Source organism: Schistocerca piceifrons, chromosome 5 (assembly GCF_021461385.2).
Source record: "Schistocerca piceifrons isolate TAMUIC-IGC-003096 chromosome 5, iqSchPice1.1, whole genome shotgun sequence".
Classification (NCBI taxonomy): Eukaryota; Metazoa; Arthropoda; class Insecta; order Orthoptera; family Acrididae; genus Schistocerca; species Schistocerca piceifrons.
The window spans coordinates 672,173,042-672,317,220 of NC_060142.1; the positions used below are offsets into that span (position 1 = coordinate 672,173,042).

The window sequence follows — 144,179 nt, forward strand, 5'->3', positions numbered from 1 at the left end:
GAAAACATTTAAAGTGTTGTTGCCCGAGGCACAAGGATCCGAGGAAAAAAAAAAAATTCTAGCAAACCAGGGTGCGATGCTGACACCATGGGGCTACACAAAAAACCGTCCAGTAACAGTTTTGTTTCAAGTATATCGCTCCTATACGTTGCCAGGCGCACTTTCACTGGTTTTTCGTCAGAGATGCAGAACTTCGCATTTGCAAAGTGTAGTTAGAGTCGGTCCAAACAGATACTGCTCGTCACGTCTTTCACGTGACGCCCAGTGTTCAACGGAAAGTGTCGGTTTGTTTCCAGTTTAAAAAAAAAAATTTTTAAGCGGGATTTTACGTGTATATTATATTGGGCGGTCCCAAATTGGTCTAGTGCGATCGTGCTGTGAGTTAAAAGGGGCAATAAAACACGAAGAACGAGTCGTCCTCCAGCGACAGCGCCGCCCAGGCCTGCGCTGACTGCTACAGCCGTGCAGCAGTGCTTCTCTGCAGCAAGAACAACTGTTATTCTTAGTAATTTTCTGTACCTGTTAACACACATCAGTAAAATAAATATCGCACTAAACTAACTGGGACCGCTTTGTTTAATAGAGACGTAAAATCCCACTTTAGAAATCATTTCGTTTGTAACGGGAAACAAACCGACGACCATCATTTATTTGGACAGAAACCAGCTACAAACTGCGAAAAGGAAATTGCAAATACGTGCCGAAACACGAGAAAATGCGCCCGACGATCTTAGGAGGGGGCCGGCCGGAGTGGCCGTGCGGTTCTAGGCGCTACAGTCTGGAACCGCGAGACTGCTACGGTCGCAGGTTCGAATCCTGTCTCGGGCGTGGATGTGTGTGATGTCCTTAGGTTAATTAGGTCTAAGTTCTAGGGGACTGATGACCACAGATCTTGAGTCCCATAGTGCTCAGAGCCATTTGAACAATTTTCTTCGGAGGGGCATCGCTGAATAGAGGTTGGTGTTCTTATCTTAAGGCATTGAAATCTCAAACTAGACCGGAACATAAGTTGTAATTCCAATTTGCTTGTCTCTCAGAGGGGACATCCACTGGAAGATACTACACTCGACCCCCACCCCACGCCGTGAGTGGGTGGCGGGGCGAACTTTGGAGTCCTCAATGAGAACGCCTTTTTTTATTGCAGATTACGATTCTACGGTAAAATCCATATACATTTTGTTTGAAGCATTTTCTCCGTTTCGCCCCACATAGCGCTGTAATCGAAGGAATAGAAGTGTACACTATCATAATTTACGACATGTTACTCAATGGACTTTCAGTGACACGTCGGTGTGTTTTGTGTGTAGTTTTCGATATATTTCAATGTCTTCAGTTAAAATGAACGCCCTGCATATCGTTTACTTCAGATAGTTCGTTACTCATGTCGTCTCACTTTACGATCATTGTCCAATACGTGTGGTGCACTGTCGGGAGGCAATGCATGTTCCGCTGCGATACTGATAAGAAGTGCATTACGGCTTGGGAGTGAAATGTCGAGGCAACTAACAACACTCCAAAGGTAACATACGCTGATAAGTATGGCAGTTTGGATCTTATGGGCAAAACCTCTAAATTGCGTAACGGATTTGCCGTGAAATTGTACATGACGTAATCGACGGAGTACTAGACACTGCCCGTCACATCTTTGCAAAGTTTCATCGGATTTCCACAGTGGTTTCCATTTCGCGACCTATCTTAACTTACTTTCCGAATAGCCCTCGTACAATATCGCATCTAGCCGCAGTGAAATGGTGTTAATAATCGGACCAAGGCCACACAACATGGGTGGTGCTGACCGGGAAGTCCAGATTTTGCGCCGTGCTATTTCCATCTTTTAGACAAGCTGAAAGAACAAATTTGGTAGTTCTGTATTATTTTCAGTTGCTCAACACTTTTCATACTGTAAATAACTTAGAATTCCTGGAAACTGTAGTAATAACGTATAGAACAAATTTGTCCAGTCTACAATGGCATTAGATGATTTTACACCTTTCCCTTTGAAGAGTGTGAGTTGACGAGCAGATAGTTCCATACAAAGATCAGTTTTCAATTAAGTCTGGTGGAAGCGGTGTTACGATTTGTACATTTACTATGGTAGTACAACTAAGCTCTACGAACATCAGAAAATATATGGGTTAGTTGCTTGTGTAGTCTTCCCTACAGGCTAGGAAGATCGAGGAAACAAGCTACATTATTACTTTTCTTAAAACCTTCAAGCACTGAAACATTTTTCACATTGCTTTTTCACTTCAACGCTTTCACTTAGACTAGAATATCTGTATTCACTGCACCCTAAATCTTTTGGGAACGGTACTCTTTTGGATTGCACGGTTGTGACTGATTCCACAGATGTTTGCCGTGTTCAAATGCCTGAGCACTATGGGACTTAACATCCGAGGTCATCAGTCCCCTAGGACTAGGGCTACTTAAACCTAACTAACCTAAGGACATCACACACATCCACGCCCGAGGCAGGATTCGAACCTGCGACCGTAGCGGTCGCACGATTCCAGACTGTAGCGCCTAGAACCGCTCGGCCACTCAGGCCGGCTACCGACCGTGTGCCGAATATATTGTGACATTACCACTATTTAGAGTCACATCATTCAGTTTGTTTACAATGTTACAGAAGATCAAATGGAAGCTGGTATTATGCTTCTGCATTCCAATTTTTAGTAGTGCAGGTGCCCATCAGATGCAGCCCCCCATATGGCTGTAGAACAGCCAATCGAAGGTGCAGTCCTATGGTGCACCAAGGAGCTAATAAGACGACATTCAGTTGAGATTTATTTCGGAGAGTTTTACAGTCCCCCTGTCTGCTTGCCAGTGCGCCACAGCGGCAGCGGTGCTGTGTCCTCATTGCACGAGACGCAGGGTAGTGGCGAGGAATCTGCTGGCGCAGCCCCTCGCGTTGTCTCAGGTCAGTGCCGCGGCCGGCGCGTCTGTGCGTGGCTGGACGACGGTTCAAACCCACGACCGGCCACCCTGATTTAAGTTTCCCCCAATATCCCTACAGCGCTTGAGACAAGTGGTTTCTTCGAAAGGACACGGCCGCTTTCCTTCTCCATCCTTACCTAATCCGAGCTCGTGCTCCGTCTCTAAGGACCTCGTTGTCGACGGTGCGTTAAACACTGATCTCCTGCTCCCTCCTGCCGTGGCTGTGGACTTCTGTCGGAGGCTCAGCGGTCTCGCTGACTTTAGCTGCACTGACAAGGGGAGGCCGCCAATTGTGAGATTCAGATTCGATTCATACTGCGCATAATAAAAGCTCATGGCCAGAGGTGTAATGTGGCAAAGCAGCAAGATGCACTTCTCAGCCGTCGTCGAGAAAATCGAGTTAAAAGAAACCGTTGCGGTGAAATACTCTCTACGATTAACAATTTTCTACAGTGTCGTGGCGCAGCGGTAAGCGCTCGGGTTCGTAATCCAAGGTCGCCGGATCGAATCCCGAACCGTTGCGGTGAAATACTCTCAACGATTAATAATTTTCTACAGCGTCGTGGCGCAGCGGTAAGCGCTCGGGTTCGTAATCCGAAGGTCGCCGGATCGAATCTCGCGCCATGCAATTTTTTTTATTATTAGTTTTTTGTAATTCAAATTATATATATATATATATATATATATATATATATATATATATATATATATACTATTAATGAATTGCTTATGCATGTTGGTGAAGGCGGATCGCTCTCCAATTGTACCGCCTCCATTTTTCCGTTTGTTTAACAGGGTGTACCAAAGCTCTCCCGTCCGCACTGATTTTCGACGATGTTATAAGTTGCGCTAGGGACCGCATCTACCTTCTTTCGAAGTTAGCAGGCAACTACGCTGTTATGCGGCGGCTCGTTTCGGCCCATTCAACATCTGTCATTCAAGTGTAACGAGCGAGTAACGGAGTTTATATTTCATACCTGCCACAGCAAATTTGTGTTCGTGGGGTCCCTATTCTAATTCGAACGTTTGACTTACGCTATACGTATTCGTTTCGGAATATCGTTTCTACGTCTTCCGTTAACTATACGTGGTTAACATTATGAAGACAATTAATAACATTTGTGAAATACAACTTTGTTTGCGGAAAACATAATGATGTTCAAAGTCGCCAGTGTTTCCACGACAAAAGACTTTCAACAACTTATTATATGCATAATTGTTGCAACTGATTGCCGGGAATTATATATATATATATATATATATTATTTGAATTATAAAAAACAAATACTAAAAAAAAAAGGTTGCATAGCGCGAGATTCGATCCGGCGACCTTCGGATTACGAACCCGACCGCTTACCGCTGTGCCACGACGCTGTAGAAAATTATTGGTCGTAGAGAGTATTTCACCACAACGGTTTCTTTTAACTGTCGATTTTCTCGACAACGACTGAGAAGTGCATCTTGGTGCTTTGCCACATTACACCCCTGCCCATGAGCTTTTATTATGCGCAGTATGAATCGAATCTGAATTTCACAATTGGCGGCCTCCCCTCGTGAGAGGCGGTCCCTGCACACAGCCGTTAAGGAAGCACTTGTATTGTCCAGCAGTGGCGGCAGAAGTCCCCTGAAGTTCCCTCCACAGCCGGACGGCTGCAGGCCCTCAGCAGTAGACTACAAGCTGGCGGTGGGTGGAAACACTTCACCGTATTCACCAGATCATCCTGCAACAAGCAGAGCTACCCTTGCGTCAGTATCAGTAACATAGGTGGAGTGGCCTGACTCATAGTGAGTGGAAGCAAGGTGAGCGTTTAATGGCAGTCTATGACTTGATGCTCCGTACTGGTGACCAAATGTCCTCCCGTTTTCCGCGCCTGTCAGCGTTCTTGTCTGGCCTACTGTTCAGTTTCGGAGCTTCAGAGAGTTCTTTTATGCTAAGTCTGCAGCCTCAGAGGAGTTATTGCATCGTCGCTAGTTGTAGTTAACAGCCCCATTGACAGAATAGTGCTGTGTCCGCTCTGAGAATCAGGTGTTCCTGTCGCTCTCTCGTACCTTCTGTGCAAATGAGCTCCCTGCTTGTTACGGCTTCGGCTCTTCCGAGTGTTGACACTGGATACGCCAACCTTGTGCGCTCGACGAATGTGCTCCACTGAGCATCGCCCAACCAGTTTATACAAAATTTTATTGTTCACTTAATTACTGTACTGCTTTGCAACAGTGTCGTTTGCTGCCTACTGCAACAACTTTGCTTTTAAATATAACTTATCTAATGCAAAAATATGCCAGGGATGTATACTGAATGTTACGTACACGTATTCATATGAATCTCGTAAGTATTATTCATATTTTTAACGGCTATATTGTTGTGTGCACGAAGTACTGCCACAGCATGTAATATTGCGGCAGTATTCTTGAAGCCATAGAGCCGCCAGGTAACTGGTTGAAGTACATTACTAAGGATGATTGCTACGCCGTAACAACTCTTCCCGCTGGTCAGTTGAATTTCTAGCATCAGCTGCATCGGCTTGCCGGATCATCATCTGTGATTGATTATACTGATCCACTGATCTGTAAATTCAGTGACAAATTAAAGGCAATACCGTTATTTTGTGATGCCCTTCAGGGAAAGAAGACGACTAAGTATCCGTTCCACTGCTGGAAGCCATACATTGGCGAAGTTGGGCATTGCAAGTCGTCCGGTGGTATGATGCCTCGTACTTTAAGACGGAGATAAGATAAAAGCAGTAATTGAACGGCTCGGAATTTCAGGTGTATTTACCTCTGCCTAGTTAGGCTTTCACACTTCGAGTCTTTTTGGAGCCACATACGACAAACTATCTTCCACTGGCTGACTTAATTGATCACGGAGATTGGACCGGGGGGGGGGGGGGGGGGGGGGCGGGGGTGACATTCGTTCCCCATTAGAGCCACGTCTTTTTCTGAGGTACATCAGAGACCCGCCCTTAACTGTAGCAAGCAGTTTACAGCTGTATTTGTGGATGGCACCGGCGTCAGGAACTCAGTAACATGGTAAATCGTGTTCTGGAAGGAAGTCAGTCGGTCCGCAGATAATACACTGACAGTGTGCAACGAAACTATGTAAAATTTTCCTACTGTCAAGCTGGCTTTCAATTCTCTCACAAATGCGGCTTCATTAGTACATGTTCACGAATTCGTGCAGGAGCTGATTGTGCCCAACCTCACAACGATAGTTTTGTTCAGTCACGGCCAGTGATACAATTAAACTTGTTTACTTCACACACTACGGTCGCGTAGTAGTAGTAGTCTTACACGGAGAGCTGCATCAAACCAGTCTCTGGACTGAAGACGACAAGAACAACAGTACTATACAAGTGAGGTTCAAAAAATGGTTCAAATGGCTCTGAGCACTATGGGACTTCTATGGTCATCAGTCCCCTAGAACTTAGAACTACTGAAACCTAACTAACCTAGGGACATCACACAACACCCAGTCATCACGAGGCAGAGAAAATCCCTGACCCCGCCGGGAATCGAACCCGGGCGCGGGAAGCGAGAACGCTACCGCACGACCACGAGCTGCGGACATACAAGCGAGGTAAAACATGCGCCACTTGCTAGTGTTTAGTTAGCTGAAGAAGCGTACTGACGTCAAAAGGAGAGACTGCGCACGAAACGGATGCAAACATTCCCAAAGAGTTAATGCAAAAATCCACAGCAGCGTAAGAAAGAATTGTGGAGTTGCAGCTACTCATGGCGTCATAGCTAGCCGCCTCCCATCAGCTTGACAAACGGTGCACGCAATAATCATTAACGCGTTAACACAATGTGTATGTGGTCCACGAGTGATATCGAGATGTATTCGGATGGCTCGCCTCACACCGCACGTGTATATACAGCCACAGAAACTGTAGTCTGCTATAACTATTTTTGTATTGTCTTTGAGTTCCTACTGCTTCTCTGGCCGGAAGAATTACAACGGGTATTCTATAGTAGACAGTATCTGCTAATGAAGCGCTATCTTCTTTTACTTCGTTTCTGACTGCATTGGCAACATTCGCATAAAATTCAACATGTGCCCCAGTCTACTCGTTCAGTCATATTGAACATACAAGATACCTGTATGGCTGATTTTATAGTAGACCATCAAACTGATCAAAATCCTGTGCTGCACGGTGGTTGATAGAAAACATCTAGGAGACTGTCCACGTGTTTATTGGCATTCTGAGACGGTGACGTTATGAAGTACAGACGACGTGTAAATCACATTCTCTCAGACGTCCCATGATGTGCAGTAAGTATGGGTGAAACTAGTTACGATGTTGTTACACGGCTGCACAGCCTCGGCGCTGAAGACGGAGGTACTTCCTAATGGGCGCTCGTGGGAAATTCATTTAGCAGACGGTGTTAATCAGTAGCGCGCCCTGCGGGAACAATTACTCGCCGGATCCCGCCCCGCGCCGTCGACAGACGTTCGCGCCCTCCCGCTGATGAAAAGGCTCTCTCGCCAGTCATTTGTTTCCTCACACCTCGCAGGGCGCGCCATAACGCCCGTTAAACAATTCAAGTGAACTACTTAAACAACGCTGCAAATCACTACACTTCGCAAATGTCCGCAGCTATCCAAATATACTAAGCGGAAAGTCCCTCTTCACCGCCGCTGCGTATCTCACGCTGAAAGTAGGGAGTACGTTACCAGAAGTAGAGGTCCATAGCGGTGGGGCCGAATTTTTTAAACCAAATGTACAGTGAGGTGGGTTAGGATCCCATGTATCACACCCTTGTGGGTCCTCGCTTGCGAGTAATTGACAAACATTTGGAATTTTCCGTGATTCTCAACAACGTTAAAAAGACGAATTACATAGTCTCGTTGTGTGGTGTAATAGATAGTTTAATAGCTTCATATGCAACAGGTTGTGGATCCGAATCTCGTCACATGCAGTAATTTTTTATTTTTAAATCTTTATCGAAATGACTGACTAGTTTCATTCATTTAATTAGTTTAAAAGTAATTATTTTATTCGTCTGCCACATTTATATCACGGAATGAACTTTTTTCATTCGGTTCATTTTTCTTCATATAGTCCTTGTCCAATTGGAATTTTTGTCAATATGAATTTAATTATATTTATTTAAGCTTGGAAATTACGATCTATGAGTTAAAAAACGATATACGAAATAATCTATATTAACTGCAGTGGTGTGAAAAATTTATTTTTCGTTACCAGATGTGCAATTTTTTTGCATGGTAATCCTCATACAAACATAACCTAAATACGTATGGCACTATGAACAAAGTAACGCAGGTAAAGATTTAAATGAAATATGGATTTAAAAGTATAACGAGATTCAAATAAAATGAGAAATAGATATAATGAACTCAATATTGTGGAGGAAAAACAGGGCGATGAAACAAAAATTAAATCAAAATACATACACATAATTAAAATCAAATGAACACATTTATGGTGGAAAAAGAGCGACAGGAAGAAAAGTGGGAGAAAATGTGGTTGATATAATTAAAATGTGACAAAGGAATAGAAATAATTTCGTTTAGATCAATTAATTGAATGAAAATGATGGTCTAAGTCATTTCGATAAAGATTTAAAAACAAAAAAAAAAAAAAAAACACTGCACCTGACGAAATGGGACCCCACAACCTCCCACCTATACAAGTACTATCCTATTTATTACACGGCGCAATTTGAGAACTTTTTTAACGCTACTGAGTGACACAGAAAATTTCCAAATTTTTTTTCGCCAATTACTCGCAAATGAGCGCCCACGGGGGTGATACTTGGGATCTTAACCCACATAACCGTACAGGAAAGTCGATCCCACCGCTGGGGTCCTCTCCTTGTCAGCCTAGAACGAAGATGGTGCCAACAGCAACGAAATTTTGTTCGTCATGTAGTTTCACAACAACGTAAGTCAAGAGTCAGATTTATCTGCACAAGTATTTGCATTACTGTTTAGAAACAGTCATGTATCTATTCCTACAAACCAGCTCGGCATTTTAACGATCTAATGCTCCAATCTGACAGAATCCGGCACGATATCCCTCGGGAGGGCATCCAACAACTATACCAATCACTGCCAAGCAGAGTAATTGCTTGTGTAAGGGCCAGAAGTGGACCAACGCGTTACCGAGTTATTCAGTTTCGGACGCTCTTTCAATAGTATAAATCAATTTCTCTGAAATTTGAATCCCTTGTGTGTTTATCTATCGATTTGCGTCCCATTCGGATGATACCTTCGTGGTGCGTCGTCGTCCGCTCCTTCAATGTATTTACTCTAAATAGGTCTCATTTATTGAATACTAGAAAAACAAATGACAATTTCTCGGTTATGGCCAGTGATTTGTGCGCTATAAAGTAATTTTATTGACCGCCTTAGAACGACGATAATATTTATTCACACACTGCGCATTTTTTACAACGATAAAGACAAGTCGCTACAGTAGACAGTATACAGACTGTAATTATGTGGAAACAAATTTGTAGGTCTTAGTTATGTACAAAAAATTGAACACTGCACTCCAATCACAGCTGTGTAACAACAATGTAAGCAGTACTGTGACTGCTGAATACCACACAAGCCTTCTCGGCGAAATGCATGAAAATGTGGGTCAAGATAGCAGTATTAAAAATAGTCTTTCATTCGACAACACGTCTGCCTAGGCAGTTGCTTTGCTTTAACCTTCTCTCACAGATAGCAGCTCTGGTTTACGCCGGAGTGAACACATGCGAATGAGCACTATCCAACGAGAATTCGCCCTGGTGTACGCGGTAGGCGAGAGGGAACTACACTCAGTCGTATTCCGTTCTCCAATTTCCTGGTGTTCACTCGTGTTCCGCTGGTTGTCGGTCTTTCATCGCACCATCAAAGGAAGTTCGTCTCGGCCCCTCTGCTTCAACGCTAGCAGCACAAAGCTTTCGTTTGCTATTTCGTCCCCTTCTGTTGCTGACGAGTTGTGTGATGAATGAAGTTGTCTGAAGAGGATGTAAAATGACGAGTGAAAGATAATAAATACTCGCGTAAGGGGCGTCAAATGAAAAGCAATCACCCGCCACACCGGGACCATGGAACGGGTCCATTCAGAAACAAGAACCACATGCGTTATGACATTTATCCCACCGAGAAGCGAGATGATCAATTCCTCTTTCGTAGAACTCCATCAGCCGCTGGCGGATCCGCAACCGCACCCACGTTTGCACTTCCTCGTCCGTCTCAAACCGACGTCCACGCTTGTCTCTTCAGGTCACCAAAGATGTGAAAATCGCACGGTGAAGATCCGCGCTGTATGGAGGATGTTGCTATGTTTCCCAACAGAATCACCAAAGCTTAGCCTTCGTCCGATTGCGGGCGTTACGTATCAGGATGATTCCAGCCGGTGCGTCGCAATTCCTGCAAAGTGTCTTCTTAGCGCTGTGTACTGATTGTGATTCCACGCTCCACGACCGCGATGAGCACAGAGGTCCCTGCAGTCAAAGAAGTACGTCATCGTGACCTACCGACATTTGAGAGAAATTTGGCGTGAAAGATGTAGGATGTTTCCATTGTTGGTTTTGCCGTCTGCCCTTTGAATGTCTGACGGAATCATACTTTTGCACGAAATGTCAGCCCTCCAAAATGCCGATCCAGACGAATGCTATGCTTCAGCTATTTGGTTGGAAACGCTGCAACATCCTCCGTACAGCTCGGATCTTTCATGGTGTGATTTTCACATCTTTGGCGACCTGACGTCTGTTCCCGTCTGACGAGGAATTGCAAGAGCGGGTGCGGTTGTGGATCCAGCAGCAGCTGTCGGTATACTATGAAACAGGAACTGGATCGTCCTGTCTCCAAATGGAATGAACGTCTTAACGCGTGCGGTGATTGATTTTGAATGGAACCAGCTGTGGTTGGTATTCGTTGTCAATTGACTTCCGTTGTATGGTTGCATCAATGGGAAACAATAAATAAATATAATACTTTATTTTTTATTAAAAACGGAAAGTACAATAAATTATCTTAAACGTAAACAAGTGCGAATGTGTATTGCTAATTAAAATGTGTATTGCTGATTAAAACTGAAAGTGTGAAAAATCCGATCATTCTCGTTGCTCACGCTTATGATAGTTTTAATTTCATGCCTGATGTGTCACTTATGTTAAGATATTTTTGATGCTAAAAATAATGTACCTAGGATCGTGCTGTCTGCGCTCTAAAGCACTGTAGAGCAGATTTTATAATGTGGTCTATATGACAGGTAGCATGTATACATCATTAACCATGTTCTATCGGTATTATCCTTTTTTCTTAGAATCCTTGAACAGAATCGCATATGGCACGGCGGATATCAACAACTATCCGAGATACAGCAACTGCTGAAATTCAAAACGATCACTGCAGCAACATACATGTCTCAGTTGCTATTAACTGGAGTTAACGCTACCCTTTTTTTTTTGGGAAATGTTAATAATCAGTGATTTTGTTTGTAAATTTGTTCCTCAGATGTTATGAGAAGCCAGTCATTATGTGCAAAGTTTTGGATTAATGTTAATGAAAGCTGGTGCAGCAGCTTAGTGTTACGTACTCTACCTCCACGCAGTTCACGCTTATGTACGATTTCAGACACCTTTCGAACACAATATTGCTTACTTGGTCAAAAACGGTGCTCTCACCATAAAAAATAATCCACAGAATATCCCTGCTTTGCATTGAGGATCTAGCTGTATAGTACGGTATCAGTGAACTCCAAGTCTAAAGAAATGAAAACAGAACTCCCGTGTATAAAGTTCAAACGCCTAATTGTTTTACAAATTAATTAATGTGTTACATATTCGATTATGTAAAGACGACATATTGAGTTGCAGGCAGGCACAATCACGGTTCCAATGAGCTTTCAGCCACAGCCCTCTTCAGAAAAGGAAGTGCGCCCCACTCTCTGCAATGTCTGCAGCAGAGCTGGTATACGACACGGCTGCTTTCACAGGTGGCCTGGCCTCTGATGGGGTAAGATACACTTGTGAAAGGATTGGAATAGAAGTGCTTGGTGGGTGTATTGTGCAGGTCTCGCACGTAAGTCCTCCACAGGGACAGAAACCAGTGGCAAGTGGTTCCGACTGGGAGTGGCGTAAGGATGGACTACAATGTTGTGAAGGGTGGTTGGGTGGGTGGGTGACTGAACACCAGTTTAGGTGGGGACAGGAGGATATTTGTTAGTATGTTCCTTATTTCGTGGTATCATGATAGATTAAAGAAAAACAAAGATTGTGGTTCACTTATTCCAGTCTGGTATGGCATTGGGTGATGAAAGGGATGTTCCTTTGTAGCTGGTTCTTGTTGGCAGTGGGAGGGTTGGGGATGTGAAGAGGTATGGTATGGAAAATCTGCTTTTCTGCTAGGTCTGGGAGACAGTACCTGTCTGAAAGGTTTTTGAGAGTCCTTCAGTATACTGGGCACGGGAGTTAATTGTTCTCGCTACAGATATGCTGCCCTGGGTGGCCAGACTGTATAGGATTTTTGGTGTGGAAGGGACAGCAAGTGTCAAAACGTAGATAAGGTTGCTGGTTGAAGGTTTAATGTGGGCAGAGGTGAAGATGGAGTCTTCCGAGGAAGTGGTCAATGGCTAAGAAGTTATGGGAGAGAAGGCTTTGAGGTTGTGATGGACTGGATAGGGTGTCTTGCCTCTGATTGCAGATCATGGAGATATCAATGAACCTGAACCAGAGCTGGGGGTCAGATCCTGTGACTACCAATCAGTTGTCCACAATGATGCTTGGACATTGCCGAACTGTGGCCAAGATCAAAGTGGAACATCGTGTGGCCCAACATGCAGCTAAACCTAACATTCTTGATTTCAATGGCTGCCTGACAACCTGGGCCATTTGGATCCTCCGCTCCACCACCAGCTTTTCTGAACTGCACAGATGGGAGTTATCCTTACAACATATTCCCCACTCCCGAAATTATCGCGGCCTTGCTTGAAGGCAGGTGGTGATGGTACGAGATGCAGCATGGTAGGTATCGTGGACCAATACTGCCCTCCCAACAAATGTACCATCCTTCCTGTATGTTTTTGATCTGAAACACAGGGCAGTCCAAATGTTTGAAATATGTATTGCATGCATACAAAGACTTCTGTTAGATTACTTCTTTCATGTGTTGTTCAATCACTCATATTCCAATGCAGTAAGGAGCCATTAAGGTGAAGGAGTGTTTTGATTCAAAGTTGGACTGCAAGCAGAGAAGCAGTATAATGGGGCACTCTGCGAGCATAAACTTCTAGTTCTATTTAAGAATACTCTGTTTTGATATACTGAACTATCTGATGGTTTTCATACTAAGTTTCATTCTTTTTTTAATATCTTTCCCATCGTTGTTGTGGCGTTGGCTGTTTTGGACGTGCTAAACTATAGTGTGCATCTAACATTGCAAATTTTTCTAGGTCACTAATTCCTTGACTACATATAAATACTATAAATGGGAAAGTACAGGTAAGTCACTCAGACTTTCATGACTAAAGCGATGAACCACTATTGATGAAATTTGGTATGGAGACAGCTTCAAAGCTGGACAAGAACAAAGGCTACTTTAGAGTGTAGTGTAACTTAATTGTTGGTTTGAACAATAGAACGCGAAATAAGGAATTCTCCTTGAAAAGCTATTTTCTCCTTGACTTTCCAACTTTGTATTTGTGAAAAGTGTTTCATTGGTTGGCATTATCTACATATTATGATTAATCGTTATCAATACAAAGCTTACATAATTCTCAGAGTGTTTAATCCATACTTCCATACTAATACAAGTATTATGAAATGAGAAAGTAACGTTTTCACGACTCTATAACGTAACCGATTCCAATCCAATTTGGTATGGAGACAGTTTGAATCCCGAACTAGACCATAGGATATTTTCGGTAGTTACATTTACTTTTTGAGTGTTATAAAGGTTTTTTTAATATGGTATACTTGAGTAGGATGCAGATAACGCTGGTACGGTTGTCGACGACATAGTTTATTCATTATTCTGTGAGAATGCGGACCCAATGTTATTGTGCACGCAGTTTACGGCACTCACTTGCTACACCTCCTGGCATAGCTGGAGAGTTTTGTAGAGATACAACAATAAAATCCAACAGTAAGCCTGAGACTGTGTTTGAAACTATTACAATATGCCTCGAAAACTTAAGTCTGATTTAGTGCGTAGACCACAGAAAGCTCAAGCTGCGATGGTTATTCAAAAGCAATAAATGTTGGAACAATCTCAGATCTACTGGACCAAAGATGCAGAACATCACGCGGCCCCAAGGCTTACACACACACAGTTGAAATGTCACAAAATTGTCGCATTTTTATGCTGACTTTCACACGTCTCTTACAGCTTCAGAGACATTTGAAGACTCACAATGACGGTGTCATTTAAAGGCTGTGTGACAAACAGAAAGACATCTTGTCTTTCCATGTAGAGTGTGGGGAAACTTTTAGTGAAGCTGCAATCCAGTGTGATCCATTAACTGACTATACTGAGCATCAATTAGTCATCTTAGGGAGAATGTACCAAAAATGTAGGCATTTTCATGCATTGAAATGAAAGGCAGAAACGATTGCTAAATGTTGCTCTGGCTGCTAATCTCACTTTCAGTACTAGGGGATCGAAAGAACCCATATAAACTCTGCTGATGGATGAATGTAATGAACTGAACGTTTTTTAATACAATTAAGAAATTTAATGCATGCTTTCAGATGCCTTCAATTGGTGGGGATGCAGAAGTCAAAATATCCGTTTTTCATCCACTTTTACGATACACAGTCAAATTTACCATAGACTTTGCTTCTACCAGATACTTGTCACCAAAGGAAGCAGAATGTATGTGTAATAATAACCAAGGCATGGGAAAAAGAGATGGTTTTGAATATTCAGACAATTCATTCATCATATACCTATGTAACAGTACTACAAACATATATTCATACAGACATACACACGTGTGTGTGTGTGTGTGTGTGTGTGTGTGTGTGTGTGTGTGCGCCACTGTAATTCCAGATATTTATGAATTGCTTGCATACTTCCTTACCAACACTCATCATAACAAAACTACTGATATACAAGTGCAGCTGCAGGTAACAGCTAGTTTTCTTGTATTCTACGAACACCAGGCGATCCCTGCACCAAGCAGAATTATTACCTTAGCAATTTAAAAATATCTCAGGTGTCTTGTGTCTTTCTCACATTTACCCTTACGACGCCCCCAATGAAATTTAAAGGGTCATGTGTTTTACTGAAATGGCATACTGATAAACATTTGAGTGCAGAGTGGTCACTTGACTAGATTTAGCAGTCCCCACAAAAAGTATAGCATTGCAAAGTTTTGTTACAGTAATACTTTCAAAAGATTTGTTGTTGTAGAAGTGTTATACATTCGCTGAAGACTCCTTTCTTCATCAGAATACAGACATTCCGACACTTGCTACCATAATAAAGGTTTGATTTTCCTAATGCAAATTCTAGAGTGACTATTCTGTTGAGCTCTCTTAGACACATGAACGTTTGCGATTGTCAGCAGTCAATCCAACCACAGACATTTATTCTTGCATTTACGAGGATACATATGTTTCCCCAAAAGCTAGGGCTCTACACAGTCCACCTAACCAGTGTCCCACTTACACAGGTGAACCTTATACAACTGAGGTGCAACAGGTTTCCAGGCGGTTGCCTGCTAATGACTGTTTTGGCTGAATAGCTGTTCATACCACTGGGATGCAGCACACCTTGAGATTGACTGTTTGGAAGAGAGTTTGTACCCTCTTTGGGATCTAGGTGTTAAAGCGTAAGACCTCCAGTCTCCAAAGTACACAATTTTCCACTGTCACACCACATGAGATCACAAAATTATGTCCAGCATTTATGGTAATAGTGGAGTGGCAGTACTAATCATCCCACAGCTCAGGCATCCTGGGTCCACCACTTCAGTACCCTGCCATCACTGACTGAAAAAGCTTGATAAGGGAGGGGAAGGTTATGTAGAACAGTCAGAGGTAGATGTCCTGCATGAAAAGGGAAATTTCTGTAAATGCTTGGAGCACTGTTTTTGCCAATCATGTGCTGACACAGTTGTAAGTAACCTGACCATATAATCTGTACCTGCAGAGTCAGTAATATTATTCACTTTAATTCGTACCATATATTTTTTTCCAACTACAATAGCTAACTGCTACAAAAAAGTTTTTGATAATACATCTTACTGAAAGAAAAATTCACTCAAAAAATGTATAGAACTGAGACAGAATTGTCAGCCATGAATTATCTTCTGGTGACGAAATTTTAATACTGTTGACACATACATGAAATTACATATACTACTGTAGCTTTCATAACTAACAGGATGGTCCTTTTCCTCTGACGGTTTGATTGACCTACCATTACTTTTTATCCTTTTCCAATGTAACCTCTCCTATCTTGTGAATGGCTTATTGGTTCCCAAAGCTAGGCTAGCATACATATTTTTATAGCTGCATCAGCAGTACTGAAATTTCACCTCCTGGTAAGTCCTGACCAGCCACTCTCATAATTTTATAGTTTTTATGATAAATTTATAAACAAGTCTAATCGTATTACGAAACCAGTAACTGATACCCTAACAAACAGGACAGCTTGTTAATATTAATCAGGATTTAGTCAATCTAAGACCATGAATGTAATTAATGGCCCAAAAATGGAGTACTTGAGGAAACGACTGAAAGATGAACTGCAGAGATGTATTTCTTATGACAGTCTCACATATAAGATGCAACTCAGGTTAGACGAAAGTCTACTGAAAACTGTGATTTACTCAAGTGATTAAGGTATCTTGGACGACAAGAACGAAACTTACAAATAAAGAGCTAGTGCTTGTAGGAAAGCAAAGCTCCCCTTTCTGGTCCTGATGGGCCAATACGGACTGACCAACCACCACGCCATCCTTTGCTAACAGTGTACTGCATGCGATATCGAGATGCCTGGAGTCAGCACACCACTCTCCCAGTCATTTCCTGGTCGTCGTCAGTTTTGTTGACCTTGGAACAGCTACCTCTCTCTCGAGTAGCTCCAACTGACGTCACAAGGTTGAGTGCAACCATTCTAGTCTTCCCACAGATGAGAAATCACTGATAGTACCAGGAATCAAACCTAGATCCTCTGCACAGGAGCCAGATACACTCACCACTAAGCTACAGAGGTCAACATTGACACAGGAAAGTTATTGATATAGTATACATTCACTTTAGACGCAATCACACTTTTAACATATCATAATCAGTTTTAATAGTAGATTGGCAAACTTTGGATTTTGCAAGAGGAAAAGAAGAATGCACATAAGGAACATCCTACATCCTCGTGTGTAACCTCTCATGCCACAGAATCAAGGAGCTTTTTTCAATATGACAATTCTCATCTATACATGGCACATCTCAATGACCTGTCTGTGATGCTGGGGTACTCCCATGGCCAGCAAAATACCCAGTTCTCTCCCAAGAGTTCATGTGTGGACCATATTTGATGTACACTGGCTCAGTTAAAGTATCCAGGATATTAAGGACTAACTGCAACAGTTGTGGGCTGGATTGCATCAGGAGAAGATGCAATGGCTTCCTCACCGACCCACAACAATACCTCTCCTCCTCGTAGCACTCCGTGAAGAATGGGCTGCTATTCCTCAAGAAACCTCCCAGCTCCTGATTGAACATGTTACTGTGAGAGCTTAGAGCGGCAGCTGGGGCAGCTGTCATCAAGGCTAAGGGTGGGCCAACACCATATAAAATTCCAGCATTACCGACGGAGGGCACCACCAACTTAAGTCATTTTCAGCCAGGTGTCCGGAAACTTTGTCACAAAGTGCATGAGCTCATTTCTGACAATGGAGGCGGATTTCTTGCAATGGTGACAGCAAAACTTCCTCTCAGCACACTACTTTTAGTTCAGCCTCTCACAATCAACTGAAAACCATGCAAGTCATTTCTATATTCAAAGCTTTATCAGTTCTTGAACTATTGACACATAGGAAACAATGCAGTTTTATGATACAAGACAGTTAACACCCCCCTACCTTCATTTATATATACCTTAAACGATCTGTTGATAAACAGCACGGATATGCATATAATCAAAATTCTTTTACTAACTGTCCTTATAACAATGTTTCGTAAACCTTGAGGTAAGCAATGACACGATTGACTACATAAAGAAGTGTGTGTCAACAATCAATACGGACTACTGCATATTACTATTGTATCAAATTTGTAAGATATAGATGCGGGTTTTTGAAAATTAGAGGTAGAGAGAAAACCAGTCAATGCAGGTATTGCTCACAAAAGAGGAGTGCAATTCCTACCTGACAATGAAAGGCCGAGACAGGCACTGTCCACACACTATAGTACCACCATTTCACTTCACGGTACATTGGAAAAAATGGTTCAAATGGCTCTGAGCACTATGGGACTCAACTTCTGAGGTCATTAGTCCCCTAGAACTTAGAACTAGTTAAACCTAACTAACCTAAGGACGTCACACACATCCATGCCCGAGGCAGGATTCGAACCTGCGACCGTAGCGGTCTCGTGGTTCCAGACTGCAGCGCCTAGAACCGCACGGCCACTTCGGCCGGCGGTACATTGGAAATTTAAGACACAGTTTCTGAACTTCAATATCAACAAAAAGGAAGAGACAATATGGTAGCTACTCAATATCCATGTCTTAGTCAAACTGTGTTGCAAAAAACTAGTTGACATTACTCTGAAGAGAACTGTCAGTAGTTTCGGTGTGTTGTATTACATCTCTATACAGGTTTTTATCTCCTTTACTTTATGAACATAACAAAAAATATAGATAAGCTTTTTAAAAACACACATTCTAAATTAGGTAAATATTACAAAATAAATTTAGTTAAATCCTGTTATTCCAAAGCAGCAATGGTGACACTTTCAATTTACTGACTTTGAAAGCAACAGGTTTCTATACAAAAATTAGTGAATGTTGGAAGCACAGGTCCTGATGTCCACAACAGGGTTTAAATCTAATCTTGGGAAGTTCATTCTGGCATCAGTCTGAATTTAGAGTGTGTTAATAAATTTTCAGCACACGCCAGAATCGGTTGATCAAATTAGAGCAAATGTCCTGAAAGGAGTACAAACTGCAAGTAGGTGACTGTTCCAACGTAACCCATTTAACTGAAGTTTTTCACACACACTTAGTAGTCTTCAAAGTAAGATCCTTGAGCACCCAGAAGCTACTCGCTTGTTCAATCTCATCTTCCACTGAAGAAGTATTACAGGATTTATCAAGGTACTGTTCATCTTTAATTGTTCCAAAATTTGCTTCACTGGAAAGTTCCTGATAATCAGTGACACGTGAGAGAGTTCATTATTGTTGTGAGGAGTCCATGTGTTGGCAGTATCTCACTTGGTACGCGCAGTTTTTCTTCAATCTTTCGAAGATTTCCATGCAAACAACAGCCACAACCATCCACATAGTTGGTATGATGTCAATTTATAACATATTTATAATGTACAACAAAAACAATTCACACTGTATTGAATCATTAAATCTCGTCTTATCAAGACACAAGATTTACTTTTTTCAGAACTTTCACTTCACATCTGTATCACACCACAAAATTCCCTAATTTTAGTAAGTATTCTTTAACAGTTACGTTACTGTTCACATATTTTGATCAATTTGACTTTAAACACTTGCATTATTATTCGTCCAAAACACGTCCGGCAAAACAGTTTTCAGAACTAGTTCACTTATGTCACACAGCTTGATGTCACCGTAACACCACCACTTTACCTTCACACTTTCTGATGTTTGAAATACTGATGGCTGTTCTAGGCAATCTTCTTCCTCAATGTAGTCTCTCCTCTCAGTGTTGCCTGACCATTTGTGAATTTTGATAAAGTATTCTTCGCACAGGCTGTAGCATATCGACCATCCAACTACAAATCTGTGTGTTGCTTCCAAGTATGTGAGTGCAATAAGATGTTTGAAATCCTGTTGAAAATAAGACTGAAATAAGAGGCCGCCAAAGAATTTACAACATTTACACATATAGTAAAAAAAATGATCTATAACACTGGAACTGGTAACCACACTTTCAAAATAGAGATTACAATGCAGTTTCAGATTCAAGTGTAAAAGAAGCAATAAAAAAGTGAAGGGAAATTTCTATACAACAGGAGAACATTTACAGTGTGGGCAACTATAATCGACTTACTGGCAGCACAGTACTACTTTTGTAGCTGAAATTAACAAAAGAATTTTATCTGCCTGAAGTCTGAACCTCAAGCAGTAACAACCACAACAACAAAAGTAGATTAGCGAGTTCCCAGACGAAATTTGGAAGACATTAAATCAGCTTAGTGGAAACAAGGAAGAAACATACCTTAAGATTTTGGAGTGATCAGTGCAAAAAGGTGGGTAAGGTGTGTGTGAAATCTACCACTTAGGAAAAATGAACTTTATAGCTGCTGACTATGGATATTGAGGATAATGGACAGGGACAGGAAAATTTGGCATAAACGATATGCGAAAAATAACTAAATTTGTCTTTTACGATATCCTACGAAATTTGGCATTTTTCCCCAATCTCGTGTAAAAATGTGTTAACTGTGGAAGGCAGTTTAATATTAGTAACGAAGTCGCTGAACGTTGAAATTGGCTTCTGAGGTTTCTGAATTCTGAGAATTACATACGATCTTAAACAGCAGCTGATTTCCCCTCTTAAGAACTATAACTTTAGACGTCACGTCTAACTTCGTTCCAGTATCAGTTTTAGCCGCCGACGTAATTCTAACCGACGCCTTCGCAGAATCTTAATGCGATGCATCAACTAGATTTTTTCACAGTGCGCAACGATAAATAATGAAGACGCCAAATATGGTACTTCAGCTTCGCAAACACGTTTAAATGGCTCTGAGCACTATGGGACTTAACATCTATGGTCATCAGTCCCCTAGAACTTAGAACTACTTAGACCTAACTAACCTAAGGACAGCACACAACACCCAGCCATCACGAGGCAGAGAAAATCCCTGACCCCGCCGGGAATCGAACCCGGGCGTGGGAAGCGAGAACGCTACCACACGACCACGAGATGCGGGCTTCGCAAACACGTGAATCACCATTCTGTACAGTACCTTTCACAATAATCGAAGTACCGGCTACTCAACAGACCGTACTGTCATCACAAACTTCATTCACAAAATATTACAAATAATATGTAATAAATATTTAAGTAAGTATTTTCAGTATTCTGTTTTACCTCCAGAAATACATTAGTAAGACGTCACGATTCCTGTGCCGTGACTGACATAGTAGCAAAGCGAGTACGCGGTTGGTTGACATGTTTTTGCAAAGTAAAGTGCCGTATTTAGTTATTTTCGTATTCATAGCTGCGCTTTACAAAAATAAGCAGTTTAACTGAAGCGCGAAATTAAATGTATCTCCAAACCGCGCCATTTATGGTACGATTTGTTGCGCAAAAACATCGGTAAAGCTGACGACGCCGGTTAAAAAAATGACCTGCGGTGCTAGTTAAAAAGGGAAGAATGCTTTATTGGTATGGGAAAATGAATTTTTTGTACTTGAAGTAGTAGGCTTCTGAGAAATACGAAGGCAGGAATACTTCCGAAGGAGGTGCAGTGAGTATTGAAACGCATTGGGTTGAGCATTCAAATTAGGCTAACAATTCTCATTGCTAAACATCCATGAATTTAGTCAGTGTTCAGAGATTTAGGATGTTTCATCTATGGGATGATGAGATGTATCCATGATGACGTGGCAGACTAGTATCATTCGTAGCCAGAATGGCAGGTCTCAGACATGTAAAATATCCTGAAGGGACACGAAATATGTTCGTAATTTAGTGGAGAAGCAACTTCGGATATTCTCAAATACCTGGCGTTGTGCTAAAGGCAGTTCCCCTTCCGTATTATAATTTAGGCTCCCGGAGGCGGTTTTCAATGTACAGTGAAATATCGATGGATCGGTGGCATGCTTTCTCTGAAGAGAATTCTATCTTTGGAAAAACTTTCAATGGTATATGGTTGCAATTTTACTTTCTCTTTAACTGATTACATTTAACAAAATCTAAATGATTGTTTTAAACAATGATGGTTAAAAAATTATCTGCGATGTCAAGTATAACGTAACAGAGGTATATTTTGATTTTCCGTCTATCACTGAAAATCAGTGCAATAAGACAAATATTGGAACATAAGGTACTTGTGCCCTGAAATCGGCAATAAAATGTCAAAAATGGACAGAGAAGACGCGAAAATTCATCCTCGTGCTCACACACCTAGTCCTGGATGATGCGAGCTGTGTGAACAGGCGCCCCATCTTGCACCACCACCTGGGAACAATTCTTGGGAGTAGTAAGATCTTACAGAGTAACCATAGGGCCCATAGAGTGGCACTACATGGCGGCCCAAATCACCGCCTAACTCCCGCCGTGTTTCACTCTTGAGACAAACTCAGCCTGAAATTGTGAACAGAGGGAAACAAGACCCGACCTAATTACTTTTTCCATTGCATCATTGTCCAGGTTTTAGGACTTCGGCACTACGTTTCCCAATTATGAGTGGTTTTGGAACTCCATCTCGCTCTGCAATTTCCTCCTTATGGAACTAAATTCGTGTTTTGGTGCTGACAGGGTTAGCCAGCGTGACATTCAATTCTGCAGTGACTTTTGCAGCTGCCATTCTCGTATTTTTCATCACAATCATCTTCAATGACCGTCACGATCACTCCAACACACTTTCGTACGTAATGTGACTTAGCGGATGATTATTTCCCGCTTTCCTGCTGCGGTATGCATCTTCGATACGACGCCTCTTGAAGCCTCTCAAACATTTCGTGTATCTTATAGAAGCACCCACAATACGAGCACCAACAAGCTGCCCACGATCAATTTCACAGAGCTCCGACAGTGTACTCACAACTACACAGAACACACTATCATCCCGACGATGACGGACACTTGCAAAGTACTGAGGACGGCCTTCGTGGTCAAATGCAATAGCGCAACCAGCAGGCTTGGCTAGCACCCGCAGTTATGTTCGGGCTTTCATTTCTCGCGGCGTTTCTATATTTTTCTCCAGCCCCTGTGCATCAATGTAGTCCCGGACCAACAGTTCTGTAACCTTCAAAAGGAAAAGGTGCTGTCTGCAAATACCTGTTTATAATTAATCTGTGTTTCTTGGATAAAAGATACAGTACATCCAACAGCAAAAATGACAGTGTTGTAGGTGGTCTGTAATTCACAAGTCGCAGAAAACGGCAGCAGATAAAACGACAGCAGATTTCACGAAACCGTTTCAGATACGGTTTACATTCACTAAATTATGAGAGTCTACCTCGTTAACATTGATTTGCACTCCAAACAAGTGCAAAAAATTAGTGAAACCTGAAACAACGTTCTCTAGAGTCTTTTGCATTCCGACCTAAGTGTCACCGGGCCAGTGTATGTGTGTATGCAGTGACGGTGTATGAAATTAATACCCAAGACAACTATTGCCACATGAGTGTCTGATCCGTGGTAAAAATTGCTCTTTTGAAGAGCGCGCCGCAGCGCGTAGTCTGAAGCAGTCGCCCACCGTTTCTGGAGGTGGCGCCGCTGTGGCAATCGCAGCTTTGGTGTCTCCCTCTGGTGGGAAAGGTGAAAGGTTGCCTGTTCACGTGCATTTAAGGAGCGCTATGAGCTCGCCAGGGACAGTCTTGGTCAGTCTCTCGTCCCCAGCTTGCTAGTCTGTCTCTCGTCCGCATTTGTTAGGCAGTTAGTGTGTCTGTCGTTCGGAGTGCTAGTATGTCTGACGTTCGGATCAAACCTTTAAAGCCGGCAAAATGAGTGTCTTTCCACTCCGTCAGTAAGAGAATTCAGCGAGTTGTCGCCCGGTCGGGGATTAGTTCCTGCATCTGAGTCTGCGCGTTAGGCCGCCAGTCCGCTCGAGTTTGCTCAGGCAATGGTCACTAGCGGTTGGATCCACCGGTTGGTCGGTCGCGCACTGCGACACAAGATGACTTGTCCGTCTTGAGCGTCGGCGCATGTGAGGTCACCACGTGAGTCCAGTGGGCCGCGGCGTATAGCGAGGGGTAGTGACTTCACGGTAGACACGAAAGCAACAGGAGTCAACCCACGACATCAGTCTGGCCGGTGCGAGCTGCGACGCCGTGAGACGGGAGATCGGCGCGCCTTCCTGCGTCCGTTGAAGCGGCTGGCAGCGGACGGTTCGGGAGAGCGATTTGGGGGTGCTGCGCCAGGTCTTCTCGAGAAATCGCAGTTTATTGGACGTTAAGTGATTGGTGATCTTTTCTTTCATTTACTCTTGCTAAATTCTACTAGTTTTCTTGTTGAGGTCACCAGCCGCATTCTTCTCCGTTTGCCCACCCGCGGGAAGGTGGTTATTTATAAATTGGGTGGTCCGTTTTTTAACTTGTGGAGTATGGGCGGGTTAGAGCAACCTGCGGTTCGGGTTGTTCGGTAATCTCCCTATCGATCTACCGTACATTAGTAGCTGCCTCTGTCATGTCTGTCGGATTTCGTGTGTTAACGAATTTTTTGCTTAGAGTGTAACGGCCTAATGCCTGACATATGTTTCGATCTTCCCTATCATCTTGAGAGGCGGTATCTGTGTACTGCACAGCATGTAAACTTGTTTGGTGTAGAATTTTATATAAGATTTCATTTCATGGGCTTTTATTTAAATGATCATTTTAGTATATAAAGTTGCCACCCTTTCACCGTAAGACCTTTCTTAGAAGTTAAAATCAAGTTGCACCTTCGGTGGCAAGGTTAATATTTTAATTGTTAGTGCTTTAATTGTTAGTGCTTTAATTGTTAGTGCTTTAATTGTTAGTGCTTTAATTGTTAGTGCTTTAATTGTTAGTGCTTTAATTGTTAGTGCTTTAATTGTTAGTGCTTTAATTGTTAGTGCTTTAATTGTTAGTGCTTTAATTGTTAGTGCTTTAATTGTTAGTGCTTTAATTGTTAGTGCTTTAATTGTTAGTGCTTTAATTGTTAGTGCTTTAATTGTTAGTGCTTTAATTGTTAGTGCTTTAATTGTTAGTGCTTTAATTGTTAGTGCTTTAATTGTTAGTGCTTTAATTGTTAGTGCTTTAATTGTTAGTGCTTTAATTGTTAGTGCTTTAATTGTTAGTGCTTTAATTGTTAGTGCTTTAATTGTTAGTGCTTTAATTGTTAGTGCTTTAATTGTTAGTGCTTTAATTGTTAGTGCTTTAATTGTTAGTGCTTTAATTGTTAGTGCTTTAATTGTTAGTGCTTTAATTGTTAGTGCTTTAATTGTTAGTGCTTTAATTGTTAGTGCTTTAATTGTTAGTGCTTTAATTGTTAGTGCTTTAATTGTTAGTGCTTTAATTGTTAGTGCTTTAATTGTTAGTGTTTTGTACCATTTCCATCCCTCCTACGGGGGTGCATAGTTTGTGTGCTTGTGTAAATTGTTAAAACTTTTAGTTTAAAGTAATCTGGTGTTTTGCAGATTTGCACCAGTGTAGTCTTTCAGAGGCTGTTGTGAGCGGTTGTAACTACGGCCGTGTCAAAAGGGAGCGGGAAGGTTCTCTGCCCGAAAGCTCATACAGTCAAAACTTGTTTCTTTCTGCCTCTGAATTAATTGCAACTTTGATATTTAGAGAGTGCTTTCTGATAATTTAAATCTTTCTTTTAAAAAATCCTTTTAGGCACTATTAAAGTGAATAAAATTCCCATTTGTTAAAAGGAATTTGGTTATGATTTCATCAGTTACTCCCTGGTAACTACTTCCATGCTTACATAGTGTGATTAAATGTGTTAATGTTTTTGATGAATCGCTAGTAAATAAAATAAATTCTGAAGTATATTCTTTGAAAATAAATCACGGTTCAGTGTCTTAAACGACTTCCTACTGATCAGTTTTCCCCTCTGCTGATTATGCAGATTCAAGATTTACAAAACTACTTTCCAGGCACATTGTATCCAAAAACCCATTACCAAAACCTAATATCCATTCTGGGCTTCAAAGTACCCTGTACATGTATCAAGATCACAGATTACGATTTTAAGTAAGCAATATTTGTTGTCTTAATGTGTGTGGTTTTATGCGGAGCACACAGCAGGCACCATTTCACGACATGGCCTCTGCTTTCTAGGTATAAAGTTATGCTCGGTCCCTGGCGTGGAGTGGGGTAACAGGAACTCTCCATCAACTGGTGGCTAACGTTTTCAGCACCTGACTTAGAACCACTACGCACAAGTCTAGCACCACTGTGTGCGTTCGTTTTCTCAGCTATGCTGCCAGGCACAGCCGCAGACTTGTTGACAACTGGAGCGAAACATTATCAAAGCTGAAATTTTAAAGGGAAGAAACTTAGGCCCGAGACAGCTAACTACCATATCGGCATGCAACAGCTCTTCATTTCAAAAGCCTCAATCTATCAATTATTACACGGCTAAAATACTTGCAGAAAGAATTTGTTCTGTCAAGATAAATACACAACAGTAAGGGTACAGTGTTTTCAAAATGGTTAATAACTACTCAGCGCATGACATTCCACAGGCAATTATCTACAGCACAGGCGTCGAGTCGCTTGAGGCTTTGAAACCACAGAAGTGCACCAACAGACCTGCAGAGGGACACACACACACACACACACACACACACACACACACACACACAGAGAGAGAGAGAGAGAGAGAGAGAGAGAGAGAGAGAGAGAGAGAGAGAGAGAGAGAGAGAGGCAGGCGGGCGGGGAGGGGAGGGGAGAGAGAGACCAGCACACGCTTTATTGCCCCCGTATGGCAACGTTCGGTGGATAGCCACACTGGGCTGAGTATGCGAAATTAGCCTCAATAGTTGGTCCGACGAACTCGCACATTATTTCCTGTCAATAGGCAGGGAAATGTGGCCCTCCCCAACCAACAGTATAGCAGTAGAGGAACTCCACTGAAAATGGGATTGAGATGCTCAAGCTGTGATGTTATTCCCTTCTCATAATTTCCAGTAACACGTGTGATCTTTGTCACCAACAGATACCGCTCGACCAGCGCCCCATGCTAGATTATTGATCTTTAACAAACCTGTACAATGTTTTCATAAATATGGGGGGAGGGGGTGTTCGCAACAGTTCCTTGACATTACTGTTTTAGTATCATGTGGCTGATCACGAGCCCCACCACTTTTTTCTCTCCCTCAATATTTCTGTGACACCTAAAGAGGATATATTACACCTTCTTTAATCCTCATCTGATTGACTTTAAATCAGCTTCTGTGTATTATCCTCTGGATTACGCTGTAACAGTACTATGTCAAAAATGAGATTTTGCCACGACTCATCACGAACGAACACGTTGATCCTCGCATGATCATAGCTGTGCTAAGTTCTTTATCAAACTATACGACGGTTTGCAGAGTTGCTAACCATTTGAGCAAGCGATTTTACATCTGTGTAAACTTTTAGTCCAAAAGTCGATCGCATTGAATCAATGATCAATATCACAGCTCTTGAAAGGAACTGCGTTTTGCGAATCAGGGAAAGTTCCACTACTGGAATGCAGATGATGAACGGGTATTCATTGGACAAATATATTATACTAGAACTGACACGTGATTACATTGTCACGCAATTTGGGTGCATAGATCCTGAGAAACCAGTACCCAGAACAACCAACTCTAGCAGTAATAACGGTCTTGATACGCCTGGGCATTAAGTCAAACAGAGCTTGGATGGCGTGTACACGTACAGCTGCCCATGCAGCTTCAACACGATACCACAGTTCATCAAGAGTAGTGACTGGGGTATTGTGACGAGCCAGTTGCTCGGCCACCATTGACCAGGCGTCTTCAGTTGGTGAGAGATCTGGAGAATGTGCTGGCGAGGGCAGCAGTAGTATATTTTCTGCATCCAGAAAGGCCCGTACAGGACCTGCAACATGCGGTCGTGCATTATCCTGCTGAAATGTAGGGTTTCGCAGGGATCGAATGAAGGGTGGAGCCACGGGTCGTAACACATCTGAAATGTAAAGTCCACTGTTCAAAGTGCCGTCAATAAGAACAAGAGATGACCGAGACGTGTAACCAATGGCACCCCATACCATCACGCCGGGTGATACGCCAGTATGGCGATGACGAATCCACGCTTCCAATGTGCGTTCATCGCGATGTCGCCAAACTTGGATGCGACCATCAAGATGCTGTAAACAGAACATGGATTCATCCGAAAAAATGAAGTTTTGCCATTCGTGCACCCACGTTCGTCGTTGAGTACACCATTGCAGGCGCTCCTGTCTGTGATGCAGCGTCAAGGGTAACCGCAGCTATGTTCTCCGAGCAGATAGTTCTTGCTGTTGGTAACGTTGTCGAACAGTTCGTGCAGATGGTTGTTGTCTTGCAAACGTCCCCATCTGTTGACTCAGGGATCGAGACGTAGCTGCACGATCCGTTACATCCATGCGGATAAGATGCCTGTCATCTCGACTGCTAGTGATACGGGGCCGCTGGGATCCAGCGCGGCGTTCCCAATTAAACTCCTGAACCCACCGATTCCATATTGTGCTAACAGTCATTGGATCTCGACCAACGCGAGCAGCAGTGTCGCGATACGATAAACCGCAATCGCGATAGGCTGCAATCCGACCTTTATCAAAGTCGGAAACGTGATGGTACGGATTTCTCCTCCTTGCTTGAGGCATCACAACGTTTCACCAGGCAACGCCGGTCAACTACTGTTTGTGTATGAGAAATCGGTTGGAAACTGTCCTCATATCAGCACGTTGTAGGTGTCGCCACCGGCGCCAACCTTCTGTGAATGCTCTGAAAAGCTAATCATTTGCATATCACAGCATCTCCTTCCTGTCGGTTAAATATCGCGTCTGTAGCACGTCATCTTCGTGGTGTAGCAATTTTAATGTCCAGTAGTGTAATAAATGACAACGACACGGCCAACATTGAGCCCGTTCGCTGCACTTAACGTGCTGCCTTTCATTTTCGGATCTTTTAGTTTATCTCTAGTCCGTACTCTAGTGTGCTCAACATGAACGGAGACACTCTGTGTCCGCCACTCCGGTAACTGACGCTGCTATTAAACACACGAGACAACTGCTATTAAAGATACACGACAAACTGCTGTCACGCTGTTTATCACACATCGCGTCTTTAATTCTATCTTAGACCAACGCAAGCTCTGTGACTGGTCATTGGTCGCACTGCACGTACACCGGGCGTTCAAAGCACTGCAAATAAAGGTCACTTTTGTAAGAGATATTTTGTTATCCAAGAACAAAGGATACACTGGGGAGCGCTAAAACACGAAGTCTTCAGTGATTTTGAAAAACACTGATTAACGCAAACAAAATTAGTTCTTGGTTCAAATCTCACTAAACAGCCGCTTTTTGTGTCCCGTGACTCGTGACTATATCGTCTGGTTAGCAACGCAGTGAAAATGTTTTGAGTCGCCTCGCATTCAGCTGTGAAACATGGACGTGAAATGCGGTTAAAAAGCAACGAACAGAAAATTATGTTTAATATTTTCAAGAAGTTTTTAGAAAAAAGTCCCTCCCTAAGGACACGGTAAATTGTAGAAATAACAAGAATTTAGCGAAATTTCCGAGGAGAGTTAAAAACACGGGTGAACTGCAGAAGATGAGACCTGTAACTCCGCAGCTCCTCGCCTAGTGCGTATCCCAGCGTACGGTGGGAAGGACAACGCAGCAGCAAGTCATTTGCGCCATTAACAGTTGGTACTCGACAGGCTGTGATTTACGTTCAGCGCTAAGAAGAATCCAATTACGTAACATCCATTGCGAAAGATTACGTAGCGCAGTGTTTACTATCGTGAAAAAGTAACCACGGACAGAGCGCAATGTTAGTCTACCACAATATTATTGTATCTGGGAGTGAGTTTCACGAGGACAGGCTGGAACATTTGATACTGTAAGCACAATTGTCTTGAAATCTTTCGCGGGGCGATGAGTTTTTCTTACTCACGATTGTACTTGTTTACTGTAACGCCACCGCATGTTTCCGGTAACGGGCAACGCGAGGTCAAGTGCAATAATATCGTGGTCAGGTAATAGAAGGGTAGGCCACGTGTTTGGTTCACATTTCTTTCAAAATTTATGCACCTTTAGTAGGCCTTAAAACTACATAATCTGTAAGAAATATGGGGCACTATTCTAGCAATTCCGAGAAAATCGCAAGAGAAGTCTCACGCGTCTATTATGTAACTGATGTATGGGTGCGTAGGTGCCGGACGTTAAGAGTTCATGGTGGTCAAGTAGTTAGCGTTCGAGCTTCGTAAAGTGATCGCGTATGGGGGTGATGGTTCGACTTCCGCTCGAACTTTCATTTTTATAGCATAAGTGTAAATTCTGTGATATTCAAAAAATTTGCACCTACTCTATTCGTTCTTGCAACGTCTCACCGCTACGCAGGTTAACTGCCAAATGGAACCTGCCTCTGTGTCTGGAGCTCGAAGCGCCGAGGTGCAAAGTAGTTCCGGGTACCTCACCAGAGTGCGTGTATAAGGGATTTCGCAAATCACGACGGGCATACATTTTCAGGAAAACTCTGTTTCTTCATTTACTTGTCGGTAGTTTTATCCATGTTTGTTCTAATAAATAAATTTTATTAAAATTATTAAGTAGTTAAATAACATGAAATTCACTAAAACTTCATGCAAATACACATGGTTTTTTCGAATCATATCAACTCTCAAATGTCTTAAATAATATGACCAGCGACGAAAAATATAGATCAAAAATTTAGTCCGACCGGGAATCTAACCATTTCTTCCTACATAATTATCTTACATCCGGTAACTACGTAGAGAAACATCAATTACGTAATAGATGTGTTTAAGTTCTCTTGCGATTTTCTCCGAATTGTTACTGAAGTGCACCTTGTTACTTGCACATTGTTGTTTTAATGGCCTACTAAAGGTGTAAAAATTTTGAAGTAAATCTGATCACAATGTGGTGGCATCCCCCACGTTGGACTGGACAGAATACACTGTAACAACAGCCACACTGTCGACTCGTAAACCGTAGTGTTTCCTCCGACTGGCGGATCTCATCGTGGTGTATCCACACAGATGGCTCAATGGGTTAGCGTTATTATACTCTTCTTCCATCTCAGAGGGAGAAGAAATTATAAATCAGGTCTTTGCTCTTTCACTTCATACCAATCTGTTTCCATCTGCTGTTACCAGTAGATTGCAACCGCCATTCAACTCTAAATTGGCCTAGAATGTCTTCTGCAGGGTCCCCTAAATATCTTCTTCAGTTTTCATTCGATGGTGTGACTGCGCTCAAGAGGTAGTAGGCAGTAGGCGATGGCTACTCCTAAGGGAGGCACAATTATCACACACATTCAAAGTGACGAATATCTTTGATTATCCTCTCTTCTAATACCACCTTCTGCTACTGTAAAGGGCAGTTAGCTGTGTAAAGCCCCTCCTTTAGCTACGGTTTTGAGGGCGGCATTTTCTCCTCCGTAAGTTTTACTGCTTAGTTGGTACACTCTTATTCTGGATTGTTACACTTATTCAGTAAGTGCTATAATTTCCTTGAGCCTGTTTCCACTTTCCATTAATAACGCGTAATTTTTTAAGTTGTTCTGTTTTGCTTTCAGCTGTTTGTGTTTTAAATTTATTTTCGCACTATTGCTCAGTATAGGTCCTACATTATTTTCAAGTACCATTCGCTGTTCGTTTAGTCGTAAGTTCTTGAGCGATCTACTTCGAATTTTTATCGAATACTCAAATGACATCCGGACACACACACACACACACACACACACACACACACACACACACACACACACACACACACACACAGAGAGAGAGAAGAATATGGACATAGAAAGGCGGAAGAAAGGAGTTTGACAGAGAGGGGGAAGGGGGGGGGAGGATGAGGAGGTGGTAAATACAATTCCCGCACGTATTACAAACACGTGCTTTCTCTTTTCTTCTCCATTTATGCAGACAGCCACAGCAACGTTTGGAGGGAAGGGCTAGTGACGATAAAAACCATACCACTGGTACGGTGGTCCAAAACAGGAGTAAAATCACATAATACTGAAACACCATCACACTTTGTATGCAGCAATATGTTGTGCAGAACTGTAAAAGTAAACTAGAAATTAACAGTTGCAGGCGACATGGCGTCATTTAGGAAATTCACGACAACTACGGACCTAGTTAATAGAAATGCCATTCATAATAGTATGTAAGCGGAAGTGACTAACGTTTTCACGACCAAGCTGCTGAACCGATTGTGAAGAAATACTACCGTAAAAAGACAAAAAAATAAGGTATCAAACACTAAGCGAGTGAAGTACGGAATCGTCGATTTTTTACATCATTGAACATAAGCCATGTTAAATTATTAAATTTGATGTATATGTATGTTGTATAATGTATAGTTACCTCAACAGCATGATGCACACTCCTGCCCACACCCTTCCACATGCACCGCTTGACAGCGATGGGGAAGGTGGAGGGGGTGGGGGAGGCACACATCACGAGCTATACTTATTAACCGAACATGCAGACACGTGGGAACAGCTAACGTTACAGAATGTATGATAGCTCACTTACAGTCACTCATCGTTAACAGTGCTACTGACATGTGGGTGCAGCTGAGGCTAACAGCTAGGACGTAATACTTTTACAGAATTAAATACTCAAAGTCATCGTTGAGTAAGCTTAACTCTGAGGGGCAGAGGTTTTTTTTTTTCAAGGAAAACATGATTTGTCAATTATAAAACTTCTCAACAAACAAATTTTAAATACAGTTCTACAATATTTTGCTTTTTTTTAATTACAGTCAAATTGTGAGTATTCTGTTCACTACTACCTATAATACTAGTTATTTGTTTGCTGACAAATTGCGAGGTAAAAACGAAAGAATTCTAAAAAATTATTTACACAACCATTTCTCAAGTATACTATCATTGAGAATGAAATGCCTGAAAGTACATTTTGGCTTTTCTTAGACAAATGGGCACATTACATGTTGAACACGACCACAATGTTCTGAGAGGAACACCACGTGCGGTGCATACCACACGTTATCTACATGTAGCCTGTTTTGGATGATGATTACTACCTTCCACTCTGGTTTGTTTTTCCGTATGTGGTTTGGGTTTATTATGAGTTACCCTCTTCCTTTCTCGACTTAACGTCACTACTGTGGACAATCGCTTTGGCAAGCTGTCCTTCGGACACTCTTATGGCACTCCTTATTCGTGACTTGCTCCATCTCAGTTTCTTTGTGTATGCTCAATGCTTTATCACACATGGTGAAAAACGCCTACGACACTATTTTTTTAATTTTGTGATAACCAGTCTCCTGTTAGATGATCAAAATTGACAAAATTCATGATCCTGTTATAGAAACTCAATATATGGGGGCATGTAATTACAATAGTTGATCCATCTTTTTCCTTCCTATTTACACTTGGGGTGTCACCTGGTTCATGCATAGTACAGCTCATGTTCACAGCTCGTTTGTCCATCCACTTGTAAAATTCTACACCACGATTGATGACTGCTGTCCAGGTCCCCTAGTTTCGTCCTTTTGTCTCCATTTTTGGGCGGAATTTACGTGTAGGGTTCACAGTTCCAACTACAAACATTTTCTGAGCTTTTAGTAGGGCTACGAGATAAGATGTGAAGAAACTATCCTTGAAAACGATTTTACCATAAAATTCTTCACAAAAGCTGTCACTATCCGTGCACACAGACTTATTTCAGTCTTCTCTTTAACCAATTTTGTAGTATAAATCTGGAAAGTCAAATTATAAAGAGATTCATCACACAGCGTCCTTATTGTATAGCCTCTTTCACAGACTTGTCTCATGTACTGCTTCATTCAGCTACCGGTGACGATTATCCATCTCATTCACTACTACTTTCTTCTGAATACGATAATAATATATCACGGTCAAGTTCGTATGTAGGGTCACTGTAAGAGTCTTCAAACTAATTTCACTGCGTCTGATGGATGGCCCTCGAAAAGAAGTTTCCAAATTTAATCGTCACTAAGACACCTAGTCATGCTGGATGAAAGTTGTATCCCAGTCGTGCGTTGGTTAGCACCGCTAACCTAGATTGAAATAATATGAAATGAACTTTTTCCACATTACTGCGCTGAAGTTCATTAGCCTGAACTAAATGAATATATAAAAAGACTTACTTGAAAGCGTAAGTGGTATGTATGCGCCAAATTTGATCTTCAAAACGTACACCAACTAAATCACGCGAAACTGCTGCAGTTCAAACAAACAGGAATGTAGCGGCAACAGGAAAGCAAAATGCGTGATATTCATTGCCATGCCATCCAGAGAGAACTCCCTCAACTGTATGACTCGCAACGAGAACTGCTGGTCCATTCGAACATCTGGCATCGTAAAATAGATGGTTAACTTCGATAACCACCGCCTTTGAAAGAGTTAACCAATAAAGACACAGGTACGTTGCTTTGTCCATCCGGTTTTTGGATAGCGTTCTTCCGACACACTGCATCACATTCTCGCCGTCTGTATTTGAATCGTTTAAGACTTCGGAAATATTGCACAGTAGATCGTAATTTAGACACGCATAAATCTGAGTTAAGACCAACCATACACATTACCCATGACTGGTACGTTTTACATTAGTATTTTCAACAAGTGGCGTCCTTGACATTGCTTTTTGTTGTAATTACAACCAATTAAACTATCCATTGGTTAAATGTTTCTCGGTTTACTTATTACGTCAGATTACTACTCCGAAGCTCTAAATGACATCCTCTGTAGTAGTCAGGAATTAATTGTCTTACTAATAGGCCGTGTGTCGTATGTAATTGGCCGCATTATGTCAATGAGACATCAAGAAGAAGAACTTGCATGTGCCACGGGAGTTCATGTCTGTGTCTGGAGGACATATCTCCTTTCAGTATCGAGAGTTAATTTCCGTGCACAATGACAGATATAGCCGCTGCCCCCACTAAATTAGTTGTTGCACGTTGAGATCGTAATAGCTTTTTGATGACAGAATCCCGGTAGGTGGATCAATGAGATAAAATTTTAATTTCAAACATAACCGCATGGAAATGTATAAAGAACTATCCATGAAAGTCGCTGCGAAAAACTTACTCTTATAGAATTGTTGACCATCGAAGTTCAGCTGCGTGGCGTTACCAGTTCTGTTAATGGACGTATTTCAAACTTGTTTGCATTAAACACGTAGCAAAACTACACACTCGTTTTGGGGCCTTCTGCACGCAGAGCGCTTTAAAGGAACGGACCAATTAGGGTCAGTTGCTGATTAACGGTAGAATGACTCTCGCTACTCAACAACACAGAGCATAACATAGCAACACTGAGCGCTGCTTATATTGCCATGTAACTAAAATACATGGCGTCAAGGCGACGAATGTACCATATCTGGCAGTATTTTAAGTTCGTGTCCAATTCAGTCACATTCTGCCCACACGTACCTACCTGGTAAAATCTGACACCGTTCTCTCGCGCCTAATTGTGAAGATGCAACTTTCGTGCCCCCCCCCCCCCCCCCCGAACACACACACACACACACACACACACACACACACACACACACACACACACAGAGAGAGAGAGAGAGAGAGAGAGAGAGAGAGAGAGAGAGAGAGAGAGAGAGAGCGCAACACAAACGCACGCGCATGGCTATAAACTCTGGAGACAATGGCACAGTAGCAATGCTTATTAGACGAGTAGTTGCTGGCGTTGCGAGTGGACAGCAAGTGCGCCTCGGCAGGCAGATAAGAGGCGTGCAGACTGCTGAGCGTGTACCCTCACGGGAGACAACGGCGGAGGCACCAGCAGCAGCAGCAGCACCACAATGGTGGGTGAGGACCGGCAGGACACGCTACAGTGGAGCAGCCCGAACTAGCGGCGCCATCTGACACAAATAACTAGGTCGACAGTGCGCCTCAGTGGAGAACAATTGCCTTCTTCGTTGAGTCCTCTTTTGTGGCTCAAAATGACGAACAGGACTAGCGAATTCTAGGACGTCGCTCTCGACTTCCTCTTTCGTGATGTGTTTCTTGGGCCACCATCAAACCGTCGTATAAGAAAGAAAAACTTGGTACTCAACCTTAATATTGTTAGGCATGGTCCTGTTGGAGGTGATACATCCTTTCCGTCCTCAGATTGTTGATTCCCTGACTCAGCCAATTGTCGCCTGACACTATCTTCGCAACTTGCCCGAAACTTCCCTTACTGCCAGTACCCGAGCTTCGAAACTACCAACAAACTTTATATTTTTCTTGGCGACTCCCTGAAACAGGTCAGCCATATTGTAGGAACGTAGCAATGTTAAGCTAAAGACTACAATTACAAAATTTACATAAAACCAAGTCTAAATACTCTTACAGAAGGATGACGAAAAAGCGTTTACGGGTAAGTAAACAGTAAATAGCTGCAGTTTCTAGCTACTTTTATTAAGACGCTGTCACTAAGTTTTGTACGAAACACACACCAATAAGCTCAGTTCAGGCGTTTTGCCATTGCACAGTGTTGTTCTGGATGAAAACTTGGCTTTCTTCGGTTTTCTTGTCAGTTTTTGGTACGTAAGCAGAGCCGACACTATTTGGCCGATTAAGTAGTGTTCGTACTCTTCTCAAGCAACCGACATAAACGTACATGTTAGTGTTAGCCGATTCAAACAATGAGTTACAAAAAGAATAACTGATTTTTCATTCTACAGAAAGCAGAAAGACTCGTCTACCCAAGTGTGTGTGTGTGTGTGTGTGTGTGTGTGTGTGTGTGTGCGCGCGCTCTTTTATATGAAGGACAAGTTGCAGATTGGAGAGCAAACTGCAGACTTGCGAGTTTTAGTCTAGCACTTGCCCACTGAGTCACAAACTATTACACATACACGTAAAGACAGTGAAAGGGGCACGCTACAAAAGGAGCCTCACCTTTCGCGAGATAAGTGAATACTAAATACTTCCACTGAAATCTGCGCTATCAGTTAGCTGCTAGTTGCTAATTTGTATCTACAACTGTACCTTACAAACCATTATGAAGTGCATGGCAGTGGGTACGTACAATTGTACCAATTATGATTTTCTTCCCGGTCCAGTCACGTACTGAACGCGGAAAAACTGATTTCTTAAATGCCTCTATCCGTGTTATTGGCCCAATTCATCACCTGAAGAAATTGTAGAAATTTTCTAAGCAGGCTCCTTCGGGACAGTTTATAGCTATCTTCCAGAGTACGCCATCAGTATTATCAGCATCTTCGTAACACTCCCAAGAGTAAAACCTGTGAATATTCATTCATATTGTCTTTCATCGTATTCTTTCAACATCCCCGTTAGTCTTATTTGATACACGTCCCAAACACTTCAGCAATATTCTAGAACGTGTCGCACGAGTGTTATGTATGCTATCTCCTGGTTGCATTTACCTTGTATTCTACAATTGCGCCCAAGTCTGCCACCTGCTTACCTGTCCCTAGAAATTGTTAGGCCCAGGTGGTATACGAATTGACCGACTGCTAATATGAGTCGCTGGCGGTCTTTGCAACTGCCTGCAATGTCATTAATATACTACATGAGGAGCAAGGGTTCCCACGTATTTACCTTGGGTACAACTGAAGTGACTTCTACATGTGTCAGTGAGTCTTCATCCAAACAAACATTCTGCGTCCATCCCGCAAGAAAAACTGCATTTATCTACTGCCTCAATCCATGACAAGATGTCATGAGGAAAAAAAAGTTGAGTTTCAAATGACCAATGTTTTCGGAATCCACGCTTGTTCGCATTAAGCATTTCATTCTGTACCAAAATACAACTTTACACTTGTGCTTAGAATATGTTCTAAAACTGTACAAATGGATATCAAAGGCTCTGGACGGTAGTTTTGTGGATTTCTTCTGCTGTCCTCCCCGTAGACGGGTGTGACCTGTCCTCTCTCCCAACCACTGGACAGTTTTTTTTGTTCGATGGATCTCAAGCGTATCATGGTTACAAGACTAACTCAGCTGCAAATTAGGTACTGGATCTAACACTGTTTCCATCAGGCCCTGGAGGTTTGTTCAGTATTAATGCGATTACCCGGGGGCCAATCGATTAACAGGGGTGTGACACACAATAAGTTGTTGGTCAACTTTCGTCTGGAAAAAGAGGCCGATGCTATTGCGACAGGCCACATGTTTGGACAGATGGCGTCCCCCCTCGAATAGCCGATCTATCACGACACCGGAAACACTCGGAAACTCGACTGGCGAGACCATGGAGACAGCAGTAACCACACAGCGGCCATCGATCAGTGGAGCAGAGTGGAGCGGCGTCGGCAAGCAACAAGTGCCCCGCTTCAATCAATAGTCGGACCAACCGACCGGCTGCCCGCCTCACCCAGCGCACCAGGCCACGCCCACATACGCACCTCGCCTCACCTACACACCCACCAACCGACTGACCCACAAACCACGCCCGGGGAGCAGCTCAACGCACTGGACGCTCCGCCCGACCGTACGCCCAGTCAATACAATGGAACTACGGAAACTCCGTGACCTACGGCAGTGTCTCCCGTGACCAAACCAAGAACAGCCAACAGCCAATGCGCAGATCCTCTTCGTGGAACACTCCCAGAAAAGATTAGATTACCTTCTGGATTACGTTTGGCACCCAGAATAGTCGGGGGCATCCATGTACGTAAATAGTAAATCATGATTAACTACACCGCATAGCATTCATCACAAAAAAAACAAAGTAGGAAGAATATTCTGTTTATCGGGAGGTGCTGGGGCGGATCTGCTATCAGCTGTTTCCGATTATGATCGTAAAATTTTTGTAACATGTAAATACAGTCCAAGATTTTTTTTTATATTTCTACACTCTCTTACTCATCACACCGCACAGATTTCTAACCGTTTGAGGGGAAGCATTGTCTCTGAAGAGACAATGTCTTACCGCTAAGACAAAAGTGTTACACATCGCCAGGTAAGTTGCCTCTCACTGAATTATTATTATTCTTTCTATTCTCAGACGTTATATCTGGTCAAAAATGGAAAGTGACGCGGACCTTGATCAAGCGTGACTTCCTTTTAACTGTACGGTAAATGTTACATTGCATTTAGGAACTTTCGGGTAATTGAACATGTATCAATAATTACCTGCACGTACCATTCGGTAGTCACTGTGGCATCAAAGAATATAGCACCGATTATTCCGCGACTGGACATGGCACACTAGTCACCTGTTGAGGGTAAAGAGACTTCTCGATCGGGAAACGCCGATTCTCAGTCCCCTAAAAGCGCCAATTTTGCTTATTGACGAACCCATCCAAGTGAAAGTGGGCTTTTCACTAAACCAAACCATATACATATCAAAGTCCTGTTCGTCAATTCTGTGGACAATAGTGTTGGCGAAACAGAACCGCTGGAGCTTAATGGTTGACGGGTTTGAATTTTGTATGGAAAAAGATGCAGATCTTAACAATTTGTCGCAGTATCTCCCCGTTGATTCCCACCTCCCACCTGTTGTGCAGCTCCTCTGATCGATTACCTGGGCTGGTTTGAAACACAGCGCGTCTTCTCGATGTCTTCAGGCGTTTTCACCCTTCTTGGATGACAGACATTTGCCAACTCTGTCATCACGAACACTACCCGTTCTCTCAAACATGCGAATCAAATTCTTGATTGTTAGCACAGTTAGACTCGGTCGCAAACTTCCTTTGAGGCGCAGTTTGGCCGTTACTGCCCGCGGAATAGGCCATCACAAGCGCTAAATGCTCAGGCACATTGTACCGTGATGTTTTCAAGTGCAAATGGCCGACAAGGCGTGTGCGCTGCGCATTCTAATTCCCATCATGCTCCGCTGCCAACTGTGCGGTTTGATCGTCCTAAAGCAAACCGTTCAGAAGTTAGACTATTTTATTTTGTATAGTTCAATAATTGTCACGCTGTAAATACAGAAGTAAAACAAAATGAGGTATTCATGCTGTATTCATTTATTGTGTGATTGTGGTGGATACAATGTTCTCACAAACATTTGCATAATGAAACGGATATGAAAGACATCGTAAATAAATAAAATATACAGATAGTAGCCAGTGATTATAGTAATGCAACGCTGTCATCTGAGATAACGTTTGTTGAAATCGTATGAAGCGATTAAGTTGTTAATTCAGAGGGTCATGGTGAAAGTGTTTATTCGCTGTGAAATACTAAGTTTTGTAGTTTTAAAGATATTGAAATATTATTGTGCCATTGGATGTGCCTCATTTTTCTGGGATCGCCGATGTATTCAGATTTGCATTAATATTTGAATAATCATAGATGGTTCAAAATGGTTCAGATGGCTCTAAGCACTATGGGACTTGACATCTGAGGTCATCAGCCCCCTAGACTTACAACTAGTTAAACCTAACTAACCTAAGGACATCACACACATCCATGCTCGAGGCAGGATTCGAACCTGCGACCGTAGCAGCAGCGCGGTTCCGGATTGAAGCGCCTAGAACCGCTCGCCCACAGCGGACGGCAATTACAGATTCTCAAAGAGCCGTAAAAAGCTATCTTTCTGCTTGTCTGAGAGTCCGCCATGTTTTCGAACATTGTCTCCGGGATTAACCTATTCCCGACGACGCTTCTCGTCTTTGTGTCTGAACACGTCCTTTCCGGTCGCCTGACACTGGGCCTGCTACCGTTCAGCCGTGCAAGAAGTACATCTTACCTCGTACAAATACTGGGCAGCCGGTTGGTTCGCATAAATACCCGTAACGTTACAGCATGCGTGGGACCAGTTGAAACTTTGAAGTGCGCCGTAGTAGGGGCCCCTTCTCTCACGCTGGACGATGGAGAGTGGGACGGGCCAAAGGGAAACTGTCTCGACCATCGTGTGGAGAGCAACGCCACGGAGGAGCCAAGCATGTTACAATGTATGTACTGGGTGGTACACCACGCTACTGAATGGTAACCAACCGAAGATTAGTACTCAGATGTGCACATTAGAAGATAAGACTTGTTGGCTTTATATAATTTTACTATCTGGTGAGGGCAGCAGTTAATTTCACGAAATAGCCGACCACGGAGAAAGAGTACACGAGACAAGAGTAAACCCAAAATAAACAGGACTCCTGATTTGGATCTCGTGCTCCAGGCTCGTGTTACGAAGCAGCGTAACGGTTCCATTAATTTTTGTTATTCATTTGTGTTAAGGCGCAAAAGCAACTGGGGTCACACGCGCCTATGTTAGGACTGTAGAATACGAAGGCTAAGAGGAGTTAAAAACGACTACACGTTAATCCCAATCGACGTAAGACGGCTAAAACCAGGAACGCGCAGAAATGTCTATAAAATACGCCATATAGAAACGGAGTTCCTGAGCTAAAAATTAATGTCCTTCGCCATACTGCTACAACGAATAAAAAGTAAAAAGCACGTCGTTCGCTAAACGGTCGATAACTCAGATGGCAAACACAAACGAGAACGCAAGTGGTTAAAAAAGGCATTCCGTCTGGAAATGGCAGACTGTCAAAGATTGAGCGCAATGAGCAGGAAGTGGTGGGAGAGCACCACTTAAATGTCAATGGCTAAAGACAGTGGCCGATATGCAACCTATCTAGAATGATCTCACGGCGAGAGGGCCGAGATGAGGTCCTCCAAGCCGCTAGGAGAGGATTAATAACCTGGAGCTTTTTCCCATAATGGGAGGAAAAGTGGTGATGCCAAAGTGACACCGCCTGCCGACAAACGGCAACACGGAGATCATTGGACGGAACCTAAGAACTAGCGGGCTGAGGTACTAGGACTGCAGACTTGGCAGCGGTGTCAGCGGCCTCGTTTCCTGTTAGACCGGCGTGACCAGGAACCCACATAAACATCACTGTGGCTCCATCAAGAGTGAGCCAGTGACAGCTTTCCAGGACCCGTTGTACTAAGGGATGGACGGTGTACAGCACACACAGGCTTTGAAAGGCACAGAGTGTCGGATCAGATGACGCAAATGAAAAGCCTGTGTCGACGAATTTACTGAGTGGCCTGAAACAGGGCAGTGTTCCGGAAGCAGATACCGAAAACGTCGGTGCCAATTACGAAGGCACACCTGACACCACGGTCAGTCAGAGAGCTATCAGTGTACACTAAGGCACTATCGCTAAGTTCCGTGCGAAGGCCGTGAAACTGAAGGCGATAGAGTGAGGTTGCAGTCGTATCCGTAGGAAACGAATGAAAGCAAAGATGAACAAGGGCCACCGCACGAAGGGCTCACACCAGTGGGGGAAGTGGCAGGTAGCGTGAAGTTGCCGGAGCAAGAACTGAAGGTGAACTGCAGGAGGTAACAGAGGGACGCGCCCCATTCTGGCGGTCAAATGAGTCATCGAAGGAGGCGGCATAGGATGGGTGGCCGTACATGGCAGACAAACGACATGCATATCTGCTGAGAAGGCCACAGCGGTAGGACAACGGTTGTTCTGCAGTTTTTGCATACAGACTCAACCAGGCTAGTGTAAAAGTTGCCATTGGCCAAACATATGCCACGATGGTGGATAGTATTGAGACGACATAAGAGGCGTGGACGAGCAGATCATAAACGAAACACCCGTAGTCTAGTTTCGAACGGACAAGAGACCGGTACAAACGGAGGAGGGTGGTTAGATTTGTTCCCCAGTAAGTATCATTGAGGACACACAGCACACTGAGGGACCAAATACAGCAGGCAGCCAGGTAAGACATGTGGGAGGATCAACAAAGTTTCCTATCAAGCATGAGCTCCAGGAATTTCGTTAAGTTCAACGAACGGAAGAGCAACAGGCTCATGGTGTAAAGACGTTGGACGGAACCGACTGCGCCGCGATACATTCATACAAACGGTTTTGTCAGTGGAAAAAAAAGCTATTGTCGATGCTCCGTGAGTCAAGATGATCGAAACATCGCTGAAGGCGCCACTCAATGAGACAGATGCGTGGAGAACTGCAATAGATGGCAAAAATCAACGAAAGTGGAGCGGGAGACGCCAGCCGGCAGGCCATTACAGGGTTAAGAGAACGGCGCTCAGGACAGAACCCTGAGGCACACCGTTTTCCTAGATAATGGCGTCTGGCAAGGCAAGAACCCACACAGGCCTAGGAAACGGGGCATGCGTCCACGGATGCCCCACGTGTAGATTGTACCGGATGATATCAGTCCTCCAGCAGGTGTCGTAGGCTTTCTCCAACACGGAAAAACACGTCCACAGCCTGGTCATGACATGGGTGGACAAAGTGACGAGACAGTCAGCTGCAGAACGGCGTGCTCGAAATCCACACTGTGCAGTGGTTAGTGAATTGCGAGACTAGAGCCACCATACCAGCCGGGCAGGAGTCATACGTTCCATCACCTGGCAAAAATAGCTGGTGAGAGAAATGGGGCAGTAGCTAGTCCCTCTAACCATATGCGGGTGTACGTATGAAGAAGGTGCTTGCCCACAAGGTAAAAGGGTAGAGACATCTGAATGTGATCGTCGTTTGGCCCTGGGGAGGAGGGTCGGGGTGAAGTGAGAGCATGATCTAGCTCCATAAAGTAAAGGCGGCATTGTAGCACTCACGATTCTGAGAAACGAATGGTATCGCCCGAGCCGCCTCAGCTCGTTTCCGATTGAGGAAGGCAGGGTGATGGTGGGAGCATCTCGAAATCTCCGTAAAATGGCGGACCAAGGTATTGAGGTAGCAATAGGCTCCCCTATGACATCGTCTACTACTGTCAGGCTGGAAATTGGGGAATGGATCTTGGTCCCAAAGAGCCTTCGAAGGTTGGCCCACACGACAGAAGGAGCGGAACCGTTAAAAGGACTAGTGAATGATATCCCGCTAGCTTTTTTGCTGTAACGAAGAAAGCGAGACATGTTTATAATGAATGCAGTTTGCCATCGTTGGATGACTGTTAAAAACAGGAGAGCAGATTTCCACGTGCGAATTGCGTCGCGGCACTCCTGAGTCCACCATGGGATCGGGACACGGCATGGTAAAGAGGAAGTACGAGGAATGGAACGTTCTGCGGCGGCAAGGATAACATCTGTAAGATATTCTAACTGGTATCACAACTGGGGAAACGCCGTTCATAGAAGGTCGCCAGGGCCTACGAGCACACCCAAATGGCAGCTTACTAAAGCCTCCAGTCGGCCTTAGTAAGCTGCCATTTGGGTGTGCTCGTAGGTGGGGTAGTCAGCAAACGGAGAGCACGCGGGAAGTGATCGCTCATGTATGTCTCACACAGAACCTATCACTCGAGATGATGGACAGCTGGGCACTGCAGAAGGATAGGTCCAAACGAGAATAGGTGTGCGTGGAGGCTGAAAGGATCATAGGTGCTCCTGTGTTAAGGCAGAGGAGGTTAAATTAAGGTCAACCAAGAGAGCACCTCTCTGACAGGTTCTGGGAGAATCCCGAAGGGGATGGTGGATGGTGTGCACTAAGTCACCAAGCAGCAGAAAAGAGTGAGGGAGCTACCCAATAAGCTGGAGGAAGTCTGCCCAGGTGACATAGAATGAGATAGGGAAGTAAACGGTACAAAGGGAAGAGGTCAAGTGAGGAAGGAAAAGGTGAACTGCAACAGCTTGCAGGTGGGTATACGGTGAGATGGGTTGACTATGAACGTCATCCCGCACGAGCAGCATGACTCCCCCACGAGATGGAATGCTGTCCCCGTTGGGGGGGGGGGGGGGGGGGGGGTGAGAAGCGGACGCTGTGGTTTTAAGAGCAACCGGAAATCCTCTGTTTGATCGAAGGCCATGAATGTTCCATTGAAGGAGAATCGTAACGAGGAAATGGGAGGAGGGGAAAAAAATGAAAGGTGTCACCTCGGCAGTTGCCGAGTGCCAGCCTTCAAAGACTCACTGCTATAGGGGGCAGAGGCTGGAGGATCCTGCTCCACGAGATCTCCAGAGTAGTCACCATTCTCCCTCTGTCGATCTGCAGAGTCGAGGGCAGAACAACTGTTGGCGGTGCCCACCAGCGACACGGAGATAGGTTGGGCGATGGCATCACGTGGCGACACTGCAGAAGAGGATATCTGAGTCGGTGAAGGGGAACACCATTTGCCCTTGTTTGACTTCCTGGAGCATTTCTGGTTTGCAGAGGCAGACTCATGTGTTTGTTGGCTGGAGGGAGGTAGGACGTCTTGGACAGAAGAACCACTATCAAAAGTGAGAGTGTACGTCTGGGCACTGAGGACAGGAGTCACTATGTTGATTACACCGCTACACCTGAAACGTTGTGATAGCGACGTGAAAAACATAGTATGAACATTGCATGAATTCTGCAAAATAAACTCGTCATCTTTGTTGATAAATGCATACATCACAGAACTCCTGCAGATTCTAAACTTAAGGCGTATTCCGCGCAAACACAGTTGTTATCCTTGCACATTTTGTGTTAAATCCAAGGTTACTTGGAATCTCAGGTCAAGTGGATTGGCGGCAGAAGCAGTGCCGGGTTTCGGTAATTACCGTCGCTTTCCTTCCAGGGGCCAACAGCTGCTCACGGCACAGCACAGCGCCGCTACGTGTTACTGAAGCGGAATGCGAAGACACTGCGACAAGATGACAGGTGGCCACGTAACTAACTGGTGTCACGTAAGGAGTCAAGAGTTATGTTTGGTCACAGAAATTAAAGGGATGTAAACTATCAAATCTGTTCGACTAGAAAGGCCAATACCGAGGAGAATTATCTCGACACCGTTGTCGCTGTGCAAGCAACTAGTGTTCAGGTATAACACACTTAAAGGCTGACAACGTAAGAAAGGTAGTTAAATATGCAAGCCCTGAACAAAAGCTACATTCCCATCAACTGTTAATAAAAGCTTTGGAGCCAATATTCATTTCTATTCGTCCTTAACGACAACCACGTTTATGGTATTTACATTCGGTTCCGTGCCCTCTTCTATCTGATGCGTTCATTTTTTCTTTTAAGGCGATATTTGGCTAGGCAGCTCCTTTCTTTTACAGTCCGTTTGTTCACTCCAGTCGTCTTTCTACAGAGGCAAACAATTTCCATTTAACTTTCTAATACTACACAAGATACAATGCTTTGTTTCATCGGTATAAACATATATCGCACTGTAAGTACGAGTGCTGTTTATTAAAGGTAAGAATTCTCTCACTGGGCAAACTTTTCTTTGACAGAGAGGTCCACTTTTAGTCTGGTAGGAAGCTAGGGCTTTTCGCTACAGGCGAACGTGAGAGTCACGTTTGACAGGAACACGGAATCTGTTTACAAGTAATGGATTTCAGCCAATTATTGTGATACGTAAAACTTCCAATTACGTAAGAAACACGTTCCTAACGTTTCAATAAGTAAGATGCCATTAGAGACGAGATGAGGAACCAAAGCATGGGAACAATACCGGCATTTGCCTCCGGTGGTTCGCAGCAAAAAACGAAAACATTAACCGTGATGTTTGGGAATGGATTTGAATCTTTGTCCGCCCGAACGGTACAGTAAACTGCTCAAAATAAGTTTTGTGACACCTGTGTATCTGCAAACGTGTGTGTATTCGATTCAAGGGGAGTAGCGAATGAAAGAATACGCCTTTTAAAACTTCAAAAATAAAATATATATATGGTGTTACAAAAGGTACGGCCAAACTTTCAGCAAACATTCCTCACACACAAATAAAGAAAATATGTTATGTGGAGATGTTTCCGGAAACGCTTAATTTCCATGATAGAGCTCATTTTAGTTTCGTCAGTTTGTACTGTACTTCCTCGATTCACCGCCAGTTGGTCCAATTGAAGGAAGGTAATGTTGACTTCGGTGCTTGTGTTGACATGCGACTCATTGCTCCACAGTACTAGCATCAAGCACATCAGTACGTAGCATCAACAGGTTAGTGTTCATCACGAACATGGTTTTGCAGTCAGTGCAATGTTTACAAATGCGGAGTTGGCAGATGCCCATTTGATGTATGGATTAGCACGGGGCAATAGCCGTGGCGCGGTACGTTTGTATCGAGACGAATTTCCAGAACGAAGGTGTCCCGACAGGAAGACGTTCGAAGCAATTTATCGGCGTCTTAGGGAGCATGAAACATTCCAGCCTATGACTCGCGACTGGGGAAGACCTAGAACGACGGGGACACTTGCAATGGACAAGGCAATTCTTCGTGCAGTTGACGATAACCCTAATGTCAGCGTCAGAGAAGTTGCTACTGTACAAGGTAACGCTGACCACGTCACTGTATGAAGAGTGCTACGGGAGAACCAGTTGTTTCCGTATCGTGTACAGCGTGTGCAGGCACTATCAGCAGCTGATTGGCCTCCACGGGTACACTTCTGCGAATTGTTCATCCAACAATGTGTCAATCCTCATTTCAGTGCAAATGTTCTCTTTACGGATGAGGCTTCATTCCAACGTGATCAAATTGTAAATTTTCACAATCAACATGTGTGGGCTGACGAGAATCCGCACGCAATTGTGCAATCCCACAGATTTTCTGTGAACGTTTGGGCAGGCATTGTTGGTGATGTCTTGATTGGGCCCCATGTTCTTCCACCTACGCTCAATGGAGCACGTTATCATGATTTCATACGGGATACTCTACCTGCGCTGCTAGAACATGTGCCTTTACAAGTACGACACAACATGTGGTTCGTGCACGATGGAGCTCCTGCACGTTTCAGTGGAAGTGTTCGTACGCTTCTCAACAACAGATTCAGTGACCGATGGATTGGTAGAGGCGGACCAATTCCATGGCCTCCACGCTCTCCTGACCTCAACCCTCTTGACTTTCATTTATTGGGGCATTTGAAAGCTCTTGTCCACGCAACCCTGTTACCAAATGTAGAGACTCTTCGTGCTCGTACTGCGGGCGGCTGTGATACAATACGCCATTCTCCAGGGCTGCATCAGCGCATCAGGGATTCCATGCGACGGAGGGTGGATGCATGTATCCTCGCTAACGGAGGACATTTTGAACATTTCCTGTAACAAAGTGTTTGAAGTCACGCTGGTACGTTCTGTTGCTGTGTGTTTCCATTCCATGATTAATGTGATTTGAAGAAAAGTAATAAAATGAGCTCTAACATGGGAAGTAAGCATTTCCGGACACATGTCTACATAACATATTTTCTCTCTTTGTGTGTGAGCAATGTTTCCTGAAAGTTTGGCCGTACCTTTTTGTAACACCATATATATATATACATATATATATATATATAAAAAACCACCCTCCTCCGTTTGTACCGGTCTCTTGTCCGTTCGAAACTAGACTACGGGTGTTTCGTTTATGATCTGCTCGTCCACGCCTCTTACGTCGTCTCAATACTATCCACCATCGTGGCATATGTTTGGCCAATGGCAACTTTTACACTAGCCTGGTTGAGTCTGTATGCAAAAACTGCAGAACAACCGTTGTCCTACCGCTGTGGCCTTCTCAGCAGATATGCATGTCGTTTGTCTGCCATGTACGGCCACCCATCCTATGTCGCCTCCTTCGATGACTCATTTGACCGCCAGAATGGGGCGCGTCCCTCTGTTACCTCCTGCAGTTCACCTTCAGTTCTTGCTCCGGCAACTTCACGCTACCTGCCACTTCCCCCACTGGTGTGAGCCCTTCGTGCGGTGGCCCTTGTTCATCTTTGCTTTCATTCGTTTCCTACGGATACGACTGCAACCTCACTCTATCGCCTTCAGTTTCACGGCCTTCGCACGGAACTTAGCGATAGTGCCTTAGTGTACACTGATAGCTCTCTGACTGACCGTGGTGTCAGGTGTGCCTTCGTAATTGGCACCGACGTTTTCGGTATCTGCTTCCGGAACACTGCCCTGTTTCAGGCCACTCAGTAAATTCGTCGACACAGGCTTTTCATTTGCGTCATCTGATCCGACACTCTGTGCCTTTCAAAGCCTGTGTGTGCTGTACACCGTCCATCCCTTAGTACAACGGGTCCTGGAAAGCTGTCACTGGCTCACTCTTGATGGAGCCACAGTGATGTTTATGTGGGTTCCTGGTCACGCCGGTCTAACAGGAAACGAGGCCGCTGACACCGCTGCCAAGTCTGCAGTCCTAGTACCTCAGCCCGCTAGTTCTTAGGTTCCGTCCAATGATCTCCGTGTTGCCGTTTGTCGGCAGGCGGTGTCACTTTGGCATCACCACTTTTCCTCCCATTATGGGAAAAAGCTCCAGGTTATTAATCCTCTCCTAGCGGCTTGGAGGACCTCATCTCGGCCCTCTCGCCGTGAGATCATTCTAGATAGGTTGCATATCGGCCACTGTCTTTAGCCATTGACATTTAAGTGGTGCTCTCCCACCACTTCCTGCTCATTGCGCTCAATCTTTGACAGGCCGTCATTTCCAGACGGAATGCCTTTTTTAACCACTTGCGTTCTCGTTTGTGTTTGCCATCTGAGTTATCGACCGTTTAGAGAATGACGTGCTTTTTACTTTTTATTCGTTGTAGCAGTATGGCGAAGGACATTAATTTTTAGCTCAGGAGCTCCGTTTCTATATGGCGTATTTTATAGACATTTCTGCGCGTTCCTGGCTTCAGCCGTCTTACGTCGATTGGGATTAACGTGTAGTCGTTTTCAACTCCTCTTAGCCTTCGTATTCTACAGTCCTAACATAGGCGCGTGTGACCCCAGTTGCTTTTGCGCCTTAACACAAATGAATAACAAAAATTAATGGAACCGTTACGCTGCTTCGTAACACGAGCCTGGAGCACGAGATCCAAATCAGGAGTCTTGTTTATTTTGGGTTTTACTCTGGTCTCGTTGTGTACTCTTTCTCCGTGGTCGGCTATTTCGTGAAATTAACTGCTGCCCTCACCAGATAGTAAAATCTGGATAACCGTGCTTCCATTCTCGCTTGCGGACTACTTTTCGTTTGCAGTGTCTTCAGTGCTAAGCTGAAAGGAAGATTGAATCCTTCTCGATTTTACGTATTGACGAACGATGTTTCTTCTTACAACGGCAATCATTTAAGCTTCTTTATACATTGAGCTAATTGTCTACATTACAGTCGAATCACAGAAGTTTGGATACAGGTATCTTGTACAACGAGAATACATTTTGACAAGCAAAATGACAAAGAGCGTAGTACAGAATGACTGTTTTAAAACTTCTACAACGTTATTGTTACTGTTTGAACCGTTTTTCGTTTGTCACAACTCCATGCTGCAACGTCTGAGAACAAGCAGCCCATAGCAGGTGGGCTTGCGAAACTCGTGGTTCCGTCTGGCAGATATGCTGCGCCCATGTACCTTGCATTACCTGCACAAAATAATAAACCACTTCTTCGAAACTTCACTAATAGAAACGTTAATTGAATATCACGATCATCTTTTGTCGTTCAGGACGATCCAGAGTGTAACACTTTTCCTAAAAATGTTACGCCTCAGACCGTTGTGAAGTGTTCTCAATCGAAAGTTCATTTCTTTCGTGAAGGAAAGTCCATTCGGTTTTCTCTATCCAAGTATCGCTGTAGGAGGACTGTCTCATCATGTCGCCTCATAAATCAGCCGTGTGGTTTTATACAAGACATAGCTTTAAAAATGTACATAAGATCAGGGTCTTTTATATTCTCGATCAACCGAGTAAAGTATTTCAAGAATGTGGAGGTGCCATAAATCTCCTGCGCTCTGCGACAAGATTTTTTGGGTGGCAGATCAAAGAATCTGCATCAACATGTCTCGTGCTCTCAGACCAACTTACGGTGTATGGCTTACCTAGACTATGGACGCGTGTGTTGCTGTTCAGCGACGCAAAATGGACTACAGAAAACAGGTAAGTGCCAGCAGAAATCTATTAGAGATTATATTCGGGCATTCAAATCGACTCCAACTAACGCTTTGCTAGCGGCCGTAAATAAAATGCCATTAGAACTAAGCAGGAAATTCATCACCGTCAAATTCACTTGTTTAATGACAGTTTGTTAATAAAGATAACACGTCTTATTACAGAGTTTACGCAGGCAGGTATTGGATTACTTAACCGAACTTGGCTGCTTCTGCACGCCCTTCACTAACTCCTTAGTGAAGCTGAATATCAAAACGTACCTTCAGTTCATCCAAAGAACACTGTACGAGAGAATTTTAGCCGAGAACCTAGCAGCTTGGCCATCCTCAAAAAAGATCTACACAGATGGGTGTAAGTAAAAAGACAGGACAGGAAGTACATCGCAGATGGCTCGACTGACCGAGGAGGCAATTCAAAGCTCCTTGAAGTTGCTTCCATACTCACTGCAGAACTTACAGTGGGTTTGGAATGACTTAAGTACACACAGGAAATAAAATATGAACAAACAATTTTATCAGACTCGCGGTGAGCATTTATGTTAAAATACTACAGTGTTACCACCAGTACCAAAAATTGTCTAGTACATCGCATTATAGAAGCAGTGCAGGGGCTCTCCCGCTTAAATAAGACTATCATCACGTTATGGGTGAAACCGCGCAGCGGGATGATGGGACATGAAAAAGTAGATTCTGTGGCCAAGGAAGCTGCATACACAGGTTCAGTGAAATATAATGTACCACCTAACGATCTTGATACCACAAGGACTATGACCAAGGGCCAGTTGAACAAAAACCTGTAACGATCTTACGAAGTTGAAGGGAGACACTATGCCGCAGTAGTAAGTAATCTCCCATCACGTCCTTTGTACCGGAATTGCAAATGCAGCAGAAACTTCATAGCTCGATGGCCCAACTTCTATTCAGTCACCGCCTCAAAAACATTGCCTCTTCATGTGAATGCGGCAGTAAGGAAGATTTTAATCACATTTACTTCGGCTGTAATAGAAGATATCAAAAAACTGCGAAACTGATACAGCATGCGATGACCTCGGGAAACGCTTTCCCAAACAAACATTAAAATTCTTTTCACTACAGAAGGCAGAAAAGTGTAAAGGAGTCGACGCGATTTTATAACAGTGAGTTAAATAAGAATACAAGAAAAGAGAAATTTATACATTATAATATAGTATATATGGTAATTCGCTTAGATCATTGAGCCATTGGTAAAGTATCGCGACATGATTAAGCGTGGTTCCCACCGAGATGATGCGTTACGACACTTTGGAATGTAGGTCGCGCGATGCGAAGCTTATCAGTGCGACACTCGTGTTCCCACTGGGATGATAGTACGTACTATGGAATCTGCGATGCGACTCGTCACACGGCAGGCAACAAGACACCACGAATCACGTTCCTGTTGCAATTCCAGTTGCAGTCTTAAGTTTTTCTGAAAGGACGTTACTTCTGAAGAGGACGTTATTGTGGCTTATTTAAAGCTCCAAAAACTGAAAAAGAAAAGTGCTGCGTGCACCAGAACAGTGATGTAAATATCAAACAGATTGGCCGTGTTTTCCCGTGACGTCGTGGAATAAGAAAAATTCCAGACAGTCGCCGCTTTGTAGAACAACTACTACCGGCTATTCTGACAAGGCAGAACAAATTTCCAACTTTGTTTCTCCCGCTGAGGAGCTACTCATTTAATAAGGTAGGTTGGTGAAAGTGCCACCGTGAAAAGTATTTTATTGTAAGACCACCTGGTGTAGTACTTTATACAGTGTTGTACGTACAATGAGGTGAGAAGTCATGTGATAGTGATAGGTACACTACTGGCCATTAAAATTGCTACACCACGAAGATGACGTGCTACAGGCGCGATATTTAACCGACAGGAAGAAGATGCTGTGATATGCAAATGATTAGCTTTTCAGAGCATTCTCACTAGGATGGCGCCGGTGGCAACATCTACAACGTGCTGACATGAGGAAAGTTTCCAACCGATTTCTCATACACAAACACCAGTTGACCGGCGTTGCCTGGTGAAACGTTGTTGTGATGCCTCGTGTAGGGAGGAGAAATGCCTACCATCACGTTTCCGACTTTGATAAAGGTCGGATTGTAGCCTATCGAGATTGCGATTTATCGTATCGCGACAATGCTGCTCGCGTTGGTCGAGATCCAATGACTGTTAGCAGAATATGGAATCGGTGGGTTCAGGAGGGTAATACGGAACGCCGTGCTGGATCCCAACGGCCTCTTATCACTAGCAGTCGCGATGACAGGCGTCTTATACGCGTAGCTGTAACGGATCGTGCAGCCACGCCTCGATCCCTGAGTCAACAGATGGAGACGTTTGCAAGACAACAACCATCTGCACGAACGGTTCGACGACGTTCGCAGCACCATGGACTGTCAGCTCGGAGACCACGGCTGTGGTTACCCTTGACGCTGCATAACAGACAGGAGCGCCTGCGATGGTGTACTCAACGACGAACCTGGGTGCACGAATGGCAAAACGTCATTTTTCGAATGAATCCAGGTTCTGTTTACAGCAACATGATGGTCGCATCCGTGTTTGGCGACATCGCGGTGAACGCACATTGGAAGCGTGTATTCGTCATCGCCATACTGGCGTATCACCCGGCGTAATGGTATGGGATGTCATTGGTTACACGTCTCGGTCACCTCTTGTTCGCATTGACGGCAGTTTGAACAGTGGACGTTACATTTCAGATGTGCTACGACCCGAGGCTCTCCCCTTCATTCGATCCCGGCGAAGCCGAACATTTCAGCAGGATAATGCACGACCGCATGTTGCAGGTCCTGTACGGGCCTTCCTGTATGCAGAAAATGTACTACTGCTGCTGCCCTCGCCAGCACATTGTCCAGATCTCTCACCAATTTAAAACGTCCGGTCAACGGTGGCCGAGCAACTGGCTCGTCACAATACGCCAGTCACTACTCTTGGTGAACTGTGGTATCGTGTTGAAGCTGCATGGGCAGCTGTACCTATACACGCCATCCAAGCTCTGTTTGACTCAATGCTCAGGCGTATTAAGGCCGTTATTACGGCCAGAGGTGGTTGTTCTGGGTACTGATTTCTCAGGATCTATGTACCCAAATTGCGTGAAAATGTGATCACATGTCAGTTCTAGTATAACATATTTGTCCAATGAATACCCGTTTATTATCTGCATTTCTTCTTGGTGTAGCAATTTTAATGGCCAGTAGTGTATATACGCAGATGGCGGCAGTATCGCGCACACAAGGTGTAAAAGAGCAGGGCATTGGTGGAGCTATCATTTGTGCTCAGGTGACAGAGGTGAAAAAGTTGGTTGATTATGACCGCAAGACGGGAATTAACTTTGAACATGGGATGGTAGTCGTGGCTATATGTTTGGGGCATCAGACTTCTGAAATCGTTAGGGATTTCAATTCTCCGACATCCACAGTATCAAGAATTTGCCGAGAATACCAAATTTCAGGCATTACCTCTCACCACGGGCAACAGAGCGGCTGAGGGCCCTCACATAACTGCCGAGAGCAGCGGAGTTTGCGTAGAGATGTAAGTGCTAACAGACACTGCGTGTAGAAACCGCAGAAACCGATATGGGACTATGACGAACGTATCCGTTAGGACTGTGCGGCGAAATTTGCCGTCAATAGGCTATGGCAGCGGACAGCCGACGCGAGTGCCTTTCTAAAACCACGACGTCTCCTACAGCGCCTCTCCCGGGCTGATGACCGTATCGCTTGAACCTTAGACGACTGCTTGATGAGACGAGTCCCGATTTCAGTTGGTAAGAACTGATGGTAGAGTTCGAGTGTGGCGCACATCCCACGAAGCCGTGGACCCAAATTTCAACAAGGCGCTGTGCAAGCTGGTGGCGGCTCTGTAAGGGCGTGGCTTGTGCCTACATGAAATGAACAGGGTCCTCTGGTCCAGCTGAACGGGCTATTAACTGCAAATGGTTATCTTCGGCTACTTGAAGCAGCCATTCACGCATTTCATGTTTCCAAACAGTGACGGCATTTTTTGTGGATGTCAATTCAGTATTTCAGCGGGCCACAGGTGTTCGCGGTTGGATTGAAGAACATTCTGGACAGTTCGAGCGAATGATTTTTCCACCCATCGAACATTGGAGGAAGATAACCGAGAAGTCAGTTCGTGCACTGGCGACACATGCTGTAGAGGCAGCATGGCTCATATTTCTGCAGGTGACTTCCAGCGACTTGAATCGATGCCACGTCGAGTTGCTGCAGTACTCCGGGCAAAAGGAGGTCCGACACGATATTAAGATTTATCCCGCGAATTTTGTCACCTCAGTGCATATGACTAATGGTTAAAACTGTTCAGTTTCGCAAAGTAGTGTATGATGCAGCTCCAGGAGTATTCAGAACAAACGTTACTGCATTTGAAGTGAGATCAGTCACCATTGATGGTGTAGCAATGGATGGTCAACTCCGCGTAGGGCTAGAAATTTATTTAAATAAATGGAAGAACAACATAACAATCTCAACATGTCCTCCTCGGCTTCGCCCATCTGCTCATTCAGAAGTAACAGGAATTCAGCTTTCAAATCTCTTTTACTGTCACAAAATTAACTGAAATTAGTGCATCAGTAGCTGATGACGCCAGCTGTTCATTTCAGTACGTTTTTCGTTTCCAGCTTTGGCTTCCGTCGGTAGGACGCGAAAAAGCGAAACACTAGGCAGCTCTGCACTCCGCATAGCAGGCGACAATAACGTCGCGGACAACGTAAATTATAAGCTTTGGTGACGAGTCATGGGAACTTCCGCAACACTGCTTCCAGAGAATGCTTGTGCCTGACTAGCAACGAGAGAGGTAGTTGGTCGTCCTCTCCCATGGACGGCTTTAGAAGCACCATGCCTCAATATTTCTGCAAGGGATTTCAAACGACTTATTGAGTGCATGGATGTGGGATGGACTCCACGTGGACGTGGATTTCGAACAGCGCGTTAGAAATCTGAAAAACTAAATCTTTCCGTGCAAGTTCTGATGTCTTTCCCGTAACTTGACTTTCGTCTTTGCATTACATCTGGATACTGGACGGGCTCTTGTATTTCGAAATTGATACAGGACAAATTTTGTTTCCGTTTGTGTGCTCACCCTCTGGATTATTTAATGCAGGCACTGAAGGTTGTACCTTCATCAGGACAAGAGTAGGACGCTTTGCATAGAGGTCGCCACCTCCTCGAACTGAAGTGACGAGGAAATGAGACAATGCAGTAAATGTCTTATGGAGAGTGCTCGTAAGACATGCAAATCATGCAGTCGTCTGTGCGATATAGACCTCTCATCTATTGGAGAGCAAGCAGTTAACACACTCCCTTACAATTCCGCATCTCATTATGTAGCTTTTAGCGCCGTTGCCGGTAGATAGTCTCGTGGTCACGGGTTCAGTTCCCGACCGTATCGGAGATTTCCTTCGCAGAGGAACTGGATTTGTTTGTTATTCTGGTCATTTCATCTTATCTTCATCATAAAGATGCGCAAGTCGCCGAAGTGGCGTCAAATATAAAGACTTGCATCGTGCGCCTGAACAACGTTCAGGCGTATCAGCCCTCACAGCATGTCCTCAGAAATACTCCAGTGTGGGAGGATACTACATTATTTAAAGTTACACAAGGAATGTGGATATTCCCGTTTATTTCAGTTGGTGATAAGTTTTGAGAATGAAAGCATGGTCCAAGTAGGCTGTATTCTGCTTATTATCAGTGCAATTGGCCAGTTTCAAGCGTAGGTCATTTTCGAACACACACAAAGCTTCACGCTTCATTTCACATTTTAATACATCGCTGATACGTATGGACAGGTAAACGTCTTATTTCTGTGCGTATGTGGCACAAAAACAATACAGTAGTGTGACTACGTTCTTTAGTCGGACTTCGTATGTCGGCTAATGGCAGTAATCGTGTACATTATTGTATTGCTTTTTGTCACATACGCACAAGTACACGACGTATACCTGTCACCATGTACCTGCGATTATTAGAATGTGAAATGAAGCGTGAAGCTTAAAATATTTGCTTGAGAATGGCCTAATTGCACGGATAATAAATAGAATATTTGGACCATATTTTCATTCTAAAAACACTGTAGCTGTGGACCTCCACTAAAATAAAATTTGAAAAAGTTTGGTTAGTTACTTCGCTAACGCAGAACGGAGATAGCTGATTTAAGTGCCCAGTATTCGATTTATACCTCCCCAACCGCTCCCCAGTAGCTCTGTGATCGAAACAAAATGTTCTAAGAATCAAGTGGAGTGCAAAGTTTCCAGTCCTGGTTATACTCTAGGTTCAGCTTTCCAAAATTATGAGAGCAATCTCTGCCTAGGTCCCACTTTGAAGTAGCTGTCAGCGTGGGACGGTAAAATACATGTTCCTGGGGGGAGCTCATTCTTGTCACAGTTGAGAAAGTACTTGCACCTAACGCTTGTACCTAACGACAGGATATTTGTAGAATGTTCGGCACAAAAAGGTAAGAATCTTGCCTCTGAGAAGTCTGTGTGCAAGAAACACAGTGATCCGCAAAATTATTATATATTTGTCATTTGGTTAACATAGACAAAGTTTCTGCAACAAGTTGACTTTTTCCTACAAAGAGTGAGGACGCTAGCGAAGGATTTTATTAGAAACTAGTACAAAATAAATTTTTAATTATCATTACTATACATTACCAAAGAGGGTATACATTACCAAAGGTTACAGCAAAGAAAATCAAATTATGAATTTGTTTCAATAGTTTCCTAACAACGCATGACGAAACACAATACGGTTACTTCAATAGGCTGCAGGTGTGCCTGCTCTCATTGCTACTTGTGGCACTAAAGACGAAAGATAGCAGTATTTGAGAGCGGGGGGTACTTTAATGTGCGAAATGGAGAACGACTATGCTGTGAACGGGACGTTAGACACCACTCAGAGGAAATATGTACGGTCGACTCTTAGATATTTTGAAACTCAAGAGACCAAATAAAAGTTCAAATTAGCGTGAGTTCAAATACATAATCGAGACAGACGAACGAAGAACTTCAAATAAAAGATAGATAGAAAGTAAATTTAGTACATTTCATAATACCTACATATGGTACATCCTTACGTATTATATAATATGACAAACAAAGCAATGAAAATGTTAAATGTCTTTTTGAAAAATAGTCGGCGATTTTCTTATTAGAGAGCGACTTCCATCGAGCATTGTGCAATGAATTTCCGACGGTGATGAGAGCTGAAAAAAAAAAAAAAAAAAAAAAAAAAAAAAAAAAAAAAAAAAAACCAATCTGTCCTTTCCGTTCTGACGGCGTAGAAGCGTAGAGTATGGACCGACGACTCGCTCCGTCTGATTGGAATTGCCGATTGTTCTTCGTTATCTTCCTCGCCCTCATCCTGACAGCCCACCAGCTCAGCATTGGTTAGAACACCATTGACACTGATGTCTTCGGCAGGATGAACTAAATCCTCAAACGTTAATTTACCGCAGATGGGTAGGCGTTCCCACCCTGAAAAGAAATGGAATTGAATTCTCTAATTCTCGTGACTAATGGGTGTTCGGCGTTGTCTATGCATTAGAGACGTGCATTTTCTGAAGCATTTGTGAAGAATGGGAGAGCTGACATTTTCCAGGGCTTAAAAAATCATGTTTATAACGCTCAAAACTTAGTTACGTTCTCCTTTTCACCTCTCTCAACGCCATCCAGCACAAGTGAAACAATTTCTCTGCGATAGTTTTAATTTTCTATTGTGCTTGGTCCAGTGGTTGCAAGCCTGATGCGTTGGATGTGGTAATTAATTTTACGTGATCTAATAGTTATGTACGGTGCAAATGCCCAGAAACACGTAAATTTTGCGTTACTCCTTTTTAATATCACTAACCGAGGCCAGCCATTCATTAAACAATTTTTTTCGTCATCCATAATTTTTTTGCTTGCACTGCAATTTGTGGGAAGCGATGTTATTCCCTCGAAACAGCGTGGTTTCGCAGTTTTCCCTGCTGTGAATGGTTTCAGCTTCTGAGATCCGTCCAGCTTACAGTCTGAGAACAGTTATTTGTCGTAGCTCAGTTTTTCTCCATAGCGCTTTTTCTTTCACTCTTAGCGTGCAGTCAGGGAAAGATTTTTATATATAACCATCCCTCGCTTGCCGCAAATCTTTCACTATTGAGAGACTGAGCAGAAGACTTGGCTTTTTCCTTCTATATGAAATCTCCCTATGGGAACGTTTATGCTTCTACACTGAATCATCGACTTAAAGCAAGCACTCAAGACGAGGAAATCCGCACTGACGTGCCAATTGCTCTTTTTAGCACTCGTGGCGTTTCGCAGTTTCCAGAAACAAGGATTGACTATGCCAGCACTTCCTAAAAGCAAATGATGCTACAACACAGTATGAAAGAAGACGTCAGGCGGAATGGGATGTAGGTCGGAGAAACAAACGACAGTCTGAGCCTGCACTGGGAATGGCGGAAGGAAGGAGACTTCATTGTAATCAGAGACGTAGGGGACTTCAAATTATGGACAATGCCGGAACCCTGACTTCAAATTATAAAGTGTTGGCGAGATGCCCTGACCACTATAATTTCAAATTACTGGACGACAAAAACACGTTCATTTTTTCATTTATCGAGTAAGTTTCAAGGGAATGGGAAAGTAGTTCAAATCATTGAGTTTAAAATTATCGAGTGTAATCTGTAATACTTCTGCTAGGCGCTTGAGCTATACAGATTGCAGGAAGACTACCGCAGACAACTGCAACGCTGCATCTTCTGCCTTTGATAGGAAGTGGGTCTCTGAAATGCAGGGTACTATTTGGGTCCTCCACCACAGTATTAGGGACGCGATGCAGTCGGCCAATGCTCGTCATAGAATGCATGTTATCTCTCTGCTTGATTAGTGGCTGCCTTCGTGGGCCAATCTAGAAATAAGTTTCCGGTGTGGATGACAGACGCTCTCCGTATTAAAATACAGTGAGCATAGTGATACAGCCAATGCTGAGGCATGTCGTGTCCATCTGCATCAGGAGGCAAACACGAATGGCTGTACTTCGTGGTCTAGCTTTTTCCGCGGTAAATTAATAGTAATTGACGGAAACTCAAGAGTGAAACCGAAATTATATATAGCGTTCCCAAAAAACGTGGTAGGCCATTTGCTGCTCTTGATCCATGTACTGATCAGCTGATAGATGATGTGGACATTTGCCATCATATGAAGTCAACAGAAAATAAAATAATCCAGACAATATTTGAATCCTCTGTACAGTTGCAACTGACCGTAAAATAGTGTATTATCCTCTGCACGGATAGTTAGAGAATTATGTTGAATTTCTGTTACATGATAAATGACTAATTTAGAGCTCGTTGATTCAGTTGATAGGGCCTATCTAGAGATTACAGTTGGGAACAATTTAAAATGGATCAAATAGGATATAATGTAAGGAAGGTAAATCAAAAACACTATGGTAACAGAGCTCTTAAGAGTCGACAAATACTAAGTGTGTACGCCATGTTTTTCTACCCTCTTTGGTATTATGGGATTGATAGAAGACATCGAAAGAATTCAAAAATAGGCAGCTCTTTTGTGTAACGTAGGTGGTAAGCGAGCGTAGAGGGCAGTCACAGTTTTTTTTTTCATTACAGAGAAAGCGTGTCACGGAACTTCAATCAACATTCTCCTCCGAATCCCAAAATATTTCATTGCTTTCCATTTGTGATGGGAGGGATGGCCACTGGGATAAAAACTATAAATCTGAACTCGCACGCAAAGATTTTCGGTGTGCATCTTCCCCATGCACTACTGTAGAGCGGGACGCTAGAAAGATTATGTGAAGTTGTAAACTGTAGGGTATCAATGTAGATGGCTCGCAGTCACTCCCAGACCACTTCTGCGAAGACAGGAGTGTCCCCTTGCTGCGTGGGCCACCCATCACAGGCCACTGTGAGTATATTACACCAGGCTGTGTGTTCTAATCCGTGTCAGAGTTTAAATTTGACTGGATTGATGATCATCTTGTTCGTAGGGAGGACACAGCATGTTATGTCCAGTCATCGATTGAGATAGAAGTGACTTCAAGTGTGCCCCAGGTAAGTGTATTGGGAACATGGCTGTTCATACTGCCTATTGGTGACCTTGCAGATAAAAGTAGCCTTGACTTTACTCAGATGATGCAGTTACCTCCAGTGAAATACTGTCTGAAACAAATTGCAAAAAAAGTCCTTGATAGGTGTGATAAGCCTAACAAATATTGGCAACTTGCTTTAAATGTTCAGAAATGTGTAACTGTGTACTCCACAAAACGAAAAAACTTAACTATGACTACACTGATAACGAGTCATGGTTGGAATCAGTCATCTAATACAAATACCTGGTTATAATCTTCTTAGGGACATGAAGTGGGCGCATCTTACAGGCTCAATCATGGTCAATGCAGGTAGCATTATTCGCAGGGGAATGGAATCAGTCTGCAAAGGAGAGTGCATAAAAATTACTCGCGCGACCCGTGAAGTTTGAGAGACCCGTACCAAATAGGACTGACATGGGATGCTGAACGTATACACAGGGCAAAACGAATGGTCACAAGTTAGTTTCATTTGATCCGTGGGTCAGAGAGGTGCTGAAGAAATTGAACTGATGGGCACTTAAAGACGACAGAAATTATCCCGAGAAAGCCTACTTCCAAAATATCAAGAACGGGCTTTAAATAGTTTAAGAATATACTACGGCCCACTATGTATTGCTCCCATAGGGATCGCGAGGACAAGATACAGTGCGCACAGATGGAAGCTATCCAAGAGTAACAATGTTTACAGCATCTTTATCGTTGTAATTTATTAGCTTAGCCCGGAAAGTAGTCAAGTGAGTCAAATCACGTCTGTAGCACGTAGGAAAGAGATATTTCTTGGTGGGTATAGGCTTCAGCAAGTGAGACCTGGCCAACTGCGGAAAAATGCTGGAGTCAAGTGGAAAGAGGCACTTTTCGAGTGAAGAGCTCAAAGGAACCATTCTGCACACTATACTGTGTGCTGGAAGATGGCAGACCTGCCTACGGTAACATGCTTAATTCAGTCGTATAGGTGATTGATTCTGGGCACTGAACGGCCGCTACCATGCTTCTGAAGGGACTTTGTATTTAGAGAGATCTGAACAGGACTAATTTTTCCGTTTGTATTACGGAGCTGAGGGCAGACACTATGAGTTACTATTCTCTGCATCACTTGCGATAACTTGTAAATCATCATGTTGAACTCTGCACTGTTTTGAGCTGGTGAATATTTCGTGTACTGTGACTACTAAACAAACCTAGTTTTCGCGTATCTTCGATTACTAGTTTGGGGATTTTGTTACCATTCTCGCAACGTTGTCGACGTAAATTCACCGCATTTGGTATGTGTATTTCCTGCCTATATTTTAACTGAATATCGTAGGACCACTTACTGCTTTTTAGATGTCTTCTTAAAAAAAAGATTATTCAACTTAATTCTCTGTCGTCTGCATGAAGCAGATACCTTACAATAGAACCCTTGTTACTAAGTTAATCATTTCTCGATTATTTTATATTTCTGCGAAACTTATTAACTCGCAATTTTAGCCAATGCATACGCTATTTGATTAAATAATCAAAGTTACAGGTTGTTATTTGCAGCGAATTAGCTGCGGGGCATGAAAGCAGGCGTGCTTGGCTCGATCCTATCACTACATCGAGCTATTCTTTTTAAACGGAGCCGTGCACAGCCCAAGTACCTAACGTACGAGAAATATCAGGCGATATCTTAACTGGTTTGCGCTTAAGGGACGCTGTTATGAAGAGCGACAACACCAAGCAGTAACAGTTAGGCACAGCCGCAATGCTCAGCCGAGTTCATACCAGCATATGCCAGAGAGAGTTTCAGTTCGGCTAATTACTGCCTCCTGTACGCAATGAAATGAGCGTATGGCGTCGTTGGCCGTAAGGCCCCATTCGGTGAAGTTTGGCCGCCAAGTGCAAGTCTTATTTCAGTCAACGCCACATTGGGCGACTTGCGAACCAGTGATTAGGATGAAATGATGAGGACAACACAACACCCAATCCCCGAGCGGAGAAAATCTCCAACACGCCCGGGAATCGAACCCGGGCCCACTTGCATGGGAGACTAGCACGATTTCGGACTCCAGTACGAAAGTGTTAGCGAAGTGAGCGTGGTGTGCTCGCGCATTAAATTCCTGATAGACGAACACGTGGCCTACGTGTTCAGTGTGGTGCCGGACAGTAAGCTGGAGGATCCTGTCGCGATACTCCACAGCAGTCTCATTGCTCTATACCTATGACAGGCGTGTGACGACGGTACATGCCGCACACTCTACCCTGCTGAAGTGGTGCGACTGCATGACAAACGTGCATTGATACACGGCCACCTCCACACTCTTCTACGACGATCAAGTATAAAATAAATCTTACACTCGCTGGCAATGAGAACCCGAAGCGATACATCCAGGTCCCATTCCAGCTGTTCCCTCTCCCATCTTCTGGGCGCATCACGGTGCTTTGAGAACTGAACGGTTGCCTCGTAATGAAGGCTGATATGCTAAACCGATCGTGTAGAGCGCTTGCGTACCGTGAGCCAACACAGCTCGACCAGTTACCTTCGAAATGGACTGTGCAGTTCAGAGCGATGAGTATCAGAGAGCCATGATGGTAATTAGCGGTCATCGGTTGGTGTTGCTGACCGTGGACAACCATTAGAAGGCGTATCTTCAATATCTGTGGTCTCACGACAGGCGTTACAGGTCTACATCCATACTGCGTAGGCCACCTGAAGGTGTGTAGCTGAGGGTAGTTGTGGTATGATTAACTGATCCCACCTTCCGTGTTCATTCGCGAATAGCACGCCGTAAGAATGATTCTCGGTATACCTCTGTAGTAGCCCTAATTTCTCGAGTTTTCTCGTTGTGGTCATGTCGCGAGACGTACGTGAGAGGAAGTAATATGTTGTCTGACTCTTTTGAACGTGCTCTCTCGGAAATTCAATGGTAAATCTCTCCATAATGCACAACGCCTCTCTTGTAATGCCTACCACTGCAATTTGATGAGCGTCTCAGTACCACTCTCGCGCCAACTAAACGATCCCGTGACGAGATGCGCCGCTCTTCGTCGGATGTTGTCTCTGCTATTAATCTAAGCTGGTAAGGTTCCGAGACTGTGCGCAATACTACAGAATCGGCCGAACAAGTGTTTTGTAAGCCACCGCTTTCGTGGATGAATGACATAACTGCATAATCTGTACACAGCCACGTCCATCTTCCGACGTTTACCATTAGACTATTTATAAATGAGGGACATTCAATAATTAAAGATACAAACTGATACAGGAAGGAAACAGTTTGTACGACTAGTTTTGTACTTTCATGTCTTCAGGTTGGCATCACTGGGATGACCTGAAAACAGTTGACTGGTTGGTTTGGGGTATAAAGGCCATGTAGTTTTGTCCCATCAGTCCCTTTGTCCTGACGCAAGCAAGGCTCAAGGTACAAAAATATCCAACACCACACAGAAAAAACGAATGGAACGAACAAAAAACGGGGAAAACATACACCACAAGGAAAAGTAGGAGGTATTAAAACCACATAGTATATGGTCTGGGCTGGTTGATCACGATAATAAAAAGAGGATGAGCCAACCACTCTGCAACACAAAAGACAAGGCGAGATGAACGCATGTAGGGAAAAAGACTACCACCAATACAAACAAATGCAAAGAAAGATCGACAGTGTTAAAATGGAGGGAAAGTGGCGACCTCATAGAGAAGGCTAAATGCCCATCCTTCGAAGGTACGATAAAAACCACCCTCACGAATAAAACGTAGAACTAAATCTGCTGTTGAGGCATTGTCGCCCAACACCTAAACTAGGGTGCTGGGAAGGTTAAAGAAGTCCGCCACAGGGCGGCTAGAAGTGGGCAGTCTAGCAAGATGTGGACGACAGTCATATGTTAGCCACAGTGACACCAAGGTGGGTCCTTGCGACAGAGGAGATAGCCATGTGTTAGCCACGTATGGTAAATGCAGAGCCGACAGAGAACCACATAGTCCCTGCGAGAGGCCAACATGGAGGTCTTCCACACATTCATTGTCTCCTTAAGGGAACACAGTTGGTCATGCGTACTGAGATTATGCCATTCCATCTCCCAAAGCCGAAAAGCCTTGCAGTGTAATAATGATCGCAGGTCAGTTACAGGGATGCCCATCTCCAGAAGCAGTTTCCGTGTAGCCTGTTTGCCCAGCCCGTCAGCAAGTTCATTTCCTGGGATTCTGAAGTGGCCTGGGGTCCACACAAACACCATGGAACGACTGGACCATTCCAGGGCATAGGGGGACTCCTGGATGGTCGCTGCCAAAGGATGGCAGGGGTAGCCTTGGTCGATAGCTTGTAAGCTGCTCAAGGAGTCAGAACAGAGATGACTTGCCAGGGCATGAGCGGATGCACTCAAAAGCACGAGAAATGGCCGCCAGCTCTGCAGTGAAAACAGTGCAACCGTCTGGCAAGGAGTGCTGCTTAGTGTGTCCTCCATGAACATATGCGAAGCCAACATGACCATCAGCCATCAGTGTAAACCACTTCATGGTCCCAGTACATGTCAAGAATTGAGAGGAAGTGACAACAGATAGCCGCGGGGTTAACTGAGTCTTTAGGACCATGTGCAGGATCCAGGCGAAGCTTTGGCCTAAGTGTACACCATGGAGGTGTTCGTGAATTGACCTCGAGTATAGGTTGTAAAGCCAAGGACTCCAGACAGAAGAGATCGGATGTGAACAGCACTCTTAAGCCCTGACGTGGGCATCTGATACGGGAAATGAACCGCTGTGGATGGAAAGAGATGGTAATTCGGAAGCTCAGTAGAATTATGAATGTGTGTTCGACGTAACTGGCGAGCAGTTACGCACGCCTAACCTTCAATGGAGGGACTCTGGCCGCCACCAAGGACGCTGGACACTGGACACTGGACTCGACCCAAAGCTCCCGTTGCCAATTGAACGCCACAGTGGTGCACTGTGTCGAGTAAACGCAACTCTGAAGGCGCCGCCAAACCATAAACCGGACTCCCATAGTCAAGGTGGGATTGAACAAGGGCTCTGCAGAGCTGCAGCAGTGTAGAACGATCTGCATCCCTGTTTGCGTTGCTCACGCAGCGGAGGGCACTGAGATCCTGCCAGCACTTCCGCTTCAGCTGACGAAGATTAGGAAGCCACGTCAATTGGGCGTCGAAAACGAGTCCTAAGAATTGATATGTCTCCACTACAGTGAGTGGATCGCCATTAAGGTAAAGTTCTGGTTCCGGATAAACGGTAGGACGCCGAAAAAAAGCATGAGAGACGATTTCGCGGCTGAAAACTGGAAGCTGTGGGCTAGAGTCCATGACTGCACCTTGTGGATGGCTCCCTGTAAGAGCCGCTCGGCAACACCAGTACTAGAGGAGCAGTACGAAATGCTGAAGTCGTCTGCATACAGAGAAGGTGAGACGGACGGCCCTACAGCTGCTGCTAGACCGTTAACAGCCACTAAAAAAAACACACACACACACACACACACACACACACACACACACACACACACACACACAATACAGAGGCCTGCGGGTCGAGACAATACAGAGGCCTGCAGGACCCCATTCTCCTAAATATGAGTGGAACTGTGGGAGGCAAAAAACTTGGACATGGGAATTACGGAGCGACAGGAAATTTTCGTGAAAAATCAGAAGCGGGCCTCTGAGACCCCCACTCATACAATGTGGCAAGGGTATGGTGTCGCCAGGTGGTCTCCTACACTTTTCGTAAATCAAAAAAGATTTAACCAGGTGTTTGCGTCTAGAAAAGACTGTTCGGATTGCAGACTCAAAGGACAAGATTAGCAGTGGTAAAGTGACTGGCGAAGCCGCCCCCCCTCCCCCCCCCCCCCCCCGACATGGATCCAGTAGGCCACGTGACTCCAGGACCCAACCCAACTGCGAACACACCATAAGTTCTAGCAGCTTGCAAAGAATGTTGGTGAGGCTGATGGGCCGATAGCTATCCAGATCAAGCGGGTTTTTAGCGAGTTTAAGCACCGGAGTGATTGTGCTCTCCCACCATTGCGATGGAAAGACACCATCGCACCAGATCCGATTGAAGATGACGAGGCGATGTCGCTTGTAGTCAGATGAGAGATGTTTAATCATCTGACCATGGCTCCGATCTGGCCCAAAGGCTATGTCGGGGCAATGTGCAAGGGCACTGAGAAGCTCCCACTCTGTAAATGGGGCGTTATAGGATTCACTGTGGCGTGTAGTGAATGAGAGGACTTTTCCTTCCAGCCGTCGTTTGAGAATGCTAAAGGCTGGAGTTAATTCTCCGACGCAGAGGCTCGAGCACAGTGCTCAGCAAAGGGCTCGGCAGTCGCGTTTGTGTCGGTAGATAACTCGCCATTTATGGGAACACCGGGAACATCTGCTGGGGTCTGGTACCCGAAAAGACGTTTGATCTTTGCCCAGACTTGGGATGGTGACGTATGGCACCCAATGGTCGAGGCGTATCTCTCCCAACACTCCTGCTCCCGTCGTTTGATAAACAGGCGAACATGAGCACGGAGCCATTTAAAGGCTATGAGGTGCTCCAGGGAAGGGCACCCCTTATGCCGCTTTAGAGCACGCCGACGGTCCTGAATTGCTTCAGCGACTTCCGGCGACCACCAATGGACTGCCTTACGCCAGGGGCACCCTAAAGAGCGAGGGAGCGCGGTTTCTGCAGCAGAAACAATTGTTGTAGTCACCTGCTCAACCATCACATCGACGTTACTGTGTGGGGGAGATTCAATTGCGACAGCAGAGGTGACTGTTTCCCAGTCTGCCTTGCTTAAAGCCCATCTGGGCACACGTCCGTGGGCCTGACGCCAGGGCAGAGACAGGAAGATGGGGAAGTGGTCACTATCACACAGGTCGTTATGTGCTCTACAGTGGATAGATGGGAGAAGTCCTGGGCTGCAATTGATAAATCAATGGCTGAGTAACTACCATGAGCCACTTGAAATGTGTGGTGGCCCCAGTATTTAAGAGGCAGAGGTCGAACTGAGACAGTAAAGTTTCGACATCTCTGCCTCTGGCAGTAATCACAGTGCCACCCCACAAGGGGTCACGAGTGTTAAAATCTCCCAGAAGTAGGAAAGATTTAGTGATTTGATCAATCAGTGCAGCTATTACATTCAGGGGTATTGCAACATCTAGAGGAAGATATACATTGCAGACAGTTATTTCCTGTGTCGTCGTCATTCTGACAGCCACAGCTACAAGAGGGTTTGAAGGGGCACAGTGTCACCACAGACAGTTTAGGACAAACACAAACTCCACCTGACACTCGATTATAGTCACTACGGTTCTTGTAACATCGCATATAGCCAAGGAGGGCAGGCATCCGCATTGCCGGAAACCAGGTTTCTTGGAGGGCAATGCAGATAGCAGGTGTAAATCTTAACAGTTGCTGTAGCTCAGCCAGGCGGTGGAAAAAAAAACACCGCAATACCACTGGAGGATGACATCATCGTGAGACTGATAAGGCCTGGGACATTCAGTGAGACAGTTTACACCTCAGAGTCACCTATTGTCACCAACTTATTGCCTGAGCAGTCAATATCCATTGTGTCTGAGGGTCTGGCAGGATCTAGGTCCTCAGCAAAAGCCAGAATCGCCACATCCTCAGAGGCAGATGCAGATTTTGTAGGTAGCGGTGGTTTGGGTACCACCACAAGTTCCTTGTTCTTAGCGGGTCTTCTTTTTGGATTTCTCGCACTGCTACTTGTGTTTCCTGGCTGGGAGGACTTCACTGAGTCAGTCTCCGTGACTGAGAATGATCATGAAGTCCTACAACCAGCTGCTTTTGAGCTCCTCAGCCACTGACACGTGGCATCTTTCCCACTAGCAGTAACCTGGGAAAGGAGTCACCCAAGGGACCCCCTTCCTAGCGAGAAAAGCCAAAGAAGACTTACGCTTCTCCAGCTTAGATGTAGGTGGTGCAGGAGCAACAGGGAAGGAAACGCTCCCCACAATCACGGGGGCAGGTGAAATCTTCCTGCTCTGAGAGGTGACGTGTTGGCGGAGCTAATGGGGTCACAACTGTTGTAGCGGTGGCATAAGACGTACAGGATGCACGCGTTCAAATTTTCTCTTAGCCTCAGTGTAGGTCAGTCGGTCCAGGGTCTTGTACTCTACGATTTTCCTTTCTTTCTGGAGAAGCCTGCAGTCAGGTGGGCAAGGCGAATGGTGCTCTCTGCAGTTGACACAGGTGGGAGGCGGGGCACATGGAATACTGGGATGTGGTGGGCGCCTGCAATCTCGACATGTAACTCTGGAAGTACAGCGGGAAGACTTACAATTGAACTTCCAGCATTTAAAGCACCACATTGTAGGAGGGATATAGGGCTTTACATCACAACAGTAGACCATCACCTTGCCCTTCTCAGGTAAGGCGTCACCTTTGAAGGCCAAGATGAAGTGAAGGCCAAGATGAAGGCACCATTGGCAACCTCATTATCCCTTGGACTCCTGTGGACACGCCAGACAAAATGTACACCTCGCCGCTGTGAATTGGCGCGCAGATCATCATCAGAATGCAAAAGAAGGTCCCTGTGAAATATGATACCCTGGACCATATTTAGGCTCCTGTGTGGCATAATGGTTACAGAAACCTAGCCCAGCTTGTCACAAGCGAGTAACGTTCATGACTGAGCAGATAACGTTTTGAGCAAGACTGACCCAGATCTCATTTTGGACAAGCTCTCCACCTCCCCAACTTATCCTCTAAATGCTCGACAAATAACAGAGACTTTGTCGTCGTGAAAGATTCCCATCAGCTCTCGAACATACAGGGAACCAGGGCGAATACGATCCGCTTCCATCCTTAGCCTGACTTTCCTCCCATGGTGTGGCCAGGGAGGGGAACGATTTGGGGTCGTACTTCTGTGCGTTGAATTGAGCTCGTGAACACTTAGAGACTGCTGGTGTTTCACCACCAGCAAGAGATGGACTACACTTCATCGCATGTCATCAGCCCTGATGCCACCCACTCCGACCAGGGGCCCTCCCCACGGGCGCCACCCAGCCACAGCACAGGCCACCTGGCAGGATGGCCATTGCCTGGAGTCCTAATGACCCCTTGGCATACATGGGGAGTTAACGGCGCAGGCATCAGCAGAGTGACCTCTGTGTGGTCAGGGGGGCTACAACGAACAGGGTACATGGTGGCCCCACCACAAGGAACCGGCTACTGTGCTGGCTATCATGTGTAAAGAGGTCCATGGTCATCATCAACGCAGAAAGCGACACTGCGTAGTGCATGGTGGGAAAAGCACCAAGGAAGGTGTCCTCCCCAAGAGATGGAGAATGATCGGGACTGAAATGCGACGACAAGAAAGTGGGCTAAAGATCTCAACGCAAGATGGACACAATGTACCATGTAAGGCGCCCTTCCCAATTTGCTCGATCTTCGGGAAAATTTTGAAGAATGGAGGTCAAACCATACAGGGGACCATCACAAAGGCGAAAACGTGCGAGACTCCTTTTAGTCTCATCTTACGACAGGCAGGAATACCTCGGGCCTTTTCTAACTCCCAGAACCGCAGGGGGTCCACGTCGCCTGTCTGAAATAAGTTCAGAACAAAAGTATCAGTGGGATAAACCATGCTGCCCAACTCAAGGTATCTTCTGTGATTATTTGGAAAATCAGCGTAGAATAAAGTGTCTACTTCTCACACATGCTCATGAAGGAAGTAAACCCAGCAATGAAAAACCAGCAACAACGTCGCGGATTTCAAAGAAGAGGCGTGAAATTGCTACAAGTCAATGCTCGCCCAGCTGATCCATGAAACCACCAAAAAAACCGTGTTGGAAGATACTACCTCATCCTGCCTGCAGCCCAGATTCGGATCCCTTGGATTTTCATTTGTATGGTCCACTCAGGGAGGCATTACGCGGAAAAAAGTTGACCAATAACAAGGGGGTCAAAGAATTTATGGGAAAGTGGCTCAACAAGACAGAAAGACCTTTTCTTCAGGTTTACAAAAACCACTTCATCTCTGAAACAAGTGTATTAATATTTTTGGGAATTGTTCTGAGAAGTTGTAAAAGCCTCATTTTTACAGTTTTTTCTACATAAATTTGTTTGCTTATTGAAGGACCAAATGTTCAAATGTGGGTGAAATCTTATGGGACTTAACTGCTAAGGTCATCAGTTCCTAAGCTTACACAGTACGTAACCTAAATTATCCTAAGGACAAACACACACCCATGTCCGAGGGAGGACTCAAACCTCCGCCGGGACCAGCCGCACAGCCCATGACTGCAACGCCCTAGACCGTTGGGCTAATCCCGCGCGGCTATTGAAGGACCCTCGTATACTGCAACTAGTAATGCCCTCTCACTCTTAATTGTGGACTTCCTGAAAATATCTTTACATCTGTCGATTTTATTCTGTCAAGAGGAAAGTGTTGAGTTCTATCTGTAAGGAAGTCACAAATCTGGTCCCATACTCGGTAAAAATCTTATTTTGTTCACTAAACTACAGTGATGAAATATGTCGATCGCTTTCCGGAAGTCAAGGAACTCTATCAACCTAGACTTTGAAGGACAGACCGAGCTGTGTTTCGCAAGACTTATTTGCGCAATCGATTTTGGTTCATACAGGGAAGGTTTTCGTTCTCCAAAAAAGTCATAATACGTGAGGATGAAACATGCTCCATAATTCAACAGCAGACTGATGTCGGCGATATAGGTCTAATATTTGCTTATGTCCTACAACCTTTATTGAACACGGGAACGACTGCGCATTGTTCCAGTCGCTACACACCTTTCATTGCTCCAGCGACCTACGACGAACTGCTGCTGGAAAGGGAGAAAGTTGTTTTGCATTACCTCTGCAGAATCTTGCAAGTATCATCTGGTCCAGATGCCTTTCCACTGACGAACGGTTGCAGTTGCTTTTCTATTCCGCTGTCACTTACCTCAATACCTGCACTTCGGCATTCGTGTAATGATTTAAAGGAGAGCTCGTGTAAGGTCTTCTGCGGTGAGAGTCCCGGAAAACCGAATTCAGGATTTAGATCCTCTCATCTTCCGTTTCAATGCTAGTATGGTCACTAACGGACTGAATGTAAGATTTTTATGTAAAACGAAAACTTCTTAGGATTTTTAGTCAGAGCGGTTGGCAAAATTTTACTTTCAAAGTTTAATGTGGCAAATTGATGAGCCAACACGGTCTACGGTTGAAATGATCTTCGAGGCACGTTAGCGTACTGAACACAGTACAAAAGCCGCAATGTCCCGTCACGATTGCAGGCGCAGCATGCTCATTGATCTCCATTTAGAATGGATGTTTACTTTCATCTCCGTTATACACTTGGCTATAGGACCTATTCCAAGTCATGGGGGTTATGCAAAAAACTTTTTAGCCGTTTGTCTCAACAACTATGCCTAGTCGAACTCTGACAATGTACTATGTATCGACGAAATCACCTGCCATGTGAAGCAGCTCATCAGCCAATAAATACATCTCTCTCCCTCTGTAGCTCTTATGTAGGCTTCTGACAGCTTAAAATTGTGCACCCCACCGAGACAAATCGAAGCCTTTGCTTCTGTTAGCAATGCTCTTACCGAATGAGCTACCGAAACACGATCCTCCCTTTCTCTCCCACGTGCTATCGTTTTCCTGATGCATTCCCGGCAAGTGCATTACGGTCCCTCTGGGAAAATCTTCATTGTCGTTGACATTATTGCATCACTTTTTGCGTAATTTATGTTCATCGCTATAATTATAGAATCCAGAAAGGATTATTAAAACTGGAAAATCTCAATGCTATTGTATTAATTAATGAGATCTGTGTATTATGAAAAAGAAACTTGCTATTAATAGATGTATCCATTGTTAACCCCGCCACCTACACCTACCACCGTCCATTGTTTGTTGGTGACACTTATTAATTTCAGCGCCAGTTTGAGGTACGAGCTAGCAGCAACGTGGAGGTAGCTAAGGAAGTTCAAAAAACAAACCAGAAAATGAAAAAGAGCGGTTTGCTGAAATAATGAAAAGTACATAACTACTATTGAATCTAAAAAGCACTGTATCAACATGCTAAAAAGGAAAAAGGATGCTTGCGAAAAATACACGTTTAATGATACACAGAAGCTCTTACACAAAGATCACAAGAGCACCTTAAAGTAATTTGGAAGGACATGAAACCGAAAGCAAAGAAAATGAAAGCTAAATGTAATCGAGAACAATTTCAAACTGGCGGTGGTGTAGGTGAGACGAAGATGGACGATTTAAGTGGTTGATACGATCATACAAGTTTTCGAGGGGATAGTTTGAGTCAACGACAATGACATCTGAATATAATGTGATACTTTCAGTCAACATCTATGATTATAACTACTATGAAGGTAGCAATGAAACTGCTGAAAGTGGAACTCTGTCCGATAGTCATGAACCTTGGCCTGCATTCTCTAGTGGGAGCTTATCGGAAGATGCACCCAGCGAAAGAGGGACGGAACATACGGTTGTAGTGAAGAATCAAGAGTTGTTGAAGAAAGGAGACGATCTTCATACCTTAAAAATGCGTTTAAAACGGGAGAAATACAATGGAAAAATGTTATCAGAGAGAAAGAGAAATAACGGAAAAAGAGCGTAACCTTAAAATAGAAATTATGAATAAGTGCAAGAACGCAATGGAGCAAACTTCAGGTTCCAATGTGCTCAAGAAATTTGGGTTTTTGTGAATGAATAAGAAACTATTCATATGTATAAAACATCTTTTATTTTCTTGATATTTTTTCAAATGGTTAGTATGCTCTTGTTTCTTGTATGGCACAATATTTGTGTTTATCATTTCAGCATCGGTGCTCATTTTTGTTAATACCACATTCTAATATTTATCTGAATTTGCAATATTATAAAATAAGTCATTTTTGAGAAATAGTCGAAACATTGTATGACTTTGTATACTCAAGTAAGAAATGATTGTTAATCCCTTAGGAAAGAGACAGAACCATAAAATTACACAAATAAAACGAGACTTTTCACTGCAGTAGTGACAATCCGATGGCTTATTTATTCATTTAAAAAGGAAAAGTCTTTACACATACTTCTAATTTTACTAGCAAATTAAGAACAATTTTAATTAAAGTAATTAAGTATAACGGACCCTCTGACAACTTGGCCTGGAGCACCTGCTTCTGGCTGAAACATCTCTAACTTCTATTCCAAAGTAGTGTAGAACTGCAGCAGCCACAATAACATTCCCACACTAGTTTAAATCGCATTGTTTTAGTGAGAATTTGGAAAAGTTTCTTCCTAACATCGAACGCTCGCTCTATTACACATCCGGTACCAATATGGGCTCTATTATAGCGCCGTTCGGCTCCTGTGTGAGCTCGGAACACGGGCGTCATAAGATGTTTGGAGAGAGCAAATCCACTATCTCCAAAAGCAACCGATCATACAGTCCATTTTCAAATTCTGCAGCAACTCTACTATTGTTCCAAATGCGCGCATCATGCGTGGAACCCGGCTAACGGCTTACCACGTTCAAAATAATCATATTGGCGTCACAGATTTGTCAGAAAAGAAATTCTTGCGATTTCTGTATAGTTCTGCTTGTGCTCCAGAAGGGCGAAGTATGGGTATATGTACACAATCTATGGCCCTTATGACATTTGGGAAGCCACAAATTCGATAAATTCCCTTTTGTTCTTTGATATATTTTCTTGGCTCTGTGGTATGAACATACACAGTGGCTTTAAGGCAATTAAACTGTTTATCACACTGTTAAAAGCTCTGAGTAATTTACTCCTTTAATTCAGTACTATTGACAGGACGTCACCTATTCTCTTCTCTCTTAATAACTCATTACAGTTTCACTTACTCCTGGTTGGTGCTCGCCATCCTAAAAGGTCGTAACACTATATCAAGAGGTAGTTCAATTGGAGTTACAGTGCAGCAGAAATTTAATAAAATTAGAAAGTATGTAGAAGTTGTAAAATCGAAGACTTGAAAGCTACATTAATGCCACAGATGAGAAACAACTTTAAGCAGATGAAAAAGCACGAATAGCACTGGTATGGAGGCCAAGGATCTCTTAGTACTCAACTTGGCGACAGAAACCTCACCCACATCCAACCCTCTGCCAAACTTATTACAGGTGAAGACAGCTATGGAGGAAAGAAGACTTCCTAGCCGGGAGATTTGTAACAGTCGAAGCGAAAAGGCTAAAATAGTAATGAACATCTGTTGGACCGACAACAATAAAGCAAGGTCAGAGACATAATCAAGTTAGACGGGTGAGGCCAGGCGAGTGTCCCCTGGTGCTCTGCATGTGATGGGGACCTTGTCACCTCATACCCATTACAGTCGAGGAGTGGAACAGTACTCTCTCTTCATTGGACTGCTACGCCTAAAATGGACAATATGGTGTGGCAGAAAAGGGGGAATAAGCATTTCCAGAAGGAATTAAAACAGCGTAAATGCGAGATTATCAAGGTATCTGGAGAAGGAGGTAGAGTCCAGGTTTCCTCAGGCCCAGCATGCATCAGGAAACACCCTAACCCCAACCACCTTGCCCCTCCACGGACCTAATTAAAAAGGTTATATCTGAGAATGAAAAAGCACTTCCACACAATATGAAGAACCAGTTCAACAGTGAGACATCTGCCAATATTTGAGGCAAAGAATCCAGAAGACCATGCTTAGCATTGAGAGCCCAAAGGAGGGGGCATTCCACCAAGATGTGAGGTACTGTATGTAAGGCTTCACAACCACAAAATAAGTGTGGCTCATTAAATAAGATAAAACTATGACAGATTGGATCCAATTTCAAAGCTGCAAGTGCTGCTGAGATGTAAAGCTCAAACATATTCCTATTGGGCCAAGTTCAAGTGCCAGTAAATATGGTGGAGAGTAGGTGACCCACACCATGAGTGCAAGAAAGCAGAGTGCATTAAGCTTTCCCATGCAGCTAGTCTTTAGCTGATGAATATGTGGCAGCCATGTCAGCACTGAGTCCCAAAAATTGGAACTAACAACATTCAAGCACTAAGTACCTGAGTAGTGTTTTGGGACAATGGACCAATGGTATGACAGAAATAGTGGGACTCCCAGTGTCATGGGAGAGAACTGAAAACCATGGGAAAAGGTCCACACAGACGCCCTTCAGATGCACCTATGAGCTAGCATCCGGCCAATGCTACAGATGTGGAGCTATACAAAATGCTGGAGTCGTTTATGTACAGCACAGTGGTCAGGATGAAGTCACCAACCCATTGATGACGAGGAGGAAGAGTGTAGCACTCAGAATAAATACCCACAAGACGTCATTCTCTTCCACTCGCAGGCAGCTGAGTGACGTACCATCTCTGACCCTACGGAACTGGTAAGATAAAACCCGACTAATGAAATTTTACAAGGATTCTGGGAAGGATTCATGGAGAGTAAATGTGATGACACCATGCAGTGGCATATACCTCATGCAGGTAAAAAAAAAATACTGCAATGATGTATTGATGTTCAGAAAAATCCTGTTGGATTACTGTTTCCAACCTTACTCTAAGTTTGGTTGTCTCCTGGAAACTCCACTGATAGAGCAACAGAAGGACCCAAGATTTGAGAACTAAGCCAGGGTGTATACATGGACAAAGAAAAATTCCTGGATTTCCCGGTTATAAATACACTTTCTCCCAGATGAAAATACATTTTTTCCGTGTTAAGTAACAGTATACTTTTCCTCCAAACTGTAAACTTATCAATCCTTTAAATGGTTGTGGTTTTATACGCCAGCGTTGAATTTCCCCGCACTTTAGAAAACGAAACTCAGGGGAAAAAACACGTTTTAGAAAGATTTATGATGTGCAGCAACATGTACACTGCATATTTTCGTATTACGAAAGTATAAATTCGAATTCCACCAAACATCATGTGTCACTTTCCGAAGGATTGAAATCGAGATTGCGATGCGCTTTTGTAAGCCAGTTGTAGCTCGTGTCAAGCGATCTCGCCAGCCGATGACAGCGGATATTCAGATCATAGGACACGTGATGTAGTCAGCCAATAGCACCATCACTGCAAAGTAGCATGAACACACAAATATGAAAAGGTAATGGTTTAATATACTTATACACATAGCGTTGCTACAAGAAAAGCTTTTACGTTTAATATTGGTCACTAAGATTAATAAGCTGCAAGCTTTAACACACAATGATCATTTTTGCGCGCGTTACACTTTAAAGATACATCACAAAAATGTGCCAGTAAATTTTTAACGACGACATAAATGTCGGATCTTCTGGGCTCGAAAAAATTCTAAACGGTCGCCCTCAAAGACTTGATTTTTGAACGAGAGTCAAAATGCTCTGTGATTTAAGAAATTCATCGGACATTCGCGCGCACAGAGTTCATCTTGCGTATAAAGAAATTTACTTTTGAAAGTAACGCCTTCCAAACAATCATTCGAAATTTTTCCCGCGACCTGTTAGAAATAGAATAGTTTCAGCAGTTGCCAGAGCGCGCCAAATAACAGGTGTCTCAGCGCTTGCGCAGCTACGATGACGCAGAAAGCCCGTACGTTCGTACGTGTAAAACATTAAAAGATCTTACATTATGTCAAAAGAAACAAGACATTAGAGGACACTAAGAGCATGGGAATTTTGTGAACCATATTAAAATGCATCATTCGGCTGAAAGTGCACATTCGTATGCCCAGATTCAGATGTAAATTTTCTTGGAGTACTTGTACTGTATTATCTTATGTTTGGTTCTTTACTAAGGCATAATGCCATATGTGCTAGAAGATGAAAACGTGAACTTGAAATGCAGCGAACAGTTGAAACTAGCCAATAGTGTGGAATTAAAACAGTTTCAAATAAATTGACTGCCTCAGCAGAAAATATTAGTAAAAGTCAAATTTCTTTAACAAACATACAAAAATAACTTCATTGTTCTGCATGGCGATTAACACTCGACTGTCAGAAAGGTGGAAACAAAATAAAATCTGAAACTAATTACATATTTTAGCCTTCCGTAATTATGTGAATGTATTTGAATTCACTTGATAGCTCCCGGCCACAGAAATCCGTTTTGCTTTCATTTGAAGTGAGAGCGTTAAAACGAAGACGAAACAGCAAAATCACTTAACTTGAACCCGGGTCACGTGGAGACTACCACCTCCCACTACAACTCAGACTGCTCTGTAAATTAGGTCCGGATCTAGGATATTTCCGAACCGGGGCGATATTAGATAGTGGCGCTCCCCCCTCCCTTGAGCATTTGAGGTAGGACGCCAAAAATTTAAAAATCGACTTTTTGAAAATATCTTCATTTTGTAGCACACATCTTTCTGAAGAGTCTAATACATAAAACATATATTCGAGGGAACGTAAGACATATTTGGTCGTAAGTATGGCAAAGCGCAGTGCCACGCCTCTCCACACGGCATTATTCCATCGCACGTCTCTTGTACGAGTATTTCGCTCTGTGGAATTCAAACATGTAATGTTTTGTAACGGAATGGGTGGCATCAAACTATATTCACGCCAGTGGAAATTAAAATGCCCTGTGGTGCCTCTCCTGCTCCCAGTCGGCCGGTTTGACATCCTGCTCCTCTTTAAAAAATCTCTGAATTAATAGTGGTTGGGATTATTTGTAACCGGCAGAACAAGAACTCTCCAGAAAATTTGCAGTCTTTAGTGCCTATTAGCTAATAACTTGTTGATTTGTGTGACATAAAATTAAATATAGGATACATAAAACGAGTAAAGAAAAGAGGCAAGGAAGACAGTACACGTTTCTTCAATCGTTAAGTCCTAGCTTCTTTTCTCTCTAATCTTACCACAGCTTTATATGGCTTACTTTCCTTTCTGGGAAAGAATCTACTACCTCAAAGTTCGTCAACGTTTTGCTACATGGAAAAACGAAATGTCGTTGTCTAATACTAGAAAAGCTGTTAATACAAATTGTACCCAAGACTGGTGTGGTTTTCTCGATCTGATTACGTGTATTTTGTCACTGCTATATAAAACGAAATAGGCCTGCCCAATATTGCAGCAGTTGTTACATACACCAAATAAACGAGACTCTTTTGGCACAAATGGTCATTTTTATAACACGACGGAATATAATTCACGAAGTACCAATATCAAATGCCTATTAGGCCTCTTACAAGCAAAAAGTTTTGTGTTTGAAAATAGCTTCACATTTCATTCATACTCTCTAGCTTCTGAAGCACGAGATCGGAAAGTAGTAGTACTAAATTTTTAAGTAAATTTCGAATCGTCATATTCTCCCATAATTTGGGAGTGTCCCCGTTTTTTCTCCTTCCTCGTTCTAACAAACAATCTTATAACTAATTATGTAACTATTCCTGCCAGTGTCAAAACTTGTTCTCTGGTTAATTTCGTCACCGGTTCAGTTATCCGGTTGGGCATTATTACGTGTTCGTACAACGTGGCCCTTAGCAGTGTAGCTGTCTGGCCAAAAATTTTGCGTCAAAATTTCATTTTCTTGGATACACGGAGGAGACAATACGCAATCTTTGTTGCCTGTTATTCCTGTTAGTAGTTTTTTTCCACTCTGGTAGTCTGAATCAATTGAATTTGCTAGTAGTTATAACAACGCTGATCATTTGCAAACCCAGTCAACTACATAAACAGCTACTGGTATTCATCCGTTCGGCTTTATTCCGCTCAGCTCGTATAGACCCATCCCCATTTGTCTGCAGGAAAGTTTATTTTTAGATGCGACTGGGATTCGGGGCACAGACATCACGTACACTATGCACACATTCCAAAATCAAACTTACGATTATTTCAGAAATCGACTTAGAATTTGTTCAAAAACCAACAGGGTAGCGTTCAAAACCATATGAGAAACCGATAGACCAACGTGCTGGGTGCTAGGGGCTTTGTGAAACAAGGTCATTTTCCTCAATAATATGAATTTGGCGCCCCCCCCCCCCCCCCCCTGAAACTATCACCCGGGGCAGATAACCCGGTTTGACCCCGCCCCCTAGTTCTGGGCCTCTTGCGCATACGTGAATCTGGCAGCTTAGGCGCACCGGTAAAATTTTTCCGGATAGCATCTGGCTGCTTGCTGCTATTGTTTATACAGCTAACTGCCACACTTCTGTATCCAGAAGAAGGTACTACTCATACGCGACTCAACTGCACATGCGGATAAGCTCGCTCGCAACCGCTCAAACGAGTTATGAAACATTGCATAGTGTTCCTAAAGCCTTTGACACATTTTGCTGTTGCCAGATGCTTGTAAGAGCACTGTGTTTGTTGTTGTATTTGGTGAATTTCCTTTGCAACTTAAATTTTATTTTCGTTTCTTTTTCTCTCGTTCGTTTTCTATTGCTGCAGTATTAATCTGCAGTAGCGAGATGCAGTAATATTCTTTGTTAGAGGTTGGTTGGTTGGTTTGGGGGGGAGTAAAGGGACCAGACTGCTATGGTCGTCGGTCCCTTTTTCCAAAGACAAAGAACACCCACAGAGAATAAAAACGAGGAACAGAAGAGATCACAGACGATACAGAACAAGAGAAACTGAGACAAGGACAAGACAAAACAAACTAAAACCACACAGAGTGTGACGGTGGTTGGCCGACCATAGAAATAAAAAAGGAAAAGCCAACCACTTAGAAACACATTAAAAAATCAGTTGAAAATCATAGGCCAAAGGCCAGAATCAACACAAAACAATAAAATAAAACAGAAACACTCAGATTAAATGATAAAATCCCCTCCAGAAACACTCAGATTAAATGATAAAATCCCCTCAGCCATAGTGGAGTCGTCTGTTAAAAGGGCAGGGAGCGTATCAGGCAGCGCAAATGTCTGCCTGACCACAGCTAAAAGGGGGCAGGCCAACAGAATGTGGGCCACTGTCAAAGCTGCCCCACAGCGACACAGAGGAGGATCCTCCCGGCGCAGTAAATAACTGTGTGTTAGCCGGGAGTGGCCAATGCGGAGCCGACAAAGGACGATGGAGTCCCTGCGGTTGGCTCGCAGGGATGACCGCCACACAGTCGTCGTCTCCTTAATGGCACGGAGTTTATTGGGTGTAATCCGATCGCGCCATTCAGCGTCCCAAAGCGCAAAAACTTTTCGGCGGAGGACTGCCCGCAAATCAGTCTCTGGGAGGCCAACATCCAGAGATGGTTTACACGTGGCCTCTTTCGCCAGGCGGTCAACATGTTCATTGCCCGGGATACCGACATGACCGGGGGTCCACACAAGGACCACAGAGCGGCCGCAACGCGCAAGAGTATGCAGGGACTCATGGATAGCCATCACCAGACGAGAACGAGGAAAACACTGGTCGAGAGCTCGTAAACCGCTCAGGGAATCGCTACAGATCACGAAGGACTCACCTAAGCAGGAGCGGATATACTCTAGGGCTCGAAAGATGGCGACTAGCTCAGCAGTGTAAACGCTGCAGCCAGCCGCCAAGGACCGTTGTTCGGAATGGTCCCCGAGAGTGAGCGCATACCCGACACGACCAGCAACCATCGAACCGTCGGTGTAAACAATTCCAGAGCCCTGATACGTGGCAAGGATGGAATAAAAGCGGCGGCGGAAGGCCTCTGGAGGGACCGAGTCCTTCGAGCCCTGTGCCAAGTCGAGCCGAAGGCAAGGGCGAGGAACACACCACGGGGGTGTACGCAGAGGCGCCTGGAAAGGAGGCGGAACAGAGAAAAACCCAAGCCCGCAGAGAAGCTCCTTGACGCGTACGGCGATCGGACAACCCGACCGGGGCCGACGGTCCGGCAGATGGACGACCGACTGCGGGAACAGGACACGGTAATTTGGATGCCCGGGCAAACTAAAAACATGGGCAGCATAAGCAGCCAGTAATTGTTGGCGTCGTACCCGCAGTGGAGGTACACCTGCCTCCACTAGTACGCTGTCCACAGGGCCGGTGCGGAAAGCACCAGTGGCAAGGCGTATCCCGCTGTGGAGAATTGGGTCCAGCACCCGTAACGCAGATGGGGATGCTGAGCCATAAGCCAGGCTCCCATAATCCAGACGGGACTGGATTAACGCCTGGTAGAGCCGCAACAGGGTAGAGCGGTCGGCGCCCCAGCGGGTGTGGCTCAAGCATCTCAGAGCGTTTAGATGCCGCCAACACGTCTGTTTAAGCTGCCGGATATGAGGCAGCCAAGTCAACCGGGCATCGAAAACCACCCCCAAAAACCTGTGGGTCTCCACCACAGCAAGGAGTTCGTCGGCAAGATAAAGCCGCGGCTCAGGATGGACTGTTCGGCGCCGGCAGAAATGCATAACGCGGGTCTTGGCTGCCGAAAACTGAAACCCATGCGCTACAGCCCAAGACTGCGCCTTACGGATAGCGCCCTGTAGCTGACGTTCAACAGCTGCAATGCCAGTAGAGCTGTAGTAAAGGCAGAAGTCGTCAGCATACAGGGAAGCGGAGACAGAATTTCCCACGGCCGCAGCAAGCCCGTTAATGGCTATTAAAAACAGACAGACACTTAAAACAAAGCCCTGTGGCACACCGTTCTCCTGGACGTGGGAGGAACTATACGAGGCCGCGACTTGCACGCGGAAGGTACGACACGACAGAAAATTGCGGATAAAAATCGGCAGAGGACCCCGAAGACCCCATCCATGAAGCGTAGAAAGAATGTGATGACGCCATGTCGTATCGTACGCCTTCCGCATGTCGAAAAAGACAGCGACCAGGTGCTGACGGCGGGCAAAAGCAGTACGGATGGCCGACTCCAGGCTCACCAGATTGTCGGTGGCGGAGCGGCCTCTACGGAACCCACCCTGAGACGGAGCCAGAAGGCCCCGAGACTCCAGTACCCAATGCAAGCGCCGGCTCACCATCCGTTCAATCAACTTGCAAAGAACGTTGGTGACGCTAATGGGACGGTAGCTGTCCACCTCCAGAGGGGTCTTTCCAGGTTTCAAAACGGGGATGACAATGCCTTCCCGCCATTGCGACGGAAACACCCCTCGACCCAAAGACGGTTGTAAAGATCGAGAAGGCGCCGCTGGCAGTCCACTGAAAGGTGTTTCAGCATCTGACAGTGGATGCCATCTGGCCCAGGAGCGGTATCAGGGCAAGCAGCTTGGGCACTGCGAAATTCCCACTCACTGAATGGAGCATTGTAAGATTCCGGGTGGTTGGTGCGAAACGAAAGGCTCCGACGTTCCAGCCGCTCTTTAATGGAGCGGAAGGCCTGGGGGTAATTCGCAGAAGCGGAACTCTTAGCAAAATGCTCTGCTAAGCGATTTGCAATGACGTCGGAGTCAGTACACACGGCTCCATTCAGTGAGAGCGCAGGGACGCTGGCAGGGGTCCGATAGCCGTAGACGCGTCGAATCTTGGCCCAGACCTGCGAGGGAGTGACATGGAGGCCAATGGTGGACACATACCGCTCCCAGCACACCTTCTTGCCTTGGCGGATAAGGAGGCGGGCCCGCGCACGCAGCCGTTTGAAGGCGATAAGGTGCGCTAAGGAGGGATGTCGCTTGTGACGCTGGAGCGCCCGCCTGCGATCTTTAATCGCTTCAGCGATCTCAGGCGACCACCAAGGCACAGCCTTCCGCCGAGGAGACCCAGAAGAACGGGGAATGGCAGATTCGGCGGCAGTAACGATGCCGGTGGTGACCGATTGAACCACCGCATCAATGTCATCAGTAGAGAGAGGCTCAAAAGCGGCAGTGGAGGAGAACAAATCCCAGTCAGCCTTATTCATAGCCCATCTGATAGGGCGCCCAGAAGAGTGACGCTGTGGTAGTGACAAAAAGAGCGGAAAGTGGTCACTACCACACAGGTCGTCATGCACACTCCATTGGACAGATGGTAAGAGGCTATGGCTACAGATGGAAAGGTCAATGGCGGAGTAGGTGCCATGCGCCACACTGAAGTGTGTGAAGGCACCATCATTTAACAGCGAGAGATCGAGCTGTGACAAATTCTCAACGATGGCGCCCCGACCTGTGGCCACTGACCCACCCCACAGAGGGTTATGGGCGTTGAAGTCGCCCAATAGCAAGAAAGGTGGCGGCAATTGGGCGACCAGTGCAGCCAGGACAGGCTGCGAGACATCACCATCCGGTGGAATGTAAAGACTGCAGACGGTAACAGCCTGTGGCGTCCACACGCGTACAGCGACAGCCTCTAAAAGCGTCTGGAGAGGGACAGACTCGCTGTGCAGAGTGTGAAGGACATATATGCAGACGCCACCAGACACCCTTTCATAAGCTGCTCGGTTCTTATAATAACCCCGATAGCCACGGAGGGCGGGGGTTCGCATCGCTGGAAACCAAGTTTCCTGGAGAGCAATGCAGAAGAAAGGGCGAAGGCTGAGAAGTTGGCGGAGCTCAGCTAAATGGTGGAAGAAACCGCTGCAGTTTCACTGGAGGATGGTAGTGTCCATGGCGGACAAGGCGTGACGGGACTGGGAAGGCAGATTACGCCGCTGGGTCACCTGCTGCCTCCGATTGAGCACCCGTGCTAGCGCTATCCATGGCGTCTGAGGGACCGGCGAGATCAAGGTCCTCAGCGGACGCCAGGATCTCCACCTCGTCCTCAGACGCAGATCTGGAAGGTGGCGGTGGGGTGGCTGCCACCGCGAGTTCCTTGGGCTTAGAGCTCTTCTTCTTTGATTTCTCACGCTGCTCCTTGGGTTTAACTGGCTGGGAGGGCTTCACTGATTCAGTCTCCGGGACTGAGGAGGATCGTGAAGCCCGTCGACCAGCTGATTGCGGGCACTTACGCCACTGTCGGTCGTCAGCCTTCCCACTGGTGGAAACCTGGGAAGGGAAGGACCCGAGGGACCCCTTGCGAGCATGAGAAGCCGAAGAAGTTGGACACTTCTCCCGCTTAGAAGCAGGGACGGACGTCCCTGATGGGGGGGATGGTGTTGCCCCTGAGGTAGGTGGCGCAGGAGCAACCCGGTGGGTAGAGCCCCCCCACTGGCAAGGGGGCAGGAGGAGTCTTACTGCTTATCGAGCTGGCTGGAAGTCTCGAAACTGATGGGGCTAGCACAGGTGTTGTAGCAGCTGCATAAGAAGATGTCATTCTCACAGGATGGAGTCTGTCATATTTCCTCTTGGCCTCAGTATAGGTCAGCCGGTCCAGGGTCTTATATTCCATGATTTTGCGCTCTTTCTGAAAGACTTTGCAGTCTGGCGAGCAAGGTGAATGGTGCTCCCCGCAGTTGATGCAGATGGGAGGCGGGGCACATGGAGTATCGGGATGAGATGGGCGTCCGCAATCTCGACATGTGAGGCTGGAAGTGCAGCGGGAAGACATATGGCCGAACGTCCAGCACTTGAAGCACCGCATCGGGGGAGGGATATAGGGTTTGACGTCACATCGGTAGACCATCACCTTGACCTTTTCCGGTAACGTATCACCCTCGAAGGCCAAGATGAAGGCACCGGTAGCAACCTGATTGTCCCTCGGACCCCGATGAACTCGCCAGACGAAATGAATACCTCTACGTTCTAAGTTGGCGTGCAGCTCATCATCAGACTACAAAAGGAGGTCCCTATGGAAAACAACACCCTGGACCATATTTAAACTCTTATGTGGTGTAATAGTAACGTTAACATCCCCCAACTTGTCACAAGCAAGCAACCTGCGTGACTGGGCGGAGGATGCCGTTTGTATCAGTACTGACCCAGAGCGCATTTTAGACAAGCCCTCCACCTCCCCAAACTTGTCCTCTAAATGCTCGACGAAGAACTGAGGCTTTGTGGAGAGAAAAGACTCCCCATCAGCTCTCGTACAAACTAAGAATCGGGGTGAATAACTGTTACCTCCATCCTGAGACTTACGCTCTTCCCACGGCGTGGCCAGGGAGGGGAACGTTTTCGGATCGTACTTCTGAGCATTAAATTGAGCCCGAGAACGCTTAGAGACTGCTGGCGGCTGGCCGCCAGCGAGAGATGATGTACCACGCTTCACTGCGGGTCATCCGCCCTGATGCCACCTACTCCGACCAAGGGCCCTCCCCACGGGCGCCACCCAGCCACAGCAAAGGCCACCTGGCAGGATGGCCGTTGCCGGGAGTCCCGATACCCCAGGAGGATAGGCATCTACTCCTTGGCATACGTGGGGAGTTAACGGCGCAGGCATCAGTAGAGCGATCCCTCTGTTGTCAGGGGGCTACAACCAAGAGGGTACATGGCGGCCCCACCACAACGGGCTGGATCTTAGGTGCAAAAATGTCCAATGTCGTCGTCGCAGTGAAAAGAAACACTGCAGAGGGCAGCGTGGTAATCGCACCCAGGGACGTATCCTCGCCCAAGAGATCGAAAACGAGCGGAACACCATTGCAAATCCGGCTAAAGGTCTAATTGCACGACGGATACAGTACACCATGTAAGGCGCCCTTCCCCAATTGGCTCGCTCTTCGGATAAATTTACAAAGATGGAGGTCAAACCCGAGAGGGGACCATCACATAAGGCCGAAACATGTGAGACTCCTTTTAGTCGCCTCTTACGACAGGCAGGAATACCGCGGGCCTATTCTAACCCCCGAACCCGCAGGGGGGACTTTGTTAGAGTATTGGTTCTTACCAGTCCAAGTTACAAAAATTTAACTGAAAACTAGAACAATGAAAAATTCCCGGTTTTTCTCCCGGATGAAAAAATTCCCGGGTTTTTCCCGCATCTCCCGGTTGTCCCGGGTCGTATACACCCTGCAAGCATGATTACTGGGCTACCATCCTATCAAGCAGTTTGCAGATAATGTTGGTGAGGCTAATCAGACAGTAGCTATCAATAGATGTTATTTTGCCTGGTTTAAGAATTTGGATGATATCTCACCACTGTGAAGGGAAAACATCTGACCAAATACAGTTGAAGACCCTGGATAAATGGAATCTATGAGAAACATTCAGATGTTGGATCATCTGATTAGGAGTCCAATCAGGGCCTGGGGCTGTACTGGGTGACGAGTCAAGAACCTTAAGCAGTTCCCAGCTATTGATTGGCGACTCCATGGAGTGTTCTGTGCACCACGACCAAATAGTGGATAGAACTGGAAGGAGAATCAGCATTGGCCGTATTTTTTTTTTGTTTTATTATCCGCAAAATCGATTTTCGGTCACTTAGTGACCATGCTCAGTGCTGTAATATACAATTAAAATTGGTAGGCACTGGTATCAACAAGCTTACAGCGATCACATAAACTGTATGGTGGATGGTACAGTACTTCCCAGTCCCATCGACCGAACAGAGCAGCCACAGCTTGCTGTATGCACCTGCGCATTGTCATGCAAAATGATGGGTGTCGCCACTTCTTTCGCAAAGCTGGTCGCAAGTGATGCTCCAAAAATGAACAATAATACTGTGCACTGACGGTCTGCCGTGGAGGAATGTAAAGCTTTATGATAACACCATCAAAGTCACACGCGAGAATCACCGTAACTTGAGACCATTCCATTCGCACTATCAACAGAACAGGCTCTGCTAACGGTATACTACACCTTCCACATAGCTGACAACGGGTTCTACACACGCTGGTGACTACTTTGAAGGACAGTAACGGGTGCAAACGTGTAACACTTTTGTATCGGTTGTAAATAAATAGTTGCCACTATTTAAGTTCCAACCCTCGTACATATGAAAGGTAGTGGTGAGGGACGAGGATGAAGACACTGACGCAAAGTGGGTCACAAGGTGCTCACAGCAGGAATGGACCCATCAGTACCGTTACCACCACGATGGAAGAGACCCCAAACAGTTGTTCTTTGGTGGCCCACAAGGCTACAGAGCTTTGCGCACACCTAGGATGAAGAGGCACACAGTCCCAAGGAGGACACACAGCACTCACAGCATTTCCTCTTACTGTGTTTAAATACATAACGAGCCTTGGTGGGAAGTGAAGAGGGCTGTTCATGAAGGATGTCACAAAAGATGTTGCAAGGCCCTTCAACAATCTTGAATAGCTGGTGCAGTACCACTGGTCGACCATGGAACTGGCCAGCAGCAATGGAGACCTGTAGAAAGGGAACAGCAGTTCCAGAGGCCCAGGTGATCGCATTGGAAATCTAGCACCCTACCTCATCAATGCAGTCTGGCAGAGGGGGATGGAAATGACAACAAGGTATACGAGGTGCGGCACTAAAGTAATGAGACTTATTTGAAAAAATGTTGCTTACCGTTTTAGTCAAGTTTAGTGTTGTCTCCTTCAAAGTAGTTCCCTTATGATTGCACACACTTTCCAGCACTTCTGCCATTGATGGTAATATTTCTGGAACTCATCTTCTATAATATCCTCCATGACCTTCGTCACAGCTTCTTGGACATCTTGTGTTTGAAAATGGTGTCCCCGACAGCCATTTTGACTCTTGGAAATAGAAAAAGGTCGCACGGAGCGATATCTGGTGAATAACGTGGCTGTGGTAGTGCTGAAATTTGTTTTGCGGTTAAAAATTGCTGTACTGACAGAGCAATATGGGATGGCACATTATCGTGATGCAGAACCCAATTATTATCTTCAATGTTGGCACAGACACGAAGAACTCTTACGAAGTCTTTCTAAAATTTCTTTGTAGTAATATTGGTTAACTGTTTGTCCAGGAGACACCCACTCTTTATGAACAATTCCCTTGGAATCAAAGAAGCACAGAAGCATGCATTTCACTTTTGACTGACATGCAAGCTTTTTTGGTCTGGGTGATCTCTTTGGGCACCACTGCTGACTGACGTTTTGTTTCTGGATTGCACTGAAAAAACGAACTTTTATCACCAGTGATAACACAGCTCAATAATTCTGGATTGATTTCCGTTTGCTCTAACAGATCGGCTGCCACATTTTTCCATGTTCCTCGTTGTTGTTGTGCGAGATTTTTGGGGACCATTTATGCACAAATCTTTCTCATACCAAGATCTTCAGTTATTATTACACGAACTGTTTCTTCTGCAATCATTTTCACAGATAATCTTCGGTCACATCATATGAGTTCACACTCCCTGGCCAAGCTGACATCCGTCCATGAGGTTGATGGTCTTCCACTGCGGTCTTCATCAACATTCGTTCTGCCTTCACTAAACATTTTATGCCAACGAAAAACTTGAGCTCTTGACATAACCCCCTCTCCAAAAGCCTTCTGAAGCTTACCATAAGTGGTCGCTTTTTCACCCAGTTTAACTAAAAAAGAAATGGCATACTGTTGCGCAATATTATGCGGTTCCATTTCCATGACGAGAGAAACACGTGTTAATTTATTACAGCACAACTCACGAATGAGCAGTTGCATCGATGTGCCGCTTGGACTAGAAGCAGCTAATAGATCAAGGTCAAAGATATTGTGCCTACGCAAGCCTGCAGGGTTGCCACATCTTGCAAAGAAAATCAGACATTACTTTGTCACACCTTGTAGAAGTGTCAACTGGCATTTCAAAGAGACCAACATGATAGTCCATCACATAGATTCAAGGAAGTGAGATGGTCACCACAAAATATTCACTGTCACAAAGATTATCAGGCAGCAACCACCATAGGAAAGCCACGAAATTGGGGGATGGGATGAGATTGTAAGGTCAGTAACAGAAAAAGTGCCATGGCCAGTATTAAAGTGGCTAGGAGTACCATCATTGAGGAGAGATTACCACCAGAAAAAAGCTGATCAGTCAAAGGCCGCTACAGACAATGCATTTCCCCAGAGTGTGGTGTGTACCGAAATCCCAACGCAGGAGAAAAGGGAAGGGGCACTGTTGGATAACGACAGTCATCTTAAGGTAAGTGGACAGTCTGGAGGCAAATATATGGTGACCTCTTGGGTCCTCTGCACTCACATTACTATTGCTACAAACATGGTACAAAGGGGAATCCACTCACTGGTGACATCTCCGTGAACCAATGTAAGATTCCTCCAAATGCCATCTCAAGTCCAGGACAGTTCCAAGAGAAGGCACAGTAACCTCAGAGTTGGAGAAGGAAATTAGTGATGAGTGTTCCTGGGAGATCAACACAGATCACAGAACAGGGGCAAAGAGTTGTTTTCTTGCACGTGACAGTCATATACATTGGACTTCCATTGAATTATGAAGTTAAGTAACACCAGCATCATTATCACCACTGGAAGTAGAACATCAGTTCGGAGTCCAATGATGTAGGGGGAAGGTGATCTGTCCTCTCTGGTATAGCCTCCTCCCAAGATCTTCTTTTTCACAACTTTTGGCATTCAAGATTATTGTGAGGGCTTAACCACTGTGTGTGTAGGAACTGAAGAGCAGGCATTACTGGGACGCTCATTCCATGACTTCTTCAGCCACTGGCTGGTGTCACATCTCAATTTCCAGTGAGGGACCCTGAGAGGAAGCCCTGCAACTCATAGATGCTGGAGGAGGATGCTGCTTCAAGCCAGGTATGATGAGTGGTTCCCAAAGAAGGTGCTATAGGAACCACAAGAGAGGAGAGCCCATCACCTCCTTGGTCAAGTTTATTTGCAGAACCACTTTATGTTGACGTCAAGATAGTAAATACACCAAGTAATGTTGATGACATGGCCACAATAGTGGCCAAGGTAAATATCATTTTAACTGGATACAAAATCATATATTTTCTGTGCTTCAAAATACAAGAGGCAATCTGTGACCTTCAGTTCCTGGATGTTGTATCCCTTAAATGTTAGCACACTTCAAGGATCATGGAGCGCAGTTATTCCTGGAACTACAGACAGGTGGTGCGCACTTTGTGAATTTTCATGGGCTGGCCCACCAGTCTCCACAAACTGGGTAATGTGTACACTGAAGATATTGCCCAAAAACCTGGTATTAGAAGCACCAAGTCAGAAAAGGAATTATGGCTTCACACTGCAACAGTAAAGCTTGATTTTGATCACATCTGAAGCGAATCAACCTCAAAAGTGAGGCGGTGTTTACCTTGTTGTCTTTAAATGTTTGATGTACACAATGTACAAATTGCACCCCTCACCCCTCTAAGTGTGCATGTAGGTCTTCATCTGCCTGCACCATTAGGTACTAGTGAAAAATTAATCCTTGTACTATGTTTAGGTTCTTATTCAGTGTTATGGTTACAGGTGCATCATCAAGTTGTTTACAGGATGCTAACACTCAGTAGGGTAGGATTTTCCATCTTAACCCTTTCAGACCTGAATTTTTTCCAAAGAAAAAAAATTTTTTCTTAATGTGATAATGCACTCAGATGATTTTTAATTATTTTAGATGCAAGACTTATACAAAAATATATACCCATTTTCAAAGTACACACTGTACACTTGGCTTCATTTTATGCACTAAAATAACTATTTGTGAAATATTCTCAATTGTAATAATAGTAAAATGATCAATCACCATGCAAAATAATAACAATATTCAATTATACAGTGGAATAGCAAACCAACCTCAGCCAAGTATTCTGGCCATCACAAGCTGCTGCACACTGCTACACAGACTTGCTGATATTTTCAGAGTGATGCCCAATGGATTTTCAGAGTAATGCCCAACAGTTGTCAGCACTTGTGCATGATAAGAAGGTTGATCATTCACAAATATGTACCTTAGATTTACATTGGCAAAAAATATTTCTGTTGCAGCTACAATACAGTAAAAGTTAATGCACACAATTGTAACAAGGGGGTCTGAACAGGTTAAGATGGAACAACTTCAAAATTTACCAAGGGAAGAGAGTTCAGCAAATACACTTTCAATGTTCTTCACAAATAACATTGGCTCAGTAGAAAGGTACAAACCAGGAACTGAGGGGAGTAAGTGTGTCCAAGTTGCTTGCATTTGTTTGTTCCCATGGCATGGCAAAGTTCCAAAGGTCATAGCTATGTGTACTGAACTGCAATCTGTGAGAAGAGACTGCTGAAACCTCGTGGCCACAGGCAGATAACTTTGCTTATTTCATGACACCAAATATCCACCATGATGCTATCTATTCCATTTAACAGTTTTGAAGCTTATGGCTATGTGATCTATTTCATTTGCAGTAAAACAATATTGTGAGATCTTATGACAATTACAATGTGGAAACAGTGTACCTCCAATGACTGTCATGCTCAGTGCACATACCTATCTTCAGCATCTACATTTCTGGTCCCAGTGCAGTGGACACCCATAATGTGTTGAAGACCATTTTCTGAAACAACTTTTGCTTTCAATTTCCCATTTAAAATGTTATGTCTCTATGATCAGTTTCTCTATGGACTCCTTTTAGCTCTAAAAATGGACATTTCAACTTTCCTTCAGCCACTTCAATAGGTACAAAGCAATGAATTACAGTGATATTTTGAACATTTGTTTTCAAGAGTGCATTTATTTCCTTTCTTTTTTGTGGTTTTCGGGCGCACAACTTCAATGGTCATTAGCGCCCTGACTACTCTAAGAATGCACCGCGAGGCACAAGTTGACAACAACAACTAAAAGGGAAAACACAATAAAAGACAGACTGACAGGCATAGGATTAAAAAACATCATCAAATGTCCTTAGCGAGGTGTGTCAAATTGATAAAACAAAGAACACGAGCAGCTGCTCGTGGGTCATCCGCTAAAATGGCATCGAAAGTATTAGGCAGGTTAAGATCGAGGCGCAGTGTGTTAAGATCAGGACAGGACATTAAAATGTGTCTAACCGTCAGCAAGTGCCCACATGGGCAGAACGGCGCCGGCGCAGCCGTCAGCAGATGGCGATGGCTGAACCGGCAGTGACCAATTCTTAACCTTGCTAAAACGACCTCCTCCCGCCGAGAAGGGCGTGAGGAGGACGTCCAAGCCACGGGAAGAGGTTTTAAGGCCCGAAGCTTGTTGTCGGTAAGTGCAGCCCAATCGGCATGCCACAGCGACACAACGCGCCGACAAATGACCCTGCTAAAATCGGACGAAGGGACACAACAAGAAGCTGTCCGAGGCTGGAGGACCGCAGCCTTGGCCGCGGCATCTGCAGCTTCGTTCCCAGGGATACCGACATGGCCAGGAACCCACATAAAGCTAACCGGCGTACCGACGTCCACCAGCTGCTGAAGAGAGCGTTGGATCCGGTGTACGAAAGGGTGAACCGGGTACGGATCACTGAGGCTCTGGATGGCGCTCAGGGAATCTGAGCAGATGACATAAGCAGAATGTCGGTGGCGGCAGATGTAAAGAACAGCCTGGTAGAGGGCAAAGAGCTCAGCTGTGAAGACCGAACAATGGCCATGGAGCCGGTATTGGAAACTTTGTGCCCCGACAATAAAGGAACACCCGACCCCGTCATTGGTCTTAGAGCCATCTGTATAAATGAAAGTCATGTTGTTGAACTTCGAACGAAGTTCCAAAAAACGGGAGTGGTAGACCGAACCGGGGGTGACCTCTTTTGGGAGCGAGCTGAGGTCGAGGTGAACGCGGACCTGAGCCTGGAGCCAAGGTGGCGTGCGGCTCTCGCCCACTCGAAAGGTTGCAGGCAGTGAAAAATGAAGGTGTTGAAGGAGGCGACGAAAGCGAACTCCAGGGGGTAGCAAGGCAGAGACATACAACCCGTATTGAAGGTCAAGAGAGTCGTCAAAAAAGGAACGATAAGACGGATGGTCGGGCATTGACAGTAGCCGACAGGCATACCGACAAAGCAGTATATCGCGCCGGTAGGTGAGTGGCAATTCGCCAGCGTCAGCATGAAGACTCTCTACGGGACTGGTATAAAATGCTCCGATCGCAAGTCGTAAACCCCGATGTTGTATGGAGTTGAGGCGGCGTAAGATGGATGGCCGTGCAGAGGAGTATACGAAGCTCCCATAATCCAGCTTGGAGCGGACGATCGACCGATATAGACGAAGTAGGACGGTTCGATCCGCTCCCCACGACATACCACTGAGAACACGGAGGACATTTAAAGAACGGGTACAACGGGCAGCCAAATATGACACATGTGGAGACCAGCTAAGTTTCCTGTCAAAGGTAAGGCCTAAAAATTTGATTGTCTCCACGAGTGGGAGAGCAACGGGACCGAGTCGTAAGGACGGTGGGAGAAACTCTTTGTAGCGCCAGAAGTTAATACAGACCGTCTTCTCGGCAGAAAAACGGAAGCCATTGGCGACACTCCAGGAGTAAAGACGGTCAAGAGAACGCTGAAGACAGCGCTCCAGGACACGTGCACACTGCGCGCTGCAATAGATGGTAAAATCGTCCACGAAAAGGGAGCCTGATACATCAGCTGGGAGGCAATCCATTATTGGATTGATCGCGATGGCGAAGAGAGCGACGCTCAAAACTGAGCCCTGTGGCACCCCATTCTCCTGGCGAAAGGTGTCGGACAGGACAGAACCCACACGTACCCGAAACTGTCGATCCATTAAAAAGGAATGAATAAAAAGAGGGAGGCGACCGCGAAAGCCCCATGTATGCATGGTGCGGAGAATGCCCGCCCTCCAACAGGTGTCGTAAGCCTTCTCCAAATCAAAGAACACAGCCGCGGTCGGGCGCTTCCGCAAGAAGTTATTCATAATGAAGGTCGACAAGGTAACCAGATGGTCAACAGCAGAGCGGCGCCTTCGAAATCCACATTGTACATTGGTAAGTAGGCGTCGAGACTCGAGCAGCCAAACCAATCGAGAGTTAACCATTCGCTCCATCACTTTACAGACACAGCTGGTAAGCGAGATAGGTCGATAACTGGAAGGCAAGTGCTTGTCCTTCCCCGGCTTAGGAATCGGGACAACAATAGACTCGCGCCAGCATGCGGGAACATGTCCCTCAATCCAGATGCGATTGTATGTACGAAGAAGAAAACCTTTACCCACAGGAGAAAGGTTCTTCAGCATCTGAATATGAATAGAATCAGGCCCTGGAGCGGAGGACCGTGATCGGCCAAGTGCGGTTTCGAGTTCCCGCATGGTGAATGGGGCATTATAACTTTCACAAATCGAGGAGCGGAAGTCAGGTGGCCTAGCCTCCTCTGCCTGTTTGCGGGGGAGGAAGGCAGGGTGGTAATGAGCGGAGCTCGAAACCTCGGCGAAAAAGCGGCCGAAGGCATTGGAGACAGCCTCAGGGGCCACAAGGACTTCATTCGCGACCTTCAAGCCAGAAACTGGGGAGTGGACCTTAGTGCCAGATAGCCGGCGCAGGCTACCCCAGACAACAGAAGAAGGGGTAGAACTGTTGAAGGTGCTTGTGAAAGCAGCCCAGCTGGCTTTCTTGCTTTCTTTAATAATACGACGACACTGAGCACGTAATCGTTTATAATTAATACAATTCGCCACTGTAGGGTGGCGCTTAAAGGTGCGTAAAGCACGTCGACGAGCACGTAAAGCATCTCTACATGCTGCGGTCCACCAGGGGACCGGTACGCGACGTGGAGAAGAAGTAGGGTGAGGGATGGAATATTCAGCAGCAGCGAGAATGACTTCCGTGAGGTGTGCGACCTGACGATCGCAGCTTGTGAAGGTTTGATCCTGAAAGGTAGCCCTGGAAGAGAAGAGCTCCCAGTCTGCCTTGGAGATGGTCCAACGAGAGGAGCACGGAGAGGGAGTATGCTGCAGGAGATGGATAACACACGGGAAATGGTCGCTCGAATATGTATCAGAAAGTGCATACCACTCAAACCGGCGTGCAAGTTGGGGAGTACATATAGAGAGGTCTAAATGGGAATAGGTGTGAGATGTGTCCGAAAGAAAAGTAGGGGCGCCAGTATTGAGGCAGACAAGATCGAGCTGGTTGAAAAGGTCTGCTAACAAGGAGCCCCTCGGGCAGGATGCTGGAGAGCCCCAAAGGGGATGGTGGGCATTGAAGTCTCCAGTTAACAAAAATGGTGCAGGTAGCTGAGCAATAAGTTGCATCACGTCTGCCCTGGTAACGGCAGATGACGATGGAGTGTAAACGGTACAAAAGGAAAACGTAAAAGTGGGGAGAGTAATGCGGATGGCAACTGCCTGCAGGCCGGTGTGCAACGTGATGGGATCGTAGTAAATATCATCCCGGACCAGCAACATAACCCCTCCATGAGCTGGGATACCTACCACAGGGGGTAGGTCAAAACGCACAGAGGTGTAGTGTGCCAAGGCAATTTGATCGCATGGGCGTAGCTTCGTTTCCTGGAGGGCTACGACAAGCGGACGGTGCAAGCGGAGCAGCAACTTCAAGTCCTCTCGGTTGGAGCGAATGCTGCGAATATTCCAGTGAATAAGTGCCATCGTAAGAAAAGAAAGATGAGAGAAGTGGTCACCTCGAAGGCCGCTTAGGGCCTGGCTTCGAGCGAGCACTGCCGCCGCTATCAGTAGGCGGACAGTCATCGTCCATTGGGTCTATAGGGTCATCGGCCATCTCGGGAGGATGGCCGGGAGGGGGAGCTTCCTCCGCCAGTGAACGGCCAGATGTACGGCGACCAGCGGTGCGGCCAGGCGAAACGGATGACGGCCTGGGGCGGCAGCCGCTGGGTGGCGCAAGAGAAGAAATGCGCCGTGGCGGAGAAGGAGAACTGTGCTTCCTATGCGCCTTTTTGGAAGGACGTGTAGTGGAAGTACCGGTCGAAGGCTGTGAGGTCGAGGTACGGAGGAAGTCTGCACGGGATGGTTCCTTCTTGAAGGCCCGTGCATCTGACTTCGGTGTCTTCGTTTTAGCAGAAGCTGAAGAAGGTGCTCGTGTCTGTGGGGTGATGGGAGGAAGAGGAGACGTCGACCGCGCGATCTTAGCACTGGCCGAACGGACGACCGTGGTGCTGAAGGTCAGATCGCATGTCTGGGTTGCTACCTCCCGGGTAGTCCGAGGAGAGGCGAGGACAGTACTGTATTTCCCCGCTGGGAGCAGCGTGGGCTTCCTACTAGCCAATAGCTTGCGAGCAGCCGAGGTGGACACTTTCTCTTTGACCCGAATTTCCTGGATACAGCGTTCTTCCTTATAGACAGGACAGTCGCGGGAGGATGCTGCATGGTCACCCTGACAGTTCACACAACGAGGAGACGGAGGTGGACAGTCACCCTCATGGGCATCCCTGCCACAGGTGACACATTTAGCCGCATTGGAACAAGACTGTCGAGTGTGATTGAAACGCTGACACTGGTAGCAGCGCGTAGGTGTCGGGATATAGGGGCGAACAGAAATAACCTCGTAGCCCGCCTTGATGCGCGATGGCAGCTTAACACTATCGAAGGTCAAGAAAATTGTCCGGGTCGGTACAAGGTCATTGTTGACCTTTTTCATGACCCTATGGACAGCCGTCACGCCCTGCTCAGCGAGGAATGATTGAAGCTCCTCGTCAGTCAATCCGTCGAGGGAGTCAGTATAGACCACACCACGAGACGAATTCAAAGTTCGGTGGGCCTCCACCCGGACAGGGAACGTGTACAGGAGGGTGGCCCGAAGCAGTTTTTGTGCCTGAAAGGCATTCTCAGTTTCCAGTAATAAGGTGCCGTTACGCAACCTGGTACAGGATTTGACAGATCCGGCTATGGCATCTACGCCCTTCTGAATAACGAAAGGGTTGACAGAGGAAAAATCCTTTCCGTCCTCAGTTCGAGAAACTACGAGGAACTGTGGGGCAGGCGGTAGTACTTTTGTCACTGTTGGCTGGTCACGTTTCCGTTTTTGGGTCGAAGTCGAAAGAGATGGAGTAGAATCCATTGCGGAGGAATCCCCCATGATTGCCAGCGTCTCCGATGGCGCGCTCCTTCCTTGTGGGGACCCTCTCAGAGGGCACTCCCGCCTTAGGTGAATGTTTACACCTCAGGTCACACCTCCCGAGAAACAGACGGAGGGACCAATCGGCACGGTCAGAAGGTATCAGCTCAGGCAATCACCCCTCCCCGGGCCTGGCCTTTACCAGGGGGTACGCGCGTGCCTTACATGTCTACCCAGGGCGGGGACTTACGCGTTACCCCGTCACCGGCTACGCGTGCGAACGCGTGGGTCGGCCTTCAGACACGCACAGGGAGGAAGGAAGAAGAGGAAAAAGAAGAGAGAGAGGGAGAAAGAGGACAGACTGTCTCAAACGCCGAGGCGGAGACCAGAGAAGGCAAGGAGAAGGCAATGAGAAGGCAAGGAGAAGGCAATGAGAAAGCAAGGGGAAGAAGGCAATAAGAAGGCAAGGAGAAGAAGGCAATGAGAAGGCAAGGAGAAAAAGGCAATGAGAAGGCAAGGAGAAAAAGGCAATGAGAAGGCAAGGAGAAGGCAAGGGAAAGAGTAAGGAAGACAGTGAGGTGGAGAAGAGCAAAGAAAGGAACCAACAAAAGGAAGGAAGAAACGAGAAGTGAAAAAACCAAAAGGACCACGATGATAGGTCGTGGAACCGTCCGTCTCCGGACGCAGGCGCGAACTACCCCCGTGAGGGGGATGGACTCCTTTTAGTCGCCTCTTACGACAGGCAGGAATACCGCGGGCCTATTCTAATCCCCGGACCCGCAGGGGGGATTTCCTTTCTGAGACTAGTTTCCATTCCATTAATCCACTTTGTAGCTTTAGGACAGTAAGAGCCCCACTGTTTTCCAGTACACTGCATCTTCACCTGTCTGCTTTACATACAACTGCAATCCACCCTTCTGTGCTTGAACTTCTGCAGATTCTGAATACTTAGTCACAATACATCTACTGTGTAGCTCTTCATCTCTTTTTCGATTCATCTTAAACTTCCTGCATCTCTCAATGTTCTTACATTCCAAAATCCAACACAAGTTTTCCTTTTTGGGCCAAAGGCCATATCCTTAAGATCCATCAAGTTTTTTTCTCATTTTAGTTTCTGTTGTTTGAAGTTTTTTGGCTGTGCAGGTTGTTAGCCAACAGCCCGCAAGTGTCTAGGTGGGGCTGTCACCTCATGGCCTGGACACCTTTCAACATTTTATTTCAGAGCCTTCTCCCTTAGATTGCTTCTTTTTATCTCAACTAAAGAAAGCTATCCATCCCTCCATGGTACAACCTATGTTATCACTACTGCCCTGGTTACCAAGGATCTTCTAATGTCCACATTAGTGGACTGTACCTGCTACCATACAATGAGAGAGAAAAAGGTAAGGACAGGATATAAAATAAGACTGTGACACTGCGGATCCACTGTGGAGACATGCTGGGAGATCCTGTCAGTCGTTGCACTACTGCCAGTATACCCCTTCACTCTGTTACCTGCAAGAAATAAGATTTCAAATTGAAAGCTCACTTACAAGAGAGGAAAAAATATGGGAAGATTAAAAGACCAACAGATCAAAGAAAGGTTTGCTGTTTAACTACAAAGCAGATATAAGATCCCCTTGAAGATAACTTTACGCAAGAACGAATTGAAATAGACTGGCAAAAACTTACGCGACAGTTATCTAGATGTAGGAGATAATATCTTAGTATTTAAGACCCATCAAGAAAGAATGTATCTCTGAAGATATGTGGTGCAAAATGCACTGTGAGAAAGAACTAAAACATTAAATCTCTAACACAAGATTGCAGAAGATTGAAACAAATAAAGAATACATTAAGACAAACAAAAGAGTGAAACTAGAGAAAAGGAAATTAATAGAAGGGCAGAGACAGTTTAGCAACAGAGGCAGTGAGACAGGAATATAAAGGAGCTGCACAGCATCACCAAATGGATGCCAATTAAGGATTTTAAACATGAAGCATCACTTAAGAGCACAGTAAGGGTGATGAATACGACCCAACAGGCACAGCTACAAAGATGGGATGAGCATTTCACGGAGCTGCTAAATCAAGACAGTCTAGAGGAACAGCTCAGAAATTCTCCAGAGGAAGTCAAAGTGGGTCAGGATACAAATTAGCAGTGCCCCACAATGGACAGAATTAAAATTACTTTGAGATGCCTAAAAAATGCAAAAGCTCATGCCTACAAAACATAGCACAGGACCTATTAAAAGGCAATATCAAAAATTGTGAAAATGCTTCACCTGCTGTTGAAGCATATTTGGCTCTAAAAGAAATCCCATAAGTAGAGAAAACTTGATTGTAGTAAAGCTGCCAAAAAAGGGAAATTTGTCAGACTGTGACAACTCATGTTATGACATTGCTGTTGATGCCCAGTATGGTCCTCACCAAGAAGTATCAATGATTCAATTTAAAAAAGAATATGTGAAGAACAGGCCACCTTCCAGGCACAATAAAGTTGCATTTATCTTCCTAATAATTTCAGAATCATCTACATAAACAATTCCTGGGAACCTTTTACCTGGTACTCATTGACTCTGAAGAGACCTTCAATTCTAAGAAACATCAAGTCTGTGGCAGGTAGTGATTTTGGATGAGGGGCTCTCAGCAGCTTGGTCATCAGTATCCTTACAAAGAATCAGCATGTCATTCTTGTGAGGGAAATGGGGGGGGGGGGGGGGGGGAAGACACATGCTGCCCCCATCCCCGGAGGAACTGTATATAACACTTTGAAATCCACCTCCCTCACCTGCACTTTAGGGATGACACTCACGAGTTTACAAAATTTTAAAACCTGTTTAACAATGATGTCAGTACTGGCAAAGGTGGTGGACAGATCAAGCCAAACTAAGGGCTACCCTGAATTATATAAAACACTCATAAAATATGCTGAACCGAAAGTGACACACCAGGAACTTCGCAGAATGGTGTACCCTCTTGCTGGATGAGGAATTGTGTGAACGAGCTGTGAGCTACGTCGTGTATGCAATCTGTTGAGCAGCACCTCCTTCCATCAGTGTGGCTGGCAAGAAGTCCATCTTTGTGTGGTTGAGATGACTGACTGCAGTTTGCCACCTCCAACCATTCAATCTCCCACTGATCCACCATTGTTCCGTCAGATGATGATATGAAGGCATGCAAGGAGATGGCATATCGACATCTGTCACCTCCAAACATGCTCATTTGGCTGCTTTGTTGACTATGTAGTTTCCCTTTATCCCAAGGTATCCAGGTACCCAGTGTTGTAGATGAGCTGAAATTTATCTACCAGGTACATCTGGTGGACCACTTTTAGTGCACTGTGTGACTCAGACAAAAAAACCTTGTGCCAAGATGACTTTGAATCCAAACCAGGACCATCATAATGCCATGTAATTGTGCATTATAATTTGCATATTGTTCCAAGAGGCAAAGTTGGAAAACCTGAGGGAAAACAGCCCCATAACCGAGGGCATTCCCTTTCTGGGATCCACCTGTATAAAAAAACGATAAAACTGTGGTATGTACTTTAAATTGAAGGAAACAGCTGTGAAAGTGGAATCTGAAATACAAGTTTACTTGTGCTGGATCAGACTCAAAATCACTTTGGGCCTCCAAAGAAGCCAAGGCAGCAATATGACTATCTCTGGAAGTCTGATACATTTTGATCCACGAGACAGTCGTTAACGCATTCTGGAATGACTTGGCCACATGGGGCAAATTCCTGCACAGCCACTCAAAGCTGGGGTGGACCACCACACTAATAAATGCCAATGACTGAGACAACACAGGTTTCAGGGCCTGTTGAGCAAAAAGGGGCTATGCGGAATCTAAAGTGTTTTGACAGACCTTATACACACACACACACACACACACACACACACACACACACACACACACACACACACACACACACCTGGTCCAAAAGACAGCCATACTCGAACCGGGATCTGACAAATGTGCTATAAAACTGCAGGATGCAGGAGCTGTCAGCTGCCCATACCTTTCTACGCAGCCATTTCAAAACAATGCTTTGAAGCCCTCTGTTCACATGTCTTTCAGGTGTAGGAGCCAGGTTAATTTCTAATCGAATAATAAACACAAAAAGCATATATTGTCCTTCAAATTTAAAATAATGGCCCCCATCACAAGCTCTGGTGGGTGAAAGCTGCGATGAGCATAGTTCAATTTGACACAGGTAGTTTCCACAAATGAAAACCTTAAACCTGATATTGGCCCAAGTTTTCAGCCTACTTAGGGTCAGCTGAAGTTGCATCACCATTGGTTATAAGATCGGAGTACGAATAGAAGATCACATAGTCATCCACAAACAAAATACTTTTAACTGGACTTCTGACTGCAAAGGGGATGCCATTGATAGTGATAGCAAACAAAGTGACACTGAGTACACTACCTTGGCAGAGCCTATTCTTCTGAACAAAGCAGTCAGATAAGGATAATCACCAATGCAATACCGGAAGTGCCTTTCCTTGTGGAAGAATTAAGTAAGAAGTGCCAGACATCTACATCGTCCCCATACATGAAGTTGGCAAAGGATGACTTATCTCCATGTGGTGATATGCCTTTTCAAGATATAAACACAAATCAACTAAATGACTGCAGCATAAGAATGATTCTTGTATCACTTTCTCCACAAGAATTAAGTTGTCAATGGCAGAACAGCAGCACCTGAAATTGCACAAGGAGTGGCACAGGTGATCCCACAATTCAAGGAACCAGATGAGGTGGCTGCCGATCATGTGTTTGAGAGGTTTACCTGTATCACGGGTAAGGCTAGACTGGTACTATTAAGGCTGGCTTCCATAATGAAATTAATATTTCTTCATTCCAAGTGACTGGGTACTGACCATCAGACCAAGTCTGACAAACAAGATAGGAGCTTGTCTTTGGCTCCAGGACACAAAGGAGGGAGCATAATGAATCTGATCAAATCCTGTAGCAATGTCTCCGGCTGCAGACAGCACTGATTCCAATTCCAGCATGCGGAATGGAAGACTAAACCTCATCACATGAGAAGACTCAGAGCCTCCACATCTCCACAATCCTATGAAAGATCTAAAACTGAGGAATTTGGATGATACAGTGACAGTAAAGTGTTTAGTGAAAACCTGAGCCTTACTTTAGGTGTGTCCATTCAGACTATTTCTCAACAAGACTAAGAGTAGGAGTACTGCTCCTGCCTGAAATCCTCCTTGAGTTCTGAACTGATTAACTGAAGTCACAAATTCCTTCCAGGCATACCTCTTCCAATCTTTTACCACTTGCCTCACTTGTGCCATTGAAGACCTGAAGACATGAAGTTTTTCTGTAGTTGGATAGTGTTTGAACTGCTGCACAGCTGGCTCTTACTGTGGAATGAAATTCTTCATTCCACCAAGGAATAGGCCATTGTGTGAGATGGTTGCTAGAAATGAGAATGGAATCTGCAGCAGTTCATTGTATCTCACAAGAGAGAGGGTCCATCATCTCTTGTACACAGTCCTGTTGTTCAAAGACAGTTTACTGACTATATCACAAACAATTTGCCTTTTGAAGCACCCATCTTTGCAGTCTCCAGTCAAACAGCATCTAAGTCGGCAGGTGGATCCACATTGCAAAGTGGTGACAAATGTAAATCTGTGGCCCCTTTGCCCTCATCTGAGCATGCAATAGCTGGGAAGCAAAAACAAATGTCAGGGACAGAAGATGCAACTATGGAAAAGTGTGTCATCTGACCTGTGTTCAAAAGGCAGATACTTTCTAAATGGATGAGATGGTCCATAATCTGATCCCTTGGAGCAAGTGACAGCTGAACCCTATAGCGCACACTGTGCACTGAACCTACCCATGAGGAGGAATGGGCACGGGAGTGCCTGGGAGAGCTCAGAGTAGAGCACATCTGCATCCAATGGATTGTGAGGTGGAAGATATTAAGAAGACACTGATCTTAACTGGTGGGAGAACTTCCACTGCAACTTCTTGTACAGCCATGGTAAGAAGCACAGGAGAGAAGTGGCATCTGCCAATGACAAAAACAGCCACCCCACCCTCAACCCTGTCTCTAGTAAGATTGTCCTTCCTGTAGGATCTGTAGCCAGTTAACTCTGGTGCTCAGTGACTAATATGAGTTTCTTATAAGCAAATGCCGAATGGCCTCTCCTGGACCAGGAACTGCAGTTCTTCCAAATGTGATTGGCATCAATTTAAGTTACATTGAAATATCAAGGTACTGTGGACTTCTGTTGATTAGTGAGGGTTGTCCTCCTCCTCCTCATTCCTCAGCAGCAGTGAATAGGCCAAGACGTCAAAAAGAACATCAGACAGTGCCCATGTCTCCAGTACCTTCATGCAATTATTAGTGTCCTCAACTGTAAAATCACCATTGGAAAGTGATAGCACACACTCACTCACCCAGTGGTTCAGCTGGCTTTCTTTCACATTTCCGATGACTTCTTGCGTGACGTTTTCCTTACTTATGGAAGGAGCTGGTTGCATGGGCAGAGAGGACAACTTAGTGGGCCTCTGATGGTGTGCTGAGGTACATGTTCACAGTTCCAAGTCCATCATGACTGCTTCCGAATGATTTTGGGGTCAAATGTGGCTCCCCTCCCCAGGTACATTAACAAGTGCCTGTACTCATACTTGAATCTGTTGCATAGGCTCGTGTGGAAACATCACACTTGGCGGGTGGCTGCTTGAGGACCAATGCAACAGAAGTAGCCGACACCAGTGGTTGCATAGCTTTGTAAGCTTTTTTTTGCTTTACCATAGGGTATGCACCTCAACTTTCAACGTCTGGAGTTTCCTCATTATTATGAACCCCACACTTCTTGCTCCATACTTTGTGACACCGGAGCAGTTTATACATTTCGGAGCTTTTGTACAAGAGTCTTCCAGTTCCTGATCTGAACCCCCCCCAATTTACACATGTAGCCTTGCCATTACATGCTATAGTGGTATGACCAAATCTGACATTTGAACAATCACATTGGATTGAGAACAAACAGTTGAACCTTAAGATAGATGTAGCCTGCAAGAATATGTTCAGGTAATACTGCAGAGTTAAAGGTTGGTATAAATGCTGCAGATTCTTTCCCCAATGTGCCACTGACTCCTCATACAGTTCTGCACTTCTGTGACATCCATGTTTTTCCATTCTTCAAGTAACTCCTCAAGGTCCACCTCCATTATATTGGAGTAGGTAATCATGGCTTCACAGAAGTTAAGGGTGTTATGCAGCTCAGTCACAGCACAGTAGTCACCTAAGGCACTGATTTGACAGTTTCAAGTAGAAGCCTGTTCTATGTATGGATCCACAGCCACTGCAAATTTTTTGAGGGAAGTCACTGTCCTATATAGGCTGTTTTCTGCTTTTAAATGTTTCATACTTTCACACTATTACCTAATTTCACCCCCATGGGCATTTTCAAGCTACCTCTGTCACAGTGAAAAACTGTTCTGTATCTTCCAAACATTTGTGTGGAGAATCACCATTTAATGGCATCCCTAATAAAGGTTACTTATGAATGTGGTGGCAATGAACACAACAAACATATGAATTACATACTGATTTTATCATTTTACATACAGAAGACATCTATGGAAGTTGTGCCCTTTACCATCACATTCTTAACTAACCTTCAGGAGGGATACCATTACATGGCACTTCCTCCACACGAACATGTAGAAGATGCATGACTACAGTTTTTCACTGTGATGGAGGTAGCTTGAAATTGCCCGCAGGGCTAGCTAATAATGCAAAAGCATGAAGAAGTGTTTATTTCAAAATAAAAACAGCATATACGGGACTGACTTCCCTCAAGTAGAAGTGTTCTATTATGAAGTGGTTCAATGTTTAAGAACCCAGCAAAACTCTCAACACCTTGTGAGTATAGAAAGGGGAACTATATCTTAAAGCTTCCCTCTGCTGTCTTGATTATGACTGAAGTGTTATGGCAGACTAGTGCCCTGTTACTATGACAAACATCTCTTATGGACTGACCCACTGAGCACTCTACTGGGTGGGTGTAGGTACTACCTGACAGTACACCCATCCTGTTAGCAGTAGATGTGAACTAAGGCCTCTCCACAGGGATACCACAAGCCACTCGGGAAACTAATGTCGACCCAGGTGGAGACCTGGTTGCTCGAGCAAGCCTTATACAGCTGTAGAGAAAGGGCTGCAAGTGCCCCAAGAGGTTACTCACTACAGATTGTTTCCCCCGACAGCTGTTCATATCATCTGCTCTTAACATACACTGAAGCTGAAGTAGTAGTTGTTTTTTAACTGAGGTTTGTACCTTCCTTGCAGTCCATGCAATGAAGCCAAGACCCTCGTTCTCTTAAATACGGAATGTACCATTGCTGTGTCTAGTGATTATCCCTGAAGTATGCCCAGAGTTTATGGCAGAAGAGGTCTAGCAGTGCTGCCCAGTCCCCAACTGGGGAAAACTGGGATCACAGAGTCCCTACCCACCTCTGCTGGTGGAGGTCACTGAAAAAAAAAAAAAACTAAAAAAACTGTCCTCCCTTTCCTAATGTGTGGGGCACAGTTAGACCACCCCAACTTTATTACTCCCTCCCACCCTAGGTATAACGCTACAGGCATAACCCTCAGCATCACTGGTAGACACAAAACGACCTGCCCAGTACTGAAGGTGCCTACAACAAGGCAGTACCCCCAGAAGAGGCTGTGGCACCTGCTGTGGAAGTATTGTGCACCACAGAAATGTTAAACAGCACAGATTTGCTCCGTAGAAGATTCTAAACATCAGATTTGTATGATTGTTACAAATGTCATGTGGTCTACAAGTGAAATTTTACAGAGCCAATAGAAGCAACAAACAGACTGGTACAGTTGTACATTGTTGCCAACATCTTTTTCACTTGTTAATAACTCAGTTCTGAGAGGAGCCCCAGTAGGAAAGAGATGAGGAATCCGATGGAGGATTCACGAATGACGGGGGATTTCGATTGCAGAGATGACTAGTTTAATTAGCTGAAGGGCTGGCAGATATGAAAGCTAACAGACTCGCTGAAAAAAAAAAATAAAGAGAGATTGCTGCCTCAAGATAAATACAGTATAGGTAAAACAAAGGGAATGAGAGAAAACTCTGAGAACATTGAAGAGCCTTTGTTTATGCTACCTTCATATGACTATCCATTATGATAAAACAAGAATTACATGTAAAATAAAAATTCATATTTTTAATATAAATGTGATGGTTGTACTGTATGACAGTGAAAGTTGGAAAGTATACCAGAAAATAACATCAAAGTTATAGGTCTTCATAAACAGGTGTCTCCAGCACCTTATCTATATATGATGGCCAGAAAAAAGTAATGAGGAGCCCTGGCGAAGAACAAACCAGGTAAGTATAGATGACCAGGAATTGGAGGTACATCAGGAAGTAGAGATGGCTGAGGTGCACACAGACAAAGCAAGACGGAAAATTGAGAAGTAGTCACTGGAATGGAATCCACCACAGAAAAAGAGTTGCAGGCTTAGATCTATATGGAAGAGGATGACAACATGAGAAGCAGGAAGAGTTGGCAAGGCTTGGGTGGTATTGAGGGAAATGGCCAAACACAAAGGTGGCTAGCAAGTTCTCCTGGATGCCCTTTGGTCCTGTAGGATCCAAAGAAATTAAATCATGCCATTTACTTGGAACGAGCACTACCCACAGGTGCCACCCACCCAGAGGAAAAGTCGCCCATTGTGATGGTCAGTGCCCACTGCCCTCAAATGGACAGTCACCTACTCCCCAGCATGTGTGAGTGTGTGTGTGTGTGTGTGTGTGTGTGTGTGTGTGTGTGTGTGTGTGGAGACAAGCATAAATAATGTGATACCTGTGTGGTCAAGGGATACTACGAAGAGGATCAATTTGCAGAAGAAACAATTCAAGCTGGTGAAATATGGCTGCAAGCCATTTGAGCAACTCTTAAAGCCAAGGTCTAAAAACCTGAGTGGCGACTCTGTAAAATCCCAAGACAATTTCACGAGTGTGGCTCCTGATAAAGAGGCATCCCAGCTCCTGTAGAACAGCAAAATAAAACGAAGGACACCCAAAGAAGGTCTTCAGCATGACCCAGAAACAGCATTATTTTCTTAGGGATCCCTTCTCTGTGGCTGAACTCTAAGCTGCCATCTCCAGTTTGAAGATGCATAAGGCTGCAGGTGTCAATGACCTTAGAGTTCAACAGATAAAGAACTTCAGCTGTAAAACAATGGAGTGGCTACTAAGCCTAATGAACACACGTGTCGCCAAACTACACCTCCCCAAAATGTGGCAGAAGTCTTGAGTCATTGTAGTACTTAAGTCTGGGAAGGAACCAAATGATCCAAAAATTTTTCGACCTATGTCCCTTTTATGCCACGCCTTCAAGATATTAGAACCGCTGGTACTTAACCGAATCAGTGCCACCCTCGAAGTGAAGTTTATCCCACAAGAAGCAAGCTTTCATGCTGGCAAATCATGCTATGGTCAGATCTTTAATCTAAACCACCACATCGAGGACAGTTTTGACTATGGTGAGATTACTGAAGTCGCTTTAACTGATCTGACAGCTGCATACAACACTGTGAATCATAGGAAACTGTTAAAGTGTATGACACTACTAAGAACTACCAACTAACATCCCTTATTAGCACATTCCTTCAGAACAGAAGATTCCAAGTTTAATTACAGGGTAAGAGGAGTAGATGGCAAACTCAGATGAACAGTCTCCCCAAGGCAGTGTGCTTGCTCCAGCACTAACCATATCTACACAAATAATCAGCCAATACCAGCAGGTACCAGGCCCTTCATCTATGCGATGACACAGCAGTAGCTGTTCAGAGACTAAACTTTAAAGTAGTACACGGGAAACTGTCTCCAGCAATGGATGAACTCTCCAAGATGATGCCAACAACCTGAAGCCCCATCCCAGTAAAATTCAAGTGAGCACCTTCCACTTATGAAACAGGGAAGTGTAACAAAAGCTTGGCATCACATGGCGAGGAGAGCAACTGAAACATTGCCCAACACCAGTTTACCTAGATGTCATACTGGACAGGCTCTAACGTACAGGCAGCAATGTCTGAACGTGAAAAAGTTACTGCTTGCAATGGGGTACTTAAGAAGCTGGGGAGCCAACCCGCACCCCCTAAGGACTTCAACACTTGCGCTTTGTGCATCAGCCGCTGAGTATGCTGCTCCTGTGTGGAGCGCTTCAGCTCATGCTAAGCAAGTCGATATTGCTGTCAACAATATTGCAAGGATAACCTCAGGATGCTTGAAGCCAACAGCAGTGGAGAAATTGTATGCAATTGTTGGAACAGCCCCACCCAATATCTGGAGGGCCATCGCAGCAGACAATGAGGAAACAAAGCAGAAGAATGACCAACATCCCCTGTATGGTCATCAGGCAGCAAGATCCCCCTTAAATCCCACAGGAGTTTCCTTGCTACAACTGCTCCACTGGAGGGAGCACCAGAGGCAATTCATCTTTTAACATAGAAGAGCTCACTGCCCATAGACTTGTCACCAAAAGAAAAATTAGCTCCTGGTGCAAACCTACAATACCCTGTACGGAGGTCCCTCAACTACCTAAGAGTGGGCATCCCCCAATGCAAGACCAACCTGAAGAAATGGGAAATACTCCAAGTGAGTGCAGACACCTCTTGCAACTGTGGAGCTGAAGAAGATCCAAGCCATCTACTTGCATGGGCAACCCATGCACAATGCAAGATGTTTATGAAGGAAATGACAAAGCTGTCACAGCTGCTATATTTTGGAAATGCTGACCTGACACAGAAATGAATGAAAATGAGGGGGACTACTACCATACAGGTACCTGCCCCCACCCCTTTACCAAGCTGGATAGTGGACGACATTCCCTACACATTCTGTAAAATAATGTGGAAAAGGGAAGGTCAAACACAGATGTGAGTGAACATAAGTTTATCAAAATATGTGGTGTAAAATAATGAGAAAAGTGGGAGAGCCCATATCTATGTCCTAAGAGTGATCTAGGTTGTCAGCAAGGAATGTCCAAGACAGTCAGAGAAAAGATATAGCCTGAGAGTAAACTTGCAGTGCAGGAAAGGAAGAAGTGCAGCAATGGGCTAGGATCCTATGCAATTGTCGCAGACATACTCACAGAAGACTTATGAGCTCCCTGGGGGCCAGTAAGGGGTAAATGGTGGTATACGAGAGACCCTACACAACATCGCAAGGTGGCTTGTGTGACAGTCTGCGGCTACTTTTGTCAGTTCTGTTGTGTGAGAGCTCACTACATCAGTGCAGATAGCCTTTCATTTTCTGTCAGCAGCCACAGACCCATCCACTGGAAGGTGGGGACAAATTGCAGTAACATACGCAGCAAGATAAAGGTAGCATTATATCAAAGTAGAGGTCATTACAGACTGCCAAGCATTACAGGGACCAATGGGCTCAAAGTAACATTACAAATCACTTGCAGCAACCTTTTAGAATAATGCTCAAATATGAGGAGAGCAGCAAAAATGGTCAAAATTTTGTTCTCCACGACAATCACACAATTGTTTAAGACCTGGATAGGCAGACTTGAAGATAGAATCCAAATACCCAAAAGCACACACTTGAAATCAAGAACCAACATTATGTGGAAGGTTTAGTGTTTTTCCTTTAACCCATTCATATTGCTTCCAAGGGACCATAAATACATATTTAGACTAAAATGTCAAATCAAAACACCTTCAGCCATCTAAATTTCTGGTTATTTTATTTGAGCAACCAGTTTCAGCACTACATAATACCATCTTTAGGCCCCCTGACCAAGGTGCTGGAAGAAGCCTACCTCTGATCCAGTCAAAACAGGCCAGCAATCATCACTTGCCGATTGTTAGAAAACATTTTTGTCTAAAAGTAGACAAGTGAAAATTGAAGGGATCGCTGTATCAAAAAACCTACAGATATCAGTCATTGAATGCTGACCCCTATTTTTAACTGGACCAGAGGTCAGTCAAGGGGCCTGAATGTGACAATGTAGTACTGAAGTTGGCTGCTCAAATAAAATACCTCGAAATTTAGATGCATGAAGGTGTTTTTATTTGACATTTTATATTGAACAGGCGAGGTCACACAACCATCTGTATAAAAATTGACTTACTGAGGATTCGACTTATTTCAGCACACTGAAGCATTTAAACATTCTTCCCACCCTTCACACATTATTGGTGTGGGAAGAAAACCTAACATGTATAATTTAAAGTAACCCTCTGCTAAGCACTTTAAAATGTTTTGCGAATTACATATTGTACATGAAGAAATTTTTTGGATTCACATGTAGCAACTACAAACGACTATGACAAAAGTAACTATTTGTTGAGACTTAAGCAAAGTTTCCATAACTAGACCATTTCTACAGAACACGTTGCGCCCTTGTTTACTACCCTACACAGCCAGTGAAATAGGAATTGACATATATAGAATACAAACCCTGAATAAACTTATTTCCTCGTTTCGGCAAAGTACTGACGTAGATAAAAGTCACGTTAAGCGCTGCGAAGTATAAAAAATGACAGGAGATCCACTCCCGTAATTTTGAATTGCAGTTTTGCACCGGCGTCACCGCCGGTCCACGTAACACTAATTATACAGTATCAGTTAAACAAGTATCGCACTTGCGTAAATGTAAAGCAATACCGCACCCGAAGTTTGGTTTGGTTAGGCCACCGGCGTGTTTTACTATAAATGGCCACGTTGAAGGTGGTATGTTCTCGCATTTTTTCGATCTCTGAACGGATCGATGCAACCAGTTAGTGGGATTCACAGTTAAACGTAAACTGGGAACAACGTTGCATCTGAACTTTTTTCACATAAATTATTGTGAATCTCACTTCTTGCGTAGTTGCCTTACGCTACCCACACCTCAATAAGTAAATTATGAATTTCTACTTATCCTATAAGTCTAATTGTAATTTGTGTCGACTGACAACCGCCAGGTCTTAGCGAGACGCCAGAACAATTTTGTCTAACAAATCTCAGTGTCCTCTAGCACATGGGTGGTCGAAACGCCCTAGGATTGGAGTCAACTTATCTGTAAGACGGCAACACCAGCTCAAACTCCTACATCCCATCCACGACTAAATCACCTCGACGTAAATCCACGAGGAGTATTTGCTAACGACTGTTTACGCCTTTCAGACACTAACTGTATATTCCACCGTGTCGACATTTTATTTCCTTTCGCCTTGTTCCAATCGCTTGACACCCTCTCCCACGTGGCCTGACGTGGTCCTTGTCATTAGTGTTGCAGGTGAAGTAATCACGCAGTACTCTACCTGTAAAGATATGTTTACATTTGTGCGACTTTCCATGCGCACTAGGCGCATCGAGGCGTTGCACGGAGAGGCAAGGAGAAGCAAGCATTGGTCCAAAGTCACATGCGGGGACTGTCTGCGTCTGGGCCAAGCACAGCCTCAGGGCGACTAGCCGCATGGCGTACAGGTGTGAACGCGGAACTGTCAACGGTTTACCACTGAGCAGTCGTACCTTAGGGAGGCAGAGTTGTGCAACCTCTCTACGACTGATAGCTATGCGTTAACATACCTTACTTTGTGCATACTGTGTGTAAAAAAAAGAACACTGTACAATATGAGACAGTGCAGTTAAGATGACATGTTCGTGAGGACTGAGTTTTTACTCTGTCAGGCCGTCCTGATTTAGGTTTTTTTTTTTTTTTTTTTAATCACTGTGGCAAATGCTGAGATAGTCCAATAGCACGGCCGATCACCTGTCCTAGCCTCACAAAGCAGTGATACGTTCTGTTTGTATCGACATTTGAGGCGTTTATTTTCATTGTATTATGATAAATCTATGCTTGATAGTTGAACAACGTAATTAAAACTAATGAAATGAAATTTCACGACCATACAAACGTGCTCCGAGACAGAAGCCCACGCAGAACACGACAAATGTTTTGTAAAAGTTAGTAAAGGGGCGTAACTCCAAGTACACACGTTCGCTACCGTCGGTTTTCACTACAAAAGACAAATGCCACGTTTCCTAGTTTCCCAGTTCTAAACACGACTGAAAAAAATCATTAAAATATATTTTCTCACTGTTCTAGCAAGGCACTTCGCGTTCTACAGTTATCCGGTTGTAGGGGCAAAAATTTCTTGAACTTAACGGAACATCACGTTTTGACTAAATCTACAGTTACAAGTCCCAATGAATCGCTGTTACGCACTGGCCTTGTAAACCTGCGGTATTTGTAAAAGTGCTTCAGGACTTACAACCTGAGTCAGAACTTGTTCACATAAAGAAAATGGGAAAACAAAAACCGGCCACTTCGGCAATTTGTATTCATTCAATTACTTAAAGCAAATAGAAATCAGAGAAACTACCCTCATTTACAGAAACACTGGTCCTTCTCACAACAAAAATTACTCTCAATGAAACGTCTCCAACAATCTAACTGCAACTTTATTCCTTCCATCGCAACAATTTTCTATGCAACGTTTTTAAACTGAGGTTCTGTACGTCAAGCCATAATTTTACGGTCTGAGAAGGATCATCAGGAAAAATTACTTTCCTGTCTCAAAATAGCGTATCAACTGATCCTGGAACATTTATTGCATTAGTCCTACACAATCACTACGAATAATTGGTAATTAACTTCAAAAATGCAGCTCTTTCAAAACAAAACGTAAATGTAGTTAGTGGAGAGTTGTCTCTGGGAAATTTGCAGCAAGGAATACTGGCATAAATATTCGACCTTAAAATTACGATCCACGAATTTGCGCTCCAGTAATTAAATAGTAGGAAAACAAAGCCTAGAGCAGATTTTTGTTTTTTTAATTTGGTGGAATAAGCTAATCAATAACGCAACTACAAACATGCTTATCTGAAGTAACAATTTTTTCTGAGAATGCATGGGGCAGTTCCATCCAAAACTTACTTCGTTGAGCGCACACCTTCAAATTCACTTCTCCCTTGCGAATGAGGTAAGTACGGCATGTATGAAAAACCTTATCAATTTGACAGAATGAAATAATGGTGAATGTCGAATTCTTAAACTAGGAGTGAATTCTTAGTAAACTGATTGTATACGGTTGTCAAACTTCCATTATCCGCCATGAAAAAAGTTGTAGCTGACGATATTCGCTGCATTTTCCCCACATATCTTTTAAATTAGAAAGAAATGATCAGTAGCCAACAAATATGGATTTTCCGCACGTCCTGTACAGTGCGCTTTAAACAGTAATTCATATAACAAACCTTAGGGACCAATTCCTATCTTACAGTATACACTTCTTCAACTTTGTATTAAATTAGTAATCTTTCGAAACAGTAACTCCTCCCTGCACCTGGATTTACTCACTTGGGCCTTTTTTTTTCCACCCGTACCTCAGTGGTGCATCTGCAACACCAATGCCAGCACATCGCTACTCGTAGATACGAGTATTATTTCACCATCCTGCAGTAGCCAAAATACTAGTAATACTTACTATCTACAAAATAAACAGCACTGAAGCTGGTACTAATTTCTGACAGCAAATATTTACGTTGTAACATCGCTACTTTCTGCCGATGAGCTCTGTGTTAACAAATGCTTTCCAGATTTTCGAGAAACCACCACTACAGAGTTACTTTGTTTATAGTCGGCGGGAGAAAATGTTTTAAGTATTGACAGGCTGGGTTAGAACTTCTATTGCCCTCTTACAACATCTATACTACTTGCTAGACAATTGTTCGGGACTAAATTTGTTCCTCACATTAATATAACAATCGTCTAATATAAAATGTACTACCGGTATATGTTGTTGCAACAGATTTGTCAACATTCTGCACTAATCAATAAAGTCTGGTATGAACGATATTCTTCCAGATTAGGACGAGGAACTTCAACATCATGAATGGAAAGTACTACACCGATCTATGAGACAGTTTGCTAGATCGCTCACGTAACGTATAACACACGCATCGCCGAGTATCACGGCAAAACATAATGTTCCTACGGCTAACCTCTCGTGGCACTGTCAAAACCTGTGATAACTACGTTCGGATTTCATAATCGCACAGCTGGACGCGACAGACGCTTAGTATACAAGCATACAATATTCTTGTGAACTTACTTACCCCATTTCGTCTGTTCCCGTCGTCATTTACACTGTTTAACACAATTTAGACACTATAAACGCCACTACCATGTTCAACAGTGGAACCACTTCTTTCAATGTCTTAGAACTTCGCGGTCACAGATGCAAACACGTATGCGCTTCAAACCAAAGATATGCTCTCTGCATCACTAGCCATAGGGAGGAGAAGTTTGAAAATTACTGCGGTCTTTCAACTCACTTTAATTTTCCTCCTTTCGTAACGGCAATTTCGTCTGTACTCGCTGTAATATGAATTGCGAATTGACATTCCACATCGAGATGATTGCTGGAGTGATGTACGCACAAAGGAAAAACTACGTAACACAAAGTGGAAAAGTATTAAAACCGATTCACACTGAACTGCGAAGGATGGAACAGAAGGGAAGTGGACGTCGCCGTCAAATGGTGGAGTGTTCCCACTTCACACTAGACAGGAAGTCCTCACTACGCCACTCCGTCTAGTCTAGTACTAAACGGTGAAAGTGAGGTTATGAGACACCATTCGTGGTACTAAAACTCGGAATACAGTTTCAGAATTATACAACAAGCAACCATAATATTTATTAATGCCAAAAGTAAGCTTCAAAACGGATGTTCCTGGTAAAATTTTATACGGTAAACTACTGAGAACGGAAACAGCAGTAAATGTGTCGTCCAAACATTTTAAAAATCAATGTTATTTACTAGCTGAATACACACATTCAAAGTCATAAAACGCTATTTGTAAGGCAATATGTAAAGCCTATTTACCTTATCCAGTGTGTTCTTTTTCTTTCTAAATACAAAATAACACCAGAAAAACGTATTTTTCTCAAACAGCTTACAGGATTGCAGCTGGCTGCATTCCTTTAAGTTATTTAACCATTTTGCGGACCGAGAGAAAAACCAGGTTCACATATGCAACTAATGTGGCTCCACAGCTTGTGGCTTTTTGTAGTGGCATCGTGAGCTTCCGTTCACACAAGATGCCACAAATTCTACGTAGATGCACAGCTTACAGTATGGCGTCAGTTGAAACCATAAGAGTGGATATGAATGTTATAAAGCAGGTTATGACATTATAGCTATGACAAGAGTTAAATACAAAGAAAACGAAACTCCAAAGTTGGACCTGAAAATAGATTTCGCACAGGGACACATCAGCATCTACAAGCATATTTATAAAAGAAAGAACACTCATAGACGAAAACGCTGTCTGCAGTGACAAGCTAACTAACAGCTGGCTTGTAAATATCATCTGGAGACACACCACTCTTCCAAAATTTTAGAATCCCATTGTGTTAATTGATATAGGCATTTTGAATAACTAATATTTAGTTCAATAGCTAAAATATCACCCGGGGGGGGGGGGGGGGGGGGGCGCTATTTCCTGCATATAATCCATAGTTTATACAATGCTTGCTCTCACAAACCATGAAGTTTATAAAGCTCGCATTTTTGGTTACCTGTATTAAAGTTAGTTATTTATTCATCCAAAAATCTTTTAAGTTTGTGGAATACGTCATTGGTTTGCAATTATTGCCCCCCCCCCCCCCTCCCGGACACACACTCAGCTACAGAAAATCAAACATAGGTTGCATTTCTTGTAGTTCCAGAAGATCGAAAGTGTACCTGCTGACTACTGATTTCAATTTTTTTTTGGTAAAAAATGAAAACACACTAAAATCGAGTGCAGTGCAGCACAGTAACTATGACAGAATGCTCGTGTTTCGAAATACTTCCAGCTAAGTTGAAGTTTTTGTGACATGACAAAAGTAGCGTCTCCTAAGTTGGGCCACTAAAAACTGAGAGTTCGCATATGCAAGTGCAGTATGTTGCCAGCTGCGGCGACGCTTTTGTTGCGTGTATGAATGCGGCTAAACTCATGTATCAAACTGTATTCTTCTCCTCCAGTACAGCTGACATTTTCAATGGTAAAAGAGTTTCTTGATGTAAACTGCTTCATCTACTGAATCGTTCATCCAAACAATATGGTAACGAATTTTTCGTCGTAAGTCAGTTAGTGTTGAAACATCGATGTATCTGACATCCTGCTGGTTAAATTGTTTCTGCCTCGAATTATTTTTGATACTACTGTTGAACCATAAGGTTTTTTGTTGCAGTGAACAATGTTGAACGTGAAGGCATCATGAGTGTTGCACTGAATTTTGCAGTAAAGTGCAAAGGGTAAAAACGCTCAACTGAGGGAAGGAAATATAAAGTTAACATTTGTGAGTGGAAGGACAATAAACGCAAGGCACTGAGGGGTAGCACATGTCTTCATATATTGAGAAGAAGTAGCCCTGTTTACGAAAAGTTTCCGACTGAAGGGGTGAGAAGAACAAGATTGAATCGGCTACTCAAAACGAAACGAGTTTTTAATAATTAATGTAGGAAAAATTTGTATTTGTTAAATATTTGTAGACTTATGTTATAGTAGTTTCACATGAATTGAAACTGGAATATCAGTTTCATATGCAGGCTGTTTCCGTAACAGCGTGCAAACATGTAACAGGACATAGAGAATGCTCCACTGGACAATTTGAGGCAGGGAACTTGGGGTCAGAGAAGCCAGCTTAAGGAGGTATGGAAATAAACTTGTCCACCTCTTTGTCTAGCATTACTGTTTTCCAGCTTATGTAAAACTAACATACATACAAGTTTACACATACTGTGCTTTTTATTTAGATGTACATTCTTTATTACCTGCAAGGAAAGAAGGAGGATGAGCCTGGTTACTAGGAAGTTATGATACATATTTCGTTTACTTTACTTGTCCATAAGGTGGCTCTGTTGCATCATATTTACACTGTCTGTGAGAGAACGTAGATACAACATGATGGTACATTGCCTCACTTCAGTGTGGAGGTCTGTAACTATCTCAATGCTATATTTCTTGCTCTTTGAATTGGAGGGGGAGGTCCTATTCCATGGCCTGTGAGGCCATCTGATCTGAATCCCCTTGATTATTTCCTATGGGGATATCTAAATTCAAATGTGTATGAGACCCTAGTGGATACAGAGATGGAATTAGTTGCCAGAATTGTAGCTGCCTGTCACGTGATTCAAAACACACCAGGGATAATTGTTAGTATGCATCACAATCTTGTTCACTGACATCATGCTTGCACTGAGGTTGACGGTCATCAGTTATATCACATTTTGCGAGCTACAGAAAAAATGGTACGTTCATTGTGTCAATGATGGTATCTGCAGTTCAATTTAACTAACGTAAATAAAAGTGTACACAGCAATGTGCTTATTGCTAGTATCTCCTTAAGCTGGCTCCTCTGACTCCAGGTACCATTCCTCAAATAGGTCATTGGGGCATTCGCTATGTCCTGTTAAATTTATGCACGTTCTTACAGAAACACCCTGTACATTTCGCTGCTGTACACGAGAAATTTCTTGTTACCAGGTGTAGTTTCCTGCTGTGTGATGGGGATCTTGCTTTTACAGAGATGAATGGAAGGTATTTTCATGTGTATCACTCAAATGGTTTGATTATAAATGCAGATAGTGTCCTGAGTTCGAGTCTCGGTCCGGCACACAGTTTTAATCTGCCAGGAAGTTTCATATCAGCGCACACTCCGCTGTAGAGTGAAAATTTCATTCTAGATTTGATTATAGTTTCGAGTGCCAAGATCAATGAATTCCTTATCTATCCCTCGTCTGCAAGATAAAACCAGAGTATTTTCGTGTGCTAGAACAAAGGCTGCATAGAGGTTTTTTTAAAATAGGTGAGTATGTTTGGCTTCAAATTTCATCTCACTATTCTACTACGCAAAGGAGAAGAGAAAGTCGTAACAATGTGCTTCCACTGGTTTGTCAGAGCACTACAGAGGAGCCGAGAGGTACCGGGACAAAATCTGCTGCCAACTAAAAGTTCACTTTCTCTGGTCTATTTTGATAAACTTCTGCCAATTAAAAACGTCTAGAAGAAGGACTTACTTGACATGTATCAGTACATTCCAGCTGAAAAATGGGATTTCTTTCAGAAGCCAGCCTATAAAAATCGTTGTCTGAGTACCGAAAATGATATGCCGAATGTACATGTTAGCGTAATTGCAGCAGAGTAGCATTAATTTCTTCAGTGTCTTCTGTAGCTGCTGCTTGTCTATATTCTACCTGAAGTAAACATTAAGTGTTTTGACCTGTTTTGTCGTATTTTCTCAAAATAAGCTTTCTGTTTCTGCAATAAGGAACACAGGAAAAAAGTGTATTTAAGCACTACAATGTTGTAACTGTGCAGGAATAACAATAACTGTTACAAAACTATGAAAGTCATGCTTTATCTTACATACACCATCTGCATCAAGAAATCCAAAATGCATAAGCATAAAAAATTTTTTTGTTCTCCTGTAAAATTTGCTGATGTTAGTTACAACAATGTGAATGACTGATTCAGTTTGTATTCTTATTTATACTCAGGGAAGGTTTTTTTCTGTTCAGATACGGTAGAACTAAATAATTTAACGCTTTCAGATACCTGATTTCCTTGCAGAAGAACATTCAGTGACAAAAAAAGTCCAAATCGTCATGGAACATTGACAATGCATCACGAAAACAATGCAAGATAATAAGACAAAGACTAAGAAGCACAAAATAAGTTCCTATAGTTTGAGTGAGTAAGATGCAGACTGGTTAATTTCCTGTGTCAGCAGATGATAAAATGCCACATCAAAACTTTCTTCCGAAGACACCTTGCCATTGTCATCTATTCTACCTTGTCTGACTGATAACCTGTGAGAATGCTGCCATTCCAAATGCGTGGTGGAACATTTTGACATTCTGTTCCATAAGTGGAAATTGACGTTCATTATTGCTGTCTAAGTACAGGTTCTGAAACAATTTGAAAAATGCTCATAACCGGAAAGAAGAGATTTGACCATATCTTAAAGGAAGCCAGATGGAAAACAGAATGAAGCAAAGATTGTCAGGATACAGTATAATTATTCTTTTGTAGGGTTGTGTCTGAGCCTAAGCAATACAGTGGCAAATGTGATGCCATGTTTATGTAGCACCAACAGGTGTGTGTGCACGTGTATGTGTGTCTTGATAGACTGTATAAACCTGCCAACATGTGACAGCTTCACGACAAGAATGAGAAGTTTCTAGATCAGCAAATGCATAGGAGATGTACATCTATTTGCAAGGGAACAGAGAAACTCCAAAAAATACACAATCTGGGACCTGGACAGTTGATTCCAAGCAAATATTTACACACAAGTAACATACGAAGATCATAATTTCATCTTATCTTTAGTTGTGGTCTACCTGAACAAAAGCTTTTTTTGAAGCCCAAAAAATTACGTGTAGATTTTTTAGAGATTTTTGTGCATAATTAATGGGAATGCAGAACCAAAACAAGAAATGGGACTCCTTTCTTGTTTTGGAGTAACTGGATGCAGTGGCAAGGCAATTATCATGATGTTTATTCTATTTTTGTTTGAAATTTCGATGCAGCTAGACCCTATGGTATATGCAAAAGAATTCATATTAAAATAACAGGAATGTTAAGTGAGATATTTGGTTTGTATTCTGTTACTGAATATAGATAAAAACATTTATTAATTATTATTAAAAGAATTAATGCATTATTTATTGAAACAGTTTCCTTGATTGTTTTTGCATCTGGGAAGCTATTACACATAGTACATCTAAGATTTTTCATAATTAATATTGACACTATTTTTGTCAAAGGCAGCTCAACTGAAATAGTGTAATGTAGTCAGATAATATTTTTCTCAGATGACCCTTTTACTTTACTTTATTGCTTGTGAAGCTGGCCGCTGTGGCCGAGCCATTCTAGGTGCTTCAGTCCAGAACCACGCTGCTGCTACACTCCCATGTTCGAATCCTGCCTTGGGCATGGATGTGTGTGATGTCCTTAGGTTAGTTAGGTTTAAGTAGTTCTGAGTCTAGGGGACTGATGACCTCAGGTGTTAAGTCCCATATTTCTCAGAGCCATTTTTTGGATATATATGACAACTGTTTGCAATTTACGACAATGGTGTAGGAGAAGTCTAGGTGAACAGTTTAATATAGAACACTTGTAGCCTATCAGAGTGGCAAATAATTTCAAAAAGACCTACAAAAGCTTGCAAAGTTACAGAGCATGTGCATTGTGTATGATTTTCAGTATCCTCTTGCTCACTTTAGACCACCAGTTTAGTCTACTATTTACTTAGCATTACTAATTTAAACTTTCCTGTAAGGGAAATGAGAGAAAAAAGAGGAGTACGTAATATTTACATGTAAACAATATATAAATTAAATTTACAATTAGATCTAAACTTAACACTTACAAGGACAATAACTAGGTAGACTGAAGGTCAGACAAGCAAAGCAAATTAATTACCAATATGATGCATTAAAATTCACAAAATTATGGGATAAAATGTACTAAAACGTCGATTTTATATTTTTAAGTGGAAGAATGAGGTGTTTTTAATAGTGAAGGGTGATTTTAGTCAAAGTCTCACCCACTGATCATGTATTATAGCTTAGGTGACTTTTGTATACCAAAAGGAAGCTGTTTGCTGACATGATGTATCACAAGTGTCCTTCATCAATTTCTTTGTCTTGACTTCTCTTACACCAAAGTGATGCGATGTAAACAGTTATCGTTTGCACACTGTATGTACACAGAGAGGATAAAATTAATTTTATTTGGTTTCACCATTCACTGATTTTTACAATTAGTCGAAGATCAGTAGTTAATAACATGACTGCAAAGAAGAGGTTTACTAAGCTGTCATCTTGTCATGTCAGCAAAACTAACACTACAGGCCTGCAACGGATAAATTGTCTTTTACACCATGCTGCAATAGTCTTAAGCTCAACACAATGCTAAGAGAACATTTCAGTTTTACTGGAACATCAGCAGGACTGTATTACTATTATCCCTGGGTTTCTGTGCTTAGAGAAATAAACAAAATACAGTTGTTTGATTTGCAACTAATTGTCTGTGTGTGGGCATTGGTTTCTGCAGAAGCTGTATAGGTCTTAGAAACTTTACAAAAATATAAATAATTTGCCACATTACATGGTTCAGACTGGACAGCAATGGAACATCATGGTACAGAACATCTCCATCAAATGACAGTGTTTCATCCTAGGCTGATAATGATCATAGTGTCACAATACTTTACTTACCACTGAACAACAAAAAGTGAACATGGGAGGTACTGGTGGTCTTACAAAACGTCAGAATATACAGAACTACAGAGATTAGGGGGTAAGTGACTCATCACAAATATTACTAAATTGACTGGTAATAATATTACACTTAACTAATTTTCAAAGCAAAATCTGTCAGTGATGTTATTGATGAAGGATGTGTGGCGCATTTTCCTCACCGCTGGGAAGCGAAAGACTAGTAAATGTATCATCCAGAAATTTTCGTTGATAAAAAGATTATGAAACTTGATTCACATCCTTATATTCCTATTGATGTACAGTACAGGCTTATTCATTATTTGGCCTCCTTTTGAGTACAAGTACTTGTTGAAAAAGTTCTTAAGTCCTCATCAACCTTCATAAACTGTCGTGAAAAGCAAGTGAGGGATTAAAATTTAGAGTTCTATTAACATTGGATGCCAGGGAACATTCCATAATGCATTTCAAATGTCAGTATCAACAGAATAGAATGGAACGCCACATTAAATATTATTGAGAAGAAAATTTTGACACTCTTGTTGATGGGCAAGAGTGGCATCATCTATTGTTAACATAAAAGTTATCCTTTGCTCACCGTCTTCACTCATATTAAAGTAGTGGAAAATATACTTTTGTGTTTTCTTAAGAAATATCCACATTAGACATCAGTGGAATGGAGTGGATGGCAATGTCAGTATGAAATGGAGGTATATTCGCACTAGGTGGAATATCAGCGCAAAAGCACTTCACTTAGTCCAGTACAAAATGACGAAAGTGAGGTTATCAGACTCCATCTGTGATACAGAAGGTTGGTGTATGTATTTAAAAATTTTTTATGGAAAAGGTACAGTAAATGATATCGAAGGTAAACACTCAACAATTAATCAACGACCATGTATGCTTTTTGGAAAATACTGAACAAGAAGCAAGCACATTTTGCATTAGTTCAATGAAATGCTAAATGTTTCTACTTTATTAAAATAAAATGAGAAATAGCGTTAGTGATGACATTTCAACAGTTACTTCAAATAGAGAAATCTTGAAACCTGATTCAGTTCATATACATATACACTATTTACACAAGTAGAAAATACAAGCATTTATATGCCTATTATCCTAGGAGACTGATGAATGTGAAAGAAGTCCCATAAATAAGAGATGTAATGTATCAAGTGGTGACAGCAACACTTCTTGTGAGAGTTTAAAATGCTATCAAATACTGTAGAAGCTTTTCAGAATAATTAAATTGTAAAATACTATGATGGAAACACAATATTAAATGGAAGTCAGTTAGATTTTAGACAAGGTTTAGGAATGATTAAGGTATTTTGTCACTTCTGACTAATACTGTAGAATCTCAAATCCCCAACTCTTGAGCAGACACTTATCTTAGACAGCTGTATTTTCTTCCAGGTTTGGAGGTTCACAGCTTCATTTTACGTTTGATATGATAGTTAAAACTGGATGTAACAACAAAAACGTTGGGGATGCTTATCTATTTGCTACCTATGCATCAACAACAGCACAAATGAGATGCACTGAAATATCTCACTTCCTGCATGTTGCCGCCTTCACGGAAAAGAGTAGAACATTTCTAGGAAATACACTCCTGGAAATTGAAATAAGAACACTGTGAATTCATTGTCCCAGGAAGGGGAAACTTTATTGACACATTCCTGGGGTCAGATACATCACATGATCACACTGACAGAACCACAGGCACATAGACACAGGCAACAGAGCATGCACAATGTCGGCACTAGTACAGTGTATATCCACCTTTCGCAGCAATGCAGGCTGCTATTCTCCCATGGAGATCGTAGAGATGCTGGATGTAGTCCTGTGGAACGGCTTGCCATGCCATTTCCACCTGGCGCCTCAGTTGGACCAGCGTTCGTGCTGGACGTGCAGACCGCGTGAGACGACGCTTCATCCAGTCCCAAACATGCTCAATGGGGGACAGATCCGGAGATCTTGCTGGCCAGGGTAGTTGACTTACACCTTCTAGAGCACGTTGGGTGGCACGGGATACATGCGGACGGGCATTGTCCTGTTGGAACAGCAAGTTCCCTTGCCGGTCTAGGAATGGTAGAACGATGGGTTCGATGACGGTATGGATGTACCGTGCACTATTCAGTGTCCCCTCGACGATCACCAGTGGTGTACGGCCAGTGTAGGAGATCGCTCCCCACACCATGATGCCGGGTGTTGGCCCTGTGTGCCTCGGTCGTATGCAGTCCTGATTGTGGCGCTCACCTGCACGGCGCCAAACACGCATACGACCATCATTGGCACCAAGGCAGAAGCGACTCTCATCGCTGAAGACGACACGTCTCCACTCGTCCCTCCATTCACGCCTGTCGTGACACCACTGGAGGCGGGCTGCACGATGTTGGGGCGTGAGCGGAAGACGGCCTAACGGTGTGCGGGACCGTAGCCCAGCTTCATGGAGACGGTTGCGAATGGTCCTCGCCGATACCCCAGGAGCAACAGTGTCCCTAATTTGCTGGGAATTGGCGGTGCGGTCCCCTACAGCACTGCGTAGGATCCTACGGTCTTGGCGTGCATCCGTGCGTCGCTGCGGTCCGGTCCCTGGTCGACGGGCACGTGCACCTTCCGCCGACCACTAGCGACAACATCGATGTACTGTGGAGACCTCACGCCCCACGTGTTGAGCAATTCGGCAGTACGTCCACCCGGCCTCCCGCATGCCCACTATACGCCCTCGCTCAAAGTCCGTCAACTGCACATACGGTTCACGTCCACGCTGTCGCGGCATGCTACCAGTGTTAAAGATTGCGATGGAGCTCCGTATGCCACGGCAAACTGGCTGACACTGACGGCGGCGGTGCACAAATGCTGCGCAGCTAGTGCCATTCGACGGCCAACACCGCGGTTCCTGGTGTGTCCGCTGTGCCGTGCATGTGATCATTGCTTGTACAGCCCTCTCGCAGTGTCCGGAGCAAGTATGGTGGGTCTGACACACCGGTGTCAATGTGTTCTTTTTTCCATTTCCAGGAGTGTATGTACACCAGTAGTTGTCAAAGCATCTGCTTATTACACCCATTGGTATTGTGCTGAGACTGTCACTCCCAGCTGAACGATCAGTTTTCAACATGGTGTCTTTTAATAATAATAATAATTTTACTTTATCCAGCATTTTTGGATTCATTCCACACGTACAAAACAGGAAAAGTGACACTTCTTTGTATAAACACAATAATACTTTCTTCTCAATATGCCACTGATTGGTATATTATAAGACTACAAATGAATGATTTTCCATTATGTACATTTTTCTCATAACCTGTCTTAGTCTGCAATGAACTATGATATTCTGTAGATAATGTGTAGAAATATACACTCCTGGAAATGGAAAAAAGAACACATTGACACCGGTGTGTCAGACCCACCATACTTGCTCCGGACACTGCGAGAGGGCTGTACAAGCAATGATCACACGCACGGCACAGCGGACACACCAGGAACCGCGGTGTTGGCCGTCGAATGGCGCTAGCTGCGCAGCATTTGTGCACCGCCGCCGTCAGTGTCAGCCAGTTTGCCGTGGCATACGGAGCTCCATCGCAGTCTTTAACACTGGTAGCATGCCGCGACAGCGTGGACGTGAACCATATGTGCAGTTGACGGACTTTGAGCGAGGGCGTATAGTGGGCATGCGGGAGGCCGGGTGGACGTACCGCCGAATTGCTCAACACGTGGGGCGTGAGGTCTCCACAGTACATCGATGTTGTCGCCAGTGGTCGGCGGAAGGTGCACGTGCCCGTCGACCTTGGACCGGACCGCAGCGACGCACGGATGCACGCCAAGACCGTAGGATACTACGCAGTGCCGTAGGGGACCGCACCGCCACTTCCCAGCAAATTAGGGACACTGTTGCTCCTGGGGTATCGGCGAGGACCATTCGCAACCGTTTCCATGAAGCTGGGCTACGGTCCCGCACACCGTTAGGCCGTCTTCCGCTCACGCCCCAACATCGTGCAGCCCGCCTCCAGTGGTGTCGCGACAGGCGTGAATGGAGGGACGAATGGAGACGTGTCGTCTTCAGCGATGAGAGTCGCTTCTGCCTTGGTGCCAATGATGGTCGTATGCGTGTTTGGCGCCGTGCAGGTGAGCGCCACAATCAGGACTGCATACGACCGAGGCACACAGGGCCAACACCCGGCATCATGGTGTGGGGAGCGATCTCCTACACTGGCCGTACACCACTGGTGATCGTCGAGGGGACACTGAATAGTGCACGGTACATCCAAACCGTCATCGAACCCATCGTTCTACCATTCCTAGACCGGCAAGGGAACTTGCTGTTCCAACAGGACAATGCACGTCCGCATGTATCCCGTGCCACCCAACGTGCTCTAGAAGGTGTAAGTCAACTACCCTGGCCAGCAAGATCTCCGGATCTGTCCCCCATTGAGCATGTTTGGGACTGGATGAAGCGTCGTCTCACGCGGTCTGCACGTCCAGCACGAACACTGGTCCAACTGAGGCGCCAGGTGGAAATGGCATGGCAAGCCGTTCCACAGGACTACATCCAGCATCTCTACGATCGTCTCCATGGGAGAATAGCAGCCTGCATTGCTGCGAAAGGTGGATATACACTGTACTAGTGCCGACATTGTGCATGCTCTGTTGCCTGTGTCTATGTGCCTGTGATTCTGTCAGTGTGATCATGTGATGTATCTGACCCCAGGAATGTGTCAATAAAGTTTCCCCTTCCTGGGACAATGAATTCACGGTGTTCTTATTTCAATTTCCAGGAGTGTATTTGTAACAGGGTTTTTGTAAGCTAAAACTTGAGCTTCACCATGGGAAGTCAGAATTATACTGGACAGTGCATTGGCTAATGTTAGCACTGTAAACAGGAGACCCTTTAAATAGAATGCTGTTCTATGGCTGCGGACGTAAAATTTTCTTTACTTCTAGTGTTGTAAGGACGCAGATGTGAATAAACAAGGGTTGCCTAGAAAGTAACACAATGCATTTTATCTTCAAAAATTCTTTATTGAACATAATGAGAATTACACAGAGGAGAGAATGATGTTTTATCTACATACCCTATTTTTCCACTTAATCTCCATCCCATTTTATGGCCTTCCTCCAGTGCAAAACAAGGGCATGTATGCCATGTTGGTACCAATCCTTGTCCTGGTGGCAGAGCCAGTTCTTCGTTGTATGAATCACCTCATCATCGTCCTCAAAATGTCTTCCACGAAAGCGTCTACCCTAGCTGCAACATGTTAGGTGTGACAGCAGTGGATGATCTCCCCGATTGCTGCAAATTGTGGAGCTCTGCTGAACCGCCTTCTGATGACCTCACCCTCCACGCCTGGTGACTTTGACTTTACTTCTGTTGACATCAGACTCCCCATAGACTTTACACAAGTGTTTGTGAATATTCCCCACAGTTTCCTTCTCTGCAGTGTGAAATTCGATGACAGCACGTTGCCGGGCAGGGTGGTCGAGCGGTTCTAGGCGCTACAGTCTGGAACCGCGCGTTCGCTGCAATCGCAGGTTCGAATCCTGCCTGGGGTATGAATATGTGTGATGTCTTTATGTTAGTTAGGTTTAAGTAGTTCTAAGTTCTAGGGGACTGATGACCTCAGAAGTTAAGTCCCATAGTGCTCAGAGCCATTTGAGCCGTTTTTTTGACAGCGCGTTGCTTGTAACGTACACCAACTACAGACACCATTTTGAAACTGTCCTGCAGCTATGCCATCTGTCAGAAGTGACAGAAACTTGGCGCACTCACTCAGGAGACTTCACATAATACATACGTAACGTTTCGCATTTGTAGCATTGTTTTCGACTGAGAAAAAAATGGGGTGCGCTACTTTCCGGCCAACCTTGTGGTTCAATCTTTTAATAAGCAACACTACTTTTAGACTATACACATTTACATAGATCAGCACATTAGTTTTTTGAACCAAATCGTACCGTGATTTCTTCTAACCTGTTTCACATATGATTCTCTTGGCCCTTTTTGAGGAATCAGTAACTCATGTAGATTTGTGTTGATTGTTGCTTCCCAGATTTTTATTCTGTGGCTCAGGTGTAAGGGAAATGCAGCCCATATAACAACACTATCTTTGCAAAACTTGCTAATCATGTTGCATGTAAATATATGAGGGTAATCCCAAAAGTAAGGTCTCCTATTTTTTAATAAGTACATAGTCCTATTTATTTCTACAATGGTTTACAACAGTTTATAGGTTTACAACTTGAACATTTAGCAATTTTTCGACGTAATCACCATTTCTGTCGATGCATTTTTGTAGACTCTGTGGCAGTTTTTGTATGCCCTTGTCATACCAGCTCGCCGCCATGCTGTACAGAAAGTTATGAACCTCTTCTTTCACCTCGTCATCGGAGCTGAATCGCTTTCTGGCCAAATGTTCTTTTAACCTAGGGAACAGGTGATAGTCACTGGGCGTCAAGTCAGGACTATAGGGTGGGTGGGTGATTATGTTCCACTGAAACTGTTGCAGGAGAGCAACGGTTTGCCGAGCGATGTGTGCGCGAGCGTTGTCAAGGAGAATGTGTATACCCTTGCTCAACATTCCTCTTCTCCTGTTCTGAATTGCCTGTTTGAGTTTTTTTCAGAGTCTCACAGTACCTGTCAGCGTTAATTGTGGTCCCAGTGGGCATAAAGTCGACCAACAATAACCCTTTCCGATCCCAGAAAACGGTTGTCATGACTTTACCGACAGACTGCGTTTGTTTGGATTTCCGTGGCTTTGGCGAGGAAGGATGCCGCCACTGGCTTGATTGTTGCTTGGTCTCAGGTGTAAAGTGGTATGGTCAGGTTTCGTCACCCGTGACGATTGAGTCCAGAAAGTTGTCCTGTTTGGGACTGCAAGGTGGTGAAGAAATGCCCGGGAAGCATCAACTCGTTGCCGCACGTGGTCCTCAGTCAGCATGCGTGGCACCCATCTTGCGCATACCTTCCGGTAGTTCAATGTTTCCGTTAAAATTCTGTGAGTAGTGCTTCGGGAAACCTCAGGAACCAACGTGCAGAGATCATCCAGGGTGATCCGCCAATCTTCACGCATGCTTTGCTCAACCTTCAACACTGTCTCCTCAGAAATTGACGATCTCTCGCTCCTTTGTTCGTCGTGAATTTCGGTCCGACCAGCTGCAAACTCTCTACACCACTTACGAACATTTTTGACATCCATGCACGACTCACCATACACTTCCGTCAATTGGCGATGGATTTCAGTCGGCGCAGTGCCGTTCAAAAATCAAATAATTGGGCGCAATTCGCACTTGGCTGTAACATCCAATGGGAGCTCCATTCTCAACGGCTGCCAAGTCAAGACTGAGCGCCTCAGCGTGGCGTGCCCATGTTTACACACAGCGCGTGAAGCACTCTCCATAACAATGTGACCAACTGCCACAGAAACAGAGTTCCTTGCTTATAAAAAATAGTAGACCTTACTCTTGGGATTACCCTTGTATTTTAAGATAACTCACATGAGAAAGAGTCGACATGCATGCCCTATTCCAGACTGCTCTGAATGGTTAAACCACTAAGCTCTTTGTTTACTATTTCATTACCTACATACAGCTTAATTTCATAATTGGGTCTACTGTTGTTGAACTCCTTGAGACATGTCTTGCTGGTGCTTAGATTTAGGTGGTGTTCATTGAAGTACTGACTGATTTCATTTGCTACATTATCGTAATGGCTCTTTAGCTCATTAAATAATTTTTTTTACACAGAATGTTTAATATCATTTCCATAAATCAAGACAGAAGAGGGCTCAATACCGAACTCTGTGGCACACCATATTGTATGTTAGTAATGTTAGATTTGTGAACACTACTTTCAGTTTTAAGTAGTACAAACTGTTTTCTGTTGCTCATGTAGGATTGTATTAGGTCACAAGTAATGCCTCTAACGCTGGTGTTCCATAGCTTATCTAGTAGGATATGACATTCACACAGTCAAAAGCCTTCTCAGGATCTATGCACATGCCTGCAACTTGATCCTTGTACTCGAAGCGATTTACAGCATTTTTAATTAACTGAGCAGCTGCTGTGCTACTTGATTTACATGTTACAGATCCGTTCTGAAATTCAAACTTTAGATTGTGTTTTTTAGGAACATTTATAATTCTATTACTTCTTAAAAGTTAGGAAGTACTGAACTTGCTCTGTATTTTTCAATTTTATGTTTGTCACCTTTTCTAAAGATCAGTGTTAGCTGAACTATTTTTAGTCAGTCTGAAAACGTGCCCATCTGCCTTCATAGATGAGTGGCCAGCGCAGCTGTCTGGCATGTAGGTGACATGGGCTCGATCCTGATACAGCGAGGGATTTTTCCTTAATGGAAACATTGGTACAGTAGGCACCCAGCCGCGTGAGGCCAATTGAGGAGCTACTCGACCGATTAGCAGCGGTTCCAAGTTCAAGAATCTCGACAGTGACTGGGAGAGTGGTGTCCTGGCCAAATTTCCCTGCATAGCACAACTGATGAAGTCACTGGAAGAGGGTGACATGGCAGTTGGTCAGGCCTAATTGGCCCCTTTAGGGCCAGAATACGGTACTTTATCTTTAGGAAGGTGCCTGATTCTATTATATTCGATGGGTTTGCAAAAGTTAAAGGTGAAGTGACATTAACATGATGTCTCACTGTCAAGTAAAGCAGCTCCATGAAACTTGGATCATAAATGAAAAGAACTGCTACATTATAGTAGAGAACGTAATTTAAAGAAATACACAATGAAATTAACGGAAATTACGCTTTTATCCAACGACAATAATTACATTGAAGTCATTACGATTTGTAATGGTCCCCTGGCCATTACAAAAGGTGGGACATGGTTCCTAATAGGATGTGTGATCATCGCAGATGGCAATGCCTGTTCTGCAATGTGGTTCTGTGCTGGCCTCAAGGTTAGTAAGAAGTTCTTCCAATTATTCACCAGCATGTCTGAAAACTGCTTTATGGTCTTTGGTGCACATGGACATGCTGTGGTACTTCTCCATAATGCATCCCACATGTGCTCGACGGAATTTGAATTATGGGAATGGGCAGGCTAGTCCATTCGCGAAATATCCTCTTTGCAGGAGCTCCTTCACCTGCATAATTCGATACAGTCACGCGTTGTCATCCATAACAATTAAGTCAGGGTTGAATACACCCCTGATAAGACAAACACGTATATGGGTCCAGTGCCACAATAAAATTGACTAGTGAGTGTAGTCTGATCAAAGAATTGGAAGGCAGTCTGCCCATGCAACATTGTGCCTCCCCATACCATAGCTGCTGGACCACCAGAACGATCATGTTGAACAATGATTTATGTACTTTCGTATAGCTGGAGGTAGGAACACATAATGCCTACCGATTTCCTTACTTAAATCCCAGTGTGGGGAGACGTATTGCGCATCATACATATGCACCAACAACCATCCAGCAGGCATTAGCCGTGCTGGTGGAGGGATGGAACCACCTACCACAAGAATTCCTTACCAACCATGTGACCAGGAAGGGAGGACATAGTGGAGCAGGCATTGGCGTCTACTATGCTCATATACTCTATTAAGAACCATGACCCTCTTTTTCTAATGTCCAGCGGACCATTACAACTCAAAGTGGCTTCAGTATAACTATTTCCTTTCGACAAAAGTGTCGTTTCTGTTCGTCTCATTGAGTATTTCTGTGAGTTACCTTCTATACTATATTATAGCAATTCTATGTACGGTCCAAGTTTCATCGAGCTGTATTGCCTGGCAGTGACACATGATGTGACAATTGCTTTCATCTTTAAGTTTTGCACACCAGTGTATTTACTGCTACTGACAGAGAAGCAGAGACATTCTGCCTACACACTTTTAGCATATCAACACTGAGGCCATTGTGCCCTGTAGAACTACACAGTATTAAAGAGCGAATTATGTTCATTATTTCTTTGCAATTTTTATGTGTGTTTGTGGGTGGGGGGTTGAACCAGGCTATACTTTGATGGACTGACTTCAAAATTACATTGATTGAATTTGTTTGCATTTTCAAGTTGTTACAGCCCATTGTGGTTAACAATAAAGTCCATGCAGGCTTTGTCTCTGCATGTTCTAAGACTGTTTATCATCGCTCAGGCACCAACAGTAAAACTGTGTGAAGCCTGAAGCTTGCTTTCCTCATAGTTCTCCTACCTCTGTTCATATATCTTTACAGTACTCAGGATAAATTTAAAGTTTCTGTTAACTTGAGGTTTTTTAGATCATCCATCATTGCAGCAAAGAATAATTTTAATTTTCCACTTCCTTCAGTGATATTACTACTTATCCAGATGCTTTTGTAATATTTTTATATGTTTAGCTTTTGCGACTATAATGTGGCATGTGGTGTCAAGGCGGTAGCAGAAGGCCTCAGTAAAGCTATCATAAGCAAAGCTATCATAGTCAAACCACGGCATGTGTGAAATGTTTTGCAACATTCCATGTAAACAGTGGTCTTCATTATATTATAATTATTTCAATACACAGTCGTGATCATATTTAAATTGCTTATTTTTATTTTTAGATGACCGGTTTCGATCTCCTAAGAGACAAGAGACTTATAAAATAGACTTCTATAGACTTCTAAGTTGACTATCGGAACCGTTGACATGGAGCAGGTCCATCATAGAAAAATTCAAGTTTTGTGGAGTCGATGGCTTTACACAGAATTAATCATACTTAACAAATAGAATGCAATGTTCTCCACACCTCCACAGATAGACCTGCTCCATGCCAATGGTTATAACAGTTGTCGTGGGATATAAAGTCTGAACATAATTTCTTCGAAATAGGTCATCTAAAAATAAAAATAAACAATTTAAATGCTACCACAGTTGTATGTATTCAAATAAGTCATGGCATGTGTGGTAACATGCATTTCAATCTGTTAATGTTATTATTATATCCAGTTCTTTTGCTTACATATTATTTCTTTCTAATGACAAAAGGAGCTGTTCTATCTCAATAAGTAATATTCTTAGTAACATACATAATGCATCACTGGCACAGGGAATTTTTCCAGAGAGATTAAATTTGCAATTTTTAAACCTTCTCGTAAGAGTGGTGACAAGAAAGACTTAAATAATTATGGTCTAATTTCCTTACAGATATCGTTTTCCAAAATGTGCTCAAGACCTGTCTCACGTTTATGTAGAAACAACTTAAATAGCATCTCATAGTTTGGATACCAGAAGGATTACTCAACTGAGAATGCTATTTATAAGTTCACTCGTTAAATATTAGTAGCTTTAAATAGTAGCATGTCGCCAGTCAGTGTTTTTTTGTGATGTTTCGAAGGTGTTTGAGTGTGTAGAACATGGCACACTCTTAGAAAAACTGAAGTCTAGTGAAATCATGGCTTTACACCGAACTTGTTTTAATCATATTTAACAAACACAGTGCAGAAAGTTGTGCAGAAATATCCAAACAGTGCTGGATGGGTAGAAAGTTTTAGTGACTGTGAAAAACAAAATCACAAAGGGTGTCCCACATGGTTCAGTTTTGGGTCCACTTGCATTCCTTGCACATGTGAATGACTTTCCACTTATAATTCAACAAGCAGGATTGGTACTTTTGCAGGTGGTATCACTGTTATAATGAATCCCATTAGAGAGAGTGCCACAGAAGAGATTGTAAACAATGTTGTGAAAGAATTATTGAGTAGTTCTCTGAAAATATAGTTTCTCTAAATTTTGAGAAAAATTCTATATTCATTTTTGTTGAACGAAGAGTTATACCAACAACTGATGTAGCACTTGGGTAGGAGTGACTAAGTATGGTAGAATGCTCCAAATTTTAAAGTCTATATATTGGTGAAAACTTGAACTGAAAGAAGCAAATTACTTAGGTTTTCAAACAATTGGGTTCAGGTACTTCTGCTCTTTGTATGACTGCTACTCCTGGAAACAAACGACTCAACCTCCTGAGCCATTTTGCATATTTCAACCTAGTTATGTTCTATGAAATAATTTTCTGCGGCAACTCATATTTAGGAAGAAAGTATTGATGGCACAAAAGTGAGCAGTAAGAATACAATGAGGTGTTCACCTACAGGCTCCATGAAGGAACCTCTTCAAGCAGTTACGAATTTTAACAGGACCATCACAATATGTACATTTGCTAATGAAATTCTTCAAATACAGCCGGCCGAAGTGGCCGTGCGGTTAAAGGCGCTGCAGTCTGGAACCGCAAGACCGCTACGGTCGCAGGTTCGAATCCTGCCTCGGGCATGGATGTTTGTGATGTCCTTAGGTTAGTTAGGTTTAACTAGTTCTAAGTTCTAGGGGACTAATGACCTCAGCAGTTGAGTCCCATAGTGCTCAGAGCCATTTGAACCATTTTTTTCTTCAAATACAAACCATCATAACTTGAGAACAGTGAAATCTGTAAATATAACACTAGCAAAAATGACCTTTACTATTGATTATTAAAGTTGTCAGTGGCTCACGAAGAAGTTTTAACATACAGCAACAAAAATTTTTGATCCTGTGCTCAATAACATAAAGTGTCTGAAAGATAGCAGATCAAGTTTTAAATCTAATCTAAAATCATTACTCCTCGACAACTTCTTTTCCATGGATATATTACTATATAAAAACTGCTACCCTGAAAAACACTCACTTTTAACTGTAGCTGAATGAGTTGAACTGAAAAATAATGCGTTTATTAAAGTTAACTGTAATAATGTATACATACACTGTAAACTGACTCACCCCACATCATTGCAATAAAAGCATTGTTCAGATGTTCTGTGGAACATGTAACTACCTGACGAACGAACTAAGTCACATGACTCAAATTGTAGCTGTGTTGCATGATGATCAGAATTGCTGTAGGAAAGATTGGTATTGTTTATTATTGTATTGGTGCTTAAGTTCATAGTGTTTTACAATAAGTTTAATAAACACAAAAGACACACATAATAGAGACTTCAGTCATCAATTATATATTCTCATTCAGTCTTTACAAAACACTGTCAATGCTGCAGTAACTTTTCGATTCCCTGACTGCAGAAATCATACGGTTTTGAGGCAAAGAACTCGCCAAGTCATCTTTGGAGCTCGGTTTTATCCAGGAAGAAAGATCCTCAAAGGCTGTTAGAGAGTGAAGAAGTTGAAAGTGTGAGGGTGCAAGATCAAATCAATAAGATAGATGTGGAATGACTTTCATTAGTATGTGTAAGAGAGTTCTGGGCGAATGAGCATTTCCAAGTCAAATTTCCAGGAGACTGACACAGAATGTAATTCCTAAGTTTCCCCCCCCAATCAAAAGATCTCATCTCCCTAAATTCAAAAATTAAGTTTTATATAAATAAAAAACTTAGAGAATTAAGTAAATGAAATCTAAATTAAAATAAAAAAGGAAATTTTTAAAAATCACATTTGCATTTATCGAAGAACCAATTTCTCATTCTCTCATTTAAAAATTTCCAAAGCTAAAAAATTTTGTTCTTTATAAATAAGAACCAAAAAATCTCATTTACCCACTAATAAAAAATAAATTCTCAGTTTTGCATTTAAAAATTTTCAAAACTAATAAATTTTATATTTATAATTGAGAAATCCCAAACCTAAAATTTCAAAGGTACATTATAACAGTTAACATTTTAATAAAAATGAAAAAGAAATTTTCTTCTCTATAAACACAATGGGAAAAATTTGTGAAGAAAGCTAAGCTATTTACAAGTTTAGAAAATTATTGTAAAGGAAAGTATGGATTAGTTTAAAAGATTGACAAAATTATTGTAAAGAAAATGGTTACTCATATGTGAGTAGTGAAGATCCATATGACCTTATCAACTATTTTAATACAAAAGAAATGAAGAAAGAAATAAAGACGAGCAATCTAAAATCTAAAACTTTAAAATAACTTTGATTAATTGCTAAAACAGAAAAATTGAAGAATTTTTATAAATGTAGAAGAAGCAAGTTAGATGATCCAATTGTAAATTTGTCGACTATTTTAATATGAAACAAATGAATAAAGAAATAAAGAATGGCAAAGTAAAATCTATAACTTTAAAAGAACTACGATCAGTTGCTAAAACAGAAAAAATGAAGAGTTTTTATAAACATAGAAGAAGTGAGTTAATTGATCCTATTGTAAATCCTGTTGAGAATATTAACAACAGTGATAACATAATGAAATAAGTAAAAAATCTGTAAAAAAAATCTTTGGAACGGAACTGAAATTAAAATTAATAATGACACGATTTGAGTAAAAAATCTTTGAATGAACTTCATAAAATCTGTTAAACAAAAAATGTACAAAATAATTCTTATCTTAAGAAACAACAATTAATCGATCTTATCAATAGATCAGAGAGTAATATTATTAGTAATGACAATGAGAATGATTTTAAAAAACTTCTGTTAGAGTAATATCAATAAATTAAACAAAAAAGTTATTAGAAAAAATTACCAGGCCTCAATTTTATAGATGAGAAATTACCTTCAAATAAACAGTTTTATAGAAAAGCTTCTGCTTTGCATCAAGAATAATTACTTACGGAATTAGTAATAATGATTACATTGTGGAAACAAAAGAATCTTTCAACTCAATTAAAGAAGAAATAAACTAAATTAAAGTATATGTTAATTCAGAAAAGAGCAATTGAAGTTACCATGCACTTTTATTGTAATTATAAAAGAGAAGAAGAAATACAAGGATTTAATTTCAAAAGAATTAATGCAGTATTAGAAAGAGCAACCGACTTTGAAGATTATTATCAAAAATCTACAAATAAACTATTACTTGAAGTGAAAGAAATGTATAGAAAAAAATCAGGTTGGTCTTTATTTTGTATAGATAGCTTAGAATTAAATGTTAACAGACACAATGCACTTTTCTGTTCATCTTATATCGATTTGCCAAAATTAATTAAAGATAAAAAAGTTGTAATGAATATAAAAACAACATTCAAAATCGTTTTCTTCATTCATTCAAATCAGCATTGTAACCTGCAGAATGTAATGCAAAGAGTTAGTAAATTTAAAAATTTTGGATTAGAACTAGATGAAATTTTTGAAAAAGCAAAAATTAATTTTCTGGTCAAGTTAACAGATTTCTAAATTTGAAAAGGAATCAAATATTTTAATTGATATTTATGCATATGAAGGCACTGAAGAAGATACACAAAATGAAAGAGAAAAACATGTCAATCTTCTTTTAATTCAACATGAAAACAGTTAACATTATGGCTGAATAAAAGACTGATCCACAATAGATTAATTAGTAAATAACCAAACAAACACAGTGGAAGAATTTATCTTTGTAATAGATGTTTAAGATGTTTAGTTTCTCAAGAAATTGAGACATTCATGAAAACGATTGTAAAGAACATAAGAGTGTAAAAATAGACATGACTTTTAAAAGTCAAAAACCTGAATTTGACAATTATAGTAACTTACTATGAGCTCCTTTTGTAATTTATGCAGATCTCGAATGTTTATTAAAGGATGTTCAAACTAGTTAACCAAATCCTGAAAAAATCTTATATTAATGAATATCAAAACATTTACCAATTTCATTCAGCTACTATGTTAAATATTCTGATGATGATTATCAAAATCCTGTTCCTCATACAAGTAATGATGCAGCACAAAACTTCGTTGAAATGTTAAAACAAGAATCAAGAGAAATTGCTAGACTATATAGTTGAAATATTAAAAAAAATTGCCTGATGGAGAAGTAATCAATTATAAAAATGAATAAACCTGATATATTTGTGAAAAAGAATCTGTATTTCTAGAAAAGAAAATAAGAGATCATTGTCATTTAACAGGAAAGTATCGATGTGCTGCATATCAAGACTGCAATATTTATTTAAAAAATCATAAATGTATTCCAGTATATTCATAATGTAACAAATTAGATGTTTGTCTGTTTATTAAAGAATTTGCAATAAATATAAGGATATTGATGCTATACCAAATAATGAACAAAAAATATTTATTTTACTAAACAAATTGAATATGGGTAAACTTGATTTTCTTAGACACATTTCAATTTATAGCTTCATGTATTAGCAACATAGGGCAGCTACCTGGTCTGAGGCACCTTGTCATGATCCACATGGCCGCCCCCATTGGAGGTTCACATCTTCCCTCAGCCATGGGTGTGAGTGTTGTCCTTAGCTAAGTTAGTTTTCATTAGGTTAAGAAGTGCGTAAGGTTAGAGACCAATGACCTCAGCAGTTTGGTGTGATAGAACTTGCCACAATTTTCCAAAATATCAAGGATTGATAAATTATCTTCCAATCATAAAAGAACAATTTAGAGAAACAGCTAAATATTTTGAAGGTGAACAATTAGAGGAAATTACCCGTTTGAATATATGGATTCTGGATAAAAATTACAAGAAACTAAATTACCTAAAAATGAATGTTTTTATTACAGACTTGATACAGATAATGTTTCTGATGAAGAGCAAACATAGTTTTTGAACAAATAAATCCCAAAAAATTAGATGAATATACAAAATTATATAATAAATTTAATCTTAGAGGATTTTTGGAAAATTTTAGAGATACATGTATTGAATCTTGTAAACTTGATCCATCTCGGTATTTTACAGATCCAGGATTAGTTTGGGACACTATGTCAAAATAACAAAAATTGAATTAAAATTATTACATGAGGATGATATGATTTTATTTCTTAAAAAAGGAATTCCAGGTGGCACTCCTCAAAGTATTGAAAGAATGCTAAATCAGATAACAACTTTATGAAAAATTGTAAGACAACAAAACAACCAAATTATGTCTTGTATTTAGGTCCAAATATTTATATGGTTGGGCAAAGTCTCAATTTTTAACATTCATAAATTAGAGTTGGTGAAACTAAAATATTTTCATGTTGAAAAAATTCTTAAATTTCTCGATAATTACAAGTATGGTTGTATTTTCGAAGTTGCTTTAGAATTTCCAAGAAAATTACGTGATTTACATAAAGATTTACCTTAAGTACATGAGGGAGGAAGTAATTAATTATCAACTTAAAATAATAAAGTAAATTTGTTTTACATTCTAGAAACCTTAAAAAAATTTAAATTCTGCATTAAAATGAAAGAAAATTCACAGAGTCATATCATTTGAATAATCAGATTTTTTGAAGAGATATTTTCATTTTAATACAGAAATCAGATAAAAGCCAGCTTATAATTTTGAAAACGATTTCTGCAAATTGATGACCAGTTCAGCATGAGGGAAAAACGGAAATTATTGGACATAGGCAAAATTTTAAAATCATGACAGATAGGCCAAAATGTAGACATTATGTTTCAAAACCAAATTAAAACATACTACAGCATTTTCAGAAAATTTAGTACCAGTTCATATGGAGAAAATTAAAGTTCAATAAACAGATTTACATTGGGATGAGTATTTTAGATATTTCTAAATGTATGATTTTCATTACAATGTTACGAAACCAGAATATGGTCAAAATATTGATTTAAGTTATATGGATACTGAGTCTTTCATTTATGATATAAGAACTGTAGATTTCTATGGAGATATGATAAACAAATCATATAAGAGTGATTATTTGAAAGAAAATACTTATGTATTTCTGCAAGTAAATAAGAAAGCTTTAGGAAAAAAGAAAGATGAAGGTTATGGGAGAGTACTATCAGATCTTGTTAGTTTAGGATAAAAAATGTATGCATAAAAAGTTGGTGAAATAGAAGAGATAAAATATAAAGGACTTAAGAAGTCAGTTGTGAAAACTCAAACTACTTTAGATGATCCTAAATAATGTTAATGTGATATAATTAAACGATATAATGCGAATTGTATAAGTTCATTTAAACATGAATTATATGGAGTCAAATATTATAAAGTTTTCTTAAGTTTTGTTAATGATGTTGTATTACAAGATGGAATTTATACATTACCATGTGGACATTGTAATATAATCGAAATAAAATAACAGATGATAAAAATGACATCTTAAAAGAATTGATCATTTTCAATGAAGATAAAACTATTCTTAAAGAATTCAACAGTTGCATTGATTAAATAAAGAATAAAAATAAATTAACTCAAAAAGATATTTTCATGATATTGTAATTTTTTATATCTTGGTAATCAAATTTATAAACCCATTTTCCACAAAACATTCAACTTTTCCATAATTGTTTTTTGTCTTACTGACATTTTATAGCTAATTTCTCGTTATTTGAATGATCACAGTTATGAATATTTTTGGAAGAATTTCTAATTTCCTTTCCACATTTACACAAGTAAATGTTTTAATATACCAATTACGATGAAGTTCTCTTTGACTTTTTCTTCGACAATCTTTACAACCTGATTTTGGAGATAAATTATATCTTAGTATTATAATTTCATAATGAATTTCTTTTTCTTCATTGCACAGTGGACAAATCGTATTATTATCGCTTTTGATTGTTAAGGAAAAAATTTATTACTATTTAAAAATAAAAACTATTTTAAAATTTTTATATAAAACTATAGTCACTAAAGGATGTAAAAATAATATACTTCTATTTTACAAGAAACAAGTTTTGATAATCATTGATGAAAAATTAATCTTTGGATTAAACCAAGAGATTTTGGTACTCCATAGAATAAAAAAAAATAAGAAAGACAACATTAGATCCTCTTAGAGACAAATGTAGGAAAAAGTATAAGGCTTTGTAGGGTAACAATTCGTCACTCTTGCACCCTGAAACCAAGTTTATTAATGAATCTGGATTTTGTTCTTTAATTATGAAATCGAACATATTTTTAGCCTAAATTTTTCAAGATTTGTTTTATGAAGACATTTTCATCATCGATCAGAAAATGTGGTGAATCTAAAATGAAAAATAACATAAATAACTTAGAGAATTTAATGAACGAAATAAAAGAAGAAATAAATCCATTATTACCTCAGGTTTGGCACCTGCTTTTCTTAAATTTAAAGTAACATTTAACTTATGATTCATACATAATAGTTTTATAACAACTTATACACAAATGTCTGAAAATTACTTCATTGGAATTTAGTATTCTCTCCATGTTGTAGTAAATATCATTTTTTCCCAAATAGCTGACTAGTTGTTTTGGAATATTTCCTCCATATATATCAAAAACAAACTTTTATATTTTTATTGTTGTAATAACAAATCCTATGAGTTCCAACATGACCAGAAGTATCTAAATTTACTATTCCACATTCTACATTTTTTGGTACGTAACTGATAAATACATTTCACTAGTTGTGTTTCTTTATTTCTTAAACTCCAAATACTACATCGAAATATAACAAATTATATTGTGATAGAGAGACAATCGAATCTACTGTTGGTCAATATAGTAGGAAAAATTTAAATAAATTTATATCATTTGAAAAATCGAAACATTCATATTAAAGCAGATAAAATTTTGAATAGAATTGTTATCGAAAGTGAAGAAAAATTATACATCGATATAAAAGAAAATTGTATTTCAAGTGTGACAGGATTTAAAAATCACATTATTGAACCTAATAAAAAATGTTTGGAATGATGTTCCTAAAATTTTTCCATTTTAATTAATTATTATAATTTATAATTAGGCTAAGGGAATATTTGTTAACTATAATGATTACTTTCATCAACAATACTAACATTATGGTTATATTTAAACCTAATGCTGAATTTGGTGTCCCAATAATTTATGAACCAAATCATGATATAAAATTCCAATTTCCGATATTATTCCAAATTTTTGAAATAAATATAACTGACAAAAAGGATAATTGATGGTCTGTAATGGCGTCAATGTAACAGCTATTGTAAATATAAATTGATGGAATTTTTGGTTATTAATTCATGAATAAAATTGAAGGTTATCATTTTTACTCATTTACTGTTAATGAGGAAACAAAAAATAATTTAATTATTTCTCCAGGGGAACTGAAATTAATACTGATTTTAGAAATCATTGGATTGATCCTAATTTTCGGCAACTTTATGTGACTTTTGATGTTATTCGTACAGATGGAACTGATTTTAATGCATATGATGGAAACTTAAATATTAAACAAATAGATAATTATGTTTTGAAATTGTTCGATGTTATTACAATTTAATAATGAAATAATATTTTATCTAGAATCCACTGTCTTTTCTTTCTTCTTCAACTGTTATTCATTTAATGACTATCCTTTTAAATGATTTAATGGAAGGACATATTTTTAATAAACTTAAAACTAATCAAAATGAAGTCATTTATCTTTTAGAACAGTCTGGTGAATTTTTTAAAGACTATAAAGAAATTATGTTTGAAAGAAAGTTGATTCTTATTTTTAACTGAAGTTCTAGAAAAAATCAAAAACATTCTATCCATCATTGGACTACTGATAATGATAATTCTACACTTGCATAAGAAGGTAAAAATGTTGTTAAGTGTACAGAAATTCGTGTTTCTGTTGTTAATTATGAACCAGAATAATCATTTCAATTTGAACAAGAATGACATAAAAATCTAAGTGTTCCAGTTTCTTTCTTTGATCTTCAAACAATTGAATTAGTTGGTTTACAGATATTACTGATGATTATAATTCTACAGAATTTGATATGCCTTACTTTAGTTGATTCCCAAAGTAATTGAAAGAATAATCAGTTACTCGATTCTTCTTTATTTGATCATGTTATATTACAGAATATCTATGTTAAAAATGGAAGTAATGACATGGTTTCACTCAAGAATTGTGGAATCTTGATTCACCAAATAACTTCGTAAAAGCTTATAATTATTTTAGTGATTTTAAATGAATAACTTGTAACGTAACATATTGTTATTATTATTCTTTTCTTTTTTTATACATGTAAGATACACACACACAGATATATATATATATATATATATATATATATATATATATATATATATATATATATATATATACAGACACATATAAGTTATTTTGTACCAGTGATACTATTGGGTCACAAACAAAATGAGTAGACATAGGCTCTTTAATTTTTTAATCTCTATATATTCATCTGTCTGTCTGTATAAGTGGTAGAGGGTGGACATATGAAGAGTTCCTCCGAATTAATATTATAAACAAATGTGTATTCCAATTGCACATTAAAATGTGTAAATGAAAACTGATCGACATAGAAGAGTTTATTCGTACATTCACAATGACCATATCCGACGGGTCTTCATTCCACAACACGCCGAGAGCCCTGCATCAAGAGGATCAAAGCAGACAAGAATAATTTGTGTGAGGGGAAGACATGATAAGTTCAAATTTGCTCGTACCACATTTGTGTAATAACAAAAGGACACGCTTGAAGTACACACTAAATCAGTCGCTTTTCTGTTTGCTTCTGTCTTAATAATCCCAATAACTTTTAGTACAATGTAACATGATATACACTTAGAATCACAACATATACCACTATTTTTCGCATTTTGTAGACTTTTCTTCACTGCATTTCGATTTCTTTATGGAGCTAATGGCACCATTACCTGTATTTGCTGATAAATATCATAGGACACTACTCGGCGAAACTATACAAAGCAGATTGCAATACTGTCTCCAGGTCAACGCAATGTCAGTGATTTCTAAGTACAAATTAGGCAGAACTGTGCTTTTTTTGACTTATCAACATGTGGGTGCCACCTCAGTTTACTGTTATCCATTTGCATGCTTAGGACTTTCACATGTGGAACCTTATCCAGTGTGTGCCCATTGATCTCTGCTTCTGGTACACGAGAGTCATTTCAAATTGTTTGAAGCTGCATAATACCACTTTTGTACACATTAAGAATAATTGCAAAGCTATTCCATTATTCTGCTGACTGTGTCCACTATGAATGTGATTGGGTCTTTTATTAATATTATTGTGTCGTTTGGAAATGTCACTGTTTTGAAGAGTCTTCAGTGTCCTGACTGAATCATTTATATAGACCAAGAACAGTATGGACCAGGCACCAAAATGTTTCCCCATACTGAATTTAATATAATTTTAGTTTCCAGAGCTGATTTTTATGATCTACTTGATCAATGGCCTTTGCAAGATCACAGAAAATGCAGAGAGGGTATTGTTTCTGGTTTAGCTCTATCATAATGAAATTCTGTTGCCTTTTCAGTACTGAAACATTTACAGAAGCCAAACTGAGTTGCTGAAAAACGTTATTCTCAGAGACATGGTTTAATATTATACTGTACACAACATTCTTAACAAAATTTGAGAATGTGGGAAAGAAGGAGATTGGTTTATAATTAGAGCTGAGTTGTTTAATTCTGTTTTTTTACTTGGGTGGTACTACCATAGACTCCAGCCCCACAGGAAATACAGCTTGACTCATAGACTGGTTACAATGATAACTGAAGTCAGTACAAGACTGCTGTGTTCTTGATTCAAATACCATCATAGTGAGAAGAGTTATTTCTTGCCAATGACCTAATGATTTTTGTGATGTCTCTAACAGATTATCTGAAAGGAAGTTTGCATTGATTTCACTAGTGAATGATATGAATTTAATACTGTCATTAGAAATTAAGACAAAAGTAAAGTGGGAAAGAATACTAGAAAAATGGTTAAAAGTATTCTCTAAAATAATAGTGCAGACTCTATCCATGCCAGTTCACCAATCATTTGAAGAAGATTGTTTTACAGATATTCTGAAGTATACAGT

At 42.9% G+C, this 144,179-nt stretch overlaps 1 long non-coding RNA gene across 1 annotated transcript; it reads right to left on the reverse strand.

Annotated features, from left to right (window-relative positions):
* Positions 1–18,713: 18,713 nt before the first annotated feature.
* Positions 18,714–114,452, reverse strand: LOC124798433. Its single transcript, XR_007016941.1, has 2 exons — positions 114,354–114,452; positions 18,714–19,924 (listed from the first exon to the last, which is right to left on the reverse strand). It is a non-coding gene; the product is annotated as an uncharacterized LOC124798433 (long non-coding RNA).
* Between the last annotated feature and the right edge of the window lie 29,727 nt (positions 114,453–144,179).